The sequence below is a fragment of the Oryza glaberrima genome, chromosome 7, assembly GCF_000147395.1.
Source record: "Oryza glaberrima chromosome 7, OglaRS2, whole genome shotgun sequence".
NCBI classification, from domain to species: Eukaryota; Viridiplantae; Streptophyta; class Magnoliopsida; order Poales; family Poaceae; genus Oryza; species Oryza glaberrima.
This window is the reverse complement of record NC_068332.1, coordinates 20119196-20241468: the sequence shown is the minus strand read 5'-3', so window position 1 is coordinate 20241468 and position 122273 is coordinate 20119196. Positions and strand designations below refer to the sequence as shown.

Sequence of the window (122273 nt, the reverse complement as noted above, 5' to 3'; positions counted from 1 at the left end):
AGCTACATGAGATATCAAGGTCATCTACCTTCCAACTCACTTTGACTTGGTGTCTTTTTGTTGCTAACTTGTGGATCCATGGGTCATCAGGTCCACATGTCATAACAAAAGTCATGTGACTTTAAAGATATATGATCTTTATCTATCTCGATCAATATGTGTTTCGAGAAGCAACTAGCAGACTAGGAGAGTAGAAGCCTCAAATGGCAACTACTGCAAATTTGCAATGTAATATTAAAAAAGGTCAATGGAGTAGGAGTTTGAGGGATAGGGGGGAGAGGTGGAGGGAATAATAGATGTAGCTTTATGGACAATCTCGATTATAACAAAAAGATAAAACAACCAGTCGACAATGGAGGAGTTAGAGGGTGAGGGGGGCAGTCGACAATGGAGGAGTTAGAGGGTGAGGGGGATGAGCATCTTTGAAAGGCAACAAAGAATCAAATTTCATGGATAATCCTGACTAAAAGTTAGAAGTTAGTTAATACTAATACATGAAACTTAGATATTACAACAAACGATATATAGGTATTAGAGGAATTCAAGGATGACTATCCTTGAAAGGTGACAGTAAATAATAAGAGCAAGAAGTTAACTAATACACGAATGAATATGCTAGCTTTGTTGACCATCACACGATAAAAAAAACAATTTATAGAAAAACATGGTGAAAACAAAAAAAAAACACATGAGTATACTTATATTGACATGGTTCACATGAACAAAACTATGACATAATATGCATGAAAATGTTTCGCCGAACGCAAGAAGAAACACTTTATATGCACGGTGCCGATCTAAACATTGTTGTTTTTTTTCTATCATGTCACGCGCTGCAAAAGTTATAGAAAAATATTACTTCATCCGTTTCACAATGTAAGTCATTCTAGCATTTCTCCGTTTCACAATGTAAGTCATTATAACATTTTTCATATTCATATTGACGTTAATGAATATAGACATATATATTTATCTAGATTTATTATTATCAATATAACGTGAAAAATGTTAGAATGAGTTATATTGTGAAATGAAGGAAGTACGAGGTGGAATACTATACGAGAGCCCGCTTGTCTTCTGGCAGGCCCACTGGCCCACTCACCTTCCACACGGATTCTGTAACAAAATTTCGCAGGTATCCACCGCGGGGCAGTCAACTGGCAGCAAAACAGTAGCAGAGGAGAAGCGAAGCGATCCACCGTTCCACCGATCAAGGCAGGTATCAAATCCGGCGTGGAAAAGCCAATTTCGCAAAATGGTCCTCGCGATCTGCTGCCGAGCCTGAGCCTGAAGCGAGACAAACAGATCCAACCCCCTCGTCCTCCTCCTCCAACCCCCCCCAAAGCTCAGATCTCGCGCCCCATGAGCGCTCCCTCTCCTCGGATCTAAAACCATTCCCACCCCCTCTCTCTCCTCTGCCACCCAACGGAGGAGATCTGCGGCCATGGCGGGCGCCGCGGGAGGGTTCGTCACGCGGGCCTTCGAGGCCATGCTCAAGGAGTGCACAGCCAACCGCGGCAAGTTCGCCGCGCTGCAGCAATCCATCCAGTCCTACCTCGGTGCGTGCCCGTGCCCGTGCCCCATCCTCCTCCTCCTCTTCCTCTTCGCTGCCGGGCATTGGGTGGGGGGATCTCCCTGCCGCGACGCCGTGGCGCTCGGTTTGGTGCGGGGTGAGTTGACTGTGAGCTGTGCGGGTCGCAGATACCATCAAGGGGGCGGCGGCGGCGGGACAGGAGGAGGGCGGCGACGCGGCGGCGGCGCCCATCACGCAGGTGCTGGCGTCGGCGGGGCGCGTGCTGGAGGGGACTCAGGCCGAGCTGGTGCTGCAGCCACTCCGCCTCGCCTTCGAGACCAAGCACGTCAAGCTCGTCGAGCCCGCGCTCGACTGCCTCCATGTAACTCATCTTCTCCTTGCTAGTACTTGTTTACCCGGCCCGATGCTCATGTAGCAGAAAGTGTGTTACATTATCGCTTAGCGCCGATCATTGTTGAGATGCGTGGGGAGATCTCTCACCTTAGCACCAAAGCTCCTGTGAACGGCATTGGTCCATCGCGTGAGGCAACCACTTTGTACCGTCTAGGATTATAGTTCGTTCATATCGGACTGGATCAGTCCTCATTTCACATTTAAAGATGCGTTGCACAATTTCTCGAGTTTTTTATATACTCCGTAGTTGTTTAGGTTGGAGGTGGGGGACTGCTTAATTTTTCTAGTAGTCTACGGGTCTTGCAGACGCATCATCGAAGTATGCAATACAGTAATGAGCTTTCTTTGAAGAGGCTGTGTTAAAGACTTCAACTGTATATAGAGTGCGATTTAGAAAGTAAATTAATGCATCAGAATTAATAGTTAGCATCTGAATAACAATTGATACAGCACTGCAAGATCCACATCAACTAACTTCACTAAAATGCTACATATAGTTCAAAATCAAAAAACGCAAACATGGTGGACACACATGCCTACTTAAGTTTAACACTTCATGGGATTTTTTTTGGTTAATGTGCCAATTCATTTTGCTAGTAGCGTTTAATGAAAATCAGAGTTTGACTCATCATGCTGCTATACATATAGATATACAGGTATGCCGTTTATTAGTTATCGTCTTCGTATGACGTGTAAGATCCATTTCCCTGTTCGTTTGGTCAGGCAGTGCTTCTCATCCTGGCTGAGTTGCAGACCATATGAATTCCCTAATTGCCACTACTTTTCATTACATCAAATTTTGGACCTAGAATCATGCCCGTAATATATGTTTACCACCTTTACGTTGCCAACAAGGTTTTACCTTTTCTTTTACATGCTACAATTATTGAAAAATGTCTTTTCTTTTTTTTTGCGGGAATTGAAATGTATTTTCTGATTGACCTGTTCCATTTTCAATTACCAGAAACTTATTGCTTATGACCATCTAGAAGGCGACCCTGGTTTAGAGGGTGGTAAAAATTCCCCTCTATTTACTGACATCCTGAACATGGTCTGCGGTTGTGTTGATAACACCTCCTCTGACAGGTACACATCACTTTAAGATGATATTATGTTGGATCACACTTTTGCACATGCACTGAACTGGGTGACATCTGTGTTGCAGCACTGTTCTCCAAGTCTTGAAAGTTCTTCTCAATGCTGTTGCTTCAAATAGATTTAGAGGTGACCTACTTACCTTGCTAAGCTTATTTTCCATGTTGCTCAAACTTTCCATTTATTAGGAAGTTTAGGAGCTAACACGATATTGTATATGGCATCTTTGAATCATGCTGGCATGCTAGGCAAATGCTAATCTTATTATCCATTATGGGTTGGTCCCTGTGGGCAGACCTTCTCCTGAAGTTTTACCCACTAAATAGTGCCTACGGGAATTAGATGAACATATCAAACACTTTGTGTACATAGCACTGCAACAGGGATTATCTAATTTTCGATGCTATTTTGTTTCTTACATTTTCTTTGGTGAATTCATGAAGAAATTGCAGTTGTCTTTTACAAAAATCCTGTAAGTAAACACAGTGGAAGATATTAATCTAGCTATCGCCTTTACAAGGCTTGTGATGGGACTTTCATGTATCTCCCTTTTCCGTATCCATATAGAAGAATAACGGGAGACACCATACATAATTTTGAGCTGTTTGTTTGAGTGCAGTACATGGAGAACCTTTGCTTGGAGTGATTAGAGTATGCTATAATATTGCTCTCAACAGGTACATGTTATATAACCACCTCATGATCTGCTGTATTTTGACTTGGAAACCTGTCTGATACTTTACAATATTTCCATAGCAAGAGCCCTGTGAACCAGGCTACCTCAAAGGCCATGTTAACCCAGATGATCAGCATCGTATTCAGGCGGATGGAATCTGAGCAGGCAAAAAATTTTCCCCATAACTTCTATTGTCATTATGCAAAGGGAGATGATTTACTGAAGGAACGAGGTGTGTGCCTTGCCTTTTTTGTCAGGTTTCTGTACCACCTGCCAGCTCTGCAATGAAAGAAGAACCATCATCTAGCACAGAGGAATCAGAGAATGGTGAAGTATCCACTGGTAACCAAGCTGATGAAAAAATTACTCTTGGAGATGCGCTATCCTTGAATCGAGCTACAGAAGCATCTCCAGCATCTGTTGAAGAGCTTCAGAGTCTTGCAGGAGGAGCTGATATTAAGGTAGTGAAATTGCTTTGCTTATTGTTTAATGTTACTATCAGGACATCTCACACTAATTTATATGTATTCTATTAGTTCTATCTGATCCAAAAAATCATTTTGCAGGGGTTGGAGGCTGTTCTTGACAAGGCTGTTGAACTTGAGGATGGAAAGAAAGTATCAGGGTTCGTTAAGCTTTAACCTGTCTTTAGTGCTGTATCTGTGATGCTACTTACCTGTCCTTCATAGGTTGTAGTTACGGATTACATATGACCCCTAACCCTCCTCTTTTTCCAGTGGAATAGACCTGGACACTGTGAACATAATACAGCGTGATGCACTATTGCTCTTCCGGACTCTCTGCAAGGTTTGTATTCTTATTGAATAGCTTACAACGTACATAATGTTACTTTGACCGGAGTTGAATATCATTTACATCCTTGTAGATGAGCATGAAGGAAGAGAGTGATGAGGTTGCTACAAAGACAAGGCTGCTATCACTCGAACTGTTACAGGTTCAATCACATCTTTGTTCTTCGGATGTTGCTAATCCTGTTTGTTTCGATGGTCTGTGCTAACTCTTTAGCCTTCAGGGATTGCTAGAAGGAGTCAGTGATTCATTTACCAAAAATTTCCACTTCATCGATTCAGTTAAAGCCTATCTTTCCTATGCTATTCTGCGAGCGGCTGTGTCTTCATCTGCGGTTGTTTTTCAGGTAATTTCTTAATCGTTTTTTCAATTTTTTATGCATACTACCTTGTCATTATAGACTTGTAGTTATAATAAGGGTTATTTGTCTGTTATTATCATATTGACCGTCTTTTACTTCTTTGGCAGTACGCTTGTGGGATATTTGCAGTTCTATTGCTTCGTTTTCGAGAGAGTCTGAAGGTAAAATAATATTTAATTAAGTTCACATTATGGACATACTGTTTGCACTTTACAGTATTGGATTTTTCCTGGTATCATGATAATTTCTGTTTTCTCAAATAATTATGCAGGGTGAGATCGGTGTCTTCTTTCCTCTGATAGTTTTAAGGTCTCTCGATAGCTCTGACAGTCCACTCAGCCAAAGGGCCAGTGTCCTTAGGTATGACTCATTTGATTTGTAGAATCTCAAAAGTGATGTTTAATCCTATTTGTCATATTCATTTTCTATTTGTTTTGCTATCTTAGATCATCTTGGTGCTGCACATTATATATTATGTGATTTATTTGTCAACCAGGATGCTGGAGAAAGTCTGCAAGGATTCACAAATGCTTGCAGACATGTTTGTAAATTATGATTGTGACCTTGAGGGGCCAAACCTTTTTGAACGCATGGTGAGCACGATGAATTTTATTTTTACACTAGAAAACTAGTATCTCTTCTAACTATCTCCACATGATATATCTGATTGAACATGTATCACTATCAGGTCAGTGCACTCTCAAGGATTGCACAAGGATCTCAAAATGCGGATACAAACACTGCCGCATCTTCTCAAACAGTTTCTGTGAAAGGCTCATCTCTTCAGGTTACTGTTATCCAAATTGCTAAGATATCTTTGTCCTTAGTGTATATAATGTTAATCACTCGTAAAACCCAAATTGCAGTGTTTGGTGAGTATTTTGAAGTCATTGGTTGATTGGGAGCAAGCTCGAAGAGATTCCTCGAAACAGGGGAGTGTTGCCGAAGCTTGTGAAAATGATTCTTCTGCAAGGAGCATAACAAGTGATGAAATAAAGAGCCAAGAGGATGGTCGCAATCAGTTTGAGATAGCTAAAGCTCATAAGTCAACAATGGAGGCTGCAATCTCAGAGGTAGGGAGGTTGCTGTTTTAATTGTTTTGTTTTGTTTTATTTATTTTGCAATCAAGAATCTTTATCTCATGATGTTTACCAAATACATGCATGTTCTTGTAGCAGTTAACCTAGTTTGCTGTTACTGCATTGCTGATTGTAACTGAAGTATTTTTCCCTTTCCTTTTCAGTTCAATCGCAAACCAGCAAGGGGGATTGAGTATTTGTTATTAAATAAGTTGATCGAAAATAATGCAACATCTGTAGCTCACTTTCTCAAGAGCAATTCTAGCTTGGATAAGGTGATTCAAGAAACATAATGAGCTTCTTGCAGTTTTTCTCAAGTGTAAAAGAAGGATTAGTTTACTGTTATTGCTAGGTGGGACTAACCACTAGTTTTTGTGAACTGTAACTTTGCAGGCTATGATTGGTGAATATTTGGGACAACATGAGGAGTTCCCTCTTGCTGTGATGCATGCTTATGTTGATTCAATGAAATTTTCGGGATTGAAGTTTGATGCTGCAATTCGTGAGTTCTTGAAAGGGTTTCGCCTTCCTGGGGAGGCACAAAAGATTGATCGCATAATGGAAAAGTTTGCTGAGCGGTATGTGTATAAAGTCTTAATGCTACTTTTATTTGACATGTCAACCACTGGTCTCAAATGGTATATTATGACTTGCAGGTACTGTGCTGATAACCCTGGACTTTTCAAAAATGCAGATACTGCTTATGTTCTTGCTTATGCTGTTATAATGTTGAATACTGACGCCCACAACCCAATGGTGTGGCCTAAAATGTCAAAATCAGATTTCGTACGAATGAACACTGCGAGTGATGCAGAGGAATGTGCCCCAAAGGAGCTCTTGGAGGAAATTTATGATTCCATTGTCCAGGAAGAGATAAAGATGAAAGACGATTTCCCTGATTCAGCAAAATCTAATAAACCCAGACGAGAAACAGAAGAAAGGGGTGTTGTCAATATCCTCAATTTAGCTCTTCCAAGACTGAAGTCAGCAAGTGATACCAAAGCAGAAAGTGAGAAAATCATTAAGCAGACTCAAGCACTTTTCAAAAATCAGGGACAGAAGAGAGGTGTTTTTCATGTTGCTCAGCAGGTCGAGCTTGTTAGGCCAATGCTTGAAGCTGTAGGATGGCCTTTGCTTGCAACATTTTCTGTTACCATGGAGGAAGGTGACAGCAAGCCTAGGGTTGTGCTTTGCATGGAAGGGTTTAGGGCTGGCATCCATCTTACTCGTGTTCTTGGGATGGACACCATGCGCTATGCTTTCTTGACATCCTTAGTGCGGTAAGCAAATTATTTTTTCTATTTATGGATATACACTGGTTGTTCTTGGGCAAACTTCTATATGTAAATTCATTTATTGTCTTTTTAATTTTATGAATGTAATGCGCTAAGTTATATGAATGCAATATCTTATGTTTCTTTCTTAACCTTTTGCAGGTTTACATTTTTGCATGCTCCTAAGGAAATGCGTAGTAAAAATGTTGAGGCTTTACGGACCCTCCTTGGCTTAGCTGACACAGATATGGATGCTTTGCAAGATACTTGGAATGCTGTTTTAGAATGTGTCTCCAGGCTTGAATATATCACTTCAAATCCTTCAATTGCTGCAACTGTTATGCAGGGATCAAATCAAATATCGAGAGAATCTGTTGTCCAGTCACTGAAAGAGTTGTCTGGGAAGCCTGCTGAACAAGTCTTTGTAAACAGTGTAAAATTACCAAGTGATTCCATTGTTGAATTCTTCACTGCTCTTTGTGGTGTTTCTGCAGAAGAACTGAAACAGACACCTGCTCGTGTCTTTAGCTTACAAAAGCTTGTCGAGATAAGCTACTATAATATGGCTCGGATACGTTTGGTATGTCCTGTCTCTTATTGTTTGTTTGGTATTCCTGTTACATTGGAGTTCGATTCACCACATCTTTGCAGAAGTGCAAAACTAGTTGGTCAAATGTGTTTCCATGTTCTTAAAGAAAACCTAGAGTAGTATACCTGTACTTCTGGAGCCATTTTGACTTGTGTAACTGAACACCAGCCTGTCATCTGTTTGAAGTGCAAGTGCAATGCACATCAACATCAGGATCTTTTTATAACTGGGAGGCATCCCAATATTAAATTTTAGCTGTGATATACAATGTCTTGAACTCATGACTAAATATTTTGTTTTTTCATCTGAGCTAGTAACTTACATTTATGCATGTGCATGTAGGTGTGGGCGAGAATATGGTCTGTCTTGTCACAGCATTTTATTGCTGCTGGGAGCCACCACGAGGAGAAAGTTGCCATGTATGCAATTGACTCATTGAGGCAGCTTGGTATGAAGTACTTGGAACGTGCAGAATTGAACAAATTCACATTTCAGAATGACATATTGAAGCCTTTTGTTATTTTAATGAGAAATAGTCACAGTGAAAAAATCCGTGGTCTAATTGTTGATTGCATTGTTCAGGTAGGCCTTCATAAGTCTTATCAAACAATTGAAATCTGATGATCTGGTGCTTTTATATAAAATGATGTTGTAATGAAAAATCTTGCCATATGAACATGCAGTTGATCAAATCAAAAGTTGGCAGCATAAAGTCAGGTTGGCGTTGTGTGTTCATGATATTCACCGCGGCAGCTGATGATGAGAATGAACATATTGTTGAAAGTGCTTTTGAAAATGTAGAACAAGGTAAGTTTAAAGGAATATAATTGCTAGCATTAGAAGTGTTTCTTACTTTCTCCAAAAATGTTAAATTCCATTATCATCATTGTTTTTTGATTAAATGGATGTGTTTGGCAGTTATCTTGGAGCATTTTGATCAAGTTGTTGGTGATTGCTTCATGGACTGTGTCAACTGTCTTATTGGTTTCGCAAATAATAAATGCACACCTCGAATTAGTTTAAAGGCTATCGCTCTCCTACGCATATGTGAAGACCGTTTGGCAGAGGTTAGGATGGTGACCACCCTTATATTCACATCTGGACACTTGATCTTTTTGGCCTGATCTTTTTGGCCTCATTCTTTTCATTTGCAGGGTTGCATTCCTGGTGGTGCTGTTAAACCTGTTGATGATGTTCCAGAGGCCCATTTTGATGTTACTGAGCATTATTGGTTTCCTATGCTAGCTGGCCTATCAGATTTAACTTTAGACCCCAGACCAGAAGTTAGACACTGTGCACTTGAAGTGTTGTTTGATCTTCTGAATGAGAGAGGTCATAAATTCTCCTCACCTTTTTGGGAGAGCATTTTTCATCGTGTACTATTTCCCATATTTGATCATGTAAGGCATGCTGGAAGGGATGGCCTTTCTTCTGGGGATGACTGGCTTCGTGATACCAGCATTCATTCTCTGCAGTTAATCTGCAACCTTTTTAATACTTTCTACAAGGTAATGTATGTTGTTCTCCCCTGCTGATTTTAGTTGCTTCCTAGAAATTGTGTGGGTCTATTAGAATGTCAACTGTGCTGAAACATTTTATTTTCTAGTTATTTCCTTTATCTTTAAGGCAATACAATTCAATCGTCCTGCACATAAATCAAGTGATCCAATTGGAAAGTTGTTTGTTGGTTCTTATTGTGGTCTTTGCAGGAGGTGTCATTTATGCTTCCACCTCTTTTGGGCTTGCTGCTTGAGTGTGCCAAGAAAACAGACCAGACTGTTGTTTCAATTGCTCTTGGAGCTTTAGTTCATCTCATAGAGGTTGGTGGTCACCAATTCAGTGACAGCGACTGGGAAACACTTCTAAAGAGCATTAGGTATCTCCTCAAGTTCTATTTTCCCATTAAAATTAATTGTGCTTTTGTTGTTCACATATTAATGTTAATATCACTTGTCAGAGATGCATCATACACAACCCAACCTCTCGAACTCCTCAATTCAGTAGGATTTCAGAAACCAAACAATCAGCAATCACTTTCAAGAGAAGCAGAGACCAACGGTCTTGGTAGTAGTTACCATGATAGCAGGGAAGGAGGAGCTTCAATAAGTCGTCATATTGATGAACAGGATGGTCATCAGGAAACAAATGCACAGACTAGCCTAGACAATTCAGAAGGTGTGGTAGTCCTGAAATATCCATTAATTGTTTTATACAATGACAAGTGCTTCCATATGAACTGGAATACTGATAATTAACCTAATTCTGTCTTTCTCTAGGTTTGCCATCTCCATCAGGGAGAGCACAACCTGCAGTTTCCCCACGGGGTCAGACCTTTGGACAAAGAATTATGGGGAATATGATGGACAATCTTTTGGTCAGGAGTCTTACTTCCAAATCAAAAGGTCGTACAGACGATATTGTGCCACCCTCACCTGTGAAGGTACATGTTTTTCCTCTTGCACATATTGATTAGGTATTGATGAATATTATGATTTGAACATTAGCAGATCGTACTGTCATTGGTACCTTTCCTTGCTATATCAATACATATGCAATTGCGTATCCTTACAAAAATCACTAGTAATATTTTTTTCCTGTTTTGGTTCCTATATATCTGGCAAAAATATGGAACCGTGCAGTAATTTCTGGACACCTGAGTTCATTGTGTGTGAACAGAGCTAGCTGGAATGTTTGAAATCAGTAAATCTGTAGACACAGTTATAAACTTTTGAAATGGTATTACTTCGTTGATATGCTAGCCAATTTTGTTCGCATATTATAAGTAGTAATCAACGCATAATTTTGAATATATGTATTCTCTTCTGACATGTTGGCTGTTGTCCATCGTTAATACTATACTATTTGCTGAAAGTCATGTTCTAGCTCATCTGGCGTGACATTCATGCACCTTTGAACTTAATAATATCAGCAACATACCATCATTACACTTGGTACTGAAGTACTGAATGGGATTTTCTCCATAGTTGGCTTGTTTTTCATATGTATTTAATTTTCCTGTTTGTTGATCGAAGGCACCTGATGCTGACGGGGCTGACAAAACTGACGATGAAGAGAATCCTATGATGGAGACTGTTAGGAGTAAATGTATCACTCAATTACTGCTACTTGGGGCCATTGACAGCATACAGGTACTCCATATGATGGTTATTAGTCTGATGTATGAACAAATTCTGCTTGTGAACATGTACTAACTTGTGCTTCTTGATGGACTTTGCAGAAGAGGTACTGGAGCAGGCTAAAAACCACACAGCAGATTGCAATAATGGATATTTTGCTATCACTCCTAGAATTTGCTTCTTCCTATAACTCAACTTCAAATCTTCGAACCAGGATGCACCATATACCCCCAGAAAGGTAATTCTTAAAGACTACATGCAATTTAACTTCCCAAAGGAGTTCTCTAACAGTTGAAATTTAATTGTGTAGGCCTCCACTGAATCTTCTTCGCCAGGAACTAGCTGGAACTGCTATCTATTTGGAGATTCTTCAGAAATCAACTGTGGAACATGATGGGAATGACCCAAGTGAGGATACAAATGGGCACGTCATAGAATCTGATGAACATGAAAAGCTCAAGAGCCTCGCAGAAGGGAAGCTTGTTTCGTTTTGTGGGCAGATCTTGAAAGATGCTTCTGATCTCCAGCCAAGCACTGGGGAAGCTGCAAGTGCAGACATACACCGTGTACTGGACCTAAGAGCACCAGTTATTGTCAAGGTATAGTGCATATGGTTCTAAACTTCTAATAGTAGTGTATAGGGCCTTTTGCGAAATCTCATCCTTTCGTATAATGTTATATTCCCACATTCTCAACTGTTTTAATTTCAGGTTTTGAATGGAATGTGTATCATGGACGCTCAGATATTCAAGAAGCACATCAGAGAGTTCTATCCATTAATTACAAAACTTATTTGCTGTGATCAGGTATATGTTTTTCCATCATAGATGTATGTTTTCACATTAAAGGCGTTAGTAGTAGTGGAGTACTAATATTGTGGTTATGCCGCAGATGGATGTTCGTGGTGCCCTTGGTGACCTTTTCAGCAAACAACTTACCCCACTCATGCCCTGAGTTCTGATTGTACCTCCTTCTGTTGCATATATCTTCTCTTGTTGGAGTATATTCAGTATTATTAGCATTTTTGTGCAAACATGGAGCGTCAGAAAGAAGCTTAACGCCCTTAAAGGCACACATCTGAGCTCGGTAGGCTGTAAATTGACAAGCTTCAGGTTTTTGCAGGTGTTCTAAGTACGCAAGAAAATTAGCTTTGCATGTTGCGCATGAAATTTTTCCTTGCCACTTTCGTTCTATGTATTATTATTTATCTATGCGGGGACTGGAACTATGCTTCTATACGCAAGTAGAGGATTGAGGCGAGGGAATAGCATTGGCTAGTGCTATGTATACATTGTTCAGGATATTGTACTCGAGGCGTGTTGTTATACGGCAATACTAGATTACTCTTGGTAGAGCATCTAGGTTGGTGCATTCAATAAAAGTTGTGTCATCATTGTTGTCATATCTGTTTCTGCGATTGTTGCAGAATTCCTTTGCTCGTTTCTTCACTACTCCCTCCGTCCCACAAAATAAGTGTAGCCATAGTTTTCCACGCCTAACTTTAACCATTCGTCTTATTTAAATTTTTTTTTAAAAAATAAAAACATAAGTCATGAGTAAAGTATTATTTATGTTTTATAATCTTATAAAAACAAAAATGCTAATTATAAAAAATTTTCAAATAAGACGGACGATCAAAGTTAGACGTGGAAATTCATGACTGCACTTATTTTGGAACGGAGGTAGTAGATTACATACCTCCGTCTCAAAATATAATAATTTTTAGGTATGAATTTGGACATGCACACATGTCCAAATTCATACCTTACCTAAAAATTATTATATTTTGGGACGGAGGAAGCAGTTGATATCATTGTGCCCTGCTGGTGCTGGGTGTGAAGTTACTAGAATTCTGAGTACACGGTGTTCGTTGTATAGTTGCTAAGTGGTAGCTGAAAAAAGTGATGTGCCCCTTTGTGTGATACTGGGCGTTGTACCTTGTCAAGTCACTAGTTAGTTGCCACGGATTAAAGCTGCATTATTGCTTATTCGTACAGGTCTCAGTTGGCTTGTGAACAGGAATCATCCACAACTAGGGCATTGGTGCTTGTTTAGTCATCATGCGTTAGTGCATTGCATAACTAGAAAATAGACAAACAGAACACCAGAGACCGACAGAGGTCGATTATAGATGTGCCCCCGTTCATCAGAAGTTAACCCGACTGATCTCATACTTGCCAGCTTAATTCTAACTGGTACTAGTAGTAACACCATGACAAATAAACAGAAGCTAACCCAACTAATCTCATGCTTGCCAGCTTAATTCTAACTGGTACTGGTAGTAACACCATGACAAATAAACAAAGATAGTAATAATGAGTAATCTGGGAAAGCTCAAGCGTATGACGGCCAATAGAAGCGTTTGAAAGCGAAATTGGTGGAGTGCGGTGGAGATGGCGACCTTCACCAGTAAGCGAACTCTGTTTTGCTAAGCACATTTCAAGCATGTGAAGAGAAAGCAGAATCCATTTCCCACGAGTCATGAACTCACATGATTCACGAAACGGTGGTCTAGGACGATAGTTTTCTGCCTCATGCCAAGCACTTGGTGTCTTGGTTGCTGGATGAACGAACTTGGGTAGTTGGGTGCTATGTTACCCGGACACGGGGATACGGACACGGATACACGATACGGTAATACGTTATATATATATATATGTATATATATATGTATATATGTATATATATATGTATATATATATATATGTATATATATATATAGTAAATTTGTTTGGTGCTCCATGGTGTCCAGGCACCATTGTTGAAATTGAGTATATACCCAATTCAAATGAGTATGAAACTTTTTCAATTACTTAGATATTAACATTAACTACTTTACTAACTAGTTCAAAGCAAGTTTGAACTGAATTTGAACTTGTTTTTGTTAGATTTTGATTCTAGGTATATAGCATGCATACATATAATTAGTTAGGTATGTAATCATGGATTGTGAAATAAAGTTAAATTTGAGTTGTTTTGTTGATAGGTATAGGTATGAATCGAATTATTATAACTAGGTATATACTCACAATTTGAAAATTTTGAAAAATTTGAGTGATTTTGTGCATTTGATACCATGGTGCCCGGGCACCATGGTGCCCCGTATGAGTGTCCTATATATATATATATATATATATATATATATATATATATATATATATATATATATATATATATATATATATATATATATATATATATATATATATATATATATATATATATATATATATATATATTGAACAGGGCAAAAATAGATTGTGAATAAGTGCTAGACCACAAATAGTGCATACGGAGTAGACGACAAATTAAAGAGGTTGCTTGCTCTTGCTGAACCACTAGTTCCTCTTGATAAATCAGCAGCAGAATTAGGAGCCGGACTACCACTAGGATGGCTAGATGCACTAGCACTTGAGCTTCCAGTTCGATAATCCATGGGATCTAAGAAAAAAAGATAGTACTTATACTAAGAAAAGATGAAGGGCATTGCATTGTTGCAGATCAACTAAATCTCTAAAAGAAATAAGAAGAGCATTGCAGTATTGCACTGCTGCAGTGCATAGAAGGCCAAAAGAGGGGATTTATTATTTACCTCAACAAGGGAACGAACAGAAAACAGATCGGTGGTGATGGTGTTGTGCCGGCGTTGGCGCAGCCCAGCGCGCGACACCGGCGCAGCTCGGCGGCAGCGACAGTCGACGAGGCAGCCCGGCAGCAGCGATGACACTGGAGCGTGTGAGGGGTGTCGGTGGTGACGGTGTTGTGCCGACGTCGGAGGTGGAGACGGAGCGCAGCGTGGCGGCGGCAACAGCTGACGGGGCAGCCCGACGGCGGCGGCGGCGCTGGAGCGTTGCGGAAGAGAGGCGAGAGTGAGAGCTGAGAGGCGGCATAGGTTGGTTGGGTATGCGATACGTATCGGGACCGTATCGGAACGTATCAAAAACGTATCAGGAATTATTTTATTTATTTATTTTAAAACGTATCTGGCCGTGTCAGATACGTGTCCGTATCCGATCCCGTGTCGGACACAAACACGCGGCTGCTTTGCCGTATCAGTGCTTCATAGGTTGGGTGAGCTGAAAATTGTGAAAAGAGTATTTCTGGATGTCCTCCATACTCATAAAGGAAGTCGTTTAGTACAATGTTTAAGTCAAATATTGATAATATAAATTATGAATAACTCTCAAGTTGTTGAGTTTGAAAATGTAAAAATTATATGAATAGATTTGTCTTGAAAAATACTTTCATAAAAGTATACATATATCACTTTTCAATAAATATTTTTATAGAAAAAAGAAGTCAAAGTTGTGTTTTGGAGACCGTGTCGCTGTCCAAAACGACTTCCTTTACGAGTACGGAAGGAGTATGGATTAGCCCTCTTTTTACTGAGATCGTAAATAAAAAAACGTTTAGTCCTTACAAGATATGAGACCGTTTGGGGAGAGCTGTAGATTTTTAGACCGAAATTTAGTAGAACTATGTTTTACCCTAATTTGAGATAAAAACGTTTGAAAAGAGAGCAAACATGAGCCAAAAAGTGTGAAGTGATCGTAGCCCAATTGGTTAGGATCCCTATGGTGGAACCAGACTATTCGAGTTTAAATCCAGACTTGTGTACTTGTATGTATGGTTAATTATTCTTTTACTAGTAGACATGTTTACAAATAATTATTCTTTCAGTGGTAGACATAGACCCATGGTGACTTCGTTAATTTTAAGATATGTTAACCTAATATTTCGGAGATGTTCTTAAGGATATGGTAAGGCCCCGTTTAGTTCGCGAAATGAAAATTTTTTTGTGTCACATCGGACGTTTGACCGGATGTCGGAAGGGGTTTTCGGACACGAATGAAAAAAAACTAATTTCATAACTTGCATGGAAACCGCGAGACGAATCTTTTGAGCCTAATTAATCCGTCATTAGCACATGTGGTTTGCTGTAGCACTTATGGCTAATCATGGACTAATTAGGCTCAAAAGATTCGTCTCGCAATTTCCCTCCTAACTGTGCAATTAGTTTTTGTATTTATCTATATTTAATGCTTCGTGCATGTGTTTAAAGATTCGATGTGATGTTTTTGGAAAAAACTTTCTGAAAACTAAACAGAGCCTAAGTACGTATGTGTTGTAAGCGTCTACGTTTGTAACGTGTTTCTCTTCAAAAAAACGAGACAAAAGTGTAGGGCACTGTGAGCCTGGGATAATTCACACGGTTTGGGCTCTTTTGGCTGTTCCATGGCGACGAGGCGCCAGTTACAAAAGCGCCCACATAATGTGAGTGGACCCAATATTTCCATAAACCGTGGGACCAATAAGATTGGGAGCAAGAAAATAATAAAAAACACAGAGAGGGTTGGCCCCGCGAGCGGTTACAAGCTGCAGAAGTGCAGAGGCCATTCCGTTCCGCGTGTGTGCGCGTCCACCCGCCTCCCCCTCCCCTTCTTCACCGAGAGTCGTCGCGGTCACTCGTCCGTATCTGCCTCGGTGGGGGCGGCGGTGCGTGCGTGCGTGCGCGGCCGCTGTATTTGGCAGGACTCCTCGTCTCGTCGTCTCCCTCTCCCCCGAGAAAACCCCACCCCACTACTCCTCTCCACCGCCATCATTGTCGGCGCGAGCGAGAGCCCAAGCCCAAGCCGACCCCCGAGGGAAGGGGAAGACGGGGCCGAGATGGCGGGGCGCTACGACAGCAACCCCTTCGAGGAGGACGACGTGAACCCTTTCTCGGTGAGGAACCCATCCTCTCCCTCCCTCCCTTTCTCCACGTTCCCGCCGGGCGCAGCGGATCTGGTTTCGTGTTTCCTTGCCCTTCTCCTCCGTGCGCGTTCTGAGGAGTGGCGTGTGTGTTCTTCGTTCGTGGTTGGATCTGGTTGGCGGCCGCAGATCTAACCGTGTGCCGTGGGTGAATCGGTGGCCGTTTTTATTGTTTTTTTTTCTCGCATTGTAGTATCACCGACGCTAAATTTAGGGGGATTTTTTTTTATTTGGGGGGTGTTGCGATGATTGCATTGGTGCCTAAACCCTCGTTTGTGCGGGCACGGATGAATTTGTTTTCGTTTGTTTCTCTGTAGGAACAAGCGCGTGGTAAGGCTGGAGGGCAGCCCAGCTATGGCGGCGGCGCGTTCTACATGCCGGTAAGCTGTTCGGTGTTCTGTTCTTCTCAGTTGGACCATTTTGTCGGTGCCTCGGTGGGGGTTGAATACTTGAATTCGCAATTATTGGTTTGTTACCTACCAACTGTTTAATCTGTACTGCAATGCAGAATCCACGGAATGTGCCTTCTGTGTCGTCGAATTCGCGGCTTTCGCCTCTTCCCCCTGAGCCCGCAGCTTTTGGGGCTACGGTGGATATCCCTCTTGACTCTTCCAAGGTTTGTATGAATGTGTAGTTTATCCGTCTCAGTTGAACTGCAGCTAGACTGCAGTACAGTAGAGGATCTTTCATGGAATAGTACCTAATGTCGCTTTTTACTAATGTGTGATGTATGGATACTCAGGACCTGAAGAATAGGGAAAAGGAGCTGCAAGCTAGGGAAGCGGAATTGAACAAGAGGGAGAAGGTACACCATGAACATATGCAGTTGTATCACCCATTAGTTGTGTCCATTACGATAGGTCAACAAAAGAGTTTGTTGTAATCTGATGCTTCTTGGTCTTAATTTTTTGTGCGAAACACAGCAGACATTAGTCCTTAGCCTGAAGTATTCAGAATCATAAATTTGTAATGCAGTGTTCTTTTCCTCTCTAAAAATCAGCTTACTACCTGCACAAGGAATTCTATGCTTTACTTAGACATAATTAGTTTGATCCATGATGGTTTGTTAGTTTGTGATTGTTACATTTATACATTATTATCTTCATTTGTTGACCAGGAGCTAAAAAGGAGGGAGGAGGCTGCAGCGCGAGGTAAAAGCTCATTTTCTTTACTCACTAATTCATAGAAACAATGTTGCTTTGTAATATTCTCTGTTGACTCATGTGATCATAAGGATTCCTTATATTAGAACTATGCCATTTAAGATATTACATAGTACAAACTATGAGGTAATGTGGCAATGATATGTGACTCTTAATCTGTTACATGTGAATTGCGATTGTGTGAAATGCAACTGCAATGTTGTACTGGTAACGTCATTAGCGAGAGTTTCTCAAACCAAGTATTTTTTTAGACGAAAGGTCCAAAGGACCCAGCTTTTACTGAAAGCCAAAGTGGCAGCGCTGGGGGAAACCAGCTTACAGTGTAGCACAGGTTAGAAAGGCCACACCCCGGCCAGGATAAGTGACAGATAAAAGGGAATCTCAAAACAAGTGTATCTTACTATTTTTTTCAAAAATGTTATCCGTATACCGTGTAGCTTTCATGATAGAGCTGTAGATCCTTGTAGTTCATTTTAGAATAACAAGGTGTTCAGACTAATATAACTTATGCATTAAACATTTCTCACGGGCTATTAAACTTATGCTACTTTATTGGTATAACACTTTTGCAGCTGGTATTGTCATTGAGGAGAAAAACTGGCCTCCATTTCTGCCACTCATCCATCATGATATCACCAATGAGATACCGAGTCACCTTCAAAGAATGCAATATGTTGCATTTGCATCATTTCTTGGTATGCTTCTGATTGTCAGATTCCCAAAATCTTGATGCTCTTGCACTTCGGTAACGTTTTAACTGCATAATGGACAAGCATTTTAGTCTTCTACAAAGTTTGCATTTTCACCCTTCTTTCAGAAATTCTGCACCTTCAACTGTAAAACTGGAAAGGCAAATTTTCCAGTCTCCTACGATCTTAGTCACATGTTTTATCATTAGAATTTCGTTAGTGAGATTTTGTGACTGTCTGCATTGCAAGTCAAGTTAATAAGAATTCTAAAACAATAGGGATGAGCTTTTGAGATTTTCTTAATTATATTCAAGTTCTGCCATTTATTTTTCTAGTTAGAAATAAAAGGCTGTCTTATGAATTATTTCAACATTCCATTCTGTTATATGCAAAATTAAGACAACTTTTTTTGGTGTCGAGTAGGATTGGCTTGCTGTCTCTTCTGGAACGTCATAGCAGTTACTTCAGCTTGGGTCAAGGGGGAAGGTATACTCATGACACTTCTGGCGTTGCTTGTACATATTGACCAGTTCTTTAAGGCTGTAATCCTTTAATAATGCTATGTCCATTTTCAGGCGTGAAGATATGGTTGCTGGCAATCATCTACTTCATCTCTGGGGTTCCTGGTGCATATGTTTTATGGTATCGACCTCTGTATAATGCTATGAGGTATTGTTTCTGCGAACTTCTCCATGCTTTTCTTGTGTATATGAGTAAGTAACATTTATTGGACACTTGTTTTGTAGGACTGATAGTGCCTTGAAGTTTGGATTGTTCTTCTTGGTTTACCTGGTAAGTGAGGAGTCCTTGTTATATGTTTGTAAGATATTCGGTGATTTTGAATGTGTGGGAACATAATTCTTGAATTTCCTGTCTTTGCAGTTCCATATTCTTTTCTGTGTATTTTCTGCTGTGGCTCCTCCTGTTGTCTTCGAGGGGAAATCATTGGCGTAAGTTCCCTGCTTGTTCATATTCTGTCAATGGGAATATGGAAACTGAAACTAAAAGGGTGACCTACTTGCATGTTGTACAAATGGCTTTTTTTATCAGTGAAGTGGTCTGCTTGTCTATGCAAGTTTTGATGCACCTGCTTTCCAGCAATATAATATTGACGCATAAGAACATTGTACTATTTGATTTAACTTCCCTGGATGTTGGAGTTTCCTTAGTTGAGCTTAAGTTATGATTCATGAAGTGGTAGTATATTCATCTTTTCAATAGAAACAACAAAAATAGGCACTTCAATATGTGGGATCTGAAGCTCCTCTGTTTAACACATACATAAATACTAAAAAAAATATGATTGGATGGATTTCTTCTTAGCTAGTGTAGCGAGGAGGGTGGGCCTAAGGATTCTCTAGTGTCTGTGAGAGTTGAACTTGCATGAACTAATGCTTATTTTATACTCCCGCAGGGGGATTTTGCCAGCAATTGATCTCATCAGCAAGAATGCTTTGGTGGGGGTAAGTGTGCATCGCATTATTGTTAGATGCTAAGTAACTATGGTTAGATATGCAGTTTTTGATTCATGAAGATAATCAACTTACCTTTCAGATGCCTACCGAAAAAACTCTTTCTGATCTTGTCGGTCAAGTAATTGGTGTAATTTTTCTTTGCAGATCTTCTACTTTGTTGGATTTGGATTGTTCTGCGTCGAATCATTGCTCAGCATCTGGGTTATCCAGGTCAGTCCTGCGAATAACAAATACTCCCTCTGTTTCATATTATAAGACTTTCTAGCATTGCCCATATTCATATAGATGTTAATAAATCTAGACATATGTGTCTAGAAAGTCTTGTAATATAAAACGGAGAAAGTATGTTTTTATGAAATAAATTCTCAAGTAGTCTATCTGAGCCGTTTTGACATTTGTGAATGCAGCAAGTGTACATGTACTTCCGAGGAAGTGGAAAAGCTGCTGAGATGAAGCGTGATGCAACTAGGGGTGCTATGCGGGCAGCTTTTTAATTATCAGAAAAGATTATTGGTCCGACTCATATCTCTGATGGAATGGATAGATTGTGGTATAAACGAACATATATGTTTTCCCTGTTTGCTGACTACAATTTCAAATTGTTAGTAGGTTACAGTGACGTTGTATGACCTGTCCTCTTGATTCATCAATATAGAGAATGTGCAGTTGTTACTTGTTACAGGCTTTACAGCTGGTGTTACTAGCGTAGAACATTTTCGTTTTCGTCTGGGCTAAAAAAGTATAAATCGACACCAATGAATGATTCAGCCCATGAAAGAATTCTCTTTGTTATATGTACAGGAAACAAATCAGATAGGCAATCAAATGCTATTTGTTGGTGACTCGTCCATGGGGAATAAGTCTACTTGTTGTCTCTTAACTCTACATCAAAGTTTAATTGATAATACATCCGTCCAAAAATAAGTAGCTGTGGGTTTACGTGTACAACATTTGATCGTCCATCTTATTTAAAAAAAAAATATGAGAAAAAAATAGTCACACATAAAGTACTATTCATGTTTTATCATCTAATAATAATAAAAATACTAACCATAAAAAAAATTTTAAATAAGACGAATAGATGAACGTTCGACATAAACGGTGTAAAACTACACTTATTTTGGGACGGAGATAGTACCTCTTTTCCTAATACCAAAAATCTTCACACCTAAATTGTAAAAAACCGTGCAACAAGAGTCCCATCATCCCATGGTAGTATCAGCACTTGGTTTAGCTAACATAGTAAAAAAAAGAAAATAAAAAAAATATGGTGGGGCCCATCGCCCACTCTCTTTTTCTCTTTTCATTTTCCCACGCCGAACCACGCCCCATGCATGTGTTGCCAGCCGCACTGCACCATGTCACTGGGGTGACCCTCGTACACACGTCTCCCGCCGCGGTTGCAGACGCAGCCAACCCTACCTACGTCTTCGCGGCAGAGGTAGCGGTCGTCATCGACGTCGTGCTTGCCATCATCAGATCAAGAAACTTGCCTCTGATTCTTATTCTCCTCACAATACCAGATCGACGGCGCCGCTGCCCCAAGAATCGTGGACCAATCCAAGAAACAAAAGCAGAGAGAGAAAATCTCAGAAGAGTTTTCTCTCTCCCATCCCGCGCAAGCTGCGAGCTTGTGTAAGTTGTGTGGATTGGTGATGTGGGGATTTGTGTTCTTGGTTGGCCTCATCAGGTTGGTCCGCGGGCGAACAGGAACAAAAGGTTGGAGCTAGAACACAAGCGAGGCGCCGAGGCAAACCTCATTGGCGAGTAGATGCTGACATGTGAATCCCACCATTTTTTTTTCTAACTAGGACGTCACGTCAGCTAAACCAGCTGTTGATACTGCCATGGGACTCTTCCTACACGGTTTTGTATAGTTTAAAGGTAAAAATTTTTGGTACTGGGAATAAAGGATGTAAACTCAATGTGAAGTTGAGGGATGGCATGTGGACCTATTCCCATACACGGTAATCCCGTTCCGGCCCAAGTTGTTGGTGAGTTCATCCGTATCAAGTCCCAGCCCAAGTTGGCCTCCCCTATCTCTTGTTCGATATGGTGGTTGCAAGGCTGCACGATCGCCGCGGGATCACTCGTCGTAGCTGAAACTGAGATTGCGCACAATGTTTGTTGCCGATAGGTTGGCCGGCATAATTCCTAATTCTCTACCGCATGCCTGCGACCACATTGGAACACGACATTGCACATACGGATTAATATTCCGGGTTGGGGGTTGGACAGTGGGAAAAAAGTCAAGATGTCAGACTGTATTGGTTGTGGGCTAACACCTCCCTAGTCTAGAGCTCTAGGCTCGATCCAAACTTTTTTAAAAAAAGTTGAATGCTCGAAACTCTGTTTGGATCAACCGGCTTGAGTCGAAGTGTGTCCTAGAACTGTTCAGAGATGAAGTGTGCCCCTAGATTGTTCGGAGATGGCCACACGTCCTCTATGTTATCACATACATGGGACCAAAGCCACCACCCAAGAACCAGGTCATGGCAGGTTGGGGACAAAGACTATGGACGCCCGAGGACTGCAAAGTGTGCCTTGATCCAAACAGATCGACCCAAATAGAACAAGGGGAATCATCTCTTCCTGTGACGCACCACATAGTTATGCTCGAGAAGTTCTTATTATCTTACCCTGTAGAAAGGGTTATATCACGGCCATTAACATTTCGAGTCGTGTAGACGATGATTATATGTTGATACTTGGTGGAGGAGTGAGTGCAGTGGACTGGTGAAGCATCCAATATTTTCCATGGACGCTTACTATTCAACCGTATAAAACAATTAATAAATCATCACTTACATAGATGAAATTTAATTAAGAAAACAAGTAGTAAAAAAAAAGAATCTTCCAATCCCTCTCTTCCAGAACGTGTGGATTATTCAGAGAACTGAACACACGTTCCAGCCAAATCCCGACAAAAAAATTCAGCCGATCCTGGTGTTGTCCCTGCCGAACACGAGCGTGGTGGCCCAGTTGACCGCCACGTAGAACCTGTTCCTCCAGCTCACCACCCTCGTCAGGTACGCCGACCGCCACATGAGCCAGCTGACGAACCCGGCCATGGACACCCCCCTGGCGTCCTTGTTCTCCCTCAGGTCCACCAGCGCCTTGTACCTCCCCACCGACGCCATGCTCCCGATGTGCTTGTACACGAACGGCTCCCCGAGCTCCGCGCTCCCCACCGCGCGCCCCGCCCTGCCGCCATCCTGCGCCGCGATCCTCGACATCACCCGCGCCAGGTACCTCCCCTCCCGCTCCGCCACCTGCGCCAGCGCCGGCAGCACGGCCCGCCCCGTCCCTTCCAGGAACCCGGCGCAGTCGCCCAGCGCGAACACGTCCTCCACCGACGGCACGCGGAGCCACTCGTCGACGCCGATCCTCCCGCCGGGGGACTTGGGGAGTGGCAGCGATCTCACGAACTCCGACGGCCCCACGCCCGTCGACCACACCAGGACGCCGTACGGCACGCGGCTCCCGTCGCTCAGCTCGATCTCCCTCGGCTTCACCTCCTTCACCACGCCGCGCACCAGGTTCACGCCGTACTGCAACGATTTAGTGTTAAAACCCAAAAAAAAAAAGTTAGTCGATATAGCGGAACGAAGAACGACTAATCTTTCCTATCGTCTCGGTCATGTAGTACCTTGGAGAGGTGGTCCGTGGCGTACTGGCGCAGCCCGACGTCGAAGGAGGAGAGGATCTCGTTGGCCTCGATGAGGGTGACCTTGACGTAGTCCTTGACGTGAGCGTACCTCTCCCGCACGTCGCGGGTGATGAAGTCGCTGAGCTCGCCGCTGAACTCCACCCCGGTCGGACCCCCGCCGACGACGACGCAGTGCAGGAGGCACTTCTTCTCTTCCTCCGACAAGCCTACACACCATCATTCACCAAAACGATCAAGAACTGATCGAGCAACCATCGCCATGGACGCCATGGACGAGGTGCAAATGCAAGGTGTTGTTGAAAGCGTACCTGGATTCTCGGAGAGCATGAGGTTGGTGAGCAGCTTGCGGCGGATCTCCTGCGCGTGGCTGACCTCGCGGAGGAAGATGGCGTTCTCGGCGACGCCCTTGATGCCGAAGGTGAGCGGCTCGGAGCCGCTGGCGATCACCAGCTTGTCGTACGACACCTTGAAGTTGTACGGGTTGGCGGGGAGCCCGTCGCCGTCCGCCGCCGTGCAGTGCACCTCGTGCCGCCCCGTGTCGATGCCGGTGCAGGAGGCGAGGAAGAAGTAGGAGCCCGGGCGGGTGGCGAGCGCCGACTGGATGCGGCTGACGGGCTCCACGACGGACCGGAACTCCAGCGTGCCGACGCACGTCGACGCCAGCAGCGGCGTGAACACCATGTGGTTCCGCGGCGAGATGCACACCACGTCGTAGGCGCGCGTGTCCACGTCCTTGAGGAACCTGCACGCCGCCCACCCCGTCCCGAGCACCACCACGCGCGGCTTCTCCCCCGGCCGCGTGGGCCCGAGGTCCGGCACCGCCGCCGCCGCCGCCTCGTCGGCGGCGTCCGAGCACTCCACCACCCTCGCCGCCGCCTCCGCCGCGGGGCGCAGCGCAGGTGACGTCGTGCTGATCCCCCTGCTCGGCTGGAGCCGCCCGGCAGCGCCGGCCGCGTACTTGTCAGCAAGCCCCGCCAACGCGAGGCTGTGGAACGACGACGACGCCGACGCCGACGAGGCGCGCTGGCCCAGCGCCGCCGCATTGCGCAGCGCGTACGCCGCCGGGGTGGCGGCCGCGTTGCCCTCGGCGAGAATCCTCGAGAGCGGCTGCGTGAGCTGCGAGCCCCTCGCAATCCTCGACCACGCCATCTGCTTCGCTTCGCCCCACACAAGAACTCGAAAAAAAAACAACTACAGAATTACCACGAGAACCTGCAGATCAATTCAAAGAGTTGTCAATTTGAATCTCACATAACTGATCTGATGGCAACAACAGCACGAGGAATATATATACACACACACAAAGAAAGCGACCCAAAAAAAACATGATACACGAACGAAACGAGACTTGGCTTCGCATTTTTCTTCCTTGGAAAATGGAGCCCAGTGAGAAAAGAGAAGTACTAGAAGCACATCGGTGTTGACCAATCTCCCTCCCCCAAGAATTTTGGAGCAAACGAACTCTCCAAATTTATCACGCCATACATAATAAAGTGTACAACAACGTTTCTTCTCCAAGAAAACTGGCTGAGAGATGGGAATCGGAACCTTCTCTCGGGCCGGCGTGTGCTGCACAAGATCGCGACCCAGCGAAACGGCCAGACTTCAACAGTACGGCACACACACACTACTCCACGGTTTGGTAGTTTTGATGATTCGTTGAATCCACCATGGATTCCTCCGGGGATATTCCGAGTGGACTCGTCATCGTCGTACGTAGGAAACAAGATTGCGGGAAGCGAACGGCGTGGAAAGAAAATAAAACCTGAGGATATTCGATCGCTCGTCGTCTCGCCCGCCCGCCGCAGGGGCTTCGTGCGTCATCCCCATTCGCCCTCGAATCGCATTGAAGAGAAACCCCAGCTTTCTTTTTTTGTGTGCGTGCGTAATCCACCCAGACTCGAGGAAAAGAAGGGGAAAAAATGACAAGAAATTACCGGCAGTGTCCAAGATTTCACCACGAGCGCGACGGCAGCTGCACCATCACGGCCCGTCGCTTTCACCGGAGGAGACCAAAAGCAGCAGCAGCAATACGAGGAAGAAGAAGAGAAGCCTTTCTCTCTCTTTTTCTTGATTAAAATTTATTTAACCGAAAAGATCTGTTTCTTTCTTTTTATAAGCGCGAGCCTTCCCCGTGCTTGCCGGAAGATCTCACGGCCGCGGCTTGTGCTGCAAGAAGAAGAAAACGCACGTCCCACGGCACGGGCTGGATGGGCCCCGCTTTAATTTCTTTCTTCCTGGGTAGGATTCATTTCGTCTACCTGTAGGACTTTCAAACACCACCTTAAGTATGAGACGCTGTTTGATCGGACGGTGGAGATTCGTTTGCTTCGCTCCCTCCGTCTTAAAAAAAAAAAATCAACCCTGACTACCATATATCCAGGAAGGGGATGACCCCTGCTAGGTTAAGTTTTTTTAGGTTGAGTTTTTTTTTTGGTTGAATGGCTCTTGAACTTGCTTGGATCTGGAGGGGGTAATTATTTCATTCAAGTCTGGACACTTGTGGCTCCATCGTGGTACGTGGAATAAGAAAAACAGGCAAATGAAAAATAATTTGTGAATAAAACTTATATATACGTGTTCATAACGATCTAAAAGGGAAGACTAAAAAAAACTTCGATGAAAAATCTTAAAATCAACTTCAAATTTAAAGTTGAAAATTTAAATTTTAGCGGATAAGATAAGGCTTTTGAAAAGGCAGCATTACACGGAGAAAATTTATCTTAGACTAAGGGTGTGTTTAGTTCTTTGGGTATAAAAACTTTGAAGTATATGAACACACATTTAAAGTATTAAATGTAGACTAATAACAAAACAAATTACAGAAGTATACTTTTTTACTGGAAGAGTCAAGCGAAAGCAATTAGTTTAGAAGGAAGAGGAAGACCTAGGGGGCTCTGTCTGTAAACTACGATGCGAAATTATTAAGCCTAATCAATCCGTCATTAGCAAATATTTACTATAGCATCACATTGTTAAATCATGGCGTAATTAGGCTCAAAAGATTCGTCTTGCAATTTACATGCAAACTGTTCAATTGATTTTTTCCCACATTTAATGCTCAATGCATGTGATTTTTTTTCCCACGTTTTTTGCCAAATTTTTTTGGGATCTCAACAAGGCCTAAAACTATGTAAGATTGTACTCTTAGGTTGCGTTCAAGAGGCCAGGTTCCCAACGTTGCCTCCCGAAAACAAAGCATGTGATTATGGTGAGATTAAGTATTAACCTGCAAACTTGAAAAATAAATTAATATGATTTTTCAAAAAAACTTTCATATAGAAAACTTTTATAAAAAATACATCGTTTAGCAGTTTGAAAAGTGTGTACGTGAAAAACGAGGGAAGTGAGTTGGGTGGAGGGGAAAAGAACACAACCTTAATAGGTAATGGAGAAAATTAGGGACTGTTTAGATTGTAGCCAAAATAAACCTTACCAAGTTTTGGCAATGCCAAAATATTGGCAAGATTGCTAAAATTTTAGCATGATTTCTTATGTATTAACTAAATTTGATAACAAACTAAACGCAGATATTTTTTTAGCAACTCGACAAAAAAATGGTATGATTGAAAATAGCATCAAAGTGAACAAACCCTTGGACTAAACTACGGACACCATGGGGATTCTAATCTGTTGATTATCTATATCTGAATGACATGTAAAAAAACATTTCTTCAATGGATGAAAACAATTTCACATATTGGTTATTAAGTAAAATACACCAGCGGTCCTTAAACTTGTCAGAATGTTTCAGTTAGGTCTACAAATTTGCAAAGTGCACATTGAGGTTCCTAAATTTGGTTTATTGTATCATCCCGATCCAAAGCCGCGTTTGACTATGGTCTTGCCTACGTGGCACGCCACATGGACAATGACATGGAATTTTTATTATTTTTTTCTCCCTTCTTCCTTCTTTTTTCTCTTTCTTCCTTCTTTTTTCTCGTTGGTGGTGAGAGGCGGCACGAGGGGAGGGGTTGTTGCAGTGGTGAAAAAAGAAGGAAGAAGGGAGAAAAAAATAAAAAAAATCCATGTTATCGTTCACGTGGCGTGCCACGTAAGCAAGACCAGGGTCAAACGCGGCTTTGGACCAGAATGATACAATAAACCAAGTTTAGAGAACTCGATGTGCGCTTTACAAGTTTATAGACCTAAGTAAAACCTCCCGACAAGTTTAAAGACCGCTGGTGCATTTTACTCTTGGTTATTCATTCAACGCTTCTAGAAGTACGATATTTTCCGTATTGGTTATTTGTTCCACCTTCTAGAAAGTACAATATATCTCTAAAAACTCCTTGCATCAGTATCCGTATGAGTTTTTTTTCTCTCTCAATCATCCAGTTCAATTAGCCCTTAATCAAAGCAGGGTCTTGTGAGCTAATCACACCTTAATCGACATTGAGCAATTGTTCAACGGTGCCACAAAAAAATTCAGTGACAGAAGAACCAAACCTTAGGTTGGTTGGTCGGTCAGTCAGTCAGTCACTGCAGCGGCTTGAAGACCTGAGAGTGCGGCGAGACGACGGCCTCCTGCACCATCCTCCTGGGGTCGCCGGGGTCGCGCACCCACTTCACCTCGCTCATGTTGGGCGTCTCGACGAACAGCATCGTGAACTCGCCCACCTTCTCGGCGCGGCCGCGCCGCCCGGCCCGCAGCACGAGGCTGTTGCTCCTGTGGTAGGAGAAGATGCCGCCGGTCAGCCGCACGATGTCGCCCGGCTCGAACGCGTCGCGCTCGGCGCCCCACAGGAGGAAGTGCGCCGCCGCCGTCTCGTCGGCCACGAGCGCCAGGCACGTCTCCTCCCTCGCGGCGGCGGCGGCGGCGGCGCCGCCCTGGCCGCCTTGTCGAGCACGATGAACGTCGTGTTCACGTTGTTGGTGGTCGCCGGGACGAGGTCCTTGAGCTTCACTGTGCTGGCGCTGCTGATGCCACTGACACCGGGCGCGTCGGGCTGCAGTCAATCCATTCTAATTGTTAGTCAAAGTTACACTGTAAAACATCAAGAATTGGCCGCTTGCACAGTCGATATCTATATCGGTAGAGTGATGTGTTGTTGCTGAAGCTTGTGTAGGCGTACGCCGAAGCAGCAGATCATTGGCTCTACTGAGCATTCCATCGAACATCTTGAGGTCGTCCCAAGATCGACACAACTTCTCAACGCCTCGACACAACAACAACAACAAAATCAAATCCCAGATGTGAGGTACTTGGGAGGAAACTGCGGGGTTACCCCTTTGTGTGCCATGGGTGATGCTCGGTAGCCGGGAGAGCGCCGCCGAAGTGATGTACTCCGCCCGGCGGCGGCGCCGCACCTAACTGCACACACCCACACCTCTCCCTCTTCCTGTACGCGTTGTTGCCAACGGCTTGTTTGATGGGCCGGTTGACGGGCCCCCGGCCCCGCTCCACCGACGCTTTCTGAGGCCGGGTCGCCGAGAGGTGGGCCGGCGGCGGGCGAGTGGAGATGAGCAGAGGCGGAGATGGGGGATCGGTTGCGACTTGCGAGCTGGCTAGGCCGAGGCGATACGGCGTCGTGGTCACGAGCTGAGCTCGCGCCTTCGCGCATGGGTGCGACACGGAACAGGCAAGAAGGGAACGTACACCTTAAGATAGTTTCATACTCTGTGCTGATAGAAAATAACGAACACCTTAAAGGCAAGGTAACCCGCACACAACTATACTCTATGCTCATCCAAAGGTGGCTTTCGTAAAAAAAAAAGAGATCATATGTGTACCCTTATGTGCATACCCTCTAAAATATGCTCCCCTACCACACTGCATAGTAAGCCAAAGCACCTGCTAATATGTTTGAACTCACAACAATCTATTTATCATTAATAATCTACCTATTTAATATCGAAGAAACAAGAATACTTAAATATTGTGTGCAAAGATAAATCAATAGATTATTAGTACTTGTTTGGTGATTAAATATTGCAACACACAGCACAGCAGTGGAAGGCAGCCAACCTCTAGTTGCTCTGGTAATAAGGAGCTATCGTCTCGAGAGATTATAACCCACTCCCCTCTGGTGGGCATTCTATCGAACACCTTAAGGTCGTCCCAATCCTGACACAAGTTCTCTAAGAGTTTTTACATTCATGCGAAAAGACAGTAGTAGGCTTACCTCTTTATGCGCCATGGGTGAAGCTCGACAGACAGGGAAACACCGCCCAGGTGATGCTCCGACCAACAACGGCGACGACGCAGACCTCCGAGAGACCACCAGACGTTGGATTGGGAAGAAGCTAAAGCCAATGGGCGTGTCTGGCCCGAGGGTGGTGAGCTGGAGGAACAGGTTCTACGTGGCGGTCAACTGGGCCACCACGCTCGTGTGCGGCAGGGACAACATCAGGATCGGCTGATTGATGATGGTTTTTGGTCGGGATTTGGCTGGACGTGTGTTCAGTTCTCTGAATAATCCACACATTCTGGAAGAGAGGGATTGGAAGATTCTCTCTCTTACTACTTGTTTTTCTGAACTAAATTTCATCTATGTAAGTGATGATTTATTAATGGATTAATTAGATCTATGTCATTAAAATTTTATTGGTTTTGAAATATACCGTTACTTTTTGCGTATTTCAAACGATGCCACTGCTACTTGTTTGTAATTTCAGTGGTGCCACTAAGATACGTATTTTATATGTATTGGACGAAAATACCATCATCTCCTTCTCTCTCTTCCCGTTGCTTCTTTACATGGACATGGTCATACGAGAAGTAGGTGTCAAAGTACAGGCCCATCTTTTTCTCCCCCAATTCGTAACTTCAATTTTACGATGATGAACAGATAAGAGATTATCTCTGCGGGCTCATCAATCAATTCATGGCGGGTGAGGCGATCTCTACGGCTCCCGTTATTACATGCGTGTCCCCTAGCAGCGGTGCGGGCAGACACGCGCCCGTGCGCCCGTTATTACACTAAAAACTACTATGTAAGGTTGTACTCTATGAGTAGTAGGTAATGGAGAAAATTATCTTAGACTAGACTACGGACACCATGGGGATACTTTTCTGATGATTATCTGACTGACATGTAAATAACATTTCTTCAATGATGAAAACAATTTTCCATACTGGTTATTCATTCCACGCTTCTAGAAGTACGATATTTTTCGTATTGGTTAATGGTTATTCGTTCCACGCTTCTAGAAAGTACAATAACTCTAAAAACTCCCTGCATCAGTATCCGTATCGGGCAGTTTGATTGGAGGGAGTTGTTGATGGGAAATGGGAGTTTATTATTTCTGAGAGTATAAGTCTGTAGTTTGGTTGGAATACTTGAAAATTCGAGGGTTTTTGGAGAATTAAGGGTCCAATTCCCACCAATCTCTTACCTAGGGAGGTCTGTAAATTCGTGAGATTTGGAGGAAATTCGATGTGAAACCAAACAAAGGATGGAGACTATGCCAAACATGCCCTATGAGTTTTTTTTTTCTCTCTCTCAATCATCCAGTTTAATTTGCCCTTAATCAAAGCAGGGTTTTATGAGCTAATCACACCTTAATCGACATTGAGCAATTGTTCACCGGAGCCACAAAATTCAGTGACAGAAGAACCAGGCCTTAGGTTGGTTGGTCAGTCAGGCAGTCACTGCAGCGGCTTGAAGACCTGAGAGTGCGGCGAGACGACGGCCTCCTGCACCATCCTCCTGGGGTCGCCGGGGTCGCGCACCCACTTCACCTCGCTCATGTTGGGCGTCTCGACGAACAGCATCGTGAACTCGCCCACCTTCTCGGCGCGGCCGCGCCGCCCGGCCCGCAGCACGAGGCTGTTGCTCCTGTGGTAGGAGAAGATGCCGCCGGTCAGCCGCACGATGTCGCCCGGCTCGAACGCGTCGCGCTCGGCGCCCCACAGGAGGAAGTGCGCCGCCGCCGTCTCGTCGGCCACGAGCGCCAGGCACGTCTCCTCCCTCGCGTCGGCGCGGCCGTGCGGCGGCGGCGGCGCCCTGGCCGCCTTGTCGAGCACGATGAACGTCGTGTTCACGTTGTTGGTGGCCGCCGGGACGAGGTCTTTGAGCTTCACCGTGCTGCCGCTGTTGATGCCACCGACAACAGGCGCGTCGGGCTGCAATCAATCGGTTCTGGTCGTTAGTCACCGTAGAATAAGCGCATCATGGAGTGGCCGCGTGCAATGCTAAAACCTATATTGGTAGAGTGGTGGAATTCGTGTGTTTGGTGTTCGTGGTGAAGCTTGTGTTGGCGCATAGGACGAAGCAGCGGCATGTTGAGTCTTCTGGGCATTCTATCGAACACCTTGAGGTCGTCCCAATACTGACACAAGTTCTCAATTAATTTTTAGATACATGGAAACAGTAGGCTTACCCCTTTATGCGCCATGGGTGACGCGATTCGTCGACCAGCAACGGCGACGACGCAGACCTCCCAAGTCCCGAACCCCTACGAAGAGAGACCACCAGGCGTTGGATTGAACCGTCGAAGAAGACGAGAAGATCTGCAGGATTGGGGAGAAGCTAACTAGCTAAGCCAGTGGGCTTGCCTGGGCCGTGGGTCAATGGAATTGATGGGAGCAGGTCGGTGTCTACTCGTGCCATGCGCGCGCAGATCCCTTGATCGGCTTTCCTAGCCTGATAAGCATGAGCTAGCCCATTGCAGCTAAAGCCCAATAAACATTTTAGCTAAAATGAGGTAATCTTGCCCACGGTAGCAACATTTTAGCTGCAGTGCCAAACAGCTCACCTTACTAAGCGAGGCTAGTATGTTTATTGCCGAGGATCCAAACGCAGCCTAGTGTGTAATCTCAACTTCTACGAGGTGAAGTGCCCATGATCACGAATTCATGACTCGAGAATTGTACACACCTCTTACTCAAAATCCTTGGCCTAATCTTAATTTTGGCATAATTTTGCTTTTCTTTTTTCACATAGTGCCCTAATCTATTGTGGAGCTATGATCGACGTCGATATGAACGGTAGACAACATCGTATTCGCGCCGACCCTCGAGGGAAAGAACACCGGCGAGTTGCCAAGCATCACACAGTGAAGATGTTTCCTCGTAGGTGTCCGGTAATACGATACGAGGGCACCATAACGGCGAATGCGTATGTTTCGACGGGGTACGGAGAAGAAATCTCCGAACCCCTAAGATGCGCCTGGGCCATGAACCAATTGGGCCGTTTAGTCGAAACTGGACCAATCACCGGCCCACCCTAGTTGTCCCTCTCCATAAACCAGAAGTTGCCGCCGCCCGCCGCCGACGGCGATCGACGCGACACACGGGTGGAGAGGAATATACGAGTACGGTGGCGGCCGGCGGCTTCAGGAATCGACCGGTCGCCGGCGTTGGGGGATCAGCGCCGTGATTCCTTGCCGTCGCTGCTGCCGCTTAAACTGCTTTATTCTCAGAAATGTTTTAAATGTACTCTGATCTGCTCTGTTGATGGTATAAATTTGAACTTTTAAACCTCGATGTCATGGAACCTACTTTTCCTGTAGTATTCGAGACTTTGTACAATGCCCCGATCGATGGCAGGATTGGCAACTTGTCGTTGTCAGCAAATACTACATGGGCCAAAAAACTTAATGTACCCGTGTTTACGTGTCAGACCGACCCATCTTCTACTAATTCCCTGTAGTCGAAGGAAGGAAAGGATATGAGGATGAGTAGGCAGCAAATCCATCATTTGTCGCTTAAGAGCAGGTACAATAGTAGGCTATAAGTCAGCTGCAAATATATTTTAAGAAGATAAATAAGAGAGCAACGGGCTACAGATTTATACCTAGCTGTAGCACGGACTTTAAGACGCAGTGTGTATGACAGGTGGAACCAGATATTAATAGTGTAGTATGTAACTATTGTATGGACGAGCTATTAGACTGGTTATAGTTGAATTGGAGCTAGTAGTTGGTTATACTATTAAACTTGCTCTAATTGCGCTGCCTGCGTGTGGTCCTAATTAACTGACTGATCTACAACGACAAGACAATCAGTGCGAGCGTGACAAACGGAGCAATGCAGCCAAACGGAGTAATGCAGCCGAGTTAAGGAAGCACCGATTTTGGAGGCAGTCATGGCTCAAGGCGATTCCAACTTTTTTTTCTTTAGACTTTCAATTTTTTAATCACATCGAACTTTTCTACACATAAACTTCTAATTTTTCCGTCATATCGTTCCAATTTCTTTAAACTTCTATTTTTAGTAGCGTGTAACTAAACACAGCCCAAGTTATACTGCCAGCAGCATGGGCAACAACATCCAGCATAGCTCCCCTCTTTAATTTCTTGGGAAATATGCTAGGTATAGTAAAAGAATCAAGATGATAATTAAAGACTATTTGAGCATGTATATTGCAGTAGCAACTAGCAAAGCAATAAATATCGATATGTTCATGACTTGTATCACTTGCCCTACATGGCTACATTAATCACTTTATTGATTGACATACATTGGGTAGCATTTGCACTCCATGTAGTGGAGCAAGGATTGGCTTGGCATACATGAGGTTGGAAACTTTGAAGATAAGATTGAATGGTACGAATGAGTAGTCCTTAATAATGTAAACAATGAAGAATTTCTATACTATATGTATATGTAGTGGTGGTTTTTCTACCAGACCATCCCTACTAGTATTATATAATACTCCCTCCAGTTTCATTTTAATTGACGCTTTGGACAATGACACGTTCTACAAGATATATCTTTGACCTTATTTTTCTATTATAATATATACAATAAATAAATGCATGTTTACTTTTATTATAGTGTTTTGAAAGACAAATCTATATATGTTTTTCTAGTTTCTTTAAACTAAATATTTTTAATGTTATTGATGGTCAAAGTTATAAAAGTTTAACCTCAATCTTATCCAAAACGTCAATTAATATAGAACCAGAGGGAGTATTATATTACACCACTGACTACTTCCTCTATCCCAAAATATAAAAACATTCTTATATTTTGGGACGGAGGGAGTAGGCAAATAGATTCCATTAATCAACCCACACCCTTCAACGGTCATCTCCTGGCTGTTTCACTGTTGATTCTTCTTAAATTATAGAATCACCTATTTATTCAATAAGGAAAATCATAAAAAAACTATTTAACTTAAATATATGTTTAATCGAATTAATACTAAAACTCATTGTTTTTTTTTCTCTTGGCTCTTGGCTAGTAGGATGAAAAAAGGACGATGGTGGGTGTGCTAATCATTCATTTGCTTCATCCTATTTGCGGTATTGCGGTAGCTGACCTGTACGTAACATAACATCACAAATGTGACAGCCATGATTTACTACCGAAAATTAACACACTCTTATAAGAAAGCTAATGACATCACACGTTTCACATCTTAAATCGCCGCAACAACTCTTACAGCTACTTTTGGTGCCATAACATTTCAGACAAGTTTAATAATCAATACCCTATGGTAGTTATGTCTCGTCATGCCTTCTAAGCAGCTAAAATAAATAAATGAAGTGAAGACCAAAATTACAGAGAGCAGTTGTGACTTGTGAGCAAATATATAGAACCCAATAAAAGTTATATCCATTTATTTATATATTTTATTTAATATATAAAATTCATTATTGCTTGTTAAATATTATGGATCCTTTTCTAGTTATTGAAAATTAATTAATTATTCTCTAGTTTTTTTGGCCGGGTTGGCCGAAGAAACGGACAACCGATTGTATTAAGATTTGAAGAAGATATACTTATAGTTATGTACTGTATACATAAGCACCAGTATATTTTTCACGCAACAGAAGGCAGTCAAAACCTGGAAGAACATCTAGAGATGCCAGAACCACCTTTACTAAAGACAACGACTAGTCACCTGGTTCTTTGAACTCTCTAGCTTCTCTCCATACCATAATTCTTCTCTAGCTAATACCCAAAGGTTTGGATAAGCTTAATTAAGAACGCTGTTTTAAATTTGGGATTATACAATAGTTGAATGTTGTAGTAAAAACAAAAGTGTATGAAAATGAAATTAAAGAAGCGGTGAGGAGGAAAATGCCATCTCATACCGAAGAAGCTCCTCTAACATACAGTTCTCCGACATGTGTCGCTAACCTATGAGCCTACGAGCTGTGAGGCTCACATGTCAATCATTTAAAGTTAAAGTATATGTTTCTGTCCCATGCTATTGGGATGCAAAATGTGATGGAAATGATATTTTCTTAGCATTTTTTTGGTTCAAAAAGATGTTTTTTATATAAGATCATTAGCATTGGTGTTTTTATTTTTTAATGTTCGATTCCACCAGCAGTACACTAAACAGTAAGAACAGAGACAGACTACGTACATTCCTCCATTACTAAAAAAGTAAGTAGTAAGAAAACGTATAATTTTGACTTTCATTATGATTCCATAGGTAATTTTATCGTTTTCGGGAGGTACCATATTTGTATGTCATGTAAAACTTGATATTTATAAATACTCTATTAGAGACCGTATAAGAATGATCTTATTCCATCATCTATGTGAATTACATTTTTCAAAGGGTACTTCATTTACGGCAACCCAACTAATCGACCGCTTGAGGGGCAAGACCGTAAGAGTAGTGTGTTCATATGGACCTATCATTGCGTAGAAGTGGTCACCAAGTTTAATGTGAGCCCTGGCCCCTGGGATCAAATCAAACTTGATGAACATGCTGAGTATTGGAGTGATGATCCCATCCAACATCAAAGGAGGTGGTCCTCCTCCCCAAGCTCCAGGGTGATCCCTGGCTGAAACAAGAGAAACCTGTAAGAATTGGTAAAAGAACCGTTGCCTGGCGCCTTCTCTTTTTCAAAAAGAATAAAAAAAAGGAGACCGATTGGCGCCTTTTCTGATGGAGATTGCCTTTGTCATACTCTGAAACGATCTGCAATTACAAATGGTACTATACAGTTAGACAGTTAGTTAGTGACCCATCATTTACTTCGAAAGAGAAGTTAGTGATCGGTCAAATGAATATATTGCTCGATCGACTGCTCGCTTGCTTAGCAGGGAAGGCTCTCTCTACCCATATTTTGCTTGCTTCACGAGGCGCTTTCGTGTGAAATCCAAATGGAATTGGCGAAGGCACAACTAATAAATTGGTTGACGGATACTTGCGATCCATCTGCTAGCTCCTGCTATCTATCCATTAACCAACTGGCTATCATCCTTCCTCCTTCGCAGCCTAGCTCGCACCCAGACTCTTACCTCCCAGTGGGCAGTCAGCGTCGTGCGATCTACTCCTATCTCACACCGACGTGTTAACTGTCCCTGTTTTTAATTTCTGGACGATGTTTATAGCTGCCACTCAGTCGCTCTAGTGCTGTTTCTGGAAAAGAAAAAGACACTGACGGCTCATTTAAAATGTACTACTAGGGATTTTATTACGACAGTTTAGCAGGAATCGGTTCAAAACTCATAAAATTCTCACCAGATTCCTCCATTCTAAAGGAAGCCTAAATGTGCTAGTATAAAACTGATGAGAAACATCGTAACCTACTTCTCCACATCACATATATACAAACATGCTGATCAAAGATTCAGACAGAAATTTTCTAAAAAAAAAAGAAGATTCAGACAGTTTATTTCTGGCTGATCGAAGATCCAGAATTGCCAGTCAGTTTTTTTAGGTGGCGGAGTGGCGGTGTTCAATTCTGATCCATCTCGTACTAAACATTAAGTCAAAAGAAAAAAAAAATTAACAAACAACAACTGTAATTGTATTACTCCGGACAAGTGGAGTCCGGGAGTCAAGAGTGGCATACAACGCGCCATGCCCATGCATCATGGTCCAGCCGTCCAGCCATCAAGCCGACATGCCATTAATACCTCCACCCCCTTCTCTCCTCTCCTACCCGCTACCCCACTACCACCGCCATCAATGCGATCCATATGCTCTCCTCCTTAAAACCCCCCTGCGCCATCCTCCACCACCACCTCCGCCGCCGCCGCCGCCGCCATCAGAGACCACCACGCCACACATCGTGTTATTTGAGATTCCGGCGAGCCGGCCGGCCGGAGACGAGGAGGATGGTGTTCTTCTGCTTCTTGGTGGACCAGAGGAGGAAGGTTCGGAGCAGCAAGCCGGCGGCGGGGATCTGCTCGCGGTGCGGCGGGTGCGCGAGCGTGGCGGACATGGAGACGGCGACGCGCTTCTGCTACCTGCTCACCGTGCACAGGGCCACGTGGCGCGCCATCATCTGCACCTTCTGCGGCGCCATGCTCAAGTCCTACCGCCACTACAGGCTCTACACCAGCTAGCTCTACGCTACCTACGATCGCCGGCCGCCGACGGTGATGGCCGGAGAGAGAGAGAGGAGGAGGCGACCTACTTGCTGCGTACGTCTCTGTGCTCTCTGCGAGGTGTGCTTGTTGCGTTGGGCCTTGGCTACTAGTACTACTATTGGAGGAGTATTAATTAATTGGCTTTGTTGATTTCTTGCAAAATGCTAAGCTTTGCATGCAGCTTGTAATCCCTGTGCATGTAGTATGTTGTACATATGCTGGAGATGAAGAGAGGAAGTTGATTAAATTTTTGTTACCGCTTTCATTAGCAGAGCCTATGTGTGATCGATCTTTTAATTATTTCTTCTAATAGAATTATAGAAAAGATCAGGGAGGTTATGATATTTGAAGGGGCATCACTCATCAGTACTACTACTTTTGCTCGCATGACTGCTCATACATTTTTCTTGTCTCGCCTTGATCCATCATATCATGGCTTGAACGTGATTAGTCACACCATTGAGAGCGGCTGGCCATGAGATATTTCGAAATAAATAAAGACCCATTTTTCTCTACATTTGGCTTAAAGCACACAGCATTTAAATTCTGTACCCGACCACCCGTTGGTAGCATTAACTGTGCCATGCGAGAGGATAGTTTGATGTGGACCTTCATTACCAGAAAACCTTGGTTTAATTTCGTTGGCCCACTGCACACAAACATGCAGCGACCACTCCTCGACTCCAGCTGGTTTTTCTGTTTTTTTATTTAATTTTTGAAGGACTCACTAAAATTTCAGTGAAAAATGAGAAAAATTACAGGTAATAAAATTAAATAGAAGGAAATGAGAAATGAGCAAAACGAGCAACTGAGTTCATCCTGCTCCAGCTAAGCCTGTTAAATGGTCCTTGCAGTTTACAGCTAGCAGTCATCATATTTCGCACTTAATAAGTTGTGATGGAAAAATGTCAACAAACGGATATGCGGTGGGATAAACCGGAAATTAAATTACTGATGTGAGTTGAGAGACGGTTGAAGTGTAGATAGACGTGTAGTTCATTTTCTCTGTACGTATATATATCAATAGGTGACTATGGTGTACCTGCGCACTTGGCCTGTATTCAATTCCGTTTCTTCAATGAAAACAGTTCAGACAGAGTCCTCTACCTCCACGAAAGTCACCGTCCTCGCTTGACGTGTAGTAGTACATTGTTGCCTTGTTGGCTTATACCGTTTCGCCGGAGATATGAGGTCGATGGGCCTCCCAAGCCGAAATGCCGCCCTCCTTTGCTAACTAGGAGTATCTCTGTTTGATGAGTTTTTAACCGCTATAGCTTTTATTTAAATCTTTAGCTCCCTTAAACAATATAAATTTTTAAGTTATATTTTAAGATAATATAAATTTTTAAGTTAGATTTAAGAAGTTGTAGTTATAGAATATAGAAAATAAATAAAGATAAAAATTTGGAAACCTAGCCTTTCTAGTTTTTCAACTTTTCCAGATTCTCAAAAGTTAGTCCATCCGTCCCATAATATAATAATCTATAATCGGATGGAACATTTTATAGTATAACGAATCTAAATACCATCCTGTCCAGATTTGTTCTAATATGAAATGTCTTATCCAGTTTTGGATTACTATGTTATAAGACGGAGGGAATAGCTATCAACCAGCTACTTCTCAGCTTCTAATGCGATGGGGGTTAAGGGTGGGAGGAGGGTAACGGTGTGTTTGGTTAGAGTGATATCACTAAATGGGATATGACGATCCAGTTTTTAAATATGTTTGGTTGATGGGTAAGAATGGATTGGGTGGTCTAAAGAGAAAATGTTTCACGAAGATACTAGATGAGTGGGTTAAATTGACCGGATGAGGATATCCACATTTGGTAATCTTAATCATTAGTAAATGATTAATATCTCATCCGGTTATAGATTTCTTATATTTTGTAGCGTATGGAGTAATTGACTTGTCAAAATTAGTGTTGTTTATATAATTAGTCCATTTTATTGTTAATTAGTATAGATATGACTATATTGATGATAATTAACATATTTATCATTGATTAATATGTTATTGATTTTACTCTATCCGTTCCTATCCGGATGGTCATATATCCATAAAACAAACAGAACCACCATATTCCTACAAATATAAATGGCTATACCTGTGAAAGGGTCTGTAGCCTAGTGGTTACAAGAGCCTCAGTAGTACATGAGGTCCTGGGTTCGACTCCCCATGGGAGCGAATTTTTCAGGATTTAACGGCGTTGTGCTTTCAGTGGTAGGTGACGTATCCGTCGACAGCGAAGCGCCTGTGCTTTTAATCTCTCCGGGATTTGCTCATAGGGGTAGGGATGGCTATATACCCTACCACGAATCAAACACACCCTTAAGCCGCATCACGTGGTTGACGTCTTGGTTTCTAGTAAAATTTTCTCGTCTAGACTGGGCCGAGTACCGTGTGAGATGGGCCAACCAACCGCAACCAGCCAGCTATTCCGGCATAGGGTGGCCTGCCACGACACGAACGATCTCACGCACGAGCCGTTGCAGCGCCGCGTGCGACGACCCGCCCTCCTCCACGGCCTTCCTGCACGCCGCGCTCACCTCCGCGGCCTTCTCCCTCGCCTCCGACGACCCGCCGCCCTGCGGCGCCATCAGCCTCCTCACCGCGCGCTCCACCTCCGCCGCCTCCACGAGCGATCTCGCCGCGTCGCCGTCCTTCGCCGTCGTCCTCCTCAGCTCGACCGCGACGCCCATGGAGGCCACGGCCTCGAACGCGTTGAGGTGCTGCTCGCCGTAGAGCGGCCATGTCGCCATCGGCACGCCGAACCACAGGCTCTCCAGCACCGAGTTCCAGCCGCAGTGCGTCACGAACCCGCCCACGGCGGCGTGTCCCAGGATGTCCTTCTGCGGCGCCCACCTCGACCACACCATCCCTCTCCCGGCGGTCGCCTCCAGGAACCCCTCCGGGAGCAGCTCGCCCGGGTCCGCGTCCGTCGGGTACCGCACGCCGCCGGCGGGCGCGCCGCGCAGGACCCACAGGAAGCGGTGGCCGCTGCACTCCAGGCCCGCGGCGAGCTCCCTCACCTGCGCCGCGTCGAGGAAGCCGATGCTCCCGAAGCAGAGGAACACCACCGACGCCGCCGGCTGCGCGTCGAGCCACCGCACGCACTCGTGCGGCTGCTCGGGCGGCGGCGTGGCGTCGAACCAGATCACCGGCCCGATCGCGTGGATCGCCGGAGCGGGGCGGCGGCCGTCCGCGATCGCGGCGAGGACCGCGCCCTCGAGCTCAACGGAGGAGTTCACGATGATGCCCTTCGCCTCCGTGAAGCGGCGGCCGTGGTACTCGAACCAGTCGTAGTTCTTCACCGTCTTGCTCACGAGGCACACCGGCATGTACGACGGCGGCACCGGCGGCAGCCCGGGCACGTCCACGGTTCCCTCCATGCCGTCGAACCCGACGGTCAGGTCGTCCCGGAGCTCCGGCAGCCGCAGCATGAGCGCGAGGAACGCGGCGGTGGAGGCGAAGTACACGTACGCCGGGATCGAGAGCTCGTGCGCCGCGTCGAGCAGGGGCGTGAAGAAGAGGTCCACGACGACCGCGGCCACGGGGGACGCCAAGCCGGCGATGGCCGCCTTGACGTGGTGCGCGTGGCGCTCGACGTACCGGGACATGAACTCCTCGGTCGCCTCGCAGCCGGTGGGGTGCTCGACGGCGGGGAGCCGCCGGAAGGTGACGTCGAGCCCGGAAGCCGCCTCCCGGCGCACGTGGGCCTCGACCACCGACGCCTCTATCTCCGTCGGCGCCTGCATGACGAGCACGGTGAGGGAGACGGCGCCCCCGCTGGCGACGAGCAGCCGCTTGCCGGCTTCCAGCGCGGACATGAAGTGGCCGGATCCCCAGGCCGGGAGGAGGACGATGGTTGGGCCAGCCATTGATGCAGACAGAGTAGGATTTGCTACTGAATTTTGTCAATTGACAGTGACGAGCTCCTGCTTGCTTGCACTGACTCTCGGAGTCTCTGCGTATAAAAGAACGGGCAATTGCAAATTTGCCACTACTTTGAATTGTTATTAGAAGACTGCCACTAGAAAATTATAAAAATACTACTAAAACTATCATTCGAGTGGCATCCTTACAATATTGAAAAAATCGATAACAAATTTGCAAATGCCTCTTATAATAACGGTGACGATGTCTTAGATCGATACTGTTGGATTTTTTTTTTAGAAAATCCTGGTGCGTGTCAAACCAGTATTTTCGGTATTTCTCTTTCTTTATTTCGTTTTTTCTCTTTTAGATAAGGTTTGTTAGGTTTGTTAGAATCGCATGAAGAGCCAGAGCCTCCCTGCGTGGTGTGTGAACCGAGCGCGTGGGATGGCACACGCTGCGAACCGATCGTGGCGCACAAAGGGTTTTGTTTGGGGAGTCTATGGTAGCTCCAGTTTCTCCTAAAATTTCCAAACAATTTAGCTTTTCGTCTAAATCCTGATAAATTGTAGTTATAGAATTCAAAAACTAACTAGAAGCCATAATCTAAGAAACGAAACTTCTCCATATTCTTATAAAATATCTGCCAATCAGTAGTTTCTTAAAATCTTAAGCTCTCCAAACAAATCCAAAGTTGGAGTCGTGGTTAAAGCCCCCGCTAACGTATCCTTTACATTTGCAATCAACACTATCAGAAATGCTGCCACTTGACAGCACCAAACACCTTGTGTTCGTTCCACTGGTCATATTCTGGCATAGTGTTCGACAGAGAGGGGGAGAGAGAGAGAGACAACTAGGCACGCCCGAGGGCTACTTCTGGTCATCTTGTGATGTTTTTTTTTCTTAAGATGAAAATAAAGAATAAGTTTTCTTACGTAAAACGAGGTGGTATTATTAACATATAATTGATTGAGTTTTAATTATTACAAACTTGAAAAATATATTAATATGATATTTTAGAGTAACTTTCATATAAAAAATTTTCACACGAAACATATCATTTAACAGTTTAAAAAGCGTGCCATAAAAATCTTAATCTTTATCCAGCTCTTGTTGGAGAAAAGAATGGGCTAGTGTCATTAGTTTCATCTCTTCGTCCGATCATCTTTTCTGTTTTGGTCGTTCATGCAAAACACGTCAATGGTAGTGTCTTCATCAATCTGATCCTCTCGCTCATAGGATGGTTTTGGCATTCATCCGGGGCGAGGCTGTAGATAAGGCCGGTTATAAGACACCCGGTCTCCACCAATACTTTTCCTATAAAAGAACCTTTGGTAGTAACGGTGCCGATGTCTTGATCGATAAGAGTTGCATTCGTTTCATCTCTTCGTCCGATCATCGTCTCTGTTTTGGTCATTCGTGCAAAACACGCCAATGATCGTGCTCATTGATTCAATCGAAGACATTTCTGTGCAATGCTGTCTTCATCAACCTGATCACATCTTGAATATGCCACCAGGCACAGCCACAGCCTCTCGATCTTAGGATGGTTTTGGCGTGCCAAATTCTTCATCCTCGAGACCTCGACGTCGGTCTTAGGTATTCTACAGTGCAGATTTCAGCATGAGGTAACGAATTATTGATCCTCATCAGGGAGAAAAAAGAGCTAATAAGCGCGGCGTCAATAATAAGTTGCGCTAGTGATGGAATTAAATCGTAATGGTATGTTTTCAATGCGTTGTTTTGATACACTGGAGCAACGGTACTCCCTCCGTTTCAGGTTATAAAATGTTTTGAAACCAAACTATTTCAAAGTTTATAGACAAATATAGTAATATTTATAATACTAAATTAGTTTCATCAAATCAATAATTAAATATATTTTCATAATAAATTTGTCCTGGCTTGAAAATGTTACTATTTTTTTCTACAAATTTGTCCTGACTTTGACCAAAAATCAAAACGTCTTATAACCTGAAACGAAGGGAATATATAATTTCTTAGTCTACAGCACTCAGCACATGGCAGCAAAAGTGTGTTCCTCGTCTAAATCATTGCCATTCAGTTGCTTCACCAGCGTCTACAGTAGATTTTGACAGAATGAACTGCACTCGAGAAGAAATCGACCAATATCAGCATGGCTAGGATGGTCTAGAAACACCATCTTCTGGCTCTGGCGAAGACACACCATGTGCATCAGTTTGGTCATCTTGTTCATCTTTGTTTGATGGTGATGGATCATCCTCTTCAATCAAGTATCCCTCCTCATTTGTAGTCTCGTTTATTGAGTAGCCCCTTTCAGCTGGATCAGCAGTGCCAAGATTTGCTAAACCTGACGCTAGGCCTGAAATAGGAGTATCAGCAGACTCCCCTCTATCCATAGACAGAATCTCATCACCAGTATCAAACAGGCCTTCTCTAACCAAAGCAGAATAGATGTCATGAGGATTGGCATCTGCGCTTTGCAAGCTTGCAAAAAGTCCTGTCTGTTCAGAGTTATCTTCTTGTGCTGATCTTCCACTCGGTGCTTCACTTGTCCCTGTCAGCATAACTTGGTCCTAGAATCATCACAAGGCAACTTTGTTAGGGTCATAAATTATTTAAAACTGGAAATTTGGAATGAGGGAAATATCTCCTTTTATTGGTATCATATTCCCCAAATAGCAATATCAGCATATACTTTTGGACAAAAAAAAACACATCCACTGGACCAGAGTGAACAATCAAAAGCAAGAGCTCACAATTAGAAACATGTTGAGCTTTGTATGAAATCTTACAACTAAAGGGAAATTTAAAAGATGAGAGAAGAATTAACACATGCAAGTTTTTTTTTTTGATGTTTTGGGAGTAGGACTCCAGATGTGAGTCATGTGAACAAGTCATCAGGGACTCAGGGTTATGACACAACTTTTAGCCAGACAGAAATATCGGTTGAAGATACCCATAGTCCAAACTACAATGCCACAGAAAGGTTATGCTGTACCTCACTTGTGCTTATCTTCTTCTCTACAGAAGCATCTTGCGCTGTAATAGTTGCATCATCATCTGTGAAAAGCACGGTCTACTAAAATCAATGAAAAGGAAAATCATAACGGATTTTTTTTTATAAAAAAACTACATCTAAATTGGACTAAGAAAGAAAGATAACTTTTCAAAGAGAGGACAAAGCATAATAAATGAAGAAGATTATAGTTAACACACTATACAGGTATTATACGATGTCAAAATTAGGACGGAAGTAGGGAAAGAATCACATACAGAACTTATAGGGATTAACAAGTGCAGCCTCCAGCATTGCCTTGAATTCTCGTGCAGCAGAAACCACAGAGTCAGTTTCCCCCTGGATTGAAACACGCACACATGATTAATGGTCTGGAAGACTATTAGTGTCAACGTCAACTAGGAGTACTATATATTGATTAGAGTTTAAACAAACTCCATATGAAACAGCAAACAAATCAGTACCAGAACACATCATTCTTGCCGCAAACTATAAATACACTGTACCTTCTCATAACCTCGCTGAGCCCCGAAAATTTGAGACTCAGAGATATCAGCAGTCCGTGAGTCTGAAGACTCACTTTGAAACTCCCGCAACCAACTGAAGTCATCACTTAGAGGCTGCATATCATCTATTTGAAACAAAATTGAAAAGCTCACATGAGTATATTCACAAAGTATAAAATTGTTTCCAAAGAAAAACAATTGAATAATACTTATACCTGCCAGACCACAGCTGTTATCATGAATGTACTCTTCAGAACCAATTATATGTGGAAGAGGGCCATATGCAGACATAGCCTTCAAGAGTCAAGCAACAAAGATAATTTGGAAATGCTACCATAGAACAAACGCTTGTGAACTATAGAATTTCTGAAATAATGCCAGCTGCAGTTACCAAACAGAACTACCAAAATTTGGTTTGTCAGTTTTGGCATATAATTAGTTTGCTGGAAAAACATTGGCAATATTTACTTCACAGCAAGCTTTTTTAGTTAATTTGCTTCTGAAATCTGGGTGACCAGGGGGAGGGTTGGTGGTAAAAATTGCATTGGCAATGTGTTCCAAAATTTGGTCATCTAATAGGTCGCTGAAAATTGGAAGTGTTTCGGCAAGAAAATGAATTTACCATAATGTGCCAAAAGGATGGGAATCTTGACAGAATTTTGGAAGAAAAATAATAAAGATTCAGATAATATTTGGCAGCTAAAAACTGGAACTAGTTGGCATCAACCTAAACAAGCCTCCGCAACAAAATTTTAGTAATGACAAATTATGGCATTAATTTGCAGGGAAAAGTTTGAAGGGGGGGGGGGGGGGGTAAATATTTCATCAAGAACTGCAAGTAAGGCCATTACCCTGAACACAGAGGTGGTAGAGCGTCCCTTGCTTCGGAAGTGGTCCTTACAGGAAGAAAGTCCTATGTGTAATGCTTCTTTGTATCTTGGTAAAATATCACGTTCATAATCCTGAGCTGGCACTTGGGATTGCAGAGAACCATGCATACTCTCCGTTGTTTTCAAATGCATACTATCTTCACCTGAAATTTTCTGCAGTTGAAGACGCACTTGCAGCAGTGAGCGGTGATATGTTATTCATCTCCTTGAGGCAAAGTACAGAAATGTGTCCCAAGCAATTTCCACTGAGGGAATGAGGAGATATCATAAATTTGAATTTATGTAAATTTGAAATTTATGTCTTTTACAAAAGTAATCAAAACAAGTATACGACACTTGACCATAGAAGGGTGTACTACAGCCAAAAGTTAAGTATATTGTCATCTGATATAAACAAATCAATCACAAAGCAAGCATAACTTTCTAGACTAGAGGCATCCAAAGACAAGTGCAATATACAGATTTGGAACCACTACTTGCATGTTCAATGAACCTTTGGCGGGTCAGGTTGTTGAAGGAGATCATCGCGGTCTTCATATCCAGCTCCAGCGCCCCAGCCTCATCTAACAACCCATTGACTTCTGCAGCGGCTCCTTTAGCTCTCTCCTCCACCTTATCAGAGAAATCTTGCAGCCACTTCAAGACCTGAGCAGGAAACGCGACAACACATGAAGAGAGCAGCCAAGATACTGAGATGTACAGTTGCAATCAGAGCCTTCCAGAAATCAGAGCCAGACAACGAAATCGAGCATGCAGGCACGCATTCTCAGGTTTCTGCAGAACATTGTGAGCCGGCATGGTTCAGGTGGATCTAGCAGCGCAAAAGAGCAGCCGCAGCCGCAATCGAGGAGGCAATCGCTGAGCTGTAACCGCGATGGTGCGATTGGCTACGCGCGCTTGATTCTTGCGATGAGTATGGGCGAAAATCCGAGAGGAGAAGCCACGAATTCGTGGAGAATTTGAGCCAAACGTGTGCAGGAATCGGCAGCATCACAGAACCTCCGGGGCAGCAAGCAGCAAATGATCTGATGGAGAGGGAAAGGCGGGCGCGTGCTCACGAGGTACCTGGCTCTGGTTTGCGAGGTGCTTGGCGATGGAGGCGGAGGAGCTCCCGCCGTCGCCACCGCCGCCGCGGTCTCCGGCTCGCCGGTGGGTCGCCTGCGCCTCCATCTTCCTCCGCCGGATGGTGCGAACTGTGAAAGCAGCAATGCGCAACACCACTTAATATGGGCCGCATTCTAGCTCTGGGCCCAACTATATGGGCCGCACGTAGCCCGCATTCCCGTTGAGGCCCAACTATTATAGGCCGCATGCAAGTTTTTCTCACCGTATTTTAGGAAAAAGTACACCGAAGATCCCTCAACTTGTCATCGAATTACAAAATCGTCCTCCAACCACGAAACCGGATACAACGCATCCTCCAACTTACAAAACCATACAAACTAGGTCCCTCGGCAGTTTTATCCCCGGTTTTGTCCGACATGGCGGCTGACTCAGCGTGGGACCTACATGTCAAGATGCCACGTCAGCACCCTCTCTCTTTCCTTTCCTCTCCCTCCTTCTCAATCTCACTTTTCTCCTTCTGTGTAAGCAGCAAGCCGGCCAATGGGTGGGAAAAGGTCGCCGGGGTGAGGCAGGAGAGAAGGAGGCGGCGGGTGACGAGGTGTTGATGAAAAACACGAGCCCTGGGAGGTCTGCTTAACTCCAGTGCAGGTCCAAAACTCGTCTTCGGGTATGCTAGCGTGCCAGTTGATTTGATCCTACAATCAACAAGAAATAAAGACAAAAAAACTGTGGTTAAATCTATAAATGATAGCCGATCGGCTAGGTGCCGATGACATATCATTTATCTTTGAGCCGATGTCAAATATGTATCGATCGGCAGTTACAAAAAGATAATAAAGAACTAAATCTATTTGATCGGCTGTAGATATTAACAATATATAATCCTTATATTGATATATACTTAAATCAAGTGATTGGGATAGATCGGTCGCCATGCCGAGACAGTATAAATCACTTAGATTGAAATATATACTAACAACAAGACTATATATGTTCATAGCATAGCCGATCAGAGAGATCTAGCATGTACCGGCTAATACTTCGATACCGCTCTATATTAAGATATCAACGCAAATAGGATATACCAAACAAAGAGCTTAATATACTTAAATGCGGCAAGATCTTAACATAAAGGGCAGATTTAACATGTCAGTAAAGCATATAAAACAAATATAGTTAAACCAGGTAAGACCGGCTGAAACCCCGATACTACCCTAATCGGCAACCAAGAAGCAGGCTAGAGATTGAGATTCTAATCACGACTCATAAGATTAAACTCAATTGATGCAGTTATAAGTATGAAAAGAAGGAAAATATCTAGACAATCAAGCCATTGGAAGTTTCATAGAGTGGTGGATATCATATATAATCTAAGCCAACATCGATATTTAACCTAATCGGCTGCCCTCTATTGATAGATGTTAGCCGATTGTAGGTTAGATAGCGATATTGTCAGAGATTATATAAGATATATGATAACTCGACGAATTACATAAACAAGATTAGAGTATCATAAAGATGGAAGCACTAATCCCGAGAACGCAAGCCGTCATAACAAGTTTTACCTCTTGTTGAAGATCGAAACCGATGCAGCTCAACCTGAAAGCAAGAACTCGTCGAAATAAAACTAAAGCAAAAAGGGTGGCGATGCGCCGAGATTGTATTGAACGTGTGTGTTAAATTGATTACATAGGGCTCGGGGTCTATTTATACCCGAGAATTACACAACATGTCCATATCGGACACGACTCTTATCCCTAACAAACTCTAAGATACCATAAGTCTTTGCGGCAGACTTTTTCCCAAACATATCTCTAAGGAATTTACATAAAATATCCTAACTAATAGATACAATTGCCTTCTCAGGACTCTATCCATGCGTGGCAATCATCTTGAAGCATATCAACTCGACCCAATGTCGTACACCAAGTCGTATTGTCGGAATCGGCTGTATCACCTAACCCAGTCTGACTCGGACTTAGTCGATCTCGATCGTAGCCAATTCGGACTCCAGCCGATTCTTACTCTGTTTCCGCGACAATCCTCATCTTTGATTCCGCTTCGATCTAATCTTCTTCTCCGATACTGATATTACCAAATTTGGTCATTAACACGAGGCGGCGACGTGGAGGCTGTGACGCTGGAGGGGAGGCCGCCGCGCCGAGGTCGGATTCTCCCTTCTGCCACGCCGAGAGGAGGAGCTAGCGGCCGGCGACACAGGGATGGCAGTAGCGGCGAGGCGGGAGAAGGGGAGGGCGTCGGCGGCAGGAACACTGCGAGGGGAGAGCGAGGACGATAGGGCACCTCGGCGTCGAGACCCTCCCCTCCATCCCCAGGCGAACACTGCGAGGGGAGAGCGAGGACGATAGGGCACCTCGGCGTCGAGACCCTCCCCTCCATCCCCAGGCGCGCGTGCTCGGCGGCGAGCGGAGTGGGGCGACCCCGAGGTGGAGCGGCAGCGGGTGGAGTGGGGTGACGACGAGGCGGAGTGGCAGCGCGCGAAGTCGGTGGCACGGAGCGCGATAGTGGTGGGCGGAGCCGACGGGCAGAGTGGGGCGACTACCGGCGGGTAGAGTGGGGCGACAATGCGTCGTCGCCGCCGATCTCCACAGCTTCGGCGCCCCAACTCCCTCCGCCGTCATCATCGTGCCTCCTCCACCGAGCTCCACTCCCGCCGCGGTCGCCGCTCCCGCTTCCCCATCTGCTTCCCACCGCCGGGGCGGTCGCCGCCGCCGAAGACGACGACGGTGTATTTGAGGAGGAGGACGCGCACCACCTCTTCCCTCATATGCTCCCTAGCCGCCCGTGCGCTGCTTCTCCGCCGCCATGCTGCCATCACCGCCACCGGCCACCGTCGCGGCGCTGCCCTCCTCGTGGCGTCGGGTGAGGAGAAGAGAAGAGAGAGAGGAGGAAGGGAGAGAGATTGACGTGGCATCCTGACGTAGGGCCCACCTAGGTCCCACGCTGACTCAGCCGCCACGTAGGACAAAACCGGGGCCAAAACCACCGAAGGACTGTCACGAACTCGATTTTCTCAACTGCGATTCAATCGTTTTGGAGAGATTTGGAGATAGCGGAAGAGATAGAATGGAGTCGAGAGGAAGAACAGAGAGTTTCAGAGTAACAGGAGGAGAGATTGGAATTGATTTTGGGGAAAGTTGTTTGTACATTGCTCCAAAGTTAATCTCTCTCTCTCTCTCCTGCCGACCTAAATAGCACATCACTACAAGGTCTCACTCACTCTCTGACAGTGGCCCCATGACAGTTACCGGGTCCACTCGCTTGCAGGGAACCTTCTCGAGGGCTGCCTCTCTCTGTTAGACTTCCTGAGCTGGTCTTGTCCTTGAGCCAGCGTGACATTCCCCCTTCCTTGAAACGAAGCTTGTCCCTAAGCTTCATGGTGAGGAAAACGATGGCGCAGTTCTTGCAGATTTTCCCAAGTAACAGCTGTTGGTTCTTCCCTAGACCACTGAATCAACACTTGTTCAACCATCTTAGAGCCATTGCGAATAATGCGACGATCCAAAATGTGAGCAGGTTCAGCTTCAGCATCAGTTGTCGGATGAAGTACAGGCAAAACAAGTTGAACCGTTTCAGTAGGTGCCAGCGCTTTCTTCAGTTGAGAAACATGAATGACAGGATGAATCAGACTTGACGCTGGTAAATCCAAGCGATAAGCCACCTCTCCCACACGAGCCAGAACCTAAAAAGGACCATAAAAGCGAAACGAAAGTTTGTGATTTGTGCGGGTCACTACCGATTGTTGGACGAAGGGTTGTAGTTTGAGATAAACCCAGTCGCCCACAGCAAAAGAGCGCTCTGACTGGTGATGATCAGCCTGAAATTTCATCCTGGATTGAGCGCGCAACAAATGCTCACGAATCAGTACTTGCATTTTCTCGCGTTCATGTAGCCACTCCTGAAGCTCAGAAGACTGACAAGCTGCAGTAGCTGACAACCCAAAATAGCGAGGCTTATGACCATATAATACCTCAAACGGAGTTGTGCCCAAAGCAGAATGGAATGAAGTATTGTACCAGTACTCTGCGAGAGCCAACCATCTACTCCACTGAGAGGGACAGGCGTGAACAAAGCAGCGAAGAAAGGTTTCCAAACACTGGTTGACACGTTCCGTCTGTCCATCTGTTTGAGGGTGATAAGATGAACTCATGCGCAACTGTGTACCAGCCAAACGAAACAGAGTTGTCCACAATGTGCTAGTGAAAATGCGATCACGATCGGAGATAAGGGACTGAGGCAATCCGTGCAGACGATGAATGAATTGCATATAGGCTTCAGCGACGTCCAAGGCCGTGAAAGGATGAGACAAAGGCACAAAGTGGCTGTATTTGGAAAATTTGTCAACGACCACCAAAATGCAGTTAAACGAAGATGAGCGTGGTAAACTTTCAATAAAGTCCAACGAGACCACTTGCCAAGCATGTTCGGGCACTGGTAAAGGTTGCAACATACCAGGATATTTGACATGTTCAGATTTCGCCTTTTGACAGATCGAACAGGCTTGCACAAATTGGACCACACTCGAGCGCAACCCTGGCCAAGCAAACGGTTGCTTAATATGCTGATAATTAACGTGAATACCAGAGTGACCACCCACTGCAGCAGTATGAAGATTGGCTAAGATCTTCTGTTGAAGGGAAATATTATGACCAATCCACATACGCTGCTTGAAATATAGTATGCCATCCTTCAGAGTGTAATCAGGCACATCATGAGCGCTGATACTAAGAGTCTGAACTTTACTGCGAGAATCGGGATCCTGAACATAACCATCCCTTACCTCCTGCATCCATGCTGGAATGGCCACGGACAGAGCAGATAAAACAATGGTGTCAGAAGATTGGCACCTAGACAGAGCATCGGCCGCCCGATTATCAACACCCTTCCTGTAAATGATCTTGTAACATAAACCCAAAAGCTTGGTAAGAGCCTTATGTTGCCACGGTGTAGTAAGTCTCTGATCATCTAAGAAGGATAGACTCCGATGATCTGTCTTAATGAAAAATTCAGCATGTTGTAAGTAAGAGCTCCAGTGCTCAATGGCAAGAATTATAGCCAAACTCTCCTTTTCATAGGTGGACAAGCCTTGATGACGAGATCCCAAAGCTCGACTGAGAAAAGCCACCGGGTGATTTTGTTGCATTAGGACTGCACCAATTCCTTTGTCATATGCATCCGTTTCCACCACAAAAGGTAGATTGAAATTAGGCATGGCCAAGACAGGAGCTGAGATAAGAGCTGCTTTAATGACTGAAATGCAGTTTCAGAGTCAGCTGTTCATACAAAGAGCTGCCCCTTTCTCAACAAATTAGTTAAAGGCTTACTGATGATTCCATAATGTCTTACAAATTTGCGATAGTAGCCAGCTAATCCTAAGAAGTGCAATTCTTTGACTGAGGTAGGAACTGGCCAATCCCTGACAGCCTGAATTTTATCCTCATCAGTGGACACACCATTAGGAGAAATAATATGGCCCAAGTAAGCAAGGCGTTGCTGGCCAAAAGAACACTTGCTACGTTTCACCTTGAGCTGATGCTTAAGCAAAACCTGGAACACAGTTCTCAAGTGTTGAATATGCTCCTCAAGAGTAGAACTATAAATCAAAATGTCATCCACAAAGACTAACACAAAGCGGCGAAGCCAAGGGTGCAGAATGCTGTTCATGACGCCCTGAAAAGTGGCTGGTGCACTGGTTAAACCAAAAGGAATCACACGAAATTCATAGTGTTCATTATGTGTCTTGAAAGCTGTCTTATGTTCATCTTGCACTTGCATACGAATTTGGTGGTAACCAGAGCGTAAATCAAGCTTAGTGAACCACTGCGCTCCATTGAGTTCATCCAACAATTCATCAATAACGGGCAAGAGATAGTTATCTTTGACTGTTATAACATTTAGATGGCGATAATCAACACAAAAGCGCCAGGATCCATCCTTCTTTTTTACCAAAAGAACAGGGGAAGAGAATGGACTAGAGCTGGGCTGAATGATACCTTTAGAAAGCATCTCTTTCACTTGTAATTCAATTTCATCCTTTTGTGTGGGAGTATAACGATATGGCCTCACATTTACTGGTTGAGCCCCAGGAATCAATGGAATGGAGTGGTCATACGGTCGATCAGGTGGTAAACCTTCAGGTTCAGCAAAGATAGAATCAAATTCCTGCAACACTACTTGCACTGCCTCAGGAATGATTTCTGAAGTTGATGATACTGACAGAGAACAGAACTGCACCAGATTTGAAACTGCACGACGAGAAATAAGCCCATTCAATTGTTGAACAGAGACACTGGAACAAGTGGCTAACTGAGATGTAATCCCTTGTAATGAAATAGTCTGTCCCTTCCACGCGAGAGTCAAAGACTTTCTGGTCCAATCGACCGTCATGGGATTGTGATGCATTAACCAGTCCATGCCGAGGATCATATTATAGTTGCTCAGAGGTATCACCTTCAGATTGGTACAAAATAAGTACCCTTGAGAGCTCCATTCACAACCAGGAATCTCTTGGTCACAAGACAACAATTCACCATTAGCCACCTTGACCTGAACAGATTTAGCTAATCATTGAGCCCCAGCCAAAGAAGCAGCAATCTGAGAACTGACAAAACTGGCTGAACCGCCTGAATCCACTAAGATGAGTACTTCAAAACCTTGAACCCACCCCAACAAGCGCATGGTTCCACCAGATTCAGACCCCACAATTGCTTGAACAGACACAGCCATAACTGATGGACCAGATTGCTCCTCTAAATTTTCAGAATCCATCAAAGAAGATTGTTCACCATCTTGCAACAAGGAAAACAACTTCTGTACTACGTGCAATTGCACAGTGGTGGCACATTTGTGAGCAGGCGACTATTTTTCGGCACAAATGTAACATAACCCCTGAGCCCGACGATGAGCCTTAATAGATGACATCTTGTCCAATAGTCCTGTAGCACGCTGGCCATCTTGATGTTTCTTATCATCAGCACGCACACCTCCTGATCCTGGAGGTAAAGGAAGTGGAAATGCTCCCTTGAAAGCAGAACTGTTCTTCGGTTGCACTCCACCATCCGAGCGCCGAAAGGGTTTACTGTGATTAGACTCCGGGACCACCTCCAGCACCTCTTCCTGTAAAGACGCAATAGCCAGAGCAGTCTCGAGATCACGAGGACGATGAAGCAAAACAGCATTTCTGATTTCTCTACGTAATCCCTCAGTAAAACGATGAATCAAGTATCGCATATTAACCTCAGGATCATAAGCCAACAGCTGATTCATCAACTCATCAAAACGCTCATAAAACTCCCAAACTATTCCTGTCTGCCTAATTTGATCCATTTGTCTAATGAGTAAATCATGTTGGTCCTTATCAAATTTACTAGACATAGCGGCACTAAACTCTTCCCAAACAAGATACCTCACATGAGCTCTAGAAGATCTCAGCCATGATGCTGCTCGTCCTATGAAGTAAATGGTGGCGACTCGAACCCACAGACCTAGATATGTGTTGTTCACATCAAAGTAGTGCTCACAACGCATACGCCAATCCTGTGGATTCGAACCATCAAATTTTGGAAAATCTAACTTAGGCACACGGTGATTATACTGTCTCTCATCAGGATCCCCATCAAATTTCCCACCTCCCGAATCAAAATTTCCTAGAGAATTCATTGAAACAGGAGTAACTTCGAACTTACCCTTGCCCGGAGTTGGGATCAGGGTGGTGACCATCCCTGATGCCCTACCCCGGTGATGTTGTGCAAAGCGGTGGCCATAGGCCCACTTCTCTGCTTCTTCCACCGCGGTCGTCAACTTCGTCGGCGACGGAGGTGTGGGAAGCAGCGGCGCCTTCCTTTCCTCGTCCGTCAGCGGAACTCGAGGGGAAGATGCCGATGGAGAAGCCATCTTCGTCTTGCCGAGGAAGTCCACTTTCTGGCGGAGCTCGCCAACCTCCTCGCGCAGTTCCTGCATCTTTTCCTCCACTTGTGGCCTCCAATTATTCACACCTTGATCTCTCTTGATGACGGTGGCCTGCGTCTTGCCTTGTGCTCGATTCAGCGCCAACAGCGACTCCTGGATCTCGACAAGCACCTTGCTGAAATCCACGTTTTGCTTCTCCATCGCCTCCACTTGAAGTTGCAGCCGGGATGTGTAGCGTGGTTTCTCCAGGATTGGTTGCTCTGATACCAAATTGTCACGAACTCGATTTTCTCAACTGCGATTCAATCGTTTTGGAGAGATTTGGAGATAGCAGAAGAGATAGAACGGAGTCGAGAGGAAGAACAGAGAGAAAGAACAGAGAGTTGCAGAGTAAGAGGAGGAGAGATTGGAATTGATTTTGGAGAAAGTTGTTTGTACATTGCTCCAAAGTTAATCTCTCTCTCTCCTGCCGACCTAAATAGTGTAGGATCGAATCACAAGAACTAAGCCAACTAGAGGGGGTGAATGGTTGGTATACCCAAAAACCGAAAACTTTTAGCGGAAATAAAAGTTACCCTCGAAATCGATGGATCGCGGTCTGACCGAGATTGATCTGTCGGTCTGACCGCCTGATGAACGTCGGTCTGACCGATGTAGATTGATCGGTCGAACCGCCGAGAACGCCTGCTATCGACTCCTGTCGCCGCCAGTCTGACCGCCGTGTGCCCGCAGGTCGGACCGCCGCGATGCCGCCAGTCTGACCGCCGGTGCGCCACCGGTTAGACCGCCGAAACCCGGTGAAACACAAATCGAAGAACTCTTAAAGTGGATGACGACTTTATTACTTCTCTCTGTGTTTACAAAGTGCACCAACAGCACTCCTTACAAAAATTTCGACTAAACTCGAAACTCTAACTCAAAACTCAACTCAATTGCTCTCAAAAGCGATACCGGGAAGCCTCACGCTCCCCCTCTATTTATACATGAGGTAGGCAGCCTAAAGCCACGAACCAAACTCATACTAAGAGTCCTAAACACCTTAGGAAACCCTCTAGTACAAGAAAGAAACATTACATAACCAATCGTACCAAATTTGGACTCCTTCCAAATTTGACTCCACATCCCATACGCACATAATAACTCCATCGTATGCCATATGGAATCTCCATCAACCACGTGCATCAACTCTAGCCTAAGTATCCCGCATGATCTCTGATCACCACGGACGTCGTCTTATCCCCAAGCCGACTCCCGGTCTATCACCGCAAATACTCTCCCGAGACATCGAGTCACCTACACATGGAACAAACAAAGAAATCATATTCTGAGACCAAGCTATCTCCAACTTGACTCATTAGTAGCAAACAACAGTATTACATATGTATAGTATCCATCTAGAAGTCATAATCATGAAATAATCACGGATATCCAAACAAACGACCCGAAATCGAAACCGACACAGTGTCGGCCGGTCAGACCGCGGGCTGGCCGGTCTGACCGCGCGCATACCGCCGGTCCGACCGGCTACCAGAGCCCGGTCTGACCGGTCACATGAAATAATGAATCCTGCGATCACCTGTGAAATCCAATCATCTCCAAAACCACTTCGTGAATAAATTCCAAATAACAAAACCAATAATCTCCGATGCCCAATTGTTCATCATAGAATAATCATCAAAAACACCTTTGATTTTACAAATAGCACAGCACTACAAGGTCTCACTCACTCTCTAACAGTGGCCCCGTGACAGTTACCGGGTCCACTCGCTTGCAGGGAACCTTCTCGAGGGCTGCCTCTCTCTGTTAGACTTCCTGAGCTGGTCTTGTCCTTGAGCCGGCGTGACAAGGACCTATTGTGACCGGTTTTGATTAGTTAAGGGACGCCCAATATCTGGTTTTACAGTTGGGGGATGATTTTATAACTCGATGACAAGTTGAGGGACCTTCGGTGTACCTTTTCCCTGTATTTTATTTTCAAGCGGAAAAAGTGCACCAAAGGTCCCTCAACTTGTCATCGAGTTACAAAATCATCCTTGAACCGCAAAACCAGATACAACGTATCTCCCAACTTACAAAACCAGTGCAAACTAGGTCTCTCGACGGTTTTGACTCCAGTTTTGTCCGACGTAGCAGCTGACTCAATGTGGGACCCACGTGGGCCCTAGTGTCCCACAAGTTAGCCTCTTCTTCCCCTCCCCTCTCCACCTTTCTTTCTCTCTCCTCTCCTCTCTCATCCCCTCTCTTCTCTGTATCTATCCGCGTCACGAAGCCAGCGGGATGGAGTGGGGCAACGGTAGGCGGAGAAGGCAGGTGGAATGGGGCGACAGTGGACGGGGCAGAGCGAGGTGGCGATGAGCGGAGAAGCCAGGCGGAGTAAAACGACGGGGCACGAAGCCAGCGGGGTGGTGGCGGGCAGAGCAGGTAGGCGAAGTGGGGCGACAGTGGGCAAAGCGGCAGCGCGCGAAGCCGGCGGCGCGGAGCGGGGTGGTCGCGGGCGGAGCAGGCAGGCCTACGAGGCGATGGCGCGCGAAGCCAACGGCACGAAGCAGAGCGGTGGCGAACGACAATGACGATGGCGATGGGTTCGAGGAGGAGGAGGAGGAGGAGGAGGAGGTCGCGCACCACCTCTTCCTCTTCCCCGTCTCCTCCATCTTCGTGCTGTCGTCCCTCGCTACATCCGCTGCCACCGCGCCATCCCTCCAACCTGCTCACCGTCCTTTGCACCCCGTCTCCGCTGTCCTCCGTGCCACCCTCCGACCTCAACGCGCATCCTCGCCATAGGCAACGGCTCGCCGCGCTATCCCCTTGCCCAATTGCTCCCCTGCCGCCCGCATGCCGCTCCTCCCCCGCCGTCTGCCGCCCGCGCAATTCCTTCCTCTGCCGCCTGCCCGGTGCCGTACCTCGTGACGTCAGACACCTAGCTGCCTAGCGACAACACGCTGCACACCAGCCACTCCTTGGGCGTCGACACCTTGGGGCTCTCGGCGATGGCGCTGCCTCGGCGCGGGCGTCGCGCCACCACCTGGCCATGTACCCCTTGACAGCGGCAACGCCGCCGGCCACCACCTCCTTAGGCGGCATGACGAGCGGGTTGTGGTCAATATAGAGAAGAGAAAGGAGAGGAGAGAGAAAGAAAGGTGGAGATGGGAGGGGAAGAAGAGGTTGACGTGTGGGGCCCACGTGAGTCCCACGCTGAGTCAGTTGCCATGTCGGATAAAACCGGAGTCAAAACTGCCGAGGGACCTAGTTTGTATTGGTTTTGTAAGTTGAGGAATACATTGTATCTAGTTTTGCGGTCCAAGAACGATTTTATAACTCGATGACAAGTTGAAGGACCTTCGGTGTACTTTTTCCTTTTCTAGCATTGGTTTTTTAAGTCATAAAAACACTTCTATACAAGTTTTACTCATAAATTATTTTAATTTTTTTTTGTTTATTTTCTCTGGGCTTATCAGCTATAAAGTAAACGATGTAGTCGACGGCATTGGCAAGAAAACTTTTGACACCGTAGCAGCTTCAAGAGAACAAAGAATATGTGAAACTTGAGGCCATAGCACATAAACGGAAAAAAAGGAAAGCAAATGTGTGAAAACGGAATTGCTCTTGCGAGGATGCATCGGTTTCATTTCAGATTTTTCAATATGTACGGAGATGGGCCTGTCCGAAAATCATGTGTGCTTTTCTTCACCTGAAAACTGAACCGAATCCAATGTTCAGTTTTCAGTCGGCACAAAGCGAAAGGAATAAGAAACCAAACATAACAGTGACACTGTTTGAGCCCGTGACATCACAGACTTTGGATTAATGTCAATTTATCATCGTTAGTTTCTGACAATCACTCTGATGAGATAAGCCTCTAAACTTAAAAAGAAAAATTCTAACCCCAAGTATCCGACAGCTGTCCACCAAACCAAAACTAATGGGAAGCCAAACAAAAGAAAAAATGCAAATGGAGGACCAACTACTGCACCTGACCAATCATGCATAAGCAACATACTGACATGGGTTCCAACTAATCAAATGCATTTATGCATTACATGGAAGACCAAATAAACCAAAAGGGAAAAAAAAAGGGAAATCATTACCACTGTCTTGTCGGTTAGAAATAAAATGGAAAGGGGAATACATAGTGGATGGTTGACTAACAAAGCCATGGGTGATTACATGCGGCTGATCAAAGAGTGGCAATAGTACACCACTCCAGGTCACACTTCATCAATGGCTTTCAGCTTTGGACAATTCAAGATGGAGTCCCCACTTTGGACTACTGTATGCTCCTGTCATCTTCAATCATTTTCACTCTCTTCTCTCAAGTTACTCCTTTCATCTTGAGTGGTTGCCAACGAATGATAACAAAAACATAAGATAAAATTTACTATATTTACAATAGTTGATTTTGGGACGTACAGCGGTTTGAAGCGCAATTAAACATTAACAAAGCATGACAAAAACCTTTACAAATCATGCCTTCTTTTTATAATAAAAATAAAATGAATCTCATAAAAATCTTGTAAAATTCTTATATTAGAAACGATCAATATATGTAAGATCTTCATAATATTTATCTCAACCTTTATTTTCTTTTATGTTGTTCCAGAACATATAATGAGGGATAACGTACATAACCTATATTATTATCTGACCTCCAAAAATAACCACGTGCAATTAATTATTGAATACGATGAGTATAAGAAAAAAAAACTTGAAAGAGCCGAGCATCTATTTTGTACTGAATAAAACATACACATACACGGGACTATAAGATAAAAAATCACGTCATTGTGTTTTGAAGCTTGTTTGATCAGTTGAAAACTTTTCGGGCGATCACAATATTCATTTGCAATTTTCATAGTGATGTTATGTTTGTTGTTGTATTGTAAAAACTATAGCACCATGATTTATTATTTATTATATTGGTGCAATAGTCACGAACAGAAAACAAACATTAGGTATTTCGACAGCATAGCAACTATACACAATATCCTAATAATTCCTTTCACCATCAAATAGAAATTGAGAACAAGCTGGATGGCTACCGAGAATATTAGTTACAGCTAATCACTACTCCGGTCGAAAGAATATCACGGGTTAAAACACCAGTAAAACGTGGTCTGCATTGGTTAGGCCAGCAAACCCAACGCGCCGTCATTATCACACCACACAATTATTTTTCTAAAAAAACCCAAACTGTTTTAAATAATTAATTAAAAAAATATAGAAGGAAAAGGAAAGGAAATCGGAGGGAGGAGGGGAGGAGAAGCGAAGCGAGGAAGGTCAAGCCGGGGAGGACACGCACGCACAGATCCCTCCCCTCTCCTCGCTGCCCATCTCTCTCTCTCTCTTCCCCTCGACGCGGCGAGATCAGGAGGAGGAGGAGGAGAGGGGGGAAGGGAGGAAGGGAGGCCGAGATCCCGAGGCCCCCCACCGGAGACGGCGAATCCTGGTCCGGCGCCTGGTTTGCCCCCGGATTCGGGAGGAGTTTCCGTTCGGGGTCGAGGGATTTCGGGGGCGCGCGCAGCCATGAACGAGAAGGCCTCCGTCTCCAAGGAGCTCAACGCCAAGCACAAGAAGGTTCGTATATCCTCCCGTTCCGTTATATGTCGATTTGTTCGGATCGGAGGCTGGCCCTTTCGATTTGGGTTGGAAAGCTACGGCAGAGTCGATTCGGCGTGCGATTTCGTTTGTTGTTAGGTGAGGGAGATTTGGGATCCGCGATTTCGTGGGTTCCTGATCTCCCCGCTCCTGAATTGCGCGCGGTTGCTTTGCAACTCTTTTTGTGGCGTTAGGAAGAGCGTGGCGCAGATCGGAATTCGCTTCCTTTGTTTTGCCGTTATTATGAATCGGGGAGCGGGCGCTTTTGCTAATTTAAGCTTGATTATATGGATTTTGTGAATTGTTCGACTGGTGGAAATCGTTATTTGAAAAATTGTTTGTAATTTTATAGTAGGTATCCTTCTCAATCGTGGCAATAAAAAGTTAAACAATTCGCAGTCAACTGTACAAGCAACCTAGCTATCTTCGTTGCTACAACATATTGTTACCATTTTGATTTTTTCATGACCCGCTCAAGCCTCAACAATATTAGGTATTGTTCATGAAGTACCCTGTCTTATTTACCATGTTTATGGCTCGTCCTTGATTTCCAGATATTGGAAGGCCTCCTGCGGCTGCCTCAGAATAGAGAATGTGCAGACTGCAAATCAAAGTGAGTGATCCTGTGCAATTGGTTCTCCAAAAGATGGCTATTGATGCATTATACAAGTTTATGTTTTATCATTAGCTTTGCTGCTAAGAGTACTTTCACTTGATGACGTCCTTTTTTTTAGAAGTTAACATTCTGATTCATTGTCCGCTTGCTGATTTGTGTTGAGCAAGTTCTATGGCATTTGGAGGGCCTCTAGTAATCTAGAAGCAATTATTTAAGATATTTATTCTTATTGCTTCATCACTGGTTTGTTGCATCCAACATGTTAACCATCTATTCCTGGAAATGAAAATTTTCTGTTCTATTTATTGACTTATATAGTCAGTATAGTTGGTTAAACCTCCTCTCCATCATGTCTAATGTTACCTGTAAATTCATCTCTGAGCATGTAATGTTAGAACTGATAGGTAGACACTTGCATGTGCCATAGTTCTTGTCAACTGACTGTTTCCCCATTTTTCAGGGGTCCTCGATGGGCAAGTGTAAATCTTGGGATCTTTATATGCATGCAGTGTTCTGGAATTCATAGAAGCCTCGGGGTACATATATCTAAGGTCAGTGAATTATGTGCATGAGTTCAACTGTTTATTTTCGAACTCAGTATGCCCACTTTTTTTTTTCTCCTTCATACAAGTTCTGACAAATTTGGCTTGAAACACAACTTGAGTACTTTGAATGACCAACTTTTCATGAAAATTTGGTAGCTGCTCTATCAGTGTCATTTTTTTTATAGTATCAAAGTATATTATGCTTGTTTCTTTCAGTTCATTGCATTCTGTAAGTTTATATAAGATTATAAACATAACATAAATTCAACATGGTAGAATGGCCATCAATCCATCATATGCGAAACCGGGCTGTTTGGTTTGGTGACCAGAGTTTGCCATACCAAACCTTAGGCGTGCTACACTTTAATAGCCTAGAGCCTGGTTTGTTACAACTGTGATATGCCACACTTTATTAGCTCTTCCCACATGTCATACACTCAATTTGGTGCCTAACTTTGCCACACTTGTGGCCAACGATTTGTTGGCCACACTTTGTGTGGCAAACCACACCTTTGGTAGTTGTGGCAAAGATAGTCATCAATCAATAAGCTTAGCTATCTGGATTCTGCAACAACCTTGACTTCGAAGCTTCTGAGCTGGCTGGCTTATCTTTTTCATGTACTTTGAGAACTCGTGCTCACAATTTTTTACTGGTCATCATTGCACCAAATTGTTTGTGTATATTACAAACAGAGAACGTGAAACAGCTATGTATCTGTTTTATGTTTAATTCTTTGAGATGCATTTCTTTCTTTCATGTGGCCTCGCCTTCAAATCTATATCAACAGCATGCGGTTTTTGTCTATTTAATGAACCATTTTTTTCCCTGACGCAGGTAAGATCGGCTACCCTGGATACATGGCTGCCAGAGCAAGTTGCATTTATTCAATGTATGTATTACTCCCTGACCAGAAATTTTTAATATTTGCCATCAAACAAAGGGGTAATGCAGTTCTCAATGATGATTGTATTCCTGTCTTCACTTCTTTCAGCAATGGGGAATGAAAAGTCAAATAGCTACTGGGAAGCGGAGCTGCCCCCTAACTATGATAGGGTTGGGATAGAGAACTTCATCCGTGCAAAGTAATGAACCTCTCCAACTTTCAGTACCTATAAATCTAGTACAATCCATTTGTCTTGCTATAAATCTAGTACACCAATGTAAATCACCTGCCTATCCAAGGCCTCCCATCCCCCCGCGCAAGCAAACAAATACAAAACCAAAATAAAGGTTTAATTTTGCTTTTTAATACTTACCATTCATTAATGGGGGAATGAAAAGGCAGTTGCTCCATCCGGTTATAAATATTTAATTCTAAGGACAAGATTTGGTCAAATTTCTAAAATTCTGACCATTAAAAAAAATTCTAAAATGCTTAGTTTTAAACACAAAAAATGGCCATCGATAGATTTGACTTGAAATGTACTGTCATAATATCATAAACTTATTGGATTTTATAAACTTATCCTAATATAAAATTGGTTGCTGGAATTTTAAAAGGTTGACCAAATCTTTGTGCTAAGTGTCAAACATTTATGACCAGAGGGAGTAATTTGTAGGGGTGTTTATGGATCTAACCTTTGGAACAATGTGTTGGACTAATGTTATTAACTTATGTCTAAAATGTAGATACGAGGACAAGAGATGGATACCGAGGAATGGGTCATCAAGACCATCATCTGGTGCTAGAGATGAGAAGAGCTCAGAGTCACAAACTAGTGTTAACAGGGGTGGCCATAATCAAAGATCTTCATTTGAGCAACACCGCACTTCACCAGCTGCAGTGAGCAAAATTGCTCCAGTGGTTTCTAGGACGCCCACCCAGGTAATCCTACTGGATTATGACAAGCTTTTCCTAGGTGTTGATTATCAGTTAAGTTTATTGATACTTGCCTTTGGTAGTAGCATCTTTAGATGTAAACAGCTTGAGGGATCGACACTCTTTTCTTGAAGCCGAGCTATATATATTCCAAATTGTAGTTCTTAATTACTATCTGCCACTTCAATAGTTAATCGAAAATGGAGAACGATCTATAAGTTTCATATATGTGTGTGTTATATGCCTTGCGCACAAACTGTAGATTTCCAAACTGAAAAATGAAAATGATCATGTGATAGCGTGTATCATGCTAATGGATGATCATGTTTATAGTTTTGTTTCTTGTGCCTGACCTTGATAACTTGATGATAATTAATGGTTTCACCTTGCTTACATGATTGAAAACACATTCTTACAACCAGTGATATTTTCCACATTAGGTTAATAAGTGTTAAGTTAAAGTTGGCACAATATCCATTGAGTACTTCAAGTAATTTGGAGACTTAAGTTATTATTAAGTTTTATTTTATACTTGCTGCATTTTGTTGTGTAATAATTTATTACTAGCTTCTAATAGTTTTAATCTGGTACAACTGGTCAACTGCATTGAAATCAGGCACCACATCAGCCAAAAGCACAACCATCAGTTCCCAAGGTTTCACCTCCTCAACCCGAGAAATCACCTCCTAATGCAACACCACCAAAGGTTGAGAAGCCATCAGTTGCACCACCTCCTAAGGTTGACTATGCAACTGATCTCTTCAACATGTTATCAATGGATGGAACAACCGAGAAAGAAGCAGAGTCATCTTCAAATGATGATAGTGCATGGGAGGGCTTCCAGTGTAAGATATTATGACTTAACATTTCTATTGAGGAATTATTCTTGTTATATGAGCATCTTTTTATGAAATGTTCTGCGAGTGCTTCACCATATTCCTTACTTGCATACTGTGGAGTATCTTTTAATTTGGGCTCCTGTGTTCTCTTTCTCAATTGTTCAGCTGCAGAGCCAGTACCTAGCTCAGACAAAAAGGATTCTGCTAAGCCAGTAGAAAGTAAGCCCCAGTCTACATCAGGCATAGAGGACTTGTTTAAAGATTCACCAGCTGTGACAGTATCCTCAGCTCCAGCTGCCCCACAAGTAAATGTGAAGAATGATATCATGAGTCTGTTTGAGAAGGTCAGCGCCAGCATTACTTTTACTAATGCTTTTGTGAAATGGCTCTGTCATTTAAAAGAAAGAGCACATCTATGGTTTATCTGAAGAAATACGTGTATTTTGCAGTCCAGTATGGTTTCGCCATATGCTGTCCAGCAGCAGCAACTTGCTTTTATGACCCCCCAGCAGCTTGCACTTCTGTCTCAGCAGCAAGCTTTACTAATGGCTGCTCTTAAAGCTGGAAATGCACCCCAAATGATTCCAGGGAACGCCAGTCTGCTAAATGGTAATGGTTCTAATCCTGCCAATGGAGGCTTGCCTTCACAAAGCTGGACAAATCTTGCTTATCAGAATCCTGGGTTGGCTCCAGTAGCAGCACAGAATGGTGCCACCAAGGTAAGGGCTTTTAGATCATCTGTATAAATGTGTTTTACTGTATGTTCATCTTTTCATGTCTTTGTTACTTGGCAGGTTGCGAACAACAATCAGGAATTCTCTTTTGGGAATTTCAATTTTAGTACACCTGGGTAAGCAATATTGCTTGACTAGTTTTTGGCAATTAAAACTTCATACCACAGCTTACTTGGTCGCGAAAGAAATTTAGATGTGCTTTGAGGTCACAAATCATGGCTTAGCTTTTCTGATGCTTACTTTTGTTTTGATGCAGAGCATACAACACTAGCTCATCTGTCCCAGCAAATGGGGCCGCAAGTGCAGCTGCTAACAAGAGCACATCCCCGACCTCTTCTTCCCTCCCCTCTCAATCAGGCAAAGAGTATGATTTTTCATCATTAACTCAAGGACTGTTCTCCAAGCGATGAACACTTGCTATACTTGGAAATTAAACAAATGGGCCTGTATGCAACGATGGACACAGCAGATTTTATTAGGGGGAACCGGGGGCCTTGTACACTCTTTTATGAGGCAGCATTTCTTCTTGTGGATATTACGACACCTTGTAGCTGTCCTGGACAAATAAGAGGAAGAATATAGCAGCTAATTGCATATGTTGTTTCCTACAGCTGAAGAGAGTTGATATTGTTCATGATGCCGATCTCTTTGAATAGAGGACGCCTTGTGGCTTTGTTGGACTTACATTTATAAGAGCATAATGCAACTATTTTATTCTCTTTGTTCATGACATAGTTACAATACGTGACGCCGATTATTTTCTACTGTACCATACTTGGATTTTGTTATTCACAAAACATTTGATTGTATTATTATGCCAAGTGAGCTATTACACGCACTGAACCAAACTTAATTCCCTGACATTTGTTCGTGTCCTTGATTTTTCGTGTGACGAATGTTCTAAGGCTCCGTTTGGCATTGCGATGAAGTCACTTTATTTATTTGTAGGATGTAACAGTAAAGAACTGTTTTCATGTGTACTTGATTTTTTGTGTGGTGAATGTTCTAAGATCGTAACGTGATAGCCATCAACTGAAAAGCCAAGTTTATGGGCCAAAACTCAGCGGACCAAACGGCCCAAATCCAGGACCTATGAGCCGAATGGCCAGAAAGCACGCGAATCATGGGGCCCAAGACACGTGCTCTAATCGGTCGAAATCACTCTCACTATTGGGCTGAAATTCAACCGATCTATGGGCCGGAATTCTGAGTACGAGTGGGCCTAAATCTCTCCACATATGGGCCAAATTTACGCGGACTTATGGGTCAAAAGTCCTCGGACCAATGGGTCAAAATTCGAGCAGTGAGCGAAAATTCTGGGTACTAACGACTCGAAATTTCCCGGACATGAAATTCCGCACGGCTGCTCAAACTTTTGAAGGAAATGAAATTACCCATTCTGAAATATTGAAAAAATCGAAATACGGATTTCAACAATTCAACCGCTACAAAAGAGATACTACAAATTTCAGGAAAACAACACGACTTCTTCCAACTGTTAAATGCCACATCTTAAAAGTGGCAAATAGTTAAATGTCTCACAATCACTATTCACTACAAGTCTACAATACCCAATTTTCAGATGAACAGATGATGTAGCTTTTTATTCCTCCATGCATATAACTACTCGATCAAAATTATACCACAAATGGAAGCAGCAAAAAGCTCAAGCGGGCTCGGCTGCGGCCTCCAACATCCTGATTTATAAGCAAAAATGTTTCACCACTCTGACGTAACAATCCACCCAAGTGGCAGAACACCATAAATATCCTGAATTGGCTGCGATCGATATATAGCCGGGTTACCCTTGACAGCCGCCACAGAATGATATGGCAATCATTGTTGAGGCCTCTCGTTCAATTCCATTCCAACAGTTACCGCTGCTTACCACTCATCAACATTCAGCATGCCTGTAAACGTTTTTTCAAAACCACAACACAGTCAACTCCTTGTCAATTTACTCTGAAGGGAAAGATGGGCTAATAGTACTAGTTTATTCTTAACAGAGTAATAATGACTCACTCATGTGAATTGGAGTATACCCCGGTCCAAGGCGGCGACAATGCTTTGATTCGCCAACAGGTGGTTTCACTATCAGCTGACTGATGAGCTCTCAGCATTTTCACGTAATTCTCAAGCGTATGTGCATTCTCGTCTATCTTGTCGTTGGATACAGTATCCTCAGCCAACTTGACTGCAGCCCTTTGAGATACCTCAAAATTGTCTCCAGCCAGCTGCACCTGATGGGCGGTTTCTTCTCTTCCCAGTTGTATTAGAACCACAAGTAGGCTTTTAAGCTCAGTTAGAGCACCAGAGGTCAGAGACATCCCTTTGAGATGCTCCACAAGTGCCATCTCCTCCCTAGGGCTGCACAAATAAAGTTGACGGTGAGTTGAAAAAACAAACGGAGAATTGACGTCTTAAGAAACCACTCGGATTTTATTTTATTTTATTTTTTAAAAAAAAAATCTCAACAGAAGCCGCCTACCTTCCAGCTCGTATCTTGCCACCTTTCTTTTGTCGCCTTGCCCCTCTTGACTTGCTGGCACTGCTAGATATGACGGAAGCACTAGATTCCTTTGTTGACCTGCACGAGCAGCATTTAGAATTTCGTATGGGTTCAACAATGTTACTCAACATTGATTGAAGTTTCAGTTGATCCTAAAGCAGGAGGACTTGGAACTAAATAGTGAAAAAAAGAACTAAAAACAGAAGATAAAATTGGGTCAGAGAGGATGCGCAGATAAAAATGGCAGATGACACACCTTGTGGTATATGCACTCATTTCGCTGAAGCTAGTGCTGACTTCTGAAATGCTGTCGTCTTCAACATCCATAAATCGGTCTTCAGACTGGAGCTTGGCTGCAAGTGACAGTCTCCTCTGCCGTACAGCAACATAACGGGCCAGATATTTACCCACCTTTAGCAATCCTTCCTGATACTCAGAAATCAGCAAAGCAGAACATTCCAAAGCTGCATCTCTAACAGTATCAACCAGATCTTGCCTGCTGTGCATATAAGCTACCCGAAGAGCTTCTTCCCATTCTCTTGCCGTGATAAAGTAACCAACACCTCTATCGACATCTGAGCAATACTCCAGTGCTATTTTAGCAGCATCTCCTGGTTTCCCAAGTGCTTGGAACTCATCACATAGGTCATGTGCTAGTTGAAGAATTTCTTCCTTTTTAAACTTCAGAAGACCTGCAACAGTGAACACACCTCTCCAATCCCCACAATCACGATACGCCTTCAAAGATTTCTGATACGACGAACAGCATTGATAAGTTATTGCAGCATCTGCAAAGCATTTCTCTTCAGAAAGTTGATCACCCCATGCCTCAAGAATTTGATGCCTTTTATCTGGGTCAGTGAATAACTGGAGCCCCAAAGGGAACAATTGAGGGTTAGCGTTGAGGAGTTTCATACAGTCCTCATGATACTCGTCGCCAGCAGAAACAATGTTCTTGAGAGCACTTTCATATCTTCCGAGTCTTAAATCAACTGTGTACTTCATAATAGCAGGAGGGAGGCATTCAAGACTCTTGAGAAAAGGAAGGAACTCTTTTGGATCTTTTTGGGAATTTAAAGCTACTATAGCAGAAAGATTCAGATCATACAGTCCCAAAGCAGCATTAAAAACAGCTTCTGGTTCGGTTAACCATAGCAAGTGCTTCAGGGACTCTTCAGCAGATGGGTAGAGCTTTCTCCTGGCATCATCAACCCCAAGAAGTTCCAGTTCTCGGATAACTTTTATTCTATTCAGTGCTTCCTCCAACAGAGGAGGTTCGCTACGGGCTAAAGTAGTCAGTATGCAGAGTTCTCTTGATGAGCTTTCTTCCACCTGCACCTCAAGGGCTTTTCGAATTGCCATCAGTACAGATGTGACTTTGTTGTCTGACAACAGACCATGAGAATTTACAGTATCAGCCACAGAGGTTGCACAGTGATCAGGAAATGATATGTAGGTCTCATACAATTTGCTGCTGACATTCTCATTCTTTATTGAACAAACAAATTCAGTGATGTGGCTAAGGTTATTGACTTGTTTAACAAAATCTGCCGCTGACTTCATAAAAGATTTCCAGCCACAGTAGTCAACAACCATATTGAACTCAATCCGATGGCGCCTTACCATGTCAAATGCATCTCTAAAACGTCCCTGAACCAGTGCCTGAACAATTGAAACAAGGACCAGCTTCCTGGGGTAGATACACTCCAAGTTACCACGGGTGGTTCGCATTATGACAGCTGCTTCATCACCATGGAGAACACCAATCAGCTTTGCCCCCTTTTCCCATACAGTGATATGCTCTTTGCTTTGCTTTCCTCGAGGATGACTCCTGATATGGCTATCGGTTGTCACTTCGCCATTTTTAAGTAAAATCTCACTGATATCCACGATGAATAAAAGATCCTGCTTAGTAGTCACAAGCAAGTGGGTCACAACCTGCTCTTTTGCTCCATAAGCACTGGAATAGAATGTGAAGCTGCTACAGTTACTGCTTAATAACCTTTTGCCCACATGCAACTTGCTGCTATCATCAAGTCCAAAGAGAAGTGTCCTAACCATTCCATTTTCATGGCATTGAACAGCAGTCATCCAAGGGCATGATGTTGGAAAAGTATGGTCGGAACCTGTTTCACTAACTTGTACCGGGGCAGACATTCTAAACAAATTCACTTTTGAGCAGTATTCAACAACCCTTCCTCCACTTAACTGAATAAAGGCTGAACCTTCTTTTGCTGGATTTTGAGATATTCCAATAACTGCAGCCTCCAGAGGCATTTTCTTCGATATTTTTGCCTGCCAACCTGATGAACAGGCTGAACCTAGCAAAGAATCCTCGGAACATACAAGTTCAATCTCATTGATAAAATATGGCGAGTCATTTTTCTCTAGAAGGCTACTAGCTTCACTGGACCTCATTGGTGTTGAAGAGAAGGCATCAGCGCGGCAACAAATGCCGATCAAGGTACACGTATCAATCCAAGTCAGGTGCATATAGTTATTCAGTGTTGACTCAGAAAAGCAAGGGTCAACACTTATGCCACTGCCTTCAAACTCTTCCCAAGTATCTGCCACCGGAAGTACCGACACACACAAGCTGCCATTAGAAAGATAAGCAGCAATATGGTTTTTCGAGTTATCGGATAGAAAAGAAACCTCATTCACAGCACAAGGAAATGTAAGATGGAACAAAGACATGGGGGGTGGCATGAGACCCAAACTGAGAGGAGTTACAAGGACATGGGAACCATCAATAACAAGCGCAATCGAAGTCTCACTGACAGCAGTAGTCCAAGCAAACCTGTGCGTAATAACCTGACCACCTAATGTCCAGCAGATGAGATGCATTGGTTTTGTTTGATCCCAATAGAACCTCACCCCTTCTTTCTTTGTGTATCGCAGTTCTTGTTTCAAGTACCAGTGATTGTTACTGCAGGACCATACTTTGATAACATCATACTGGCCACAAGAGACTAGAGCAGCTAAGAGTTCAGAATTGCAGTTCCATTTTAAAGCTTGGATGACAGCCTCTGCTGGCTCATCAATGGAAAAGTGGCTCCTTTCTAAGCCATTCTTTTCATAGAATACAATGAGAGGGCACTTTCCCTCTGTCTTCCGGTCATGGGCAGTGGCAACCTTGGCTCCACTTGGCATCCAATCAAGTGATGCTCCTATAAAAGCCTTGGTATCTGAAGAAGAATGTATATTTCCTGATTCACGTTCCCAAATAGTAAGTTTCTGAGAGCTCCCTTCAAGCCCACCAAGAGTAGCAAAAAACTTTCCATCACCCCGCCAAGAAATAGAACTTTGGATGTGACCATTGGGACTGTTGATATCACCTGTAAGATCACACTGGAAACAAGCATGTGTAGAATGAGAACATTTTAGTCATATCTTTAGTCAGATCATGTAAACAAAAACTTACATGAGGGTCGAGAGAAGTCTCAAACAGCACTTCCCAATCGTTTGTCATGATGAGCAATTGTCCAAACCCGGTCGTAACAGAAATAAGGGCCCCATCAGGACTAGAAGCAATGGTCTTCACACCACCCTCCAGTCGTCCCACAACTTCAGTAGTTTTCTCATCCACATTATACAATAATAGACAACCAGTTGATGAACCAAGCAGCAAAGACTCCTTCTCCATTAGATAATCCATGGCAACTATGTAATCTCCAGGTTCAAGAACAACCTCCTCTGCATCAGAGTCTAGGGTACTTTCGCTCCATTGCAGTGATTGCTGAAAGACAAAATAGGCAATCAGCAAAACAGAAATACTAGCAAAAGAAAAGGTAATAATCATATCGACTAAAAAAACAGATTATATACTCCCTTCGGCCATAAATATTTGACGTTTAGGACAAGATTTGATCAAACTTTCAAAATTCCAACCATAAAATTTATACTAGAAAAAGTTTATAAAATATAGCAAGTTTATGATATTACTCTCCTTCCATTTATATATGACGACGTCGTATATAAACAGAAGCAGGAAGTACTTTCCAAGGAAAATCTACAAACACCATTACTTTTGTTTTAAACTAAGAATTTGAGAAATTATTGATGGTTGGAATTTTAAATGTTTGAAAAGGATCTTGTCCTAAATATCAAATATTTAGGTTAGAAGGTACACGCTCAGTGCTACCATAGCAAATTGAAGATGATGATGTGTTTGTTTGTTTCGTTGTACAAAAAAAAAAAAAATCATAGTGTTCTGCCCAAATTTAGTTAGCAGTATAAACGGGTGTATTGACCCAAAAAACTGGAATCTGAGAATCATACGCATGGTAAATTAACACCATATAATATGTGTATCCCTCTTGTACTGAGCGTGGTACTACTATTGCTACGTTGCGAGGCAAACAATAAAACGAAGATTTCAAGCAGTATAACAAATTGGTGAGCAGAGGAACCGTACCTGGGTGGGGGCGGGGAGGTCGACGGAGTAGAGGAAGTTCTCGGAGGAGACGAAGAAGGCGCGGCGGCGCTCGGCGTCGACGGCGGAGACTACCACGGTCTCCCCGTCGAGCTGGAGCTGAAGCTTCTGCGCTATCCGGGTAACCACCTTTAGGTTCTTCATCCCCCCGCCGCCGGTGGCCGGTGGATCCCTTCCGGCCGCGGGAGGAGATCCGGGGAGAGACGGAGACGGAGGGAGGGAGGAGGGTGGAGGGCGGCGGGTGGAGCTCGCCGGAGTTGATGGGCCGCGGCGGCGGGTGTCTAGGGTTTGGGGAGGTTTTGGCAAAAATATGAGTTGGGAGAGCTTCAAGGTGGGGGGCTCGATCCCCCACCCGTGTCGATCTGGGCCGTCCACGGAAGATCCGAGGGTTACTGTTAAAATCGTTTTTATGTTTTCAAAAGGGTTCTTGCTAGCAACGACCAGGGCATATTTGCAAACTTAAAATAACTTGGGAATAAAACTTTTATATATGTGTTTTTAGTGATCTAAAACAAAGAATGAAAAATAAACTACGATGAAAAACCTCAAAATCAACTCTAAATTTAAGGTTGGAAATTCAAATTTTAGCTTGTAAATATATTTACTCATATAAGTATAAGCGAAAAGATGAGGCTGAGCTGTGGTGTTCTAGAGGGTTGGAACTTTTCAGAACCCTTTCTACTCGGAAACGGAGCTACAAATTAGTACATGATTAATAAGTATTAATTAAAAAATTAAAAATAAATTAATATGATTTTTGAAGCAACTATTTTATATAATTTAAAAACATATTAATTATAAATTTGAAAAACGTGCACGTGGAAAATAAGTGACTGGATGTTGGGTACGAGAGATAAGAACACACCCGAAGTACCGAGCAGCAGTGAAAATCAAAGCGCCCTCCCTTTAAAGAAAAGAAAATCAAAACACACTCAAAACGAATTTAAAATTTTCATTTCGAATGTAGGAATTTCACGATGAACGATTCACTTTAAGCTAGAAACGGAGAATTATTTCCCGTGCGAGCATGTTAAATTGTTAACTCAGTACAATCGTGCAGAAAGCCTATTGGAAAAATCCAACAGAACAAAGGTCTCCAATTTTGGGGCTGTTTACACAACGTAGAAATCTCACAGAATCTAAGCAGGTAGGAGTATTTCGATAATTTTTTTACCGGTATTTGATTTCAAAGCCTTCTTTTGTTGCAAACTTCTGATTAAGGGAGAGACAAACTTCGACAATATTTCACCTGCACGAGCACGATTATTTGCTCGTTTGCTCCATGCATCCTGACATCTTTCTCAAAATTCTTTGAGCACATCACACACAAAGAGAGAGTAAGCATAATCAAACAGTTTACTCTAGGTGATCAAAATACTGGTTCGACATCATATGTACATCAAAATTGAAACTGTTACATCCTATCCGGCTTCGCTGCACCATACGTATCACTAGTAAGGAGCCCATCAGTCACCAAAGCAATTCTTCTCACTTGAGGAACCCCAAATTCATCACTCGACATTCCACCACACTGACAGAAGATAGATTGCCAACTTCCTCTAAACAGGAATGACTGCAGGAGACAACTTAAAGGCTACAGACTTTTGCTGTTGAGTTGAAATGACTATTAGTTAGTAATAACAACTAATAAGTGACCAAATGGATTTTCTAGTATTGTTTCAGTAAATACACCGATGGAAACTTTTCATCATTCTCTAAACTTTATCTGAAAATTACATGTACAATGGATGGGCTAGCCATCACTATTCTCAGCTCTACGGTATAATGTGTAAGCATTGTCAAATTGCCAGCCAGCAAGATGCACAATATTACCATGTAATCACCTGGATGAGGAAGTGGGTCAGCAGAGGGACATAACCTGGAATTTTCTGGTGATATATAAAATGCATTTCCACGAAAAGATCACTGTACAGAATTCGCAGCTCCTTGTGGCTAGTACTTGTAAGAAATTAGTCACTATCTAGCGGTAATCCAACACACCAGCACCCAATGTAAATGGAAAGGTTAGGGAACCTGCATGCAAATAAGATCATTAATAAGATCTATGGCAGCAAGCCAGCAATATAGTTTTTAATGGTAAAAGAATAATATAATAAGTACCATCAGCAGGGCCATTGATGAAATTAGTATGGCTGTGTAGACCTCCTGCGACGATATTGTCAATTGGATTTTGTGTTTGATCACAATGAGCCCCAATCATGGCAGCGATGTCTGGGGGCCTTGTTTGAAGAGCTTGTTCTACTTGGTCCATAAATATGCTTGATTGGTTTTCCATATATGCAAAAGTTTCTATAGAGGTTGCAGCCCTAGCTGCTGCTATGCTGAACATCCGACACAGCAAGTTATAACGTTTTGTTTGAACCAACTGAGGATCACCATCAAGTGGGAATGAATAACTACAGTTTGGAGATCCTGATTTAGCATCCTTTCTCCACCTTTTCAAGAAGTATTGAGGAGGAAGGTCCTTGATATTCCTGGTGTCAAGTACCTTTAGCATATGGCGGCATGGAATGCCTACGAATTCAAACCCTTTACAGCTACAGTTTACCATGGAATTAAGCGAATCAAATTTAACAAAATGATCTTTTGGATTGTCCTCAATGACTACCCTATACTCAGAAATTGTGCCCATCTCACCACAGTTGTATAACATGCAATCCATGTATAACTCAAACTCCCTCTCGAACATTTTAAAGGCAGCAGGTGTATATATATTGGAAGCTTGCCTTAACACTCGCATAGGTGGTGGCTTCTTTGTACTCTGACTAGCATCCACATCAGCCTGCAATTCTGTTGATCGGCGGTCACACAATACTCTTTCAAACTGCTTGAAGAAACTCAAAAGGTCAAATTCTAGGGATAAGTGTTTCTTAAGCTCAGTGCCCAAGCTCTCCTTCTGCTGGACACTTTTCATATCAGCACAAAATGCCTCGCGGCCATATGGTAGTGCCCATTTCTCCTTAAGAGAGAACAAATCTGCTAGCCATTGATTATCTTCTAGGTCATACTTTTCCAACATTTCTCTCCATGCTGTCAAAAACTCAGGCTCATCTTCACAGTCAAATAGGCATTTCTGGAAGCAGTAATCTAAGGTTTTTGACCCATGAAATGCTTGACTCAACTGCTGAAGAGCGTTTTGGTAAATTTGCCAGACACAATAACGATGGGCTGTCGCAGGCCAACTTGCTGCAACACCTTCACTTATTGCATCAGATCTATCAGTTAACAATGTTTTGGGCTGAGTTCCATTCATTGCCATCTTAAAAGTATCAAACAACCATCTGAAAGCCTCCACACTTTCGTCATAAAGCAATGCAGCAGCAAAGATAACAGTTTGCTTGTGATGATTCACACCCGTAAATAAAGCAAGTGGCCTACCATAGCCCTGCAATGCATACGTTGAATCAAGACATACCACATCACCAAAGTGGACAAAATCCATGATAGACTTTGAATCTGACCATAGAAAGTTTGTCAAGTTCCCATCATCATCAGATTTTACTGCAAAGAAGAATGAAGGGTTATCATGTTGCATCTTTTGCAGGTACTCTAGAGTAGCACCTACATCACCATAGTGAGGAACCTTTGTACACTTGAATCTTTTGTTACTTCTACCTTCTAGAGATGTTGCCATGATATTTCCAATTATAAGATTTTGCCTGTGGATATTAGCATCAGCTGAACCATCAACCAAATCCAGTCCATCATCTTGACCAGTTTCTGTACTTTGTGATGTTGCCACAAGATCAGAAGGTACTGTTGCACCAAGCTGGTGATTATGGAAGGTAACAAATTCTGTTACATGATATTTGCCATTAGATGTAAGTCTAATGACCATACACGCTGGACAACCAGTTCGGGTCTCTGGGCGAGGCTTCTTTACTCTTTTTGCCCCTCTTTTCTTCTCACGGAAACCTTCTTTTGAACAAACAAACATCCTTCTTGTGATGACATTTTCAGCATTCATAGTCATGCTTGCCCTTCTCACATTGAAACCAATTTTCCCAGCATACATGCTGTAAAATTCATATGCCTCATCTTCACTCCCAAATTCTGGCGTCCTCACAGTATCATCAACCAGATTTTCTCTCGCAGCCCGTGCTTTAAGCCTGATTTTCTTAGCCTTCAGCATATGCATTGTAGATGCTGTTGCAAGTTGATGGTTATGGTTTGGTACAAACTCTGTCAAACGGTACTTGCCGTTGGTATTAAGTCTAATGGTCATGCTCGCAGGGCACCCAATTCTTGTTTCAGGCCGCGGGCACTTTGCTTCTTTGGTGCCCCTCTTCTTCTCCCGAAAACCTTCTCTCGAGCAGACAAAAGTTCTCCTAGTGATTATGTTCTTTGACGTTGTCCAGAGTGTTGATCTCCGGACAAAGAAGCCCACCATCTCTGCATACGCATTGTAGAAATCGTATGCCTCTTTTTCGCCATCAAACAGCATATCTACCTTTGGCAACATCTTCTCATCACAACAACCAACGTCAGGACTAACATCAGCCGCCGCCACATCCTGCCAATCACAAATTGCAGCACAGCACAATCAATAAGAAGGAGGCGATATATGAACATATCCCTCAACACCTAGATCAAGAAAGTCACATAGGCAACTATAAAATCGCAGTACCCCGTTTTGTTGTGGATTTGCAGGATTCACCGCTGGTGGCGGGGTCGGCACATGATGAGGCCATGTTGCATATGGAGGCAGGAGGACTACATGGCCCGGCCAAGACAGCTGTGCTGATCTCGGGTCAGCGGCAGGATCAATCACTGCATGAACAGGCCTCAGGGTCCGGACCAACGGCAGTGCCACAAGCTCCGGAGCATTTTCAGGATCTTTCTCCTTCGCGATACCCCCGCTATTGCTGGACATTGTGTTCTGTAACCTCACTCATACAACAAGCTTACTTGATAGAGACCGGTGAAGCTTCTCCTAGGTGCCCGTCTCTCTCCTCCTTGTCAAAAAAAGAAATGGAATGAAAAAACAAAAGAAATGGAATGAACAAATGCACAATCTGTTATCTATCCTCAAGAACTAACATTCTAGTAGTAGAATGCAAGCACGATTGATGTCAAAAAAGTTCTACTCGACGGGTCAGAAGTATAAAGAAAGGGGGAAAAAGAATGTGCTTAGAGGCGGCGCGAGACTAGAAGCAGCACACATAATGTAAAATTGTAAAGTCAAATTTGCCCACGCTTACAACGAAGATCACCGAGCTAAGTAGGAACAGCACAGCGAATCCATGGCAGGCTAGCTCATCTCACCGCAGGGGAATCAAAGAACGCACCTGTACCACCCCCACCCCTCCTCCCTCTCCGGCGATCCGAGATGGAGACGCGGCCGACGGATGACACGCACCCGCGCGGCTGACCCCTCTCCAGCGGGGCTCCCTATGCCGGTCGCGCCTCCGCAGCCACCTGCTCCTCTCGATGCGCCGCCGCACGTCCGCCTCGCTCCTCCGCGGTTCGCTGCGCCGCCGGCCACCGGCGCTTCGCTCCGCTCGCCGCCTCGGTGACAAGAGGGGGATCTGGGGACAACCGGGCTGAGGAGTAAGGGAGGTAGTTATGGGCTATTGGGCCGAAATCCACACCGCGTGGACCCACGGGCCGGATATATGGGCCTCACGCAAAAGCAAAGTGGGCCGTAGCATCAGCCCAGATCGTGAGTTAAACGAATTTTTTTTATTTTTAATTTTTTTTATTAAAAGTTTTACAAAAATAATTTTCCATTTTGAAAATTGACGGAAGTGGTCGCCTACCGCCCTCTGGGAGGGCGGTTTTTAAAAATCGCCATCCCAGAGGGCGGCGAAAGTGACGTGGCAGACGGCCGTTCGCTCTCGGGCGACGGCCGTCAACGAAATTTGCAGGCGGCCCCCTTGCCGCCCTCCGCTAGGGCGATTTTGTACTGTGCGGGGGGCCGCCTGCAAATGGGCGGCGAGGGGGGCATGGAATTTTGCAGGCGGCCCCCTTGCCGCCTTGGGGGAGGGCGATTTTTGCCTCCCCCCTATAAAGCCCAGTCCCCCCTCTCTGAAATTTCATTATATTATATTCACTAAAAATCCAAAAAAAAACGAAAGAGAGAGAGGGGAGGGCAGCAGAAGGGGAGCGGCGAAGCCCTGCTGGTTCGCTCACTTCATCACAGGTTTGCTCCCATACATCTTTTGCATTTGTACTAATATGTTATGTTTGAGTATATATGTTGCATTTTAGTTTTAGTTCCATATATTTTAGCAGATCTGTAGCACACAGCACATATGTGTAGATCCAGAGCATAGAATATAATAGTATGAATTGAGACATAGACAGTAGTGTTAATTGTAAGATGTAGTTTAGTTTGATCTGGAGAATGTAACCTACTTTTAGAATTTTGGATAACAATATTGTAGAGAATGTAACTTAGGGCGTAGTACAGAAATACGAGGTTAACGTAGTTATTGTTTTTATCAGGCACAATGTCAAATAAGGTCACATTTCAGATAGTTCACGGTGAAGGAAATATTAGATTTGGTCCAGATGGTGTTGATCTGTCAGATTTTGTAATGACATCTAAGGGCATCGATAGGCCTGCGGAGAGAACATTTCAGTCAATTTATAGTTGGTAGTTGAGAGGATTTAGAATAGACCAAGAAGTCTACACAATGTCAGTATCAGTTGTAGTGAGTCGTGCAACAGAAGGTTATTTTTGGGAACTAATGCCGATGGACAGCACTGCTGCTTGGAGACGGTATGTGGAAATGGCTTTTGAACGGTCATGGCCCCTCGTTATATTTGTGTCGGTACAAGAGAAAGATATAAATGTTTCAATGCAAACCGAAGATGTAGAGTGTCCTAGCAATGCAGGGGATGTTGTTGGACCATCGATGCAAAATGAGGAAAATCAACCAAGGGAGGAGCAGACCATGGGCATGGCGGATGAGGGGGAGAGAGTCGGTATAATTGTTGATGACATGGAGAGGGAAGATTCGGATAATGAGCAAGCGGACGACGACGCATCATCCGATGAGGAAGGTGATGTAATGGCCACTGATTGGGCAAATGAGGACTTCTCTGGACTTGTTATATCAGAGGGTGATCATGTAACCTGGGAGTATAAGGAGAACGAGGTAATTGAGTGTGCAAGGTATGCTCATAAGGATGAGATGAAGGAGGCGGTGAAGCATTGGGCAGTTTCCTTGCAGAGAGAGTTTAAGGTGGTCAAGTCAACAAATTATGTGTATGAAGTGAGGTGCATGAAGGAAGATTGTCCGTGGCGTGTCCATGCTTATAAGGGTAAATGGAATGATTATTGGAAAGTTAGCATTGTGACCGAGCACAAGTGCTACTTACAAGGGGTGGAGAAGTATCACCGAAACATCACTTCAGCTTTTGTTGCAAGTGAGATGTACAGCAGTGTTGTTGGTAACATTGGCTTTGAACCAAAATCAATTATTAGGCACATCGAGAACAAATTCAAGTACACCATAAGCTATGCAAAGGCCTAGAGAGCCAAACAAAAGATTATTGAGATGAGGTATGGCACATTTGAAGCTTCTTATGATAATTTGCCTCGTTTGTTAGCCACCATTGCCCAGAGGAATAATAATACTTACTATGACCTACATACATTTACATCGGTTGATGATCGAACAAAGAGTGTGCTGCAAAGAGCCTTTTTCTCATTGGGTGCTTGCATCAATGCTTTTGTGCATTGTCGACCTGTTCTATGCATAGATGGAACTTTTTTGACAGGTAAATATCGAGGTCAGATATTGACAGCAATTGGGTGTGATGGGAACAACCAGGTTCTACCTATGGCTTTTGCATTTGTAGAGAGTGAGAACACTGAAAGCTGGTACTGGTTCCTAGAGAGAGTGCACATTGCAGTGGTGCGTATGAGGCCCAACGTTTGCCTTATACATGATCGTCATGCGGGCATGTTGCGGGCTATTGACTACTTGCAGAATGGTTGGGATGAGAAGGGACTTCCAGCTAAGTGGCCTGATGTTTGGAGTCGGTGGTGCATGCGTCACATGGGTGCAAATTTCTACAAGCAATTCAAGAACAAGCATCTTATGGAGCTCTTTAAGAGGCTCTGTGCACAGAACCAAGAGAAGAAATTTAATGAGTTATGGGACAAGTTGGATGAGTTGACAACGAAGCAAACAGACGAGCAATCTCGCAAACCACAAATTGAAGGTGACGAGCCTCCCATACCTCTTGGTGCATTACATGATGACCCACCAACAATGAGAAGGAGGTCGGGGTCGTCCATCAGAAATTTCACTCAGTGGATTGAGAATGAGCCTAAGGAGAAGTGGTCTCTATTGTTCGACACCGATGGATCTCGGTATGGCATAATGACAACCAATTTGGCAGAGGTGTACAACTGGGTAATGCGAGGAGTTCGGGTACTTCCATTGGTTGCTATTGTTGAATTCATCCTTCACGGCACGCAAGCCTACTTTAGGGATCGATACAAGAAAATTGGTCCATCCATGGCAGATAACAACATAGTGTTTGGCAACGTAGTGACAAAGTACATGGAAGATAAAATCAAAAAGGCACGGAGACATAGAGTTGTTGCTCAAGGCACACAAGTGCATCGGTATGAAATAATGTGTGTTGATAGGAGCAGGCGTGGTATCTATCGCAAGCAAGCCGTGCAGGAATGTGTCTTGAAGGCGGATGGTGGATGTACCTGTAGTTGTATGAAGCCGAAGCTTCATCACCTTCCTTGCTCACACGTTCTTGCTGCTGCCGGTGATTGTGGCATATCTCCCAATGGGTACGTCTCAAATTATTTCAAGAAAGAAGCAATCTTTCATACATGGAGTGAGGAGATATATGGGTTCGGGATCTCAGGATCTTACACAACGCCGAGTGCCCAAGTTTTTTATATTCCAGATCCATCTAAGTTAAGGGCGAAAAAGGGTCGACGCCAAACTAGACGCATCAGAAATGATATGGATGAGTCAGAAGCAGGTGGGAGGACTTTACGCTGCAGCAAGTGTGATCTGCGCGGCCATACTTACAAGAAATGCCCGAAGAATGCAGAAGTTCCAAGCGGCGCAGATGCTAGTCCATCTGGATAGTCAAGTGATGGTAGGCGACCACCTGGTGAAGGAACAACAAGCAGGCGCGCAAGGCCAAGGCGTCGTCGCGCAGCAGGCGATTCCATGGTGTAACAATGCTATCGATTTAGGAAATAAAATGCTATTGTGATGTGATGAGTGTTCGGACTAAATACTTCTATCGTGTAATTTCAATTGAATGTTGTTGTAATGAGTACCTCCGATTATTGTTGTACTAGTAGTATTGCGAACTACTCGTTGTTGTATCATAATGTTATCGTGATGAGTGTTCGGACTAAGTACTCATATCGTGTAACTGCAGTTATTGTTGTAATCAGAAATATTCGGTATTGTGACACTTTTGTTTGTTTGTACTCTTGTTTAATATGTGTTAGTAATTCGCTTATGAACATTTATTACTTATGTTGAACTAATTATTTCTATGTTTCTGATCAATCTATTTGCTGCAAGTATGGCGTACGACACACCGGCGCTGTTGAACCATGGGATTGACAGGAACCACCGCTCGTTCCTGTCAGCAGTCGAGGGTGCACAGCTCGGCACCTTCCGTCCACGCACGTCGCGCGAGTGGTTGCGTGTCGACCCCCGTCACGTTCCTTGGTACGCGTATGTTCACATTTCAACTCAACTTTGCTTTGTGTTGTACTTATGTTTAAAGTTTGCTCTATACAGGTTGCGTGCGGCAGGCCTTCTACCACTTTGTAGGCTTGTTGAGGCGGCGGCGGATGACCGTGACCCAGCGAAGCGGTGGGATGCAGACCGGTCACTCCTTGCCGCTCTGGTAGACCGCTGGAGACCTGAGACGCACACGTTCCACCTTCCCTGTGGGGAGATGGCTCCGACACTGCAGGACATGTCGTACCTGCTCGGGCTACCGCTGGCCGGAGCACCAGTTGGTCCCGTGGACGGTGTTTTTGGGTGGAAGGAGGATATCACTGCGCGCTTCGAGCAGGTGATGCGCCTTCCACACCTAGGACCGGCCAACACCCTTCCTCCGTACTCTACCGTCGGGCCTAGCAAGGCTTGGTTGCTCCAGTTCACTGTAAGTAAATAAGTTGTTATTATCATACATGCTTATTTGCGGTCAACAGAGTGTTTTGTACTAACATTTCATTCTTAATTGTAGGCGGACCTTCTGCACCCTGACGCTGATGATTACTCGGTCCGACGCTCCCTTGAGGCGTACCTGTTGTGGTTGTTCAGGTGGGTGATGTTCACTAGCACCCACGGGCACGCTGTGGACTGCCGGCTGGTCCACTATGCACGGTCCATCGCGGATGCTCAGCCACAAGACGTGCCGCAGTGGAGCTGGGGTTCTGCCGTGCTAGCAGCCACGTACCGTGCCCTCTGTGAGGCGTGCACGAAGACTGACGCTGGAGCGATCATCGCTGGTTGCCCTATGTTGCTTCAGCTTTGGGCAGCCGAGAGGTTTGCCATAGGTCGACCAGTGGTGGACAGCGCACGCTACGGGGTTGGTCGCAGCGCGCAGTGGCCAGAGGACGGTCCCATGATGGGGACTTACTGGTGTCGACGTGGGGTTAGTGCAACTTCACTGCGTCTCCAGTTTATCAGTCGTCTTCTTTTTTTATCATCACATAACATGTCTAATTCCGAACATGTTTATTGCAGCATCGTTACGCTCATGTCCAGGTGAGACGAGGTTACCCGGACTTCGTGTTTGAGTTTGACCGTATCCAGCCGAGCGACGTCATCTGCGAGCCGTACATAGAAGAGGCCGTCGCTGCGAGAGCACCGCTAGGACTTTCGTCCTTGTGCACACGCGACCAGGCTTACTGGCTCACCATCCTGCCGATGGTGTTCGACATTTTCGTTGAGCCTCACTGCCCGCAGCGTGTGATGAGACAGTTCGGACTTAGGCAGGTATTTCCGGGCAACGTGCAGCCGACCGTCCTCCCTGCCGACCACTCGTGAGTTCGGATTGTTCATTTCAAAAATTTTATGGTAATTACTTCATCGAGCCATATAATTTACCTCTCTTCACAGGTTGACTCGACGGGGACAGCTAGCAGGCGCACTTTGGGCTCCACGTGTACAGCAGTACATTGACGACTGGGTGTTAGCTACAGAGGAGGTGATCAACGAGCTCTTCCCACACACGGAGGAGAACTACCGTGACTACCTTCACTGGTACCTTCCTCGCACTCGTGCGCGTGTGACCTTCACTCCAGACGCCCCAGAGCCGCACGCTGCCGCTGTCACGGACGCGTATCCCACGCACCGTGACCAAGACTACTTCGTGGGGGTACGTCGAATTTGTATTAGTTTTTACAATTATTTCATTTGTCTTTCATAATATAGGACAATTACTGAATTTCAAATTTCCATCTTGCATAGGCCGATGCCGCACGGGATATCAGTGCTGATATCACCGCAGTCCAAGTGAGGTTGAACAGAGGTTTGCACTTGATTGACGTTGAGCAGAGGGTGACCTTCGACCGGATGCAGGAGAAGATGCGTGCGGTCATGCGCGTCTTCTCCTGTCGCAGCGCCGTGGACGTCGTACCTCCAGCTGGTCCGGTACAACCACGGCCTCGCGCGCCTACCGTCGGAGCACGACCTCGACCTACGGCACCTGTTTCGCACGGTACTGCTCAGCCCAGAGGTTTCTTAAGTTTTGTTTCTGTTTTTGTACGAACACATCACCCCGTCGTAACTTGATGTTCCATCCTCGCAGGACCTCGTTTGCCTTCGAGCGCCCCTAGCTTCGGAGCAGTGCGACCTATAGCACCGGTTTCGCACGGTACAGTTCAGCCCAGAGGTTAGTTCATTTTTGTTTCAGCTTTTGCACGAATATGTCACCATGTTTTAACTACACGTTTCCTCATCGCAGGACCTCGTCTGCCTTCGAGCGCGTTCGCAGCCACGACCGGCGCTTCCGTGATCTCCGCAGGGGCATTCGCCAGCACTTCCGGTGCGTTCGCCACCTCTTCGGGCGCGTTCGCCAGCTCTTCCTCTCACGGAGCGTCGATCCCTCGCCCACACGGTACTTTAATTTTTATTAATACTATTAAATACATGTATGAAACTGATGGTCCTTGTCCAGCAGGATTTGCAGCCGGGATCTTCGGTACTGGGGCATCTTCGTCTCACGCCGGTAGGACTGGTCCTACTAGCCAGTTCTACGACGACGACTTGCACGGTGCACACCACCACGACGTACTAGGCTCCTCTCAGCTTGGAGGAGCTCCAGAGGCGCACACTCAGGAGCAGCCAGAGGTCACACCTGTACAGGCAGGACGGGTTGGCCGTGCCATACCCCCGGACCGACTCACGTACTCCCAGGGGCACGTTAGGGCGCATGGTAGGAGGGACAGGGGTAAGAGGCCTCGTCAGTAGTGTTCTACCTCTTCAGTCCTTATGTGACCGTTTCGTTTGGCTTACAAACTTGTAAAGCAGTACTACTTTTGCTATTACTACTGCAGTACTACTTGTGTTTGTCTCGTCTACATAGTTCTTTTCATTCATATGGTGCTAGAACAACTTATGCTCACGACAACACACTTTCGGCGCTTCACGGTAGTGTCAGATCCAGTAGTGCGCACAGTCCGCAACAGCACACATGAAAAGCGGTAGCTCGAGTAGTCACTATCAACTTTCAGCACTGCCTGCTGACACAAAGTGAATCATGCCCGCGCGTGCTCGTCTTGTCACATCTAATGAATAATGTATCTCATTGAGTTCACATATATTGCACTGAAAACGACGTTATATAATTGACAATCTGAAGGCAACCTCTTCATATCTTCTTTCCCACTAGCACACAACTAACGAAAATGGAAGCGTCATTCCTTGAGCGTCTCAACTGGCGAAGCGATCCTTTTGCTGGTTGGTTTCCACCATGGTGTGACCGTCCTTTGTGCGATTGTGGGGATGGATGCATACTCAAGTCTTCCCTCATGATACAAACTCGGGGCAGGAGATTCTTCCAATGCGCGAACTTTGATCAGGTATGCTTCATCTATTCGAAGTTCAAATGGATAAAAAAACTAACTTCTTCGTACACAATTGTAACATCTTACGCAGACATATCGTCCAATGTGCAACTTCATTGAGTGGGTAGACATGGAGAACCCACAAAACGACGGAACACGTGCATACCCACGTAGTGAAACAAGATCGGACTACCTAAGGCGGAAGGATGAGCATGAACGTCGAATTGCTGCTGAGGCTTTAGAATGGCAGGTAAATCCCCTAGGACTCCCCACGTGGCGTGAGCGTCCGGAGTGTCGTTGTGGTGACCGTTGTCAGGTCATAAGGTTCGTAAGGCACCAAACTCGAGGACAAAGGTGTTTCGTGTGTCCAAACATTGTCGACGATGATTTCGTGGTAATTACAACTATTCTTTTCATCACTCCTCAGTACTATCATTAACTTAACTATCCCAAAATGGATGTACATAGGAGGATGTAAGGAAATGTCAATTCGTACAATGGATTGACACAGTCAGAGTTACTTCAAGTGGCGGGCCGATAACGCAACCTGAACCGACCATACAGTTCATTCATGCTTGGATGGAGTACGAACGTCGGGTGGAAATTGCAAGCTTAGACTGGAGGAACAATCCATTAGGGTTACCTAAATGGTCCGAGCGTCCAAAGTGTGGGTGCAGAGATCGCTGCCAGGTGGCTACATCCTTTGCTGAACAAACATTTGGAAGGAGATATTTTGTCTGCCCAATGTAGACAACGATTTCGTTGTATGTCGAACCGTTTACAAAATCCGCTATGATTTGCACAAAATTACTACCCAAACTGAATAACATTACTATTTTTACAGGGCAATCCAAGGATGTGTGGATTTACTCGATGGATCGACAATGTCACTCCATCATATCATGGCCAAAAGATAACAGAGTCAGAAAGACAAGTAGAGTATCAACGATTGAAGGACCACGAGAATGCAATGCATTCTGACCGACCTAGAAGGGGCCGATAGGTTACCGCATGCTTGATTCGTCGGGATCGACAAATTTGTACCGTGTATCGATGGCACTTCTTATCTATCTTATCATTACAATGTTTAATTATGGTGGTGAATTTTTGTATGCATAAGACTAAGGGCCTATTTGGATTGCTACCAAAAACATGCCCTACCAATATTTTGGTAATTTGAATAGTACTTGTGTTTGATTTCTATTGAAGCCTATTCATTGGTAATATCTAATCTAGATTTGAGATTATGTAGAACATTCTTCACTACAATTTTACATTTTGGCAGCAAACCAAATATGATCAAATGCAATTTTACCTTACCAAAGATTTGGTAGTGCCAAAACTTGCTTATATTTTGGCACTAACAAAATATTTGTACAGTGACATTCCAAATAGGCCGTAAAAAATAATAAAATTGTATTTTACCAGTCTTGGAGATTTTAATCTTGTATAGTTTTCAATATAAAAAGATTTGATAACTATTGATATTTATAAAAAAATTTATTTCTCAAATAAAGCATAGTATAAAATCGCCCTCCCCCAGGGCAGCAAAGGGGCGCCTGCAAAATTCCAGGCCCCCCGCCGCCCATTTGCAGGCGGCCCCCCGCACAGTACAAAATCGCCCTATTGGAGGGCGGCAAGGGGGCCGCCTGCAAATTTCTATGCCCCCTCGCCACCATGCCTCCTCGCCGCCTATTTGCAGGCGGCCCCCGCACAGTACAAAATCGCCCTAGCGGAGGGCGGCAAGGGGGCCGCCTGCAAATTTCGTTGACGGCCGTCGCCCGAGAGCGAACGGCTGTCTGCCACGTCACTTTCGCCGCCCTCTGGGATGGCGATTTTTAAAAATCGGCCTCCCAGAGGGCAGCAGGCGACTTCTTCTGTCAATTTTCAAAATGGAAAATTATTTTTGTAAAACTTTTAATAAAAAAAATTAAAAATAAAAAAAATTCGAGTTAAATCGCAACTGAAGCAGACACCCTCTGCCGTTGATCTTGTGCACTAATCTCGAAACAAACCCGGTGCAGTTTCTTCAAAACGAAGTGCCCTGTTCGTGCTTACGGTTTCGCAAAGTGCAGTGTCTGAAGAGAAGACCGAATACTGTACTAAATACAGTGGCCAGACACGTGTAGACGTGTACCATGTCATGCTAAATTGCTACTAGTTTAATGCTCGATCAAGTTCGGAATGGGCAGCATGCGGGGCATGTCCCTATTGAGTATTGGCAGTGTTTTCCCGTTTTAATTACATGATTAGCACGCAATCCTCCCTGATTTGACAGTCCAGGCTCGCTGGCGCGTGCCACTAGATAAGCCTATCCAAATTAAATCCCGGTGAATATAACCTCAAGTATTGGCGTATGATATCATTGATTGTTTGAGGTACGTTTAACCATTTTCTTAATTAAAAAATTATATGTAATGATTATTTATTTTTATTGTAACTTGATTTATGTTTTTTAAGCATGACTTAAAAGGTTTTCATAGTTTTATTAAAAGTTTAAATAAGATGGATGATCAAAAGTTTATTAGAAAAAGTTAACGAAACCATATATTAAAAGATATATTAAAAGACAGATATAGCATATCTCTGTCCATCCCACTCCTGTCGCCGACGACGTTTACGTGTGACCTGCCGGCCGGCCTCTCGCTAGCTATAGCTCGATGTATATCGATCTCTCCCATGTACAATACACCATGGGTTACATCCGCGAGACGACCGTGCCCATCTGCACAGCCGTGTTGACATGACGGCTAGGCGGCTAGCTGATCGGTGAACGGCTAGAAATTAATCACCAGCATATATATATATATGACGACAGGGAGCATTTGCATCAGTGGCATTAATCGTAGCCAAACTTAACGAGCAGTGTCAAGCTAACCTAAGCTAGCACATGATCACGAGAACACGCTAGAATCGACATGTAGTACGTATTGTGTCCCATTAATTGCTGAACATATTACATACTCCGTCGGCAGAAGCTTCCAAGCTAGCTGCAGTAGGTTACATCGTCCCAACTGTCTGTTTGCCACTCTGCCGTGTTGAAATACTTTGCATGCTCGATCTTGATCCGACCAACACTCTCAGCAGGTAGTCGTCGAGATTCATCTCCTGCTGCATGCTATTAGCTCTGAACGTCTGAATCTCCTGACTTTCCTCTCTGCCTGGGTCGCGATGCAACGACGACGACGTACGACGCGCAATTGCGTCGGCCGGCTAATGCATGGCCAGGTGCCTGTCGCTGGCGCCCGAATCGCGGCGATTTCCGGTTGGACGCAGAGGCTAGGTCGTCGTGCATGCAGGTGTCGGGCGGCGCTTGGCTTGCCGGCCGGCGACGTACGTGAGGCGGCCGGCCAGGATGTTATAAGCAGCATATGCAGCTGGGAGACAATTCGAGTGACAGTCAAACTGTCGATAAGATTCAGAAGAAAAAACTTTTTGAGATTGTATCGGATAAACACTCTTTACTTTTGGTTTGCTGACGTTGAAACGGTCACTTTGTCGTCCTAACTAACCAACTATTTTACCTGCGGTTGCTGGTATATATTTTTCACGGTCAATGGCTCAATGCGATAAGTGTAACTTGCAGTGTACACGTCTGACATATAAGATGGGCGTTGATTTTTTTTTCCCTTTTGTTTTTCACCCGCAACAAAGCTAAGTCAATAGAACGATATGGAGCACTGCACCTTATCCAGTTATCCTTGACTCCGTCTTTATACAATTTCGATATGATCGATATAATGGCACGCTGCGATATACTCATTCTATTCCAAAATAAACTAACCTTGTATTATAACATAATGCATTTTAATGCAACAAATTTAAACATCACATCCTAATATTTTGTACTTGTGTACGCACGACATACTACTTCCGTTCCAAAAAAAAACACTTAACGTAGGAGGGGTTAATTTTTTTTAGATAATGGAATAAAACATCCCGGCCTTTGCTCATCAAAGCTATAACCAATTATTATAAAAGTAACACCCAAACACTAAGTGTAGTTCAAATGAATTAAACACACCCAACAAAATAAAAGATCAAACTAAGATAAGGAGAGCATATTTATTCAAGTCTATTTGTGAATCTCCATCCATAGTTTGCAAGGAGTTGCATGACCGTTGTCTCAAGCCTACGACATGCAACCTCCATAAGCTCTCAATCATCTTCACACATTTGCAGCTGTGCCCAAAATCGGAATCAATATGTTGCCCTGAAAATCACCTGCATATATGAGATAGATGGTGATTTGTCAAAAACCATATTATTCCTAGTCAACCACAGAGCCCAACATATGGCAGAAGCTCCTACAAGTATGAGTTTACTCTTCTTCTTGTCTACCCTCAAGAGCCAACCATCAAACATATTAGATATGGTAGTAGGAAGGTATAAACCAAGAGAGAACTGTACTGCTCTCCAAACAAATTTTGCATAATGACACTCTATAAAAAGATGTTGAATAGTCTCATTTTTCATAAAAAACAACATCTTAAACTACCATTCCAATTTCGTCTTGCCAAATTATCCTTGGTTAGCACAACCCCTTTAAGCAAGTACCACACAAAAATCTTAATCTTAAGTGGCATCTTAAGCTTCCAAATAATCTTGTTTCTCTCAATATAACCATTATTAATTAAAGCTAGATACATCGACCTAACAGAAAATATTCCATTCTAATGATAATTCCATCTAAAGCTATCAGGGGATTGATTCAATTGAATATGTACAATAGAAGCACACGATTCATGCCAATATGCAAGATTCTGACCAACTAATGATCTCCTAAAGGAAACATTGAGTGGAACAGATCTCATAACGTTAGCAATAGTAGAACTTTTCCTTCGGACAATAGAGTATAAAGATGGATATTTGTCTTTAAAAGCCAGGTTTCCTAGCCATTTATCTTTCCAGAACCTTATTTGTTTCCCATTATTTACAGTCCAAGAACCTATATCTAAGAAGGTATCTTTGACCTTCATGAGACCTGACCAAAAATAAGAATCGCCCTTTTTCTTATTAACTTGGGTTATAGACTGATTGTAGAGATACTTTCTCTTTAATAGATTTTGCCACACACCTTCCTCGTTAATCAACTTAAACAACCACTTACTCAAGAGACACTTGTTTTGTATTTCCAAGTTATGAACCCCTAAACCTCCCTGATTCTTAGGTTGACAAATGATATCCCATCTAGTAAGTCTATACTTTTTTTATGGTCATCCCCTTGCCAAAAGAACCGTGATCTATAATAATCAATTTTTTGAAGAACCCCTTTCGGTATCTCAAAAAAAGATATTATAAACATAGCTAAACTTAAAAATACATAGTTAATCAAACCAGTCTACCCCCAACAGATAAATATTTTCCTTTCCAACTACTAAGTTTTTTTTCAATTCTTTTCTCAATCATTTTCCAATCTTTATTATTCAGTTTTCTAACATGCATTGGTATACCAAGATATTTAACAGGGAGAGAGCCAAACTTACAACCAAAGATGTTAGAATACTCATCATAATATTCCTTTGCCTGACCAAAACAAAATAATTCACTCTTATGAAAATTTATTTTCAAGCCAGACAATTTTTCAAACACAGATAAAATCAATTTAAGATTCTTCGCTTGTTGTAAGTCATGTTCCAAAAAAATGATGGTATCATCTGCATACTGTAAAATAGATAAACCATCATCCACTAGGTGAGGGACTACCCCATTCAATGAACCAGCATCTTTAGCCCTCTTAATTAATAAAGTAAGCATATCTGCTACTATATTAAAAAGAATTGGAGATAAAGGATCTCCTTGCCTTAGACCTTTGTAAGTTTGAAAATTATTACTGGTCTGATCATTTACTCTAATACCAACATGTCCCCCTTGAATAAAAGAAGTTATCCACTCACACCATTTAGGAGAGAAACCTTTCATTCTGAGCGTCTGTTGTACAAAAGACCATTTAACCTTGTCATAGGCTTTTTCAAAATCGATCTTAAAAATCACACTTTTATTTTTGCGATGTAATTCATGCATAGTTTCATGCAAAATAACAACACCTTCCATAATATTTCTCCCAGGTATAAAAGCAGTTTGAGTAGGGCTAATCACCTTTTGAGCAACACTCATTATTCTATTCGTAGAAACTTTGGTAAAGATCTTAAAACTAACATTAAGTAAGCAGATAGGCCTATATTGTTGAATTTTTATGGCCTCAGCACACTTAGGCAAAAGAATAATAGTACCAAAGTTAAGGGAGAATAAAGGCAAAGTACCATTATGAAAATCTCTGAAAAGATCCAACATATCATCCTTAACGACATCCCAAAAGACCTGATAAAACTCAGCAGGAAATCCATCAGGACCCGGAGCTTTATTATGTTCCATTTAGAAAATAGCCTCTTTAATTTCCTTTTCAGTGAATTCTTGTATTAAAGCTTCATTCTCTAATTGAGATACTTGTGGGATGTCCACAAAATTATTTTCATCAAACTAGAGATCAGAATCATCAGGAGGACCAAAGAGGCCTTTATAATAAGTGGTAATATGCGATTTTAGATTTGCATCACCATTTATCAATTGATCCCCATCTTGAAGTTGAAAAATTCTGGTTTTTCTATGTCTGCCGTTAGCAACCAAATAAAAATACTTTGTATTTGAATCACCCTCCAAAATATCCTTAGTTTTAGCCCTTTGATACCACTTAATTTCTTCTTCTCTCATAAGAGTAGATAATCTATTCCTACAAAACCATCTAAAATCAATTTCCTCCTGAGTTAGAAGAACAGATTCAGACTTTTTATCCAACAAATCCAACCTATCAAAATCTCCCTTTTTTTTTCTTTTTTATACATACCACGTGTATGTTTAGCCCATCCTCTCAAATGTTGTCTTAATTGGCGAATCTTCGCCTGCCATCGCTCTATAGGAGTATTACCCTCATGTACACTAGACCAGACCTCCTTTACCATATCTACAAAGCCATCACGGAGGGGTTAATGAATCTGGACTACCTTTATATGCATGATCACCCCATTGTATAACGTGTACACGTGTGAGCGAGCTTAGCCGCATGCACGTCATATACGTACGCGCTTACGTACGTGCAAAGCTACTCTGTGTGTGTGCGCGCGCGCGCTAGATATAGCTAGGAATGAAGGCTATGCCTATCCATGTGCAAGCGGATCGATCGGAATTCTTACGTCAAAAGTTGCAAGCCGATAATTAAAACGGGCAGCAGCTACAAATACCGAACGATATACACACACGTACGTACACGTATACAGATCGACGAAACGTGTACGTACATATAGTATCTAGCTATACTTGCCAAAGCTTGCTTGTTTCCACTAGTGACGAAGCCCAAATTTTCTTGAGGCCAGACAAATCTTAATACGGCTATCATTTTTTGTAAAAAAAAAATAAATCAATCAATCAAAATGTACGATATATATGATGCGTGATTGTGATTGGATCCTCCACTGTTTTCCACCGTCGTCATCATCGATCGTCGTATCATCCTAGCTAGCTTAACTAATTGTTCTTGCAATATAGTGGTAGTAGTACTATTTACTAACCCATTCCAAAATTAATATAAACATTCATACGTGTTTTCTAAAATGAATCTGGAACGGAGTGATGTACTGTTTATACTATGCTGAATTGCTGATCAGCATGCAGCTGCTTGCTCCATCTCACGATTCTGCTGATCTGCTCAGTTTCTAACCTTTCACATGGGCGTTTTGTCCCTAGCGAGCCGGCCATTTCATAATCCCGGAAGTGACAAAACTATTCATGGGCAGGATAGCTGGGTAGGTAGTGTAGGTCGCGTGAAATCTGGAGATGGATTCTCGGATTCTCCTGTCTCTGTTTTTTCCAGTTTCCAAAACAGAGCAGCCGGCACGGTGCCCCCAAGTTTTCTACAAGTGGCGGTGAACCGGTTCTAAAAGAGAGAGAGAGAGAGAGAGAACAAACATACGCAGAATTTTAGAAAATTATCTAACTAATTCAGGTACTATACGTACGGGATTGGGATCATATGCAGTGGCTATAGCCACTGCAACTTAAGCAGTCCTAAGTACACCATTGGATTATAAATCAACGTCCTAGATCTTTCCTTGATACTGTTCATAAATGACCGTACAAAGTTCGTTACTGTAGCAGGTACTGTAGCAATTACTGTTTAAAACAACTGTAGCATTTGTTTCAGCCGTTGATTGCTTTGATCCAATGATGAAAAATGGTTCCAACTGCTAAACTTGCAGTCTCTTCTATCCGATGTAGTTATAGAAGAGACTGCAAGTTTAGAGAAAAAAAATGAGAAATTTTGCCAGAAAAATACTGGGTTATAAATATGGGGAAAGTAACTATATTCTTTTTCAGTTCGTCGTTGCTTCCTATCCTTAGATAATGTTCTTTGTGTGTTAAGCATCAAGCATGAAACTGTTGGTATGGATTTGATGGTCCGAGGTGCCGCCACTAAACCGCACTCACCTTATCCAAATCCGGACCGGTCCTTGTCACCGACCCATATATATGTGCCCATTAATTCTCTTCTCACTAATTGCTCGAGTACACGCATACTGTACGTACCCCCACATCCTCCACCCAGTGCAACCTTGCGCGTGTTGACACGATGGTTCTTTTCCTGTACATACCACCCCTGTACAGTACACAGACGCACATAGAAACAGAAACGCGGTTTCGCGAACAGCGTATATATATACGTTATACGTATGTATATATATGCACTACTGGTCATATATGTGCGGCAGTGCGCCCGATTGCAACACGCGCACAGTCGGTGCAAGCCAACAAACACGGAGAGCTAGCAACGAGACCTCGTTTCACTGTCCGTATATTGATCTCGCTGTCTGAAATCTCGTCGTATATATGCATGTACATGTCTCCCAGCTAGCACGGTGACACGGTCTACTGTGTGTCGAAGCGTTGCTGACCAAACACGTATTCTTGTACTAGTAACAGCTAACTGATCGTGATCAGGGCTTGTTTGGTACGATTCTAACTTCTAAATTTAACTTCAATAGTTAGGTTTTAAGTAGAATTGTAAAACAACCTAAAGCCAACTTAACATCTTTAGTTTATTTTATAGGAACATTTTAGCCAACCTCGTTCCTTTTCTGGGTGGAGATTTCGTAAGAATATTTTAGCTAACTTCACTCTTTTTTTTTTAAAGCTGAAGCCGTTAATTAGTTGGATTCTGGCTCTAGAAGAGAGATAAAACTAAAACTAGAACCGTGTCAAATATGCCCATATTATTGGATTGAACTCTCGATGCAATCACTCTGGCGATGGATGGGAGATGTATCGATCGATCGTCGGCGCTACGTTTGCAGCTGTGGATGAGTGGAAATTTCGTTTGCGACGTCGACGACGCGAGAAACTTACCTGGGTTGGTAGTTGGGCTGGCCGGCGCCTCCGGCCGGAAGCTTCAGATTATGCAGGTGTCGGGCAGCGTTTGGCTCGCCGGCCGGCGATCTAGGCGAGGCCAGGCTGCCAGGAAGTCAGGGCCTCAGAGGGGACATTACGACTGTACGAGGGCGACGAAATTATCAGTGAGATTAAGGATCTAATTAAGCATTGGATAAAAAGATTGATCAGGATTAATTACTTACGTAACATCAATTGGTATGTACCCTTTTTCCATGGTCAATGTGCAGGATATATCTTTGCATGCATGTGAAGCAGATAGAGAAGGATAACATTAACATACATGAACGGCACCTGGCATTAATTTAGCTTTGACCTGCAGCACGAATATATCCATGACAGATGTGTATATATGGCGTCAGTTGCAGGGACGACCCTGACTCCATGTGTTCCTATCCTTCTTCTTATCTTGTCTCCACCGTCGCCTCTCTCCTATGGCCTTCAGCTACGTGCAGTGTGCACCGATGATCCCGTTGCATCAAATGCGTGAGTACGAGTGAGGTTAGGCCCGTTCTTTTCTCCAACAAGAGTTGGATGAATCAGATTTTTGTGTCACGTTTTTTAAATTGCTAAACGGTGTGTTTCATGCGAAAACTTTATATATGAAAGTTGCTCTAAAATATTATATTTTTTTTCAAATTTGTAATAATTAAAATTCAATTAATCATACGTTAATACCACCTCGTTTTGTGTAAAAAAACTTAATTTTCATCTTCATTTTCAGGAGAAAAGAACACCACCTAAGTCATACGTAAGATAGATCTTCTCAGCATCACTGATAATTAATCTGACTCTCTAGTTATATTGACCTTGCAGTTTTGCTCTATTCACTTAACTAACTGATTCTCGTGTCTTATCCACGCAAAAATAAGAGATTGTTTAGGTTAATGTTATTTCAAACTATACTTCTTTTTTTAAGTTGTTAAAGATGTGCATATATTTAAATTTTTTACCAGACTTTGGTAAATATATAAGGAATCCTGCCAGAACTTGGTAGTATTGCTAACTTATCAAATTTTTGGCGGTACTGAAATTTGGTAATGTTTATTTTGACTGTGATTTGAATAGCCCCTGAATCTTAGTATATCTTAATCTGCATCGTGATACATCCAACAATCTATTAGTTGCACTTTAATCTCGATCACCTTCACATGGTTAGTTGAATTTGTCCCCCATGGCCGGTTGCTGATACTCGTACTACTGGACGCACACATGCATGGCAGAAATGACAAGGTGAAGATGAGTATAGTAGGTAAGGCCGCGTGAAATCGGGAGATCGATAGATTCTCGCGTGTGTGGTGGCGCACACTGCACAGCGCATACAGCTGCACGCTCCTCGAAATTTTCTACAAATGGCGGTGAACAAGGATACCAACCTGCACCAACAGCGTGTCTACACGTCGCCTCCAAAAAAAGCCCTCCTGCCAAGTGCCAACCGGCCGACGTACTTGCTCCTAGCCGGGCGGCAGGATCTGATCTGCCGCCCCCTCTCGCAGCAATTTTTAGAGGCCGTACGATCGAGCTGGGTGTACGGCTTTTGGCTAGTGAATTTCAGGGGATTTTTTTAATCATGTAACCGCATATGCACATAATCACCACACACACGTACACCACATTATATTCTTGCATATGCGAGTATGCCTCGTAATACTTCGTACATACTTAAATAAAGAAACAGAAACCAATAAATCTCTACCTCACTAAAATCATAATAAAAATACACAAATTTTATCACACGGAAGACACACATTCAAACATATCACTAGACACACATGTCATACTATATGCCCTCTAATACATACATGCTCAGAGATTTATATGGTTGATGGATGATTGATGCTCGTAACAACGTACATATACATGCTCCGGTCATTTATGCCACCTATTTAATCAACTACTGATTTTGAATCTGAGCATAGTCTATATGTAGATTTAAAAGCAAAAGTTGATCGTTTTAGACCAGATGGCCGGATCAGTACATACTGCTAGTACTTGAACCTTTGAACCTCTCCTTTGGTACACCACCGAGGTTGCGACAAGTAGGCAAGCTAGAGCCTATAGCTAAGCCAATAATATTCGTCGAGAGGACATGAAGAGTTGGAAGTATACTTACAAAAGTTAGGTCTGGTTGAAAAAAATAAAAGTTAGGCTCATTTGCGAGGCGGAGCGCGCGCGCTCGCTCGGCCGAAACGGTCTTGTACTCTGAATCTCCAAATCGTTCGTGCGGCCGTGTTGCACCACATGCACGCCCACGCCTTGGGAGACACGGGAGTTTGCGTACGGGAAGGAAACGTCTCGCGAAGCAACGCGTGGTGGTGGCGCGCCATGATATGCCGCGGCGACATTTCGCCGGCTCGCGAGGCCGCCGTACGACGTCGCAGCCGCGCGCCTCGCGGGCTCGGGGTTGGCAGCTTTGGATGAACCGTCGCTGTCACCGGGATCCGCCGGGTCCAACATGTACACGGGCCGGCCGCTGGCTAGGTAGCAGCTAAGATTAGCTTACCCTGATTAGAAACTACTCTCTTTGTTTCATAATATAATGTATTTAAATTTTTTACTCGTACTGTTTGACCACTCGTCTTATTTAAAAAAATTGTGTAAATATAAAAAAACAAAAAAAGTTATGCTTAAGATACTTTTTGATAATAAAGTAAGTTACAAATAAAATAAATAATAATTTCAAATTTTTTGAATAAGACGAATGGTTGAACAGTACAAACAAAAAGTAAAAATCATTTATATTATGGGACGGAGGAAGTAATATATTATATATTTTATATATACATATGGGACAGAGTCGTCTCGTGGATAGATAGCTCGTTAACGAGGGATTAACACACTATGTTCAATTAAGCTACAGTAAAAAATACTTATGTACTGAGGTTGTGTACTGAGTACTGACTGCCTTGATAAAAGAAGGGATGGTTACAGGCAACGTCGTATGCAGGGAGTAGTTGTTTACCATATTTCGGGGACAGTTCGTCGATCACCGGCTGAGATGTTTGCCTAAGACGGAGACACGATTGCGCGACGTAGGTAGAACGTGACCGATCGGGCCACGTAGTGCGTCGTACATGGACACGCGCGCACGGTGGAAATTAACAATTACGGAGTACTCCGGTAGTACGTAGGAGTACTACACACCCTCGTATGAAATCACCGCGCGCGCGTGCCGTCCACCGCACGTCAGTCAAAACGCTCAACACCTGTGCTGCTACGTGCACCCGTCGTCGAATCGCCCATATTAACCTCGATCGAGATATGCAGTGATCCGTCGCCCATCGCCACCTACTTAACCGATATCCAATAACCACCAAGCTAGGAATTAATTATGAGTCATGTAACTAATGATGCAGAGATTAGTGGTAGTGGCCGGCAATATGCATCCATGAAACCGCTTTTGTTTGTGTGGTGTGCAACTGTGCATGTATAGAAGCTACTAGAGAGACGTGCAGTTGCGTGCTATAATGCTGCCTACTACACTACGAATTAGTGTGTGCTCACGATCGATCTCCCTAGCTATATGACGACCAGGGACCATGCGACTGCGAGCACACGAACATTTGCTACGCGTGTTGTGTGGTTGCCGATGAACAGGCAGGCAGGCCAAAGCTACAGGCTACTGAAAAACACAGAGACTAATCAGATATCCCTCACCTAATTCTTGACCGGCCAGGGCACACGACCAGTTCAACAAAACTGCCGTGTAATTAGGCCAAAGCGCAGTGTGCACACCAGCAGATATATAATACTACTATCGGCAGCACATAGTACTACAAGTCGATTTGCCGTATGCCGTCGCCGGAGCCGCATTACGTGTGGCGGCGTGTGTCGACGTGCGGCCGTACCAGCTGCGGGACGTGGTCGTGTACACGTGCACGCTGCACCCTGCAGGCCTGCACCCTGCTGTGCGTGCCCTTCACATGCACGCTCGTCTCTCGGTCTCGTTCCCGTACACGTCGCGATGTGAAAGAGGGGGAAAAATGCGTATCGATACGTGACCGTGTTGCCGTTTCTTCTTTCTTTTTTTTTTTTCCGTGTGTGTCGTTTCGTTCTTGTTTGTTCGGGTCGCGGCGCGGGAGACGAGCTAACCCAACGGTGATGATGTCAGCTGACGTGGCGCCCCGGAGCGGTCCAGCTCAGCACCAGACAAAAGCCGGAGCGGCGGCGTCCCGAGGCCGGCCTACGTGGCAGGAGGACGTGGGGGCCCACCGTCGCCGCGCGGTTCGCATCCAACGGTTCTTTTTTTGACCGTTTGAGCTTTGCGACGCCGCATGATGCCCCCCCCCCCCCCCCCCTCCTCTCCCATCATTTCTCACACACACATGTACTCCCCCACGTGGCCCGTACTCCCCCACAGCCTTCCAATCCTGGCCGTCCGATCATCTCACGTGGCATCTCGAAGCGGCCGCATTACATTTTTACAATTTTTTAGTGCATTAGCCCCTGCTAATTAGGGATTAAGTCGGGGGGCGCGGTGATTACGACGTGTGTGTGACGTCCACATGTCGCCACCACCGGCCAAACACCGCGCGGTCACTCACACGGACCGCACCGCACCGCACCGCACAGGCTGGCTCTATCTAGACCGTTCCGGTGCGGAAGAAGAAAGCGGTGCACGCTAAGCCACACGGATCTCCCACCGTCCAAGCGCCCGGATCCGACGGCTCACGCGTCTCCCCGAGCGAGCCGTGCCCGCTATAAGTTGGCCGCTGCGCTGCACCCCACCTCGTGACTCGCACGCATATCGCTTTGCTCTGCTTCGCCTTCGCTTCCGCTTCCGATTGCCGTTTCCGCTTTCGCCGCGCGAAGACGTAAAGAAGGAGGCGGCGGCGACGGCGGTGGTGGGGTTGAGGGATGGGGTACGCGCGGACGGTGAAGGCGGCGACGGCGGCGGCGGCGGCGGTGCTGGTGGCGTTCGGGGTGAGGATGGCGGCGCCGGCTGCGGCGGGGTTCGTGGCGGACGAGCTGCCGCGGGCGCAGGCGGCGGCGGCCACGTGGCTGACGCCGCCGTACCTGTACCTCGTCATCAACGCCATCATCCTGTCCATCGCGGCGTCGTCGCGGTTCCAGCCTAACCGCCCGCAGGCCGCCTCCGCCGACGCGTCGTTGGTGCGGCCGGCTCCGGTTCCGGTTCCAGTCCCGGTGGTGGCGGTGCCCGCGCCGGCGGTGACGATGCCGATGGAGGTGCCCGTTGTGCCGGTGCCGCAGGCGATGGCTCCCGAGCCCATTCCCGTGGAGGTGACGGTGCCGGAGGTGGTGAAGACGGCGCCGGAGGCGGAGGAAGCGGAGGAGAACTTCACGATCTCGAGGTCGGCATGGACGCCACGGCGGAGGAGCACCGCCGAGGCGGAGGCAGAGCATGAGGCGTTGCCCCCCTTCGCGGACCTGACGAACTCGAGGGAGAAGCCACTGGTGTCCACTCGATTCGGCCGGAAGCCGGTCAAGGCGAGCCCAGAAGGTAAACAACAAATCAGGAATTCTCCTCTAATCCCGTCTCGGTTCTTTCGCCAATTCGCCATTGATTGAGCTCGCGGGATTGGGTTTTGCAGGGAGCAGCAGGGCGCTGGGGGTGTCGCGGCCGCGGAAGGAGCAGACGCTGGAGAGCACGTGGAAGGCCATCACGGAGGGGCGGGCGCCGCCGCTGGCGCGGCATCTCAAGAAGTCGGACACCTGGGAGACCCGGCCCGGCCGCCGCCAGTCCGGCAGCGGAGGTGGCGAGGACGCGCCACCGCCGGCGACGGCGATGCGGAAGGCGGAGACGTTCAACGAGGCCGCCGGAGGAGGAGGAGGGAAGAAAGTGCGGCGGGAGCCGTCGCTGGGGCAGGACGAGCTGAACCGGAGGGTGGAGGCGTTCATCAACAAGTTCAACATGGAGATGCGGCTGCAGCGGCAGGAGTCGCTCAAGCACTACAACGAAATGATCAGCAGAGGCAGCGTCTACTGACGATGCAGAGCAGCAATAGCAGCAAGCAAGAGCTTGCTTTTTTTGTTTTGTTTTGTAGTTTTGGCCTTTTTTTTCTTCTTTTGGGCTCCCTTTTTTTTTTTTTAATTTCTTCCTTCAACTATCAGTTGTGTAAGAAATGGTTTTGTTCAAGGATGATAGTGATAGTACACAAAAGACAAGACTGTTCATATTAGGGGCGATAGATTAGTGAAGAAAAGAACAACCCAATTTCTATTGGGGTCTTGGGTATTAAATATTAATTAGCCTTTGCTTACTGAGATTGTTCATGGCACATGTTCTGTTCTTCTGTTTTCATGTGTAGCATATGAACCTGTTTCTTAGATGTGCTGCTATAGGTTACACTCGAGGGTGTGTATGTTGTTTCGTGTGCGTCTTACATAAAAGGTGAACTGCCAAGGCTTCACAAATGCACCAAATATTCAATGTATTTGTTTGGTTGTTTACTAGTAGCTTACACAAGGTGGTTGTACATATCACGAGAAGCGTCGGTATCAAAATGTTAACCACAACTTTGACAAAATTAGTTAAGAATATGAGCTTTTAGCATGTCATATGTGGTGGTATTGATAAAAGGTACGGTTAGCCACAACTGTAACAAAGAACCGAGCGTATGTTTAGAGGCCCGGTTTCATTTTGATTATTGACGATTTGACTATAGGAATAAATTTTAAAAATAAACCTAACAAACATCTCAAACAAACTGGTGTAACATGCAGAGAGTAAAGTATTTTGAGATCTTTATTCGAAGTATGTAGTAAACAATTTTTTCAATAATCCGATGAATAAGTTTTAAAAAATAGATTCCAACATAAAATGCAATAAATTGATGTATCCAACAAAAGCCGATGATTCTGTAAGACTGCAGCTAAGAGAAGCAATCCTCAGTCTAGAGCGTGGAGGAAAGAGAGGATGAGATGATATCATATGAACGGAATACACCGACACTATACATATCACGTCAGAATTCCGTGATTTGAGTACGGGTAAACTTTGATGGTAAACATTATCACGTCAGATCACACTATAGATATGAATGCATGCTATAATGCCAAAGGGAAACCACCCCGGTAAGCAACATAGTAAATCCTCTCCTTGCACAGGGATGGATGATCCGGTACATGAAATAAATTTGCCCAGAGGTACATGCTGCCGAAGGGCGCCGCTCTCACGCTACATACAGGGTAAAGCAACGGGCCCTAGGCAAACAGCAACGGGTTTTACTACAACACCGACGCCTGGTTCTATGGTATGATAACATTAAAACTGGATCTCTCCTGCCACAGGATAAACTAGATCTTTGGTATAGAAAGGTAACATCTACAGAGCTACACTACAAATCCGCCCGCCGCATTTCTCCATTGGTATAGACATTATCTTTTTCATCGGTTATCTACCATCGCCAGTATGACTTCCCTTTTGGGCAGGCAGCCCTAGGTTGGGTTGTCCCTGAGGAGTCTCGTCGCATCGGATTTCGGTGACTGCTCGTCTTCCCGCTCAGGCTGACTGTTCAGGTCAATCTGGTTCTTGACAGGAGAGGAGGTCCTCTTGTTGTCAATGGACATGTCTTCAGGACCTTCGCCATTGGTATCTGCTCTCTGGGGAGGAGAGCTAGTACTGGTTGGATGAGCACCAGAGCCAGATTGTGGAACTGGCTCGCTGGATTGACCTGGCTCTCTTTTGCGAGGCACCCCAGAGTCCTTCTCTGACTGCTGGCGCTTCTCACGCCGCATCATGAGCGTCCTGAAACGGCGTCGCACTGTCATACAGACGTTGCAAGTGCACGTCTGTTTGTGCTTTGGTCCCTTTCCGCTGGGTGGTTGTATGCAGACTATGCATGAGCAGCCAGGGCGATGGCGGGGATGCCTTGTGGTTGGCTGGGAAGGGAGAGATTCACCTTCACCAAGAATTGCAAGATTTGCGAGTGTGTCCAGCCCATCTGAAACATCAATATTGTCAGTATCTACCTTCCCTTTGGTCTTTTTTGCAGCACCTGAAATGCAGCAACATGAATTTTAAGTAAATGCTAGAACAGTAATTATAGTAGATCATTTAGTGCAGTTATAGCCTACCACACAGCAAAGAAAATATAGTGGCATTATGCAAACATTGACTACTTTCATACTGGTACCACAGATAGAAAATGTAGCCCCAAAGTAACATTGGGGATGTGTTGGTTCAAGATGGCATTCTCAACACAGTGGATCATGGCAAGTCGTTTTTGTAGTTCGGCCCATTGCCAACTATATCATGTACTAATACTATGATGCTTCATTGTGAATCCAGCCATCAGTAGTGATAGATATCAACCAGCCTTACATGCCTCAGGCTGGATCATGGCAAGTCGTTTTTGTAGTTCGGCCCATTGCCAATGCTTCATTGTGAATCCAGCCATCAGTAGTGATAGATATCAACCAGCCTTACATGCCTCAGGCTGGATCATGGCAAGTCGTTTTTGTAGTTCGGCCCATTGCCAACTATAACATGTACTAATACTATGATGCTTCATTGTGACATCCAGCCATCAGTAGTGATAGATATCAACCAGCCTTACATGCCTCAGGATGTACTTTTGTAGGCTCTGGCATGTAGCACAGTAGCACATAGTTCTATACAGCCAATTGTTCGTAGTGAACCTCTCCAATTTATTATCCTTTTGGAATTCATATTTGGCATGCTATTTAAAAAGAACTACTAGCAGAAATGGAGCTTCTACATCAGCATAGATAAATCACTAGAACATATACATACCAGGTTTGATAGGAATCATTTCGCCAAGCTCCTCCATATTTATCTCTTGGGCAGAATCACAGGAAGACCTAGTGATAAGTAGTGGTGGTTATTAGCTACGTGTGTAAAGTAAATTGAGACTATCCCACCATCCTACCAACCACACGTGAACAGAAAGAAAAAAAAAAGCTATTCTTGTGTTCAAACATGCTAAATTCCACCGTAGATTTAAGAAACAGACAGCTCAAACTTCGTGATTGCAATATTTATAAAGAACTGATGGGTGGAAATAGGGTTAATAGAATTGAAATTCGGTAACAAAAATGAACCATAAGCATAACCCTAAGAGCTATCCTTGAACTTAGGATGCAAGTGGACCAACCCGCGAACCCTATTATAGGCCAAATTAGTGGGTAACCCAGTGGGTTCACTGGTCAACCCACTTGCAGCCCTAGGTGTGGCAAGCTGGGCCATGACACGGGAACCTACGGGTTACCCACTTATTTGACCTATATGTGGGTTCACGGGTCAGCCCACTTGCATCCCTACCTAGAACATTTGTAAATACGTTTTTCTATTGTAGCTAATCATAAATACAGCATACAAAAGGCTGAATGGTTCTAAAATAGCAGGTCACCTTTCAGAATCCCATTTATTGTCAGAGCAGGTCCACTTAGAGGGCAAAAGGGCGTCCACCGGCAGTTTACGCCACTTAGAGCAATCCTCACATTGAGCCCATTGATGATTCTCACTGGTAAAAAATGATGATCATTTGTAAGCAAGTAAAAAAGATGCTACTGTACTTTCCAAAAAGTAAACTGTTGGGAGTCCTACAAATGGAAGTCAAGAGAATTTATATTGTCGTCTCATCATGCACCAATAGGATAATTCTATTCAGATAGACCATTAATGGTTTCAACAATTAAAAGTTTCCAAAACATTGAAAAAAAACACATAAAAAATTAAGGTAGCTAGATAAGTTAAGCATTATGAGAAAAAGTGTTGAGATAAATGTTACTAAAAAGAAAGAACTGGAATGGTCTGTCTGGGTCCTTTTCCACATATATAACAAATGCAGATAGCATAGCTAAGAGCATTACCCTGATTGGTCTGTCACAAAATATGTCCTCCTCCCAAGTATTGGTGGCTCCTGAAAATTATAGGACGTCAATATAGAAGATATGTGTTTAATCTTCTATACCAAGAACACAGTAAAGCAAGTCACAAATGCAAATAAGCTTAAGCATGCTCCAAACTATGTCTCAGATAGTAATTGTCCCATAACATTGAACAGCTGAATAGGGCTCAAGTTTGCAGGCCTGTGCCCACTAGCCAAGATCTGAATGCTAAAAGAAATAATAAAATGCACAGCATACCTCATATTCCTCAAACTCATGGCCATCAACAACAACAATTGAAGGGGCCTTAGGAGGAGGACGAAGTAATTCTTGAGCTTCCTCCCATGTTATCTTCAATTCCATGGATTCCTCACTGTCCATGCGGAACCGTTTGATCTTCGGACCAACAGAAGTTGCCTTTCTCTTGACAGGTAGTGGGGAGGAACTTGAAGTTCCTGGCCCTTCCTTTTGTGGTAATGCACCTTTGTCAATTTTACAGGCAGTGGCTTGTTCCACAGGGCTGGAACTTTTGCTCTCTGTGTTGACTTTAATTGGTCGAGGTACAGCAGCATTAGGACTAGAATCTGGGACAACAACTTTATTATTTGCTTCTGGAGGGGGTGGTACACCATTGGCAGGCTTTGTAGGTTGGTCCTGTCAAATGAACCAAAGGACTTCAACAAACTAGTTACCAGTTCGACAGATCTCATATTCGTTGCAAATAGTTTGCTAGTGTAGAACCAGCATGATATAACACGCTAAAAAATAAGCACTCTCTCCAGGAGTAAGTAACAAAACACTCTAAATTGTGTGATACCTAACATATGATACACCTAAATTTGGTTTTAAAAACACATCATTTTTTTGTGTTCTTGAAGCCCAACATGTGTTGCCATAATTATCTCATTTCATCAGTAGATAGATAAGAACTCCTAGAGTCAAGCAGATCTCAAAATTTGAGAAATAATATAGTATGCAGCAGAAGTAGAACATCTAATAGTGAGCATGTCAGATATGGTCGCCTAGTAAGACTTCTAGAGACAAATATACAAATAGCATGTTTGTTTCAGCTGGAACTAATGAGAGGTACAGTACAACAAATATATTGAAGAACCCAAAGTCCAAAACTTTCTTACCTGTTCTGCAGAAAGATTTGTTGCCTTTCGAAATCCCATGACCAGCTTCCCTTCTGGATCTATTCGGCTAAAGGTTACTGAAAAAATATGGCAACATGAACTAGGATGTCAAAAAAATCATAAGCCAATTTTAAAAGAAACAAAAATGTTTCTCATATGGAGAAAGATAAGCACAATCATGTGTATACTAAAAAGAAGATATAGGAATCACACAGATAGCATTTTTAAGAAATGTAGCACAACTGGAACTGGAATAAGACAGCAAATACAATAAAATCATTAGAACATAACGCATCTAAATGGATTAGACGTGCCCTAATATAAAATGTGCAGAAAAATATTAATGATTTACTACATGCATGCCAAATCTCTATGCGTTAGAAATAGGTTTGCAGCATACCATTAACTCACATTAGCAAACTTATATACTGAGTCTTCTGTAGAAGATATATACCTGTATCGCCTGCTTGTAACTGCATCGATTGAATGCAAGGTGTGACACCCTCCAATACATACATCCTGCTGTTATTATTGGGCCAGAAGCGGAACTGGAACACCCATTCCTTACCAGTAGCATCCTGAACTTTTAAGGGAAGCCCTTCTGCCTGAGAGATGGCAGGGAAGTACGCCTATTCGAAACTTTTTTTTTTGTTAGAAGAGTATTTATGCAATAAAATAAACAAAATTGGAGGTGATCAGCTAAGTATGTAAAATGACTGCACATCCAATTATAATGTAGCATCAACTGATTTCAACCCACTTTTGGTTAAAACAACTAAAATGAAGGCAATAGTTGCTGGTAATTCTAAATAACCCACATTTCTATAGAAGTTCCCATACATCAGATTAGTTTTAAATCACAAGCTTATTCACATATATATAACCAAATCACGAGATTATGTCAAATCTCTGTGCATGACTCGGGATAAGTTGCAAAACCTAGTAAAAGTAAAAGGACAGATTATATAACCATACATCATACATGGGTTATTAGTAAACACTAATAAGGGCAGATTCCATGCATGGCAAGCCTAGCATAATAAACAGTTCAGTAATACAATCTAATAAAAGAAAAGACAGTTTAAAACGATAACTGAATAACTCACCTCAGCACATTTCTTTGGCAACACCAAACGACCAATCCGTCCAGCATCACTAGCACTTAACATTTTCTCAAACAAAGGGGTAATAACAGAATTTGAGCTGTTGGAGGGTTAAGGAAACACTTAAGAACAGGCAAGAGTTTAAACAAAAAAAAACACGTGAAAAAAATGACAGTATTTACTAGTAAATCTATATTATCTAGAGGAAATTGCTGATGAAGATACATAGAATTTTTTGGATACTCTCCAGATAGGTGCTGTAGCTCTTGATCTGTTATTCTAGGCCAATAGCGTGGAAGCAACTGAGATCTCGCCTTTGCATCCATTCTAGGCCTTCCATTGCGCAATTGCGCTTGAAAATCGTTATCAATCACACTATGGGAATAGAATTGTTTCTGCAATGAGGAGGAAGCCATTTGCTGCTGCTGCTGAGTTGGTCCAATTCTGATATGGTCTTTTGGGCCATTTGCTGATGAAAAATTAGGAGACAACCCAGCTGGTACAGCTGATGGATCATCTTTCAAAATGGACGGATGGTGTGAATCAAGCTTGAAGGTAGTAGATACAGAGGAACAAGGATCTGAAGTTACTCCTTTCCTTGCAGTCAAATGGTCATTTTCTCCTGCATGGTGACTATGGTCATGAAGATTTGGATTTGTTCCTTCTCTGTGATAGAGAGTGTAAGCGTACGTCGGATCCAGGGTGGTGTGCTGAGTATGCCCATTGGCATACCTCTCCCTCATAATCTGGTTCATGCCAGCAGGTGTTGTTGATCTGTCATGCATGTCATCAAATTTCTTCTCATGGGCATGAATAAAAGTGCGCCCTGGAAGCAATTTTTCACTGCCACTAGGCCTATCAAACTCAAAAGCTAGGCGCTGCTGCAAGTCAGACTGCATGGTGGACATACTCCACATATTATTCTGCCGCCATTGGCTTGAAAATTGCCCGGCAGGAGGTCTCCAGCTCTTGACAAAATTGTCTTTTCTATCAGCTACATTTTGAGCCATATGCATGGAAGATGACCATATCTGACTTGGTGCCTGACAAACATGAGGATCAAGGTATAATGATAATTAAAAAGTACGAACTACAAGGTATAATGATAATTAAAAAGTACGAACTACAAGGTATAATGATAAGTAAAAAGTACGAACTACTCCCAAAGAAAACAAACCCGGTTGCAAAAGCTGTTGAATTCAAAAAAAAAAAAAAATCCATGCATAGAAGTAGATGAGAAACACCCTTTACATAGTTCACTGAACAGCTTCAAAGTAAATGGCAAGAAAGATATATCAACAGAACATCAGCTACATAATACATCAGACTTTCCCTAATTAATGCTGCCAACCAAGATAGACTGCAATTTAGTTAATGATGGATGTTTCTCAGATTTCCATTTCAATGAAAAAAAAATAGATGCCAGAAGGTGACAATAAGTGGAACACAAGTGATAAAACGAACCATCCAGTACTTATGAAGTTTCTGCCAAGCAATGCATGCAATTTTATCAATCACCAACCAAGGATCAAAATACACATGAAGGGAGCACAATACTACATAAGACACCTATCCCCCATATTATACCGTCAATCCAATTGTTACAGCCAATATTCACGCAACAGTAGCAACAGCCACCACAAACATACCATTGCAGCATGCGACTTGCGAGCACACATGACGCACTCGACCCCTCCGGCGTCGAGGTGAACAAATGCATGGACCGACACAATGCACCCACAGTGCAGCCTCTGCAGGATAAGAACAGAGATACAAGGGAGGGATCAGCCAGGAAGCACAAATCACGAACACCACCACAAGGCTCGAAAGATTAGAGAAACGAGCATGCATGGGGCACCGTACCTTCCCGCAGGATTCGCAGTTCCTCCACCCGGCAACCTCCAAATGGAAAGTCTCGCAAAAGCCCCCATGCTCGAACGAGTGACTGAAACAGAACACACCATGCATGGCATCAGGAGAGCTCTCTCGGAGTCGCACGCGAGTCAAACCACCACGAGGAACCCCAAAGAAATTTTACAGAAAACCCCCGCGTATTCCGCGGAAATTACAACGACGTGGCGATCACTCCACGTAGATCCGGTGGGCGCCATAGGCGAATCCGCCCGCGCGTGGAGGAGGAGGAGAAGAGCCGGCCTCCCCGCACGAATCGAGCACGCGGGGGGGGCGCCGCCGATTGCGCGCGGGAGGGGGAAGGGGGAGGGAGGCGATTAAGGGGGTTACCCGTACGTACTAGCATCGGTCGCAGAGCTCGGCGAAGTCGCCGTTGCGGAGTCGCCATCCGCGGCGGCGCGGGCCGTCGGATTTGGGGTCCTTGCAGTGCGCGTTGAAGCAGATCCTGGGCCGCTGCTGCGGCGGCGCGTGACCGGGGGGCCCCTGCTGCTGCTGCTGCTGCTGCTGATGCTGCGGCGTCGGCGGCGGCGGCCCAACCCCAACCGAGACGACCGCCTGAGGCGGCTGCTGCGGATGCGGCGGCGGTTTCGGCTGGAGCGGGGGCGGCTGCACCGAGATGGGGGCCGCCGCCGCGAGGGATGGGGGCGGGGCGGCCACCGGCGGCCGCGTCGGGGGCGGCTGCGCCGGCGACGACATGGGCCTCGAAACCCTAAGCCCGGCCGCGACGAGTCCCCCCGGGGCGCGCGGCGCCGCGCGGCGAGAGAGGAGAGGAGGGGGGGTTTTGGGGTGTGTGGGAATCGTGGGGGACGGACGGAATAAGACGAGAGAGCCAGAGGGGAAGCGAGACGGAGGAGGAGGCTTTTAAAGCGAGACCCAGAAGAAAAGAAAAAAAAATTGCAGTTGTTGTTGTAGTAGTAGTACTACTATTACTACTCAAACCAGCGCCTCCTCCTGCTACGTGTACACGACACCCCCCCCCCCCCCCCCACACACACACTCTACTACTCTCTCACCCAATTTTATTATTATTCGTAATCTCGCTCATAACTACTCATTTTTATATACTAATCTCTCATCGTTGTACTGTGATTGTCTACGTGATGGACGAATAATCATATTCTTTTTTTTCTGTCCAACTTGGAACGAGAGAGAGATTAATTAGAGATCGATCGATGGATGTGTTTAATTAGGGTCGATCTAAATCTAATCTAACACTAACCATTCTTTTATATCGGCGTGGAGTCAACCGCCGCATGCCTGGCTCCATGCTCTCTCTGCATGCACGTTGCGAGTTCCGAATTCCCGATCGATTCCCCTCTCTCGGCCCTCACCTCCCACCCTGCATGCATGGCCGCCATACACAAAAATTCGATCAATCCAAAACCAAACCAGACCGCGACACTGATCACCACCATGCATGCATGCATGCATCTGAACATCTTGATCGGTGAGCAGCTGCACTGCACCACACAGCACACACGACGACATGTCCTGTGCGTTCGTCCATCGTCCCTAGCCGCCACGGTCACTGACAGAATCATTATGGCGCGTACGTAACGTTGTACTATACTACGTGTGGTCACTCGTCACCGCCGGCCGGTGCATGCACGCGTCGGTGCGCGGCGCGGCGCGGCCGGCGGATGGCTCGCCGCCGACGAGGGGAGGGAGGTGGGTGTGTGGGTGTTTGACAACGGTCCAAAACTATCCGAATCAATATCCTTTTCAGAAACGATACTCGATCGATCGGTAATTAATAATGTTTATCATTTCAACTATACGCTATCAACGTCAATGCGATGTATAAATAAATTAGAGAAAAAAATTTATATATAACTAAAAACAATAATTATAAAAAACGATACACTTTATACGAAAACGATTCTCGGGGAATTTCCGTGAACGTTTTATAGGGTGCGGTGCATGCATGCGAGATGCATGCGGAGAGTGGGGGCGCGCGGTACGCTCCCGCGGCGCGGGGGGGGAGGGGGGGGGGGTGGGCGGTGGGTGGGTGCGCGCCGCGCGCGGCCGGTAAGCCTACCGGCGAGAGCCGCAGGCCCATGCACGCAGCACGCCACGCCACCGCACACAACAGCAGCAGGTCATCGGTTTTCCCCATCACGGAAGGGGCCGGGAGAGAAAAAAAATATCGTATGCTGCTGCTGCTACAACTACTGCTACAATTATAATTATACTACTGGTATGTACTACTGATATAACCATAATATACTACTCTCTCGTATCGATAATATTTATCGTTTTAGATAAGAATAAGTTTAAACTTTAAAATCTTTATTATAAATCATTTTAAAAATATTTATCTTTCAATATAGTAACTACATAGATTAGTTTTAAAAAGTACTTTAATAAAACATATTAAATCATATGTTTGTTAACACTGTTATATATTATAATAGAAAATAATATTTAAAGTTATTTTTAGAGACCGTATTTTTATCTAAAATAACAAATAACAAATATTATCAAAGCCGAAAGTTGCGTACAACTACAACAGCAAGAAAAACAAAGCGTTCTAGCTGTACTCGTTACGTACTAATAGTACGTACTACTACTACCTGCGTAAAAACAGCTTGGAACACGCCGTGCCGTGGTGGGCCCCGCCCCCTCCTCTCATCCCTGGCTCCTCCGTCGTACAAGAAAAAAAAAAGAAAAAATATACGTCCCATAAAACATTAATTAGTACCGAATATAATGTTTAAGAGCAAGTTTAATAGTATAGCCCACTACTAACTCTAAATTATCTATAGCTAATATAATAGCCCATACATACAATAGTTGCTTATTATACTATTAATATCTGGTCCCATCTGTCATACACACATTACATCTTGGAGTCTGTGCTGCAGCTGGCTACAGATATATAGCCCGCTGCTCTTCTTTTTTTCCTTCATCTTTTTAAAATATGTTTATAGTTGGCTTATAGCCTGCTATTATACCTGCTCTAATAGTACTACAAATCTAATCACAAACTTATATCTAGATCTGTCAGATGTAATGTATTCTAATAAATCTGGTTAAAACTTTTCCGGAAACAATGTTGTATACTACTCCCTCCATTTCAAATTGATCTACATATTTTATAGGTACACCAAGACCAAGAAAAGCTAATAACTCTCTCATACTATATTTACTATATCAACAAACTCAATGCATGCACCATCCCCAATATTTCCTAGCCAATAGCAAATTAAGATATTGTATGTGGGTTATAAATACTTGTGTGCATGGATGCATGCATCAATGTCTATTTTACTCCAATGGACAAATAACGAATAGACTTAATAAATGAACACAAATATGTAGATCATTTAGGAATAACCTCAAAAAGCCTATATGTAGATCAATTTGGAATGGAGGCAGTATGTCATATCGAGTATTAGGTTGGTTTTTATAGAATGGAAGGGCGTACTCCGAACCAACAGTATAGTAGTAGTACTAGAGAAACATATTATTTAGGGCCCCTTTGAATCAAATATTTATATAGGAATTTTAGGGCCCCTTTGATTTGTAGGAAAAATGTAGGAATTTTGGAGGATTTCAATCCTATGGAAAAAATCCTATGAAGGCTTTTGAAACAAAGGATTGAATCATATCCAATCATTTAAAATTCCTATGTAATGGATAATCCTATGCACATTTTGGAGGAAAGTTAGCAAGAGGTCTAACCTCTTGGAACATTTCCTCTGAGTCTATCTCTCTTATCCGATTTCTGCGTTTTTCCTGTGGTCCAATCAAACAGTCATTCCTGTGTTTTTCCTGTGTTTTGCAATCCTCTGTTTTACAATTGTATTCCTGTCATAATCCTATGTTTTTCATATTCCTCTGTTTTTTCATTCCTACGATTCAAATGGGCCCTTATAGAATTCAAATCCTATAGAAAAATTTTCTATTTGGCCATTTGATTCAAAGGATTGAAGCTTTCCAAATCCTATGAAATTCCTATGGAATGGCACATTGCATGTGGATTTTGGAGGAAATTTAGCAAGAGTTCCAACCTCTTGGAAAATTTCCTTTGAGTCTATCTCTCTCATCCGATTCCTGTGTTTTTCCTGCGCTCCAATCAAACGACAATTCCTGTATTTTTCATGTGTTTTGCAATTCTCTGTTTTACGCTTCAATTCCTATCAGAATCATGTGTTTTTCCTATTCCTCCGTTTTTTCTGCCTGCGATTCAAAGGGCCCTTAATGATGTTATTTTAGTGTTAGAGATGTACTCCGTAAATCACTGTATCACCAACTAGCTGCATGCAGGTAGCGCTGATGCGTTTTTTTAATTACTGTCATGCATCCGTGTAGTGCAGATCAGAGTCATTACAGAGCTAGAGAGGATGGACGGACGTACTATGGCGTGGGTACGTTGTATTGCGTCTTAATTTATGCCGTCCTGATCGCGAGAACAGTGGTGTGATTAGACGCTAAATAGTCTCCGCGCACACACACCACGCCTCAGGATAAACACCGGATCGAGTAGACGATAAGGCGAGGAGACCGCGCGCGCTTGCGTCCCTTCCTTTTCCCTTCGTGTGTCCCGCACGTTGGTTTTTTCCCTCTTCGTGTGGATTTTTCTCGTTGGAAGGATATATGCAATGCATGCTTATGCTTAGAGCAGGTACAGTAACAAGCTATAAGCCAGCTATAAACATATTTTAAAGAGAGAAAAGCAGCGGGCTATAAATCTATAGCCAGCTACAGCACGGACTTCAAGACGTACTATGTGTATGACAGGTAGTACCATGTATTAATAGTATAGTAAGCAACTATTGTATGAATTGGCTATTACATTGGCTATAGATGATTTGGAGCTATTAGTTGGCTATACTATTGAACTTGAACTTGCTCTTATGGGCTCTGCGAAGGCACAAAATAAGGTAATTAAACTTGTAGCACTAATAAATATGATCTGAATCGTCTCACAATGTGAATATTTATGACATCGTTGTCGACGTTTGATGTTGCGATTCCGGTATTTGCATAGTATGATGATCGTTGGTACTAGGATATACGCGAGACTGAGATAAAAGAGACAGATACAGGGATTTTTATATAGGTTCGGGCCTCTGAATTGTTAGGTAATAACCCCACATCCTGTTGGCCGAAGCCGGTATTGCTCTTATTCACCATAATCACACCAGTACAATATTTGGGGTAGCCTATCTAACTGTTGTCGACATGGCGGTCTGAAGGTCTGACTCGTAGTCGACAACAGGGTAGTCTTCCTCCTCGAATCCGTACCCGGCTCGAATCCGTACCCGGCGAGATCAAAGACAGCGCTAGATACCTATGGCCGGCCTCTGTAGGTACCGGATAGGGTCGATCCAGGCGTATCTCTAATGTCGATATCCGGCGTCTTGTCTTGACGTATGTTGGCTTGTATTGGCTTGTGGCGTCTATGTTGATTGTGGTGGGTGTTGATTCTGTCCCCTCTCTTACTAGGGAGCCTTGTATTTATACCCATAGGTGTTCTCTTGTCCAATTAGAACTAAGGAAACCAATATGGATACAATCCGAGTAGTCTTTGTCGTTTCCATATAGAACTCTGGTTGTCTTTCCTTATCCGGAACTCCTCCTATATCCACAGATTGTTTTCGTATAAGACATGGTATGTGGTGGGTCCTGCCGATATTTAGTCAACTACTATTAGGTATGTGGTATCCATAACCCTGACAATCGTAAATAGTCCTAAATTAAGTTTGATTTTTTATATATATAATTGATAAAATATTTTATTTCATACTATCGAAAAGTGTGCACCGAGCTTCTGGTGACGCGTATGCGTCACAATAGCTAGATGTTTCCATCTATAAGAGAGAGGATAATGATCTTACACACACCGTTCTTTTGCATAGGCGCCAGCTATATTCATAGCATACATGATGTCCACGTGAGATGAAGGGATGGAGGGATGGTCCACATGGCATTCGCACTTGATGCATACCCTGAGAGGGATCGTGGACGCGCATTCCACATGTCAAGACGCATGCACCATAAGCGGCGCACCCCACATGGAATGAAGGTTAGCCCCACAGTTCTACACGTCACTTTGTTCTAGGAAGACACATGCATCGTAAGCGGTGAGTCTACATGGAAGGGAGGTTGGCACGATAGTCCCACGCGTCATATGTGCCACGAGACATGCACCGTAGGTGGTCACCCCGTCCACCTAGGAGGTTAGGAGGGAGGTTTGCCTCACGTGTCATCTTGCCTTGTTGCACACAGAAAGAACTAAATATCAATTTAGTAACAGAAGCGATTATAAAACGAAAGAAGCTACGATGGCAGCTATATATCTCATATATGTCAGCTTCCTTTGCACGCAAATATGGATGGAATAACGCAAATTTATTTTTTTCTTAGATCTATCTATATGTGCCTATGCCTGCACAAGGGCAAACATACACTGCAACAAAAATGCTTTGTAGAGATATTTTTCTAGTACTATAGAGACACTTTTCAAATGCGAGGCATTTTAAAAAATGTCTAATAAGTGTCTTATAGTGAATTGTCTCTACAAACGAAGAGACATTTTATAAAATGTCTATAAGATGGTAGAGGCATTTTCTATAGACATACTACAACTTATAAAACCAATGCCTTTACAATATTGTAGAGGCATTTTAAAAAATGTCTAATAAGTGTCTTATGGTGAATTGTCTCTACAAACGAAGAGACATTTTGTAAACTGTCTATAAGATGGTAGAGGCATTTTTCTATAGACATACCTGTATGTTTGTGCCTTTAGTTACTTATATTTAGTCCTTTAGTACACATTATCATTCTAAAAAGTGTCTCTACATAGTTTAAAATATCTCAAGAAAATGTCTTTACATATTAGACTCATTTTACAATGCCGAAAGAATGCCTCTACAAGATAAAATCTAATAAACTGAGTTGAAAATATCTCTAGAGTAAAAGTTTTCTAGGCAATTTTTAAAGGAAAAAGTACGAATTACCCCGTCAACATCCTCGTCGTCCTCCTCATCTCCCGCCGCCGCCTTCGCCGACCCGTGAGAGAGAGGGGAAGAGTGAGAGAGAGAAGAGAGAGAGAGAGGAAGACATGTGGGTCCTATATATTTTTTTTATAAATAGAATAATGACTGGACTGCCACGCGTACGCCACGTAGACCAAAACCACAGCGGATTAGGTTAAGGAGGGTTATTCGTTCGGTTTGTATAGTTGGGGTGAAGAATATCCGGTTTTATGGTTAGGGGGGTAATTCGGACGACCGCGATAGTTCAGGGGTGTAATTTGTGCTTTTTCCATTTTTAAAGTGCCTCTATAAAGTGTCTTTACACTATAAAACTACTCATCATATAAACAATTTACAAAACGTCTCAACGAAAGTTCCTCTATATGAGTTTTTTTTTTTGTTGTAGTGATATGGACAACTTATTTGGGTCATGGTCCGAGGGTTTGGGCTAAAAGACGACCTACAGGCTTGGACAATTTTTCACCATCATAGGTCTAGCATAGATCTATATATAATAGGCTATACCGTCTTGTGCCTTAGCCTCGTTGGTTCATGCACGTAGCAATGTTGGGTTGCCCTTCCGTTCTTTTATGAGCTGCTTATGTTCATACATGGTTTATTTCGATGAAGATATGGTTAGATTGTTTTCCTTGCGAATCAATGGCTCTAAAAAGAGAGTAGAGATGCATGATATTAAATGGCAATATGGTCTTTTTTTTTATTTTCCTCTTGCGTGGTCTCTTTAATTTGTATGTCTTGTACATGAATCGAATTTCGAATTGCCCCTAATTTTAGACTGTTCGGCCGTCAACTTAATTATCTCTCCATTATTTTTCGCATACACGTTTTAAAACTACTAAACGTTGTGTTTTTTCTAAATTTTTCTATAGAAAAGTTGTTTTAAAAAATCATATTAACTATTATTTAAAATAATACTAATACTTAATTAATCACATGTGTTATATGTGTGTGGGATGAGTTCATGATGGCTCATAGAGACGGTAGCCTCTGGCTCAACAATATTATTACCTATATATAGTCCTAATGTCCTACATACTTATTTATAGATAGCAACTACACATCTCTATTTCGTAATCATATATCCAGTGGGCTCACATACGTGCAGTTTACAAATGCACGCAAAGGGCCCGTCCAATGACACAGACGCTGGCTGGACGCCATTTGCTCTTTTGCTACGACGTACTACTCCAATATAATCCCATAGTATAGGTTAGTTGGTGCATGCATGCATGTTTTTATTGCATGCCTTGTTCTGAATTAATTAATTAGTAGTTGTTGTAGTAGTATAATAGTATTTTTCTTCATGCCTGTATCAATGATCGTGGCTAACTAGTACCCCTCCGTCCCATAATATAAGTGATTTTAATATTTTTGTTTGTACTATTTTACCACTCATCTTGTTAAAAAAATTGTGCAAATATAAAAAACGAAAAATTGTGCTTAAAGTACTTTCAATAATAAAGTAAGTACAAATAAAATAAATAACAATTCTATTTTTTAATAAGACGAATGGTCAAATATAATAAATAAAATATTAAAATCTCTTCTATTATCTAACGGAGGAGGGAGTAGTAGTAAAGCACACGTAAGTAATTAGGTGCCCCTATACTTTAATGGTACAAATTTGTTTACTAAACGTAAGTTCTGTACTAACTGTTCCCATAATTAACCCAAGTAGTATAAAAAATGAGTGAAATGTACTTTTTGGTTTATGTTTTATTATTAAAGTTTCACTTTGTATCATCCTATATCTAACGTTTTCTCTTTGAACTAGGTAACTTTACTTTTGTTACATAATAGATCACCCTAACTCTATTCGTTTTCCTTTTTGCTGGCCTAACTCTATCCGCTTTAACGTCTCATTCGATGAAGGTATAGCATGAATATATAGATATGAAAGTTTGTCGGTATGTCGTTAGTTAACAATTTGCTACTACCTTCGTCCTAAAAAAATTGTATTTCTAGCTCTAAGGCTTTGTCCCATAAAAATTGTATTTCTAGCCATGTAGGGCCAACAAGTTGATTCATTATAAGTTTCCTTAAGTTCTCTCAGCTTGTAATTTAAGTATGCTAATTATATGGGTTAATTCTCTCAAACTTCCTTTTAATCATTTGTATATATGGAATGTGTGCATGCAATGGGTTCATTAAATAAGGTCATTGTGATCATTTTCTAATCCTATCATTTTGTCCTAAATTAGCTAGAAATGTAATTTTTATGGGACGGAGGGAGTAGAAGTCATTGAAATGCTGAAGAGATGTGGTTTGGGGTGATTCATTGTGCAATAAAAATAAAATTACCTAGACTAAAGTGAAAAGATTAGATAAAGAGTGGTCCAAAGTTTTACTTTGGAAATAAAACATGGTGCAAAGTGAAATTAACTCTAAAAAAAAATCACACTAGCGAGCACATATGTACGAGTACAAGTTAACGTAAATTAATCGAACCGGTTACGATGTTACAATCAACTGTATACAGATAAATAAAAAGTCATGTAAATCATACGGAATTACGGATTATATAATTAAGCTCGATGAAAACGCAAGTTAATCAACAATAATTTAGTGGAGCTCGTGTAACCGCGATCGATCATGCTCACCTCAGCTGATCGATGTACGTCTACGGAGTTGTTTATTTTTATATTAGTCCTTTCTTAGCCAGTTTCGTTTTTTTAATTAATTGTCCCCATCAGCCACGCCAAAAGGAATCACGAAACTAAAATAAACTGAATTATTAGTGCAAATACAAAATGGGAGTGATGGATTAATAAGGAGACGGCCGGGTGTGCGCGCCAAATAATTCGTGCGTGCATGGCCCGCAGCGTGGCGAGGAGGGGGGAAAAAACAAATGAATGCATGCGTGTGCGTTACAGCGCGCGGATTTTCAGTGGCAGCTTATCCGTGTTGCCGATTTGCCGTCACTGATGAGCATTTGCGGCTTTGCCGTCCATTTGTTTTTGTACTGCCTGCTTGAACTGCTGAAGTTTAGGGGTTGTCTGGTTAGTTGGTCGAAGATTGCTAAGCACAAAAGATTAGGTATGCCATAATTTTTTAAGTGTCACGGAGTATGTTTGGCTCACATTTCATATTTTTAATTTTTTAAGTTAAATTTCGTCAATATGAGGCACAACGTACTGCCTACAGCACTTACGATAAAATAAAGATGTGGCGAAGTTAGCTCCATCCAAATAACCCCTTACTGATTCGCTATTAATTCTTCCGTTTTCTCTTTGTGAGAAAACAGGAAATAGTTTATTTCTTTATAGGTGTGTAGTACATTTGAGTTTATTTCTTTATAGGTATACATTTGTTTGTTGAAAACTTTAAGTACTTTATGGGAGAAAATATGTTCGGTGAAAATTAATACAAGAGCATAATCGAAAGCAAATCACTTATTCAAATAATAAACCGTCTGTGTGTTTAGTTTTTAGAAGATCATAAATTTTTAAAGCAAAAGAAAAATCAAAATATGACCCACTTAATTGAAATTATGTAATGGGTTTGATGAAACTAATTATGTGTTTTAGACGCTGTTATAATTTTTTCATAAATTCAATCAAACTTAAAGGAGTTGGACTTAATTAGAAAAGACTTAAAATAACCTACTCCCTCCATACTCATAAAAAAAGTCGTTTAGAACAATATTAAGTCAAACTTTGAAAATATAAATCATGAATAACTCTCAAGTTGTTGAGTTTAAAAATATAAAAATTATATGAATAGATTTGTCTTGAAAAATACTTTCATAAAAGTATACATATATCACTTTTCAATAAATATTTTTATAGAAAAAAGAAGTCAAAGTTGTGTTTTGGAGACCGTGTCGCTGTCCTAAATGATTTCCTTTACGAGTACGGAGGGAGTATGTTGAGATTGATCAGGAGAGATTGCTACGGGTGTGCAGCCACAACAGCAACAAACCCAACACAATTTCTACTATTTGTAGTGTAGATGTATCATATGCGCGTGACCGTAGAGTGAAGGGAGTAATAACGTCCTTCGAAGCGAAGAGACATAATTAAATATGCGTCGTCTAATATTACTACTGCATTAATATGATCGATTTCATTCATGTTGTCCAACGACGCTCAACGTTTTCACCTCCTCAAATCGAGTTCCATTCATACTTAGAGAATATTTGATAATGAATCAAGTCATAATAAAATAAATAATAATTACGTAAATTTTTTTAATAAGACGAATGGTCAAACGTTGAATGAAAAGTCAATGACATTATATATTAAAATATAATATAAAGGTAGTAATATATACCGGCGCGTGCATGCATGCACGGGATCGCCGATCGATCGATCGATCGCCCGCAGTACCGTCGTCGCAGGCAGGACGACGTACGCATGCAGGGGTCCCATGCAGATGCAGCTAGCCACTGGTGTGAGTGGTGTATCTACTCTCCCTCACCCCCGGCGCTTTCTCTCTCGAATACAATCATTTTTAGATTATACTATTTGTTAGTAATTATTGTATCGTAGTTTATAAAAATAAAGAATATATATTAAGGATAGATAATGGGAAATAAATAATTGTATTAGAATTTAATAAATTGAGGTATTATAATCTTTTCAGTTTTGTGGAACCGTGTGAAATGAATGAAAAATGGACTTAAGTTCAGCAAAAGGTACTACCCGTTTCAAAATATAGATCTAAGACTGGATAAAACATATCCTATCACAGTAAATCTGGATGGATATATATTCAGATTTATCATAATAAGATTTATCTAATTTAAATTTGTTGCTATATTTTGAGATGCATTAAGTACTCTCTTTATCCCAAAAAGAGTAACTCCTAGGTATGTATCTGAATATAATCGTATGTCCAGATACATAGTTAGGGATCGTTTTTTTAAGACCTGAGGGAGTACATGGATTGTGAATCTTGCATTCAGACGAGAGAGGACGCTGGCATGGATGGATGCATGCATGCATGGCACGCCCTTTAAAAACGAGCTTGGCATGCATGCATCTGCATGTGCCATGTGAATCGTGATCACTTCTCTATCTCTCTCTCTCTCTCGTACAGCAACCTAGCTAGCGTAGTGTGTGTGTGTGTGTGGTGGGGTCTCGCTTGATCCAGGCACGCTTTTGTGTGTACACGGAAAACTGCTCTTTAATCGGTTTCGTACGAGCTGAGCAGGTGATGTTTGGTGCGCATATGCTCTGTTTTTATTACTACCAGACGATTCCAAACTTCCTGTGTAGAAGTAGTAGGAGTACTTTATTTGAGCCCTGCCTTTTTATGATTGTAAACCATGAATTTCTTCAAAATCTTAGTATAAGGTTTTCGCATAGATCGGTTCAATTTACAAATGGTTATTGTGTGTGTTGGAAAGAGGAATCCGGTGTTCTAAAGATAATATTATGGGATTCGAGAATGTTTAAATCTCAACACTATTCAGTCGAAGCTCGACGAATTTCACATCTCCAAAAAAAATAAAATCAGTTCAATAAACGATTTTATAGGTCGGATAAAACCATCTTCAATTCCTACGAGCCTTAAAACTGGTGAGCACGAAGTACTATCTAGAGACCGGTACGATTTCATTGGATCAATAATTCCTACTTCCTCCGTTCCGGAAAAAAACGAATCTAGTACTGAATAGACATATTCTAGGACAATGAATCTGGACATAGGTATATCCAGATTCATAGTATTAGTATGTGTCACATCTAGTATTATGTTGGTTTTTTATGAGACGAAGAGGATAGTTTCCTACCACGTGAAATATGACATTGTTTGAGACTGCTGAAGATAAATATTAAATTAGCGCACGTAAAATGAGAGTCATTGGCATATAATTAATTAACTTATAGTTATTACAAACTTATCAAATGAACATACTCAATTTGATATTTTAAAACAACTTATACGTAGAAAAGTTTTCGTACCAAACGTAACGTTTAATAGTTTGTAAAACGTGATAACGAAAACTGAGATAAAAGGGTGTTTGAAACTTTCTATATATATCTATCCCTCACCAAATTCTAGGGTCGCAATGAACAGTTGTTGTACTGCATCCGTCACTCACTCTCACTCACACCAACATCCCCAAATCGCAATCGATGGCTGCAAGATAACCACCCTTTTTTTTTTCGATCGGTACCACGCAACGCATGCAACGCATCGACCGGTTGCTTGCGGCCGGCGACTCCCCTTCCCTCCCAAAAGATTCTCCCCATCTCGGGGTACAATAATGCCGCGTGCACGCCGGCCGGCGCCACCGCATCAGCAGCAGCAAGCTAGCGTGCGTCAAAACAACAGGACCCGTTTTTCTTCTCTTTTTAATTTTTCACCCTTCCTCTTTATGACCACATGCCCCTCTGCGTGGTGCCAATCGGCATCACGAGGCAGATGATCTGCAGCTAGCTGAAAAAAAAAATTGACCAATGTTGGGTTGTCATTTTTTACTACTGCTAAAGCTGTTTTGTTACTCCCTTCATTCTATATTATAAGTCGTATGATTTTTTTTTCTTAGTTAAATTTTTTTAAATTTGGTCAAGTTTATCATATAGTAGTAT

General features: G+C 43.5%; 13 protein-coding genes and 1 long non-coding RNA gene across 16 annotated transcripts; 6 read left to right on the top strand and 8 right to left on the bottom strand.

Annotated features, from left to right (window-relative positions):
- Window positions 1-1215: 1215 nt before the first annotated feature.
- LOC127778532 (brefeldin A-inhibited guanine nucleotide-exchange protein 5) lies at window positions 1216-12350 on the top strand. Its single transcript, XM_052305153.1, has 32 exons — window positions 1216-1559; window positions 1702-1895; window positions 2892-3013; window positions 3093-3151; window positions 3642-3699; window positions 3779-3863; window positions 3956-4159; window positions 4265-4323; window positions 4436-4505; window positions 4585-4653; window positions 4732-4854; window positions 4977-5030; window positions 5141-5229; window positions 5366-5462; window positions 5558-5656; window positions 5736-5942; window positions 6113-6223; window positions 6342-6526; window positions 6605-7228; window positions 7385-7802; window positions 8154-8393; window positions 8495-8618; window positions 8730-8878; window positions 8966-9319; window positions 9521-9687; window positions 9769-9986; window positions 10088-10251; window positions 10844-10960; window positions 11050-11186; window positions 11259-11547; window positions 11659-11754; window positions 11840-12350. Exons 1-32 carry the CDS (start codon window positions 1445-1447, stop codon window positions 11900-11902), a joined length of 5160 nt encoding a protein of 1719 aa, XP_052161113.1. The 5' UTR covers window positions 1216-1444; the 3' UTR covers window positions 11903-12350.
- Window positions 12351-16328: 3978 nt separating this feature from the next.
- LOC127780629 (secretory carrier-associated membrane protein 1) lies at window positions 16329-20705 on the top strand. The gene is made up of 13 exons (XM_052307555.1): window positions 16329-16672; window positions 17017-17079; window positions 17208-17315; window positions 17442-17504; window positions 17817-17850; window positions 18435-18557; window positions 18975-19037; window positions 19127-19220; window positions 19298-19343; window positions 19434-19501; window positions 19966-20014; window positions 20171-20236; window positions 20434-20705. Exons 1-13 carry the CDS (start codon window positions 16616-16618, stop codon window positions 20518-20520), a joined length of 921 nt encoding a protein of 306 aa, XP_052163515.1. The 5' UTR covers window positions 16329-16615; the 3' UTR covers window positions 20521-20705.
- Window positions 20706-22648: 1943 nt separating this feature from the next.
- Window positions 22649-25758, bottom strand: LOC127778877 (internal alternative NAD(P)H-ubiquinone oxidoreductase A1, mitochondrial-like). The gene is made up of 4 exons (XM_052305520.1): window positions 25634-25758; window positions 24005-24908; window positions 23676-23902; window positions 22649-23577 (listed from the first exon to the last, which is right to left on the bottom strand). Exons 2-4 carry the CDS (start codon window positions 24843-24845, stop codon window positions 22960-22962), a joined length of 1686 nt encoding a protein of 561 aa, XP_052161480.1. The 5' UTR covers window positions 24846-24908; window positions 25634-25758; the 3' UTR covers window positions 22649-22959.
- Window positions 25759-27708: 1950 nt separating this feature from the next.
- On the bottom strand, window positions 27709-29836 carry LOC127780293 (uncharacterized). The gene is given in 3 exon segments (XM_052307206.1): window positions 27709-28532; window positions 28535-28645; window positions 29822-29836. Coding segments are annotated over 3 exon segments (483 nt in total). The 3' UTR covers window positions 27709-28175.
- Window positions 29837-30912: 1076 nt separating this feature from the next.
- On the bottom strand, window positions 30913-32195 carry LOC127780379 (uncharacterized). Its single transcript, XM_052307280.1, has 2 exons — window positions 32022-32195; window positions 30913-31764 (listed from the first exon to the last, which is right to left on the bottom strand). Exons 1-2 carry the CDS (start codon window positions 32034-32036, stop codon window positions 31288-31290), a joined length of 492 nt encoding a protein of 163 aa, XP_052163240.1. The 5' UTR covers window positions 32037-32195; the 3' UTR covers window positions 30913-31287.
- A 5253-nt stretch (window positions 32196-37448) lies between these two features.
- Window positions 37449-38191, top strand: LOC127780834 (uncharacterized). Its single transcript, XM_052307806.1, has one exon. The coding sequence runs from the start codon at window positions 37534-37536 to the stop codon at window positions 37900-37902; it is 369 nt and encodes a 122-aa protein (XP_052163766.1). The 5' UTR covers window positions 37449-37533; the 3' UTR covers window positions 37903-38191.
- Window positions 38192-39907: 1716 nt separating this feature from the next.
- On the bottom strand, window positions 39908-41897 carry LOC127780833 (anthocyanidin 3-O-glucosyltransferase 2-like). Its single transcript, XM_052307805.1, has one exon. The coding sequence runs from the start codon at window positions 41806-41808 to the stop codon at window positions 40363-40365; it is 1446 nt and encodes a 481-aa protein (XP_052163765.1). The 5' UTR covers window positions 41809-41897; the 3' UTR covers window positions 39908-40362.
- A 1517-nt stretch (window positions 41898-43414) lies between these two features.
- Window positions 43415-47383, bottom strand: LOC127778656 (uncharacterized). The gene is made up of 8 exons (XM_052305277.1): window positions 47266-47383; window positions 46681-46845; window positions 46162-46353; window positions 45526-45604; window positions 45311-45435; window positions 45062-45143; window positions 44787-44848; window positions 43415-44361 (listed from the first exon to the last, which is right to left on the bottom strand). Exons 1-8 carry the CDS (start codon window positions 47368-47370, stop codon window positions 43945-43947), a joined length of 1227 nt encoding a protein of 408 aa, XP_052161237.1. The 5' UTR covers window positions 47371-47383; the 3' UTR covers window positions 43415-43944.
- A 13040-nt stretch (window positions 47384-60423) lies between these two features.
- On the top strand, window positions 60424-66188 carry LOC127779579 (ADP-ribosylation factor GTPase-activating protein AGD5). Its single transcript, XM_052306392.1, has 11 exons — window positions 60424-60765; window positions 61341-61399; window positions 61863-61953; window positions 62783-62837; window positions 62940-63030; window positions 63578-63773; window positions 64384-64612; window positions 64772-64950; window positions 65056-65325; window positions 65401-65456; window positions 65597-66188. Exons 1-11 carry the CDS (start codon window positions 60715-60717, stop codon window positions 65748-65750), a joined length of 1431 nt encoding a protein of 476 aa, XP_052162352.1. The 5' UTR covers window positions 60424-60714; the 3' UTR covers window positions 65751-66188.
- Window positions 66189-66730: 542 nt separating this feature from the next.
- LOC127779569 (elongator complex protein 1) lies at window positions 66731-72559 on the bottom strand. Its single transcript, XM_052306379.1, has 6 exons — window positions 72267-72559; window positions 71274-71588; window positions 68106-71200; window positions 67829-67927; window positions 67363-67707; window positions 66731-67250 (listed from the first exon to the last, which is right to left on the bottom strand). Exons 1-6 carry the CDS (start codon window positions 72426-72428, stop codon window positions 67235-67237), a joined length of 4032 nt encoding a protein of 1343 aa, XP_052162339.1. The 5' UTR covers window positions 72429-72559; the 3' UTR covers window positions 66731-67234.
- A 1063-nt stretch (window positions 72560-73622) lies between these two features.
- Window positions 73623-77833, bottom strand: LOC127779906 (protein FAR1-RELATED SEQUENCE 5-like). 2 transcript variants are annotated; one of them, XM_052306837.1, is made up of 4 exons: window positions 77594-77833; window positions 76933-77260; window positions 74406-76818; window positions 73623-74318 (listed from the first exon to the last, which is right to left on the bottom strand). In XM_052306837.1, the coding sequence occupies exons 2-4, from the start codon at window positions 77176-77178 to the stop codon at window positions 74266-74268; spliced, it is 2712 nt and encodes a 903-aa protein (XP_052162797.1). In that variant the 5' UTR covers window positions 77179-77260; window positions 77594-77833; the 3' UTR covers window positions 73623-74265. The 2 variants fall into 2 exon arrangements, with proteins under 2 accessions (XP_052162797.1, XP_052162798.1); XM_052306838.1 differs by having other exon boundaries at window positions 77507-77602.
- A 5660-nt stretch (window positions 77834-83493) lies between these two features.
- Window positions 83494-84134, top strand: LOC127778697 (uncharacterized). Its single transcript, XR_008018553.1, has 3 exons — window positions 83494-83639; window positions 83732-83981; window positions 84072-84134. It is a non-coding gene; the product is annotated as an uncharacterized LOC127778697 (long non-coding RNA).
- A 15260-nt stretch (window positions 84135-99394) lies between these two features.
- LOC127778953 (uncharacterized) lies at window positions 99395-100988 on the top strand. The gene is made up of 2 exons (XM_052305607.1): window positions 99395-100228; window positions 100320-100988. Exons 1-2 carry the CDS (start codon window positions 99625-99627, stop codon window positions 100712-100714), a joined length of 999 nt encoding a protein of 332 aa, XP_052161567.1. The 5' UTR covers window positions 99395-99624; the 3' UTR covers window positions 100715-100988.
- A 771-nt stretch (window positions 100989-101759) lies between these two features.
- On the bottom strand, window positions 101760-109557 carry LOC127778952 (B3 domain-containing protein Os07g0563300). Of its 2 annotated transcripts, none has more exons than XM_052305606.1 (12): window positions 109071-109557; window positions 108683-108764; window positions 108469-108570; window positions 107063-107862; window positions 106823-106919; window positions 106171-106345; window positions 105717-105793; window positions 104839-105234; window positions 104563-104612; window positions 104100-104213; window positions 103484-103551; window positions 101760-102671 (listed from the first exon to the last, which is right to left on the bottom strand). In XM_052305606.1, the coding sequence occupies exons 1-12, from the start codon at window positions 109424-109426 to the stop codon at window positions 102166-102168; spliced, it is 2823 nt and encodes a 940-aa protein (XP_052161566.1). In that variant the 5' UTR covers window positions 109427-109557; the 3' UTR covers window positions 101760-102165. The 2 variants fall into 2 exon arrangements, with proteins under 2 accessions (XP_052161566.1, XP_052161565.1); XM_052305605.1 differs by having other exon boundaries at window positions 101760-102725; window positions 109071-109555.
- Window positions 109558-122273: the final 12716 nt, after the last annotated feature.

What these genes read in the sequence shown, in the direction of transcription:
- LOC127778532 (XM_052305153.1), top strand. Translation starts at nt 1,445, where the DNA reads ATGGCGGGCGCCGCGGGAGGGTTCGTCACGCGGGCCTTCGAGGCCATG. An exon ending in CAGGAGGAGCTGATATTAAG is followed by an intron (nt 4,160 to 4,264) that starts GTAGTGAAATTG and finishes ATCATTTTGCAG; the next exon opens with GGGTTGGAGGCTGTTCTTGA. An exon ending in TAGCCTAGACAATTCAGAAG is followed by an intron (nt 9,987 to 10,087) that starts GTGTGGTAGTCC and finishes GTCTTTCTCTAG; the next exon opens with GTTTGCCATCTCCATCAGGG.
- LOC127780629 (XM_052307555.1), top strand. Translation starts at nt 16,616, where the DNA reads ATGGCGGGGCGCTACGACAGCAACCCCTTCGAGGAGGACGACGTGAAC. An exon ending in ACGACGTGAACCCTTTCTCG is followed by an intron (nt 16,673 to 17,016) that starts GTGAGGAACCCA and finishes GTTTCTCTGTAG; the next exon opens with GAACAAGCGCGTGGTAAGGC. An exon ending in AGCTTGGGTCAAGGGGGAAG is followed by an intron (nt 19,038 to 19,126) that starts GTATACTCATGA and finishes GTCCATTTTCAG; the next exon opens with GCGTGAAGATATGGTTGCTG.
- LOC127778877 (XM_052305520.1), bottom strand. Translation starts at nt 24,845, where the DNA reads ATGGCGTGGTCGAGGATTGCGAGGGGCTCGCAGCTCACGCAGCCGCTC. An exon ending in CATGCTCTCCGAGAATCCAG is followed by an intron (nt 23,903 to 24,004) that starts GTACGCTTTCAA and finishes GATGGTGTGTAG; the next exon opens with GCTTGTCGGAGGAAGAGAAG. An exon ending in CCACGGACCACCTCTCCAAG is followed by an intron (nt 23,578 to 23,675) that starts GTACTACATGAC and finishes AAATCGTTGCAG; the next exon opens with TACGGCGTGAACCTGGTGCG.
- LOC127780834 (XM_052307806.1), top strand. Translation starts at nt 37,534, where the DNA reads ATGCTCTCCTCCTTAAAACCCCCCTGCGCCATCCTCCACCACCACCTC.
- LOC127780833 (XM_052307805.1), bottom strand. Translation starts at nt 41,808, where the DNA reads ATGGCTGGCCCAACCATCGTCCTCCTCCCGGCCTGGGGATCCGGCCAC.
- LOC127778656 (XM_052305277.1), bottom strand. Translation starts at nt 47,370, where the DNA reads ATGGAGGCGCAGGCGACCCACCGGCGAGCCGGAGACCGCGGCGGCGGT. An exon ending in GCCAAAGGTTCATTGAACAT is followed by an intron (nt 46,354 to 46,680) that starts GCAAGTAGTGGT and finishes CTTCAACTGCAG; the next exon opens with AAAATTTCAGGTGAAGATAG. An exon ending in TGTTAATCCCTATAAGTTCT is followed by an intron (nt 44,849 to 45,061) that starts GTATGTGATTCT and finishes TGCTTTTCACAG; the next exon opens with ATGATGATGCAACTATTACA.
- LOC127779579 (XM_052306392.1), top strand. Translation starts at nt 60,715, where the DNA reads ATGAACGAGAAGGCCTCCGTCTCCAAGGAGCTCAACGCCAAGCACAAG. An exon ending in TCAACGCCAAGCACAAGAAG is followed by an intron (nt 60,766 to 61,340) that starts GTTCGTATATCC and finishes CTTGATTTCCAG; the next exon opens with ATATTGGAAGGCCTCCTGCG. An exon ending in TTCAATTTTAGTACACCTGG is followed by an intron (nt 65,457 to 65,596) that starts GTAAGCAATATT and finishes GTTTTGATGCAG; the next exon opens with AGCATACAACACTAGCTCAT.
- LOC127779569 (XM_052306379.1), bottom strand. Translation starts at nt 72,428, where the DNA reads ATGAAGAACCTAAAGGTGGTTACCCGGATAGCGCAGAAGCTTCAGCTC. An exon ending in ACCTCCCCGCCCCCACCCAG is followed by an intron (nt 71,589 to 72,266) that starts GTACGGTTCCTC and finishes TTTGTCTTTCAG; the next exon opens with CAATCACTGCAATGGAGCGA. An exon ending in AGACTTCTCTCGACCCTCAT is followed by an intron (nt 71,201 to 71,273) that starts GTAAGTTTTTGT and finishes GCTTGTTTCCAG; the next exon opens with TGTGATCTTACAGGTGATAT.
- LOC127779906 (XM_052306837.1), bottom strand. Translation starts at nt 77,178, where the DNA reads ATGTCCAGCAATAGCGGGGGTATCGCGAAGGAGAAAGATCCTGAAAAT. An exon ending in CAAATCCACAACAAAACGGG is followed by an intron (nt 76,819 to 76,932) that starts GTACTGCGATTT and finishes TGTGATTGGCAG; the next exon opens with GATGTGGCGGCGGCTGATGT. An exon ending in CATCAATGGCCCTGCTGATG is followed by an intron (nt 74,319 to 74,405) that starts GTACTTATTATA and finishes ATTTGCATGCAG; the next exon opens with GTTCCCTAACCTTTCCATTT.
- LOC127778953 (XM_052305607.1), top strand. Translation starts at nt 99,625, where the DNA reads ATGGGGTACGCGCGGACGGTGAAGGCGGCGACGGCGGCGGCGGCGGCG. An exon ending in GGTCAAGGCGAGCCCAGAAG is followed by an intron (nt 100,229 to 100,319) that starts GTAAACAACAAA and finishes TGGGTTTTGCAG; the next exon opens with GGAGCAGCAGGGCGCTGGGG.
- LOC127778952 (XM_052305605.1), bottom strand. Translation starts at nt 109,426, where the DNA reads ATGTCGTCGCCGGCGCAGCCGCCCCCGACGCGGCCGCCGGTGGCCGCC. An exon ending in CTACAGCACCTATCTGGAGA is followed by an intron (nt 106,920 to 107,062) that starts GTATCCAAAAAA and finishes ACCCTCCAACAG; the next exon opens with CTCAAATTCTGTTATTACCC. An exon ending in CAAATCTTTCTGCAGAACAG is followed by an intron (nt 105,235 to 105,716) that starts GTAAGAAAGTTT and finishes TTCATTTGACAG; the next exon opens with GACCAACCTACAAAGCCTGC.